This window comes from Aythya marila (assembly GCF_965140915.1).
Source record: "Aythya marila genome assembly, chromosome: 8".
NCBI classification, from domain to species: Eukaryota; Metazoa; Chordata; class Aves; order Anseriformes; family Anatidae; genus Aythya; species Aythya marila.
The window spans coordinates 20,951,102-21,071,592 of NC_139049.1; the positions used below are offsets into that span (position 1 = coordinate 20,951,102).

The 120,491-nt window shown below is 39.6% G+C and overlaps 1 protein-coding gene across 2 annotated transcripts; it reads right to left on the reverse strand.

The window, feature by feature from the left end:
• Positions 1-3,878: 3,878 nt before the first annotated feature.
• ST6GALNAC5 (ST6 N-acetylgalactosaminide alpha-2,6-sialyltransferase 5) lies at positions 3,879-74,584 on the reverse strand. Of its 2 annotated transcripts, none has more exons than XM_082766680.1 (5): positions 74,438-74,584; positions 73,630-73,860; positions 17,675-18,084; positions 12,624-12,731; positions 3,879-5,373 (listed from the first exon to the last, which is right to left on the reverse strand). In XM_082766680.1, exons 1-5 carry the CDS (start codon positions 74,501-74,503, stop codon positions 5,142-5,144), a joined length of 1,047 nt encoding a protein of 348 aa, XP_082622806.1. In that variant the 5' UTR covers positions 74,504-74,584; the 3' UTR covers positions 3,879-5,141. The 2 variants fall into 2 exon arrangements, with proteins under 2 accessions (XP_082622806.1, XP_082622807.1); XM_082766681.1 differs by having other exon boundaries at positions 73,630-73,813; positions 74,438-74,531.
• Positions 74,585-120,491: the final 45,907 nt, after the last annotated feature.

A 120,491-nucleotide genomic window follows, 5' to 3' on the forward strand; every position in this document is an offset into this window, starting at 1 on the left:
AAGTCTTTGAAGAGCGACTTTGCAAAATCAGCTGTGGAGCTCCAAGTGGACTCATCACCTGGATCTTGTCCGCTTTCTTCAGAAAACACTGAAGAGGTGTGAATAGATTTGCAAGGCATGCCTTTTCTTACAAAAACTGCACTGATTTTTAGCCAAGACAAGTCTTTATGACTGCTAATTCTGTTCTGTTGTTACAGCTTTCCATCTATTCATTTGGAATGTGCTAGGATTACTTGTCTGTAGTTTCTTGTCTTTGTGTTCGTGATTTCTGAAGACACTTTCCAAACAAATTATTCTACAGTAAGTAAGGATACTGTATGTTGATCATCTGTTTAGCAGTTTCTCTGTCTTGCTCTGGTGTTCAAATACAAGGTAAGAAAAATTTTAACTTCTGCTGGCACTGCAAGAGTGTGCCTTGTTAGAGCTGTGCTGTCTTGCACACAGTTCTGGGAGGGTGCCACAGAAGGGAAGGAGATGCTGGTTTGTGGCCTCTAACTGCGCACCACAGTTCTTTGTGATACTGTGTTTGCCATGGAGCCTGTTCAACATTCAGCCATGATAAAAGTCACCATCTTTATTTTCACTGTGATACTGAAAGTACATCCTTACTGTGATTAAATGTTGTTTGAGGTTGCAAGTTTTGTTGTCATTTTCATTGTAGAAAATGCTTTAAAAAGTAGTGGTTATAACAGATATTCAGCATGAGCAGTTATTTTAGAGCCATTTTATCAAACATCCTTTGAGGCATTTATATTTTTCAGCTTCTGTCCAGAGAAAGCTTACCATCTTAGGCTCTTGTCCTTTCAGATTTCCCCGTTCTTTTTTTTTTTTTTTTTTTAGGCGACTGTGTTCCAAAAGTAATGATATGTAAGGTATGCTGGCAGTAGCTAGCTGGAAACTCAGAATTGATCAGTATTAAGTAATGTACCAGAAGTGGAAAACTCACAGAAGCTATAAGGTTTCTGCACTTTGTTCTTTTTTGCAGTACATTTTTCTGTTTTACAAATACTTTCACTGTTTAACTGTTTCCATACCCATTATTTTTTATATCCCTAAGGTATGTTTTTAATATAGATAGAAATTGCATCTCCTTGCATCAAATAAAAAACTTTCATTATTCAGAGGTGATTTTCAGAATTTTTCAAAGAGTTTTTGTGGTGCATACAATAGATCTATAGAAAAATGAAAAGAAACTTCTGCAGCACAGTGTTTGCTGTTGAGCCACAACTTTCCACACTGTCAGCTTCAGCCTGACTTTGATCTTCCTGTTTCAGGGGAATATAGTTAGACAGCACAAACCATGCTCCATTGCCCATTTGTTAGATTCCCTTCAGATCATCCCCTCAAACTTACTGGCTGGGTAGTAATCTGCTCCATACAAGTCTTGTATTTGGAATGTTCTTCCATCTGTTTTTCTGTTGTGTCCTTGCCTCCTGAGCACTATCTAGATTAAAAATCATTTTGACTTCCTCAGAAGTTCGCTTGAGAAGTACCGTAGAACAAGACCCAGGTAAACTCATCCTGCAGACTTTTATCAATGTATACTCCTGTTTGTTTGTGTGAATGTATGATACATGAAAATACCATTGTGTGTTCTTTGAAGTCATGGTTCCTGACACAACTGGCTAGAGCCAAGGGTAGTTTGTCAGCAGACCTGAATGTCTTCTAAAAACAGGGTGCTAACGCTGTAGTTCATATGTTCTTATTAAGTTATTTAACGTAGTATGTAGTTACTTGTCATTAAGTTAAGTAACTCCTTTCCTCAGTTTTCTTCTCCAGGAATAGGCAGTATTAACTTGTTGCTCTGAGGTGCTCTAAAACTCTGTATGGAAGGTTTTCTCAGGGGCATTGTGTCTTATTTTGTACAGTGATGCTGTTAGCTGGGCATTTTGCAACTGTGTTGTGCCAAAATAACAGAAACCAATGGTGATATTTTTCCATTCTTAGTTGCAGAGATTTTCTTTATCATTCTCAGCTCTCATTTGCGCATGGCATGGCTTAAGAGCTATGGTTCTTCAAGATGAAAAATAGCTTCTCTGTTGAAGCTTAACATAACAGGACATAAGATGTGCTACAAGTTCAGAGCTGAAGTAACAGATCTTATAACTGCTGATCTCTGTAAACACTGTTTTGCAAAAATTTTAATATATAAAATGATGCACAATGAAGCTCATGAATTGATCAAATTATAGTGAGGAGTGTAAAATGACAGCATAAACTAGAGAATCCTGGTTGTACTACTTATCGCTGGCCTGACAAGATTTTACGTTGTAAATCTGTTTGTTTTATAACTAGGCCATAAAACCTTACTTCAGGCTGAAATGTAGCACGATATGATATAGTTGAAAATTTTGCATTTATAGAAAAATACATCAGTGATTTTTAAATTAAAATTGCAGTGTTTTAGAACTATTTTTTTTTTCACTCATAACTTGCACTTTCCGGACTGGATTTATATTCTCCATAAATCCGTGATCAATCCTATTTAAAACTTGCTGTCTTGGCTTCATCAAATTCTCTTTTCAGTAAGTCTTCTATATGCAGGTGTGACTTACTCTTAGAAAAGACATCTTCATATTTTTTTTGTAATTACGTTGGGGAACATGCTGAATCAGCATAGGAATTTGATAAGAAAAGTGAGTTTTGAATTTGTTTCGTTTTTTAAAAGACTGAAAATGTTTAAAGGTATCAGCAACACATAATTATTAACAAAACTGAAGCAGGAATATTTATGATCATTAGTTTCACTCTGTTGGAAGTTAGGAGATCTAATCTCAGTTTATCCCATGTTTCTTCAGAGTTTTAATATTTCACCCGATCTATTTTGTACTGACCAGTCTTTCAGACGGGAAACATCCATATGGAGCACAACATATTTCTGAAAGCATACATGGTCCTGCTGGATACTGTAAGTAGATCACAGTAATCTATTTTAAAATGATCTATATTTAAAAATAACATGACTAGCTTAAAACATCTAGCATACATATCCTGCAGCCCTTCTCAACTGATGTAAAAACTAACAGCTCCACTTTATAATGACAAGATCCTTTTCTTATGTTATTATATAATAATAAAAGGATGGTGGCATCAGAGTACCTACCGTGATCTGTACTGTCTCTTGCAGTCATATGAGAAATAATCTGTAAATCAATTTGACAGAGTTCCTCAATTTGAGTAATGCATGTTGGCTACATGCCCCAGTACACATGCTGAAAGGGATGTGCAAATTACCATTAGTTCAAAAGACAATTCTGTAGAATTTTTGTGAAATGAAGTGGAAGAAATAAAACACAATCAATGAAATAAGAATAGTTAAACATCAGTTGGCAAGAGATGGGTTACAAGTAATTGTCAGTAGTAGAGCTTCGCATTCACTCTGTGTGCTGAATTATGTTTCTTTTGATGAACTTCACACCACAAGAGGAGCTTAAAGGCAAAATAGGTTGTAGTTTCTTACTCTGATAGAGGGGAGCACAGCAACAAGGAGAACAGCTTGCTGAGACCTGCGCTTCAGGTCCGCACAGTATTACAGAGATAAACAAGGCATTTTACTGCACGTTGTCACTAGAGAACCAAGGCATCTGCTGGGCAGCTGTAACAATTGCTATGAAGTGTTGGAAAGAGGAAGTCATAATGGGTCATAAGTGAGTTTAACTGACACTGAGTTTGGTCCTGGTTCCATGTACTGCTGCTGAGGTTGAGCTTGTCGGGCTTAGATGCTTCAAGGTAACATCTTTGTTTTAGCTTTATTTTTCTAATGAGTGGCACCTTTTGTCACGTAAGTTATATTGTTTCATGCAGTAACTTCTTCAAAATAATAGGAATAATTACATATTCAATATTTGTGAGGCAAAAGGAAAAATAATAGTGTAACTGAAATGTTCTTTATTCATAAGCCGAGTATAACCCAGTAAGACACAGTGTGAGGTTCCATATACAGAGCTAGCATTGCCCATGCCCTTGCATTTGCCAGGCTTTAGTACTTCACAAAGAAAATGCCAAGTGTAACTTGGCTGTTGGCAGGGGAACAATTTCATATGCATGGAAATCCTTCCACATCCCACCTCACTGTGATCCAGGATCTCTGAGATCAGTGATGGTCTTGGAACAGTGGAAGGCATAGACCATACAGGTGTAACGTTACCATCTTTTTGGCTAGTATGGCTGATACTGTACTACCTGTTGGTTTAGCTTCATGATTTCAGAAGTTTGGTCATGTTGTTGCAAGCCGTTTGTTGCAAACTGTTGTTGCCTGGTTTTGTAGCTTGTTACCTCAGGAAGGCTGCTCCTTCAGCCTCTTACAGGACGACAACAGGCAAAACAAAACGCAACCCCTCCAGCCTTAGTTGGTCTTCACTGAGAACACGCTGGTATAAACAGTCATTTTTTGATGAACTTTGCCCTTCTCCCCCCACCTCTAATTAAAAACCAGCAGCTTGATAGCACAGCAGAAAATTCATATTGATATCAAACAGAATTTTCACTACCATTTTCGTATTAACATGAGATGCCAGAATGTAAAGTTAGCTAGATCTGCACATGGGACCATTCTTGCTGTTAAAGGCTTTAGGCTGGAACAGAGCCCAAAATTTTTAAAAGAAATGCAACATTTCCAGATCAAATATTAATTACATGCTATATAGAATCATATTTTTCAAACAAATCCTATAAATAAAAAGCTAGGCCTTTCAAACCATCAGCAATATTAATTCTGGATTTGAAAGATTATGAAAAATCAACAACCACAGAACTGTGAATTAGAAAAATACTGGCCTAGGTTGCGTAAAAACCGCCATTAAATAAATACTGTAAGTTTTCACTATGAAAATTCAGTGGTGTTGTACTTTAAAAAATCATAATGAATTAACCATCCCATTAATGATACTCAAATTGCTTTTCACAAATCACATACACACACAGGAAGTCAGACGGCCAAAAAAGGCTATATACTGGATTAATACACAGTTCAATGGAAAACACTCGATATACTCCTTCATAACTTCCTGACTGTTGTTGCAGTTATCAGCTGCAAATCCTGTTACCCTTCTCCTCTAGGTTGCCTTGCTGTCCCAGAAGGTCCAACACCCTGACGGCTGATGCAGGAGGTGATTGTGATTGCGGTCTTTTGCGCTCATCCCTCAGACCACTGGTTTAATCTCAGGGTGATTTACAGTAAGTGGTTCTGGTTTCCAGTCTGGTTGGAAAAAGTGAATATTGAATGTCCGTGCCCAGTTCTCAAACACTCGTTTCTCTGTGATGAAACGATGATGACTGCCCTTTCGTCCCCGCTCATGTGAAATGTACATTGTGCATTCATCGGGTCCCAAAGGTTCATAATAATGATAAGGTACTGAAAGATGATTAGGATCCCTGTGGGAGAAAGAAAATAGATGGAAGCCTCAGATGTTCGTCTTTACTGATTGAAAAGATATTATCTTTAATAAGCTGATGGGCTCAAATCCACTTTTACTCCCAGCTAAACCGTATTTCTAGGTATCTGCATTTTTCTTGAATATTTAATATATCAGAATGTGGCAAAGGCTTTTCCTTTGCTCCTTCTTTTAATCTCTTCCTCCCAGTTAAACAAAAGACTGCAGTAGCTCAGAAACAAGGGAGAGTGCTGCAGGGCTGTGTTACTACTCTGAAATTTGAAGCAAACTGCTTAAGAGATTTATATCTCGATAGTGATTTGTAAAAAGCTTTGCAGAGGTATTTGCTGAAATGGGGGAAGAAAGGGAAGGGAAAGATAGAGGGGAGGTGGTTATCTGTGTCACTGCAGTTCAGTTGAACACTCGCAGCATGGTGCACCAGGATGTGAGTGCACACCTTCAATGAGCACATCTGCATGCCAGGTCACTGATACAGCCCACTGCTGTTGGCTTTACAATCAAACATCTAACACACAGGTGAGTTATTTTGGATTTTATAATAGAAGCTTTCACGTATCTAAGCTAAAAACAGAAGTCATTCACCCTTCTTCTTCACCCGGAAGTCAAGTACCCTTCTGCCCTTGTGAGCCCATCAGTGTTAACCAGCAGGAGATCCTGTACTCATGTAGTGACATGTAGGATATGCTGAAGACCGATTAGAAAGGTAGGATAAAAATCATTTCAACAGTTTTAACATCAGTGTTTTGGTGTTGCACTCTGTAAAAGACACATGTATTATGTTTATAATGTAATAAGCCACAATGGTTCATTCTTTTTGTCTTACTCTCTACATTAAACGATACCCATTATGTTTTGTTTTGTTTTTTCACTATGAGCACAGGCTGACAAGACCTCATCCAATTGTCTGTCATTTACTCAAAGAGAGATAATTGTCCCTGACAGAATAACCCAGTTGTACCTATCTCCACTGTTACTACCAAGAAACTATTTTGTAGTGGCAGAAAAAAAGTTGATCAAAACACTGCCATTTAGTAAAGCCTTGGAACTGCTCTATATTAAAACCTGAGCTCAGTAAGAACCACTGTACAGAGCAAAAATTCAGAGCTGTCATGCAGATTCGGGGCTGTCAGCTCTAATATTGAGTTGATTATTTTCATTTTGAAGAGCTAATATTTAAGCTCAATTTCAATTGAATGCATCCACAATCTGTCAGCATTATGTCTTGGTCATTATTTTTACTGTGTAATTCTGTCACCTACGCAGTTCTCTAATTCTTCTTATTTTACCATTATCCATATTGTATATGCAGTGGTAATGTATGATATTACTGCTGTTTTCCATTTGTACTGTAGATTAATGTTTTAATTCAATCAATCTAGCTTCCTACTAACACAACAGGGTGATCAATCTTACAACAACAGAATAACAATAAAATTACATTTTTAGAATAAGATGGATTTTAAATTTGCCGTGTATATTCTCACTGGAATACATAAGAGAGTGAAAAATCTTTTAATACCTCACCTACAGAATGTGTATCTTTAATGTAAAAAAAATACACTTTAATATATATCTAATACATTCTTTTTAGCTTTCACTATTAGATCTCAATCTTCAATTACATTTTCTTATAGTTTTTTTATATATTGGAGCTTTTATTATAATTTCTTAAATTAATCATTTGCTTACTGTAAAGCTAACAAGATGCATTTGGATGTGATTTATGCTTTCTTAAGAACTACTGAACAAACCAACATCTGCCTCACATTTAGACTGTTCTTTTCCACACTGTAGCTGGATTTCTCCAGCTACAGTTGTTCTCAAGGGTAAACCTGTATTGCTTGGTGGAAATTTACAGCTTTAAAGTTAGGATTAGTAAAGTTGAAATCTCATTTCCAACTGACTTTGAATAAATGCAGTCACAGTGGAAAAAACTTAACTGCTAAGGCCCCAGTACTGCACAGAGAGCCTGTTAAGGCTGTTGGCCTGATGCCTCTTCACAGATTTGGTTAGCGTTCACCCCTTGTGTTTTTTTTTTTTTTCCCAGGCCTCAGCTGGGTTTGCAGAACTTTGTGAGAACTTTGGAATCAGATTTGCCTCAGAGGATCTAGAGGAATGCTGCTCATGATTTTTCTTCCACAGGTACAGGGGGTGGGTCTGTCAGAAGGAAGGAGGAAAGAGAGGAGGCCTGATAGTGGTCCTCTCTCTTCTCCCTGACTCTGATGATATAGTATTTACCTAAGGTTACACTTTTCCTATTGCCTCTTTGAAGCAACAATTTGAAGCCTGTACCTTACAGTAAGTGCTTTCTTATCAATATTCTACCAGTGGATTTCGTTAGCAAAGGATTTCTCTTTTGAAGACAGGGATTCCATGTTACATTAAGACTCCGAAGTTAAAACCAGAGTATCCCAAGTGGATACTCAAGTATCCACTCAAATATCTCTTAGCTTTGGGCTGTAGTGGGTCACTCTATTTTGTGCAGTGTGCACTGAGACGCACCTGCTGCGTGGTTCAGGCACCCTGTGGGGTTCAGCTACTGCCTGATGGGTGCTGCCAGGAGGTGTGTGCAGGCTCGCAGGCTGACCTTGAGTCAAATTCTAATACAGAGCCCAAAATGCCGATGTTTTTAGGCAGCTTCAGGATTACTCTGCAGCAGAATGAGGTTTTTGAGGCTAAAAGTCCAAATCTGTTTGGCTTTAGGAACACTGAAAGGCAGTTAGGTACTTAGCACTTTTTGTCTGAAGTTTTTTCCCCGTTGTGGGAGTTCTGTATTCCCCCAGATTTCATGCTAGTAAGGTTTGGATTTGAATGCTGGCTTGGGTAACTACACCATAGCCGAAATTAACTGTACTGTGTTATCTTCTAACTCTGCAATTAGCTTGTGTCACCAGCGAATGAAATGCATGAGTAATTTCTATACGGAAATTGCTTGCCACCTCATTTATTAACGTTAAAACAGATGCTGTTTTATCACTGACTGATACTGGACATTAATCAGTATTTTGTCAGACTTCACATGCATATTAATATCACAGCTGGGAGGAATCTAGGGAAGATCCTTTGTAAAATATACTCTACTTCCTGCCTAATAGCCTGCCAGCACAGCAACAGCGTAAGTGCTTGTACCCAATGTCAGTCATCTACTGTTTGCCACTTCAGTGCACATTTTCCCACAGATGGTATCCACCCACAGTGAAAGCTGAAAATACAGCAAACAGTGTTTGCCTCAGAAGAAACAAGACAGAAAAGCATGGCCATCCCATTCCATGTTCTGGTCAGCCTCTCCCTTTACAAACAGGGTGATCAACCCACTAAAGTTATATGAACTTAACTTGCAGTGTCAAGAAATTAATAGTTTCAAGGTGAGTAAAATGTAGTTAACATGTTGAGTGATGGGCAGCATGCTGTGCCAATACTATGAAGGTTTCTGGATAATGTTTTGCCTTTTATTCCTAGGATCCCATTTCCTTGACATGTATTCTAGCCCAGTTTTCCAAACCATGTATGTATTTTGTTATTAAGTTATTAAGGTAATAAGGTGAAATGTGTGTATAACAACTAAAAGGCATGGCTACCTCCCATACAGTTTATACAATCCTATGAGCATCAAGCCCTCCATAAGCCCCAGCAAATCTGACTAGCAGCAACTGCTTCTTTGCACTTGATTTAAAGCAGTTGAAAATGGAGAGAGGGAGGTAAGAAAACACTAGATTTAAAAGCTGTACCCAAAGGAATAAATTAAAGGACTTCAAATGCCAATTTTCAGGCAAATTATCGCAGATGGGAAATGGCCTGGCAGTCAAATGAGGATTCTTCATAGGAAAATGATCTGGTTCCATAATTGGAAGAAAAAATACTCCTATCAGTTAAAATAAGGCTCAGAATTAAGCTTTAAGTTTCTTTGAGTTCCAGAAGGCCCATGAAGGCAGGGAGGTAAGAGAGGGGAGGTTAAAGAGGGTTCTTCGACACCTTGAATTTTCCTTGTGTGTGAAAACCCAGAGATACCTGCAAGGACCCAACCTGCTGCAACTAACTCAACAGACAAGGGCTGGCATTATTACAAACTCATTAAGATTTGTCTGTGTCCTTCCCACAGATGCTGCTGAGCAGCCACAAAGAAAAGCAGCAGCACTGCAGCTCCTTCAGGAATTGCGGTGCTATCTGAGCTCCACAATCTGGCTGCTGATGGAGGGAGAGTGCCAAGAGGAAACCTCGATGTCCCAGTCAGGGGTGAGTCCTTCCATGTGCGTACAGCAGATTGCTGTAGGCTGCTCAGGGAGGGAAACATTTTCTACCTAGGGTACTGTTTTTACTCCAGTGAAGGCCAGGAGTGGGTTCCTGGGCACTGGAAGAAATACAGCAAGATGACTGGTTTGGTGACAGAAGAGTGAGAGGTGCACACTCTCCAAAACGTTTGTAATGCACATGCAAACACGGGCTTTCATCTTATTCTAGACTGTGCAAGACAGACGTATGGAACAGCATGAGAGCAGTATCAAAGCCGTTAACCCTTAGAGCAGTGTAAATCTGTAGCCAAGTAAAGGGATTCAATATTGCATAGAGCTTTGCTGCGTGGTACTAAAAATTTATAAAAATCAGGTCACCAATTCCAGTTCAACTATAAAATCAATGTCCAGTGAAAGTAAATAGAAATGAATCTAAAACACGTTGTTGCAATTAATAGTGACAAATCTTTTTAGTCTCTAGTGCAGGCTGCTTCGCTAGACTATTTTTCCTGCATGGGTGGAAAGCAATTTGGTTAATGATCTTAAGCTAATAATTTGTAGCAGAATCAACAGTATGATATTCATGATACCTTTGAGGTGTCCTTCACGTTACGGATGTGATACTAATTTAATTCAACAATAGTGATCACCCACACTCATTACTTACTCCAGAGATTAAAACTTAAAAAATAATGGATATCTGCTGGAGTTGTAAATCTGGTGATATTAAATTTGAGTAGAAACTAGAATACTGATAAATATATTTTAAATCTTAATGGTTCTTCAGCTGCACAGCAAGTAAGATATATTTCGACCTATACCATTTCATACATATATGAGAGAGGGAGGGTGATTTTTGTTACTTTTTTTTTTCTTTTTGACATGGTAGATTTGTGTTTTGTCTGAATGCAAAGCAGGGAAATCTGGCTTAAAGTACAGCTGTTTGCAGACTATTTCTTTCTTTATGCTATTTTGGTTTGTTGTCTTATTTCTTTGAAAGGAAGCGCTGTTTAATCAGCAGCTGAAGAGCAAACTAAGTTTAACTTCATTTATAGCAACAGGTTCGTTTCACAAATCTTCATGGATAGCATCTTCTAGGCATGCGAACTACAAATTTCCTCTTCATTGTCTGGGGAATAAACCACTTAAGTAAGCACATTTTATATTATTTTGATTAAGAAATGACCTTTTAGTATTTTTATGACCAAGTGAGCCTTTAGATTATGATTTGTTATCCAGGCTATAAGCATTATTACATTTATTGACAATAGAATTGATTGCAGCACTTACTGTGTTATAATTTAGTATTACATCCATTTGATTTCGGTGTGTCAATTCCGTGAAAGCCTTTCATATAGTCTCAGTTACAATTTTAGCCTCTCTCAAAGAGATGATTTTGTTTGTTTATTTTTAAAAACAAGCATATGCACCTAAACTAATCTGATTTTGACAACTAAGGAAGCTGGCCTGAAAAGTTAGCAATTCAATGTAAAGCAATGCTCACTCCTAACTTTCGCAATTTTAGATCGTTTATTTAACAATTACTTCCATGTGCCACTGGAATGCAGCCACTTCTGCAGTAAGACAGACCAGCCACTTACAGTGATGCCAGGGACATAGCCATTTCAGAACAGAAACTGAAGAAGTGTGTCTTGGCGAAATGAAATGACAGGGGAACTGAAATGCTGCGCTATGGAAGGTATTTATGTTGCCTAGAATATCTGATCTAGTTTGTTACTTTCCTTGGAGAATTCATGATGAAACCTGGCAGTACATCACAACATTTATCATCTGTATTTTGTTATAATTTGTAGAAATTCTCACAAAGGGGAATTTAGTGTTGACATTTTATACTATAATTTCTTCAGGGATTTCGACTATTTTGTGCCCAGGATAAATGCAGATATTTGAATGATCCTTTTTAGTGCTCAAAAGAAAGTCAAAGCAGTCCTATTCTTTGTGATAGACTAGCTAACCTGTCACTGCAGCAGTTCTCTCTCCTTGCCCCTGAAAGGCATCTTGAATTAGTCAGTGAAACAAACTTCAGTGAGATCATTACATTTGCAACAAAATTCAGGCAAGTACCTCTCAGTGAGAGGGGCTTTGTGAGCAGCGAATGAAACATTGCACTGCTGCCATGTTCCAGACTGTGGCTACCAGCTCCATGCATTGCTGGATCAATCACCTGGCAGCGCAGGTGGCCTCAGGCCTATGGGTGGGCACACAACCACATTTTTCAGAAGACCAGAGTGCTAGGCCCAGGTATGGACAGATGATACTTAATTCAGTGTAAAGACTGTTGATGTAAAACATCTGTATGAGTTCATACCAGGTTAGTACTTTGCATCATGTAACTGGGGAGGGGAGGTCTGCTTCCATACCTCTGTGACCCCTAGTAGGAAACCCTAACTGGCACCTCAGGGCTGGGGCCTGAATAGGGCTGGGGCATGATGTAGCTGGAAAATCTGCACAAGCTGTTTTTGTTTGTTTGTTTTGATTTTTGGTTGGTCAGTTGTTTTTGGTGGGGATTATTTGGGAAAGCAGTTAGCTGGAAGACTGGGATTTACATGACATAGATACAATGCGCTTAACTTTAGTTGTATAGAAAGTTAATTTAGAAACTAGTCACTGTAATAACTCCATTTCTCTATTAATTCCAGCGGGAACCTTTAAAAACAAGTTAAAAGTAATATTTTCCAGTACTCCTTTTTTCAGATTAATTTCATGCCAATTATTGCATTACTTTTAGCTGATAAATATTCAGAGACTAAAAGAAACCAACAAGATGGATTTATTCTCCCACACTACAAACAAATTTTTTAAATATTTTATATAACATAATTAAATGCTGTTTGTTGCTTTCAGAATCAGATCTTGGGACATGTTAATTAATTGCTTTAAGAGGACGGAAAACATGTTTCAGAGAAAAAATTAAAGACTCAGATACTTATCTGTAACGTTCAACCTTGTTGACTAATAATGGTTCCAAAATAAATCCTACCTGCAGAAATCCGGTGGCACCATGCCATAAACATTTATCCTGTCACAGAGCTCTAATGCGATAGTCATTGTGAACCAGCCCGTGCTAAGCCAAGTGTTGGATATCTTCCTGAAAGCAAAAACATAATTAAGTTTCTAGGCTGCCAAATAATTCTTGAGATATCTGAAACAATTTCTGGGCATTTCTTTCATTCTTGTGAAAGGTTATGAAAATTGGGCAACCAAGACTTGCTTGCTCATTCATCTTTTAATGATTTTTACTAGTGTTTTCTGTCAGTGGACTAATTATGCAGAAACTGCCCTTGCTGTAATTAATTTTAGGCACAGGAATGTTAATATTTAGGTGACCTTTTGGTAAGTTTACCTTAAGTTACTGAACTTCATGTCCTATATTTATATTCTTCTGCTAGTAATGTACTGGGAAAACACCACCCATCTGGAATCACTTAATGGAATTTGTAGATCAAGTAGTCAGGAAGACATCACAGGAGATGAAGAGGGCTGCTTAAAATGCTACGTGCCACAGCATACAGTGCCTGTCTGCCGCAGTAAGTGATGGCCTCAAGTGCTTGGTCTCATTACCTTTCCTCACACCTTGGTCCATAGTTTGGTTTCTAGAAGCTCCCAGCCCCTCACTATAGCCGCTGGCAGGAAACTTTATTGGCTGCAGCTATGCCTGTCCCATAGCCAACCTGGGAAACCTTCACTTAGGCCCTACCCCCACCGCCTGCCCGAAGTCTCATTCCCTCCTGGTGGGCCCTTTGAATTTGACTGCCAAGTGCTGCAAGGGAGCCCTCAAAGGCAGTTCCTTTCCTGGCCTTGTCTGCAGGCTGGGAGAAATCTTTTAAAAGAAGCATAACTGATCCCAGCATTATTTATGCAAAATCAGCTCATATCTTCATGTAATCTCTCACAGTTCTAAGAAATTAACTATTTGTGCTTAAATTGTGCTGTATCACAGGTTCTTGCTGGCAAAATGGCATCAGTAATGCTTCTTCTTTCTAGCACTTGCTCATCGCTGCTGTTCATTGTGTAAGAGCTGGCTGCTGTAATGGTTACGGGTTGTCTGGCACATGCAGTGAAAGCCCCAATCCTGTGTTAAGTTCCTGCACTGTCCCTATGCCTGGGGAGAGCTGGCTGTCTTGGAATGGGAGGACCAAGGACATGCTGGTGAGGAGCACATCCTAAAGATGCAATTGCATATTTAGGGACAGCCCTGCAGGACCAAGTCAGGCACCTCTGTTAGAAATGGGGTCACAGTCCTCAGCTCTCTTCTGGAGGTGGGTATTTGTCCCTGAGAAAACAAATGCATTCAGAGGTCTCCTTTGAAATACTATTAGAAAAGGAAAGAGCAGGTCTCTCTGATGGCTACTTACTCATCTAGAAAAGTCATGCAGAAGAGGTTCAAACTCGCCAGCCTTCCGAAAAGATGGGCTTAGATTCCTGGCTTCAGACTGTTACAGTGACTGGTGAGTCTCCTTCCATCTCTTACTCAAGCTGAGGCATTGCAAGAGCTAAGTGTGCAGGCTTGTGTCAGGTAAAATGTTGTGAGCCTTTAAGATTTGAGGAGTGCCTTGTACTGAGGTCTCCTGTTTCCTCAGTGAATTAAGACTACTGCAAACTAATAAAAGAAGTGGTGGTATCCATGTCTGCTGTTAAAAAGGCACTTCTAAACATAAGGGTATTCCGTAACCAGAAATGCCTAAAGGATGCTGGGGAGCCTGTGTGCTTTGCCGTGCCCTTTGCTGGTTACCTGGTTATGTGTAAGCTCCCAGAATGTACAACTTCACTGCTCCTGATGGCTTTCAGGCTAAGCTAGCATTTGGAGAATAACTGATTTAAGCATCTCATTAGTTCCAATTATGGGGCTTTATCCTTATCTGCATTTGCACTTAAGCTTTTTTTTTTTTTTTTGGGGGGGGTTGGGAGGGGGAGGAGACGGGAGAGGAAGACAATTTATCACAATGTAGTAGCTGGGTCGTAAGCTCAGCAGAGGCCTTCAGGCATGGCAACAATACAAACCAGTAAATAATTTCTGGCTCAAAATTATTAGGGAAGGGACGGGTAGGGAAAAGCCTAAAAAATTGCTTTTCTGCCACTTAAGAGTTTCTGAGCCTATGAATCACCAGGTAATTTAGGATCATAGGCTGTATTTTGGAGCTTGTACAAGGCGTTGTTCTAGGTGCCTAAGACCTTGCATCCAGAACTGAGGGAGCAGTTGCACTTAGACCACGACCTAGGCTCTGCACACATCAGGAAAGCTAGCTAGACTGTCTGCTGGGTTAGTTTTCTTTTTGCTTACGCACTTATTTTGCCGTTTAGTGTTTTCAGTAAATCGGAGAATAACTGAATTTAAGTAAGCTTAAAAGTCAAACAATAGAATAACGATCTAAAAGTATACTCAAGTACTACTTTGGCCTCCTTAAATACCACATCTGTAGGACAGCAATATAGAAACAGGGTTACAATGTCTTGCCTTTTCATAAACGCTGTGAACAAGATTCCAACAAAAGAATACTGTTTTTATACCTAATCAGCTGTAATGAAAGAATATGAAGAACTGTCATGTGCTTATTAGGGGAAATTATCAGATATTCTTTTATATGATGAACTAACACACTGTGCTGATAATTCTGTAGTGCACACTAAATTACAATTAAAGGCCTTTCTGCTCCACCAAAATCTCATTTATAATCTCTATGGAAATACTCTTCCTGCAGTTATTTCATTTATGCTTCCTTTATCTAATTACTATAATATTGGTTCTGAATCATATTTTCTTAATGTACCCTTATTCAATTATAAAGTTATTTTCAAGTACAGTTACTTTATAATACCAAGTATATTGCTCTGCAGCCTTCGTCATTCACTGTACTATTTAATTGGCAATGTTTTCTGAAGGTTTTCCTTCTTTTCAAAATCAGCTTTTTATTGTAAAGCACAATACATCCAATTACCTTTTTTCTCATCATTTTCAAGACAGAAAGGAATGGTTTGATTATTACACCCTTGCAATCAGATTTCTCTCTCTTTTTTTGCAGGCACTAATGTCGAGAGCTCAGCAGAAACCTCCCAGGGAACAGCATCATCCTGGGCTGTACAATGTCCTGCTCCTGCCCCCAGAGCTACATAAGTGTTCTTCCCTTAGAAAGTCTTTCCTACCCATGTTTCTTTTCATCTTTCCTTCATTTTCCTGCCTATTCATTTATTTTTGTCTCCCATTTTAACCATCTTAGTCCTTCAAGTATGCTGTATTCCCTCTAAAGCAGTGGTTCCTCTACAGCAGAGCCTGAAATTTCTTAAATGCAACAGGAGCTGTTCATGAATGAGGCTGAGTTTTGCTAGATTCAAGCAGCATTGATTCATGCTGGGAGTTCAGGGCGCCCACGACTGAGCCCACTATAAACTTGTTATAACGTCATTAATGTCTCAGACTTCTTGAGAACGTTTCAGGAGCCAAGACTGGGCCTGGTGCCTGTGCAGAAAAAGAAATGCTTTCATTCCGTGCTTAGCTATAGGCCTCCTGCTCCAGATGGGTAATACAGAATGAGAAAGCAGCAGCCTGCCTGAAATTGCACAGCAAGAGTCAGGAAACGAACGGGACCCCAGCTCCTCATGGCAGAACCGGCCAGCTCTTCCTCAAAACGGGACTGGGAGCAGTCCCACAGTGAGAGAGTCAGCTGGGGCACAAGGAGGCACTGTGCCTCTGACCCCTAGGGCTGGTGGTAGCCAGTTACAGCTTTACCACAGCTTTGTGAATTGTAATGCCTTTGTAAATACTGGCCATACAGATAATCCTTTGTGTTTTTTCTTGCTTAATTCCCACAGATTATAACCTTCTCACTTCGCTCGGCTCTGAGTGAACAACTCTGGTAGAAAATCACAACCACTGTTTTGGGGATGAAGAGGAAAGGACCTTTAACAGTAAGAAGCTGAACAAGTTACTGTGTGCTTTAAGTGTTAATGCAAGTCGGACAAGTATTTGGATACTTAGTTTGATCCACAGTAACTGAGCTGGGCTCTGCAAGAAAAGCACATGGGATATGATAAAAGACAGCAAATGCTAACCAAAGATGCAGTCACCATCAACTAATAGGATACAGGAATTTCCTGTGCCACAGGCTCTGCCTCCATTGTACAGCCCCAAAGACAAGTCTGTGCCCTCGAGCCCTCTGTCTACAGAGGACTGAGCCCAGCTTCAGGCTGTGCTGTATATTTTTGTGAAGTTAGAGAATTTTACCATGAGTTACTGCACAATAAACCCACCTCTTCATTTGTACTGAAGTGGGGACCCTGTTCCATTTTTTACAGCTGCATATTTAATATGTAAAAAAATAGGAGTTCGTTAACGATAAACGTGATTCTCTCTAGGAAGTCTTTGGCTTAAATGCCCATTTTCAAACATTATATGTGAAAATACTCAAGTCCTGCAGTGGGTCACTTATTAAAAATTTGATTTGAAGATCAGCCTACAAGTCATAAACAGTCTCGTAAAGATGTAACTATTGTAATAACTTTCCTTTTCCCAGTTGGAAATACATGATGAACTCCTCTGAAGCACCTAATGTATGACTAATGTTTATTTGTATTACAAGAAGCTTTACAGCTGCAATGTTCCAAGAAAGCTTAAATTCAATAAACAGCTATTATAATTCATAGAACAGTGGCATTTCCTCTGTAAGAAAATATAAGCTATCCATTCTGATTTTTCAGAATCCAAAAAAAAAAAAAAAAAAAAAGGAAACTTTTAGGTATATTACCCCAAAGTGAGATTTAAACAGCTTCTACCTCCTTGTCTATATAGGCAGCACAGCCAGACTCTGGTATTCTAAGTTGATGTGGCAATACTCCACAAAAATTATTTTGATGCATAATTTTTCCTTATGTTACAAGTGATGTTATTTGGTCTGTTATACCATATTACAACTCATGCAGCAGAGGATTTAATGGGTGTGATAGTCCCTCTGAGCAGATCTGAAATTGGTACATATAAGCTACATTATTTTTCTGCTGTATGACTTCCCCCAAATGTATCCACATAAATTTTCTCACCTGTCTTTCCCAGTTTCTCGTTTAAAAAGGTCATCAAATTGAAGCATCTTGTGGCGAGAAATCATATATGCTTTTAATTGAGGGAGTATCTGATTCATCAGCTGCAGGTTGTTATATACCAAGCCTTTACCATCTCTCCTCATGTAGCTGCTAGGACCCCAGAAGATAAACACAGCACCATGGCTCATATTTAAGAGTTCGTTGCGGTTTCGCAAAATCCTCTGAATACTGGAGTGTGCAATGACTCGAAGGCTCGTTTTGTTTCCAACATCTCTTCCATAACCTCGAGTAGGTGCATCATTCATTCGTATTACGCACTCTGTCTCGTCGATTCTGTCACCTTGTTTACTTCCCAGAAGGTGTCCAGAACTGGTTACCAATGCACAGCTCTTGCAATGCATTTTTAAAGGCTGCAAAGACAGACATACTCAAAATTAGCTGTGAACACCTTCCCATTCACTACATGATAATTGTAACTAGTATTTTACATAGACATGGAATATTTTACAATGAAAATCTCAGTGGACTTTTTATAAATCTCTCTCAGCATTCTTCCCAAATAACTGGGAACATACTACCTGTACCTTTTATAGAGAGGGAAATTGTGTGTAACCCTTACAGTTCTTGGTGGAATTGAATCCAAATCCTCCTTTCCACTGCTGCTTAACCTTCATATATAGTAATGACAATGGCTTCTAAACTCTTCACAGCTGCATAGCATTGTACTTCTTCTATTTGCTATAAATGAGCTCTAACTGGAGTATTTCAGATTCCTCCTCTTCCAATTTTTGCATGAAATAATCATTTGTAAGTCCTCATAAGCACAAGTGTGAATAGCTTTTCAACTCTATGGTCAGGACATCTTGCTAAAGGAAAAGAATTATATCTTGGTCTAATCCTTCCACACTATTTCCAAATCAGCAACATAACCACTGCACTGCTCTCATACTTCTGTTGTGGTTCTGCCATCAGAGCTGGTCATTAATGTCTGCATAGCTTTTACATGACAGTGAGGCAGCTCACTGAATGTTTCCTAGCTTGTCAGGTCACGTTTAAAAGTTACACAATAAAATGGAACAGGAGGGGCCTGTTCAGTGAGTGTCTGACCTAACAGAATCGCAAGACTACACCAAGTTTTCATGAAAATGCATTATTAATCATGCTACTGAATTAAATAAATACATAAATAAATATATATAAAAATGAGGAGTATGTAAGCTTATCTGCTGCCCAGCATGAGAACTGAAAAGGAGCAAAGGGTTAACAGAATCCCAAAAGTGTTGATTTCCAACAAGAATACAGCAAACTGAGACTTGAAGACTGTCTGAAGGTGTGCCTCCGTGATCCTCTACGAAACCATATCTTGCAGCATCTAAGGCCAGTAAGACCAAATTACAGACCATACAGACTGTGCATCCCCATGCAGGGAAAAGGCAGTAGCCTGACTTGCTGTCCTGACTTGGCGTGCTGGCGCTTCTTATGAGAAGAGACAAACCAACCAACCGAACACAAACTGAACAACTGAACTATAGATAATGACAAAAATAAAGACAACAACCTCAGTCAATAAAAATGACTGTGAACCAAAAAGACTGGGGTTCTAACACCTTCCTGGTGAGTACTAGACTTGTTTAATTCCAGAGGCTCCAAGTCAGACACACAATGGACTGGGAGCAGTCATCCCCTGCACTAGATGCTGGCCTGATCCAGCACTATTCGTTGGCTCCGAGTTCTACCAACCTAAACCCACCCCTGACAGCACGGGCCTCAGCACCTCTCCCGATCAGATCCCATGGCTCTCCATGGCAGCTTGTTGTTTGTGCCACTACAAACAAAGCTAGCGTGTCCCCAAGTGTACACTTGATGGATTTATAGATGAGGAGCAGTTAGTACAGCAGCATATAACTATACTTGGTATCGACCACATAGATATAGGCAATAAATAATTAAATCAGTGTGTTATGATGCGCAACTCAAAAAACTCTACAGGTCAAAACAAGACATACATGTAGCCTAGGTCTGAGATCATCTTAACGCCCTGTTTGCAAATACTTCAGCATCCAGTATTTGAAGGAGTTGCTTTATTTAAGTAATGTTTTTAATTCTGAAGAAAATAAGGGGTTGCAGTCTGAGCTTTTTTTTTTTTTTAATTAAAGAAAAAATAACTAAATTATACCATTTCTTTAGCTATACAACCAGTAAGCTTTGGGTCTCCATTTCCCAAACAATGTCTTTTTTCTTTCACATATATGGACCGTAATCCAGAGCTAATGATATGAGTAGAAATGTTCATGCTTTTGTGAGCCAAGGCTTCTAATGCAGTATTTACATGCGTTTTCCTTTAAGCTTTCATCTGACACTTTGATAAATTACCTAGCAAAAGGCTCTAAGGTGAACTAGCTTCTCCACCATCATGCATGGGAAAGCAAGCTGAAGTGCTAATGAGGTTAAAGGAAATGTAGTCGGCACCAGTGTTAATCACATGGGTTTGAATATCCACATTGCGAGACATTTTCACCTAAAACAATCTCTGCTGGTTTCTGGCCTACACGTTACTTGTTTCTTTTAAAAGTCTGCCAGAGAATGTCACTTGTGAGGAAATGATGGTAACCACAGTGAAGCTGTTGAAACATTTTTTGTGGGGTGAGGAGGGAAATGTCAACATTTGCTAGATGATGCACATTAACACTCCCAAAACATCTGTCCCACATCTTGTTTGAAAATGGCTCCTTTTGGGAAAAGGTCTTGGGACTGAAGCATTCAGGTATTATCCAACTAATACATCAATGATGCATGGGGGCTGATAACTTGTGCCTGTTCTGGGCAAGTCATTTACACTCACCTCACTGAGTCTTTCAGTCTGAATGTACAAAACTCACACCTAAAATTGCCAGAGGAATTCACAGCCAACAGCCACAACATTCTCATACCAGCTGTCTCTGAGGCCCTGACAATATTGAAAGCAAGGAGAAAAACCTATTGGCTGTAATATCATTGGGAAGGCAGTGGTTGCACCAGAAATGTCATCTACTTAAGCAATAATAATGGAGGCACAAGGCATTGCTTTGGGATTGATGACCAGCTGGGAAAAGTTGATGGCCTGAGAATAACCAGGGGCCATTAAGCCAGAAGAACATTAAGTCCACAGAAAGCTCTCTGCTAAGGTAATTATTACAGTGATATGTGGAAAAAAAGCAAGCCAAAAAAAGCAAACCCATGACATACGAGTTATATTTTAGGTAGGCAATGCAACCCTTACTTCATTAATCTTGCTTCCAAATGCCCAGAAAAGTGAGAGGTAGGTGAGTTTTATGGCACCTCTATTAGCTACCTTGAAACATAACACAGAACACATGTAAAAGCTGCTACCATTTAATGGCACCCGTTGTCACCAGCAATAAGCTGCTATGTTTTCATGTGTACCTGAAGTACACCAACAGCACCTTGCACACAGAGCACGTGGCCACTTCTACAGCACAAGTCAGTCGCGTCAACACGCTGGGCACTTAGTGACAAACTGCCTGAATTTTTTCTCTTACTTTCAGTCAACCAAAAATTCACAGGGAGAGAGGGGAAAAAGAGATTACAAGAAAGCAAGCTGACTGTGCTAGTACCCTAGGAGCTGGCAAAATGAGCTGATGCTTTTCCCTGATAGAAGGGCTGTCCCCAGTGAATGAAGGGCGCAGGGGAACCTTGCCAGGTTCTGGTAAACCCCGAAACAGCCCCGTGGTGGCCGTGACGACTGAGCACAGCCTGGCACAACTGTAACTATCATGGGCCAAAATGACTCCTGGAAGCTGTCACATGTTACAGCCCAGTCAGTACTGCTGCTATACCACATACTTCCGGTTTGTTTAAAAGCAACCAACAAGCAAACAGCAACAACAAAAAAAAACCAACAATGTCAGAGTTGTTCCTGTATTTTCCAATTTGAGACAATCTCTGCTGTGGTATTGACTTCAAAATCTATGTTGTCCAATGATAGAAAAATGTTATTTTCAGACACTTTATTGCTCAAAAAAATCAATGGAAGAATGTTATTCCTGATTCAAATTATGTTACTCTTAGATACAATTATTTTCTCTGTGATGAAATCAAGTGATCAATTTTTATTTATTTATTTTGCTTAAAAAAGGCCTTTGATTTTAAAGCCAAGATTTTAGAAAACAGGACAATTCCCTCCAGTAAAATAAGCAGCACTGGAAAGCACACTTCTTCCTACTGAGTCCTTAATGACCTACTTTCAAGACCCCTGGGTTCAGATCATTCCACTATCAGGAGTATAAAAAAGTTTCCTTTCTATAAATAAAAAAATCACATATTTTATCTTGGCAATAATGACCCGGCCAAAAAAAAAAAATATCTTCTGGAGTGGAGAAAAGCTCATTACTGAGTTCAGCAGAATAAGACCACCTATCAGTTCCTTAACACCAACATTCCTAATAGATATGGCTGGAAATATTGCAGATGATTTCCAAGTGTATTGGAGTGAGCAAGAGACCGAGAAAGATTTAAAAATATCCAAATTCCTTTTGGATGAATGACCTTTAGCTAAACATTTGAGACTGAAAGCGCAGACTGTCAATGAGGCTGCTCAAGTAACTGAAATAGGGCTGCCACCGGTAGCGTTCTCTGCTGCTGGAGTACCTGAGAGCTGTGGGCTCCTATTGCCCTGCAACATCTCCACAGAGCTTTTCGTTCCTCAGTACCAACACACTTGTCTCCTATCCTACCCAGAATAAAGAACCGTAGGGCTTCTTCACCTTACGCTAACCAAACCACACCAACAACCAGCTTCACAGCAGCTCTCAGACTGATGCTAGCATAAAAGCAGTGGTAGAAATTGGAACTGTGATCTAAAGGAAAGCAGAATTGTTTCTGTTTACAATTGAATTAATTCAGATAGGGCAATATTAATGGCTAGAAAAGGTACACATGGACCCTGAAAGAAACCATCTTACTGATTCAGAGGATGGCCATCTTCTTCCAGAGCAGGCTTTTTTGTTGTTGTTGTTAGAAATAAGTGAATTTCTTTGGTAGGAGTTACATGTCTACCCTACCTAGTTCCCTTTGTGCCTGGCCTACACACAACAGTTACCTTGTGACACTCACTGCGTGTTACCTCAGTAATTACTTTTCCTGTTCCTTGCCTTGTGCCCAGAACTTGATTGCTATTTCATACCTGATATTAACAAACACTGTATTTACCCTAGGTTCAATGTAACTTGTTACTTACGACTCATTCTTGATTGCTGGGTCATGAGCTACCAGCAATGACACTGTGCAATTAACACATTGCTGTTAACGTCGTACTTTGTCCTGGCACCTTCAGTTCAGTTTGTACTTTCTTGGAGCCTTGAGCAGCTTTGGGGTATCTCACCAGCTGCTGGCTTGAGACGGCTGCTCTAGCAGAGGCTGGCTGCTCCTCCCCAGTTCTCCTCTCCCAGTGGCTCCTAGGGCAGTCTCCCTGTCACGACAGCACCTTGGCCTTTGCAGGAGCTGCAGGTACCACAAACGCACAGACGGCTGATCCAGCTCTGGCGGGCCCCTGCCACCCAGCACAGCTCCAGGTACACGGCCTCTCTTGCCATTACACCTGCCATTCAGAACCAAGCTATAGCATGTTGCTTCCCAAGGTGCATCTCCTTCCTTAGTATTTTTCCTAGGAGACAAGTGATTGTAAGGTCTAATCTATTCTTCTTTGAGAAATTCCAATCACCTTAAAGTAGAATAGAAACCCTGAAGCTGCACATTTGCAAAGTAATGTCTGCTCTCCGAGTCAACACAGCAAGCCGTGGGGCTCAACCTGTCTCATTAGTGAACGACAGCTGTGCACTCCAGAACTGCTTTCCAAATTGTAAATTACTTTGGGAGACATGATCTTGTGAAAATAATGCAAGTTCCCCAATACTTTTTACTTTGTAATATATTGATGGTGGAACAAGGGCATGTGAAAAGAACTAAACATGAAAAAAGAGATGCACAAGTATTTGCTTTAGTATTTCCCATCCCCACGCACCTGACACACTATGAAATGATGCTCTCAAACTAGTCTGAATAGCAAATATAATTCAGATGCATATCGGGATATTTAGGTCATATTTCTATGTATTAAAAGCTGGAAGGAAAAACAGACTGAAACACCCAAAGCACGTATAGGATTTTGAACCTCAACCAACCTCAACTTTCTGTGGAACATGCCTCTTAAGTCCCCGGGAGTTTTGGTTTTGTGGTGCCAAGTTCTGATCTAAGACATGATTTTGCTTTGACCATTAAATTCTCAAACATATGTTCAGATAAAGAGTGTAGCTTCATTTTTACACTACGCATGCCAGCTCAGACTTTCCCCTCAAGTTTCATAGCTTTTTGTTCTTTAACCCTTATGCTAGCAGGTACAGAGAAGGCCTTAAAGAGGAAGAAAGATCCCCTGAGCAAATACATTTATAATTTTTGTTGAACTAGACTTTCAGAGCATTAGACATTCTGCCATGAAAACAAAGTGCATTATCCACTGAAATAAAAGCACTGATTGCTTTGAAAACTGTATCCCAGTGACTGATACCACACAAGTAAATAGAAAGGGTTAGGAGATACCACTTCCCAACATTGTTAATCCGTATGCAAATCCAAATAACAAGCATTTGCAGTAAAACTTTGCAATTCAAAAAAGGTCTGGCAAGTCTGTTTAGAAAGATAAATGCATGTCTGTTTAAAAAGATAAAAGATAAAACAAATGAATTTCTTATTACTTCTCTTTGTTTCTTGAGATGTAGAGCTTGAATATGCAAATGTTGTGGAAACATTAGCATCTTCATTTCCCATTGATTCTTCAGAGTTAATTATATAACTGGACTCTGCCTTCAGATATTTGATAAATCGAAACAGTGAAATAGCCAAACTTCAGCAAATGCATTCATCACACCAGTGATCACAGTGCCCTAGGTTTTATTTCTCCAAGGAATGGAATATTTGTGTCTGCCACGATATTATACTGATGGGCATCTGCAAAACTTGTAGTAAAAATATAATAATTCTATTTTCAAATGGTCCTTAGGCGAATCTAATTCAATTTCTAAACATGAGGCTGTATTACGAAAAGAAAAATAAAAAAACAAATGCACTCCATAAAGCTTTCACTGGGATAATTTTCTTAGAAAAAGTACCGTTCAGCACATTAGTCAATGAAGAGTCTTCTGCTTGTGTGAAGTGTTTTCCGGCACATTAACTCTTTTTCAGGGAACTGCCTGCTAGTCAAAGCTTCCATTAGATTAATTAAAATATGGCTCCTCTCACTGGAAAGGAATGGCATGAGTTTGGTTACAGGACATTGACCACCTACAGAAACCAAGCCCTTGCTAGTCACATAAAATACAAGCGGAAGCAGCACAGGAGCCCGAACAACAAGATAACTTGTAGGACGGGGAGCACATTTCTTTTCTTATTTGGAAGCATGATTACAAGGTGCTGATGTTTTCCCCTAAGCCACCTGAAGTGAATATAAGGTGCAACCTTGCAAATTGTCAGCACATATAAAGCTAAGATTTAGAGAGTAGTTTCCATCCTGCATCCTATAAATGTGTCCCATGAGGAAGATTAGTATCAATCATAGGCTTATTGGAGAGGGAGATAGGATACAATGATAACCTGGAGCTATCAACTAGAGTAATGGTCTAAGAAGAAAAAGCAATCAGAGAAAGAAAAGAATATCTTCAATGAAAGACAGCACTGGAAAATCAGGCAGGAATGCATCATGTTGATGAACCTGAGCTGTTATGAGAGAGAGAATCATACGAACAATATACAGGCTCAAAAGAAATGGTTATTGCCTAATGTTTATCTTAAAAGGAGTGCAAATAGACATTCATATTACATCAAACTGCTTTACTTTTGTTCTGCAGCTGAAGTACTTGCACTAAAATGCAATAAAGCAACAAGCATGGTGTCTTAACTATGCAAACTGTTACCAACATTTCAGAAAAACAGGAACTATTACAACAGTCCATAGAAAAGGCACTGGATGCTTTGGTTTTTTGCTTCCGAAAGTTTGCACATCAGCTTCTCTCATCTGCTTTGGTATGTTTTGGCAATTCCTCATGGAAATATGCCCTCGGCTGCTCTCTCTGCACCTGTCGTGGCTGTGCAAGATTTTTTTGAGCTTCAATTTTCACAGGGTCACTCTTTTACCTAACCCAGCTTTAAAGGTGAGCATCATTGATCCTTAAAGACTGTGCCTAAGTTTTCAGCTTAAAGCTCACGTCTTTCTGCGACACTCTTTGGCTCATCCAAATACATCTAAACTCTCACTACGGCCATATCCTAGAAGGCAATAGCGTGACAGCAATTGCAAGGACACAGGCACGCCTTTCCAGGGGCATCCAGTTTTCAGGTGACAACATCAACACAGCATGCTGAGTCTCTAGGACAGAGCAGAAGAAATTTAAGATCAAATATCTTCTTAGAAAGAGTCACTGACCCCACAGAGAATTTTCTCTAAAACGTATTTTGTCTTTTATTTCTCTACCTTGTTGAAGTTGACTGCAATAAAAAGCAGGGCTCCTTATTGCTTTCCAAGGTCTTTGTTTCAAAAACCGTCAAAAATGTCCAACCTCACTGTGTCCTCCAAGACCTTTTGATTTTTATGTGGCTAGCTTTGTATAATCTTCATCTGTTTATTTTATAGTAACCCAGACTAGTCTTTACTTCTTGACAATAAAGGAAGGTGCCAGAATCTGGTACTGGTACAACTGGTCAAAACACCCATCTCATTCCATAGCTACAGGATTTAGAAAGTCACTGGGACTTCTCCCATATGCATATGTAGAGAAGAAAAAGAGGGTGGGTTTGGGGCTAAAATATTTCTATCTTTAGTTTTGGACTAAAACAAAATGACAAGAAAATATCTTGCAGACATGTTAAATAGGTGCAGATGCAGATTTTTAATTTCTTATAATTTTAAACTTATTTTGGACGACAACTAAATTTGAAAAATATTCCTTTGAATTCAGGGGTCAACACTCCTGATCAGGAAACAAAAATAAACATATTTATCCCACTGGGCTATTTGTATCTATCCTGTTTCCCAGTACACAGGTTATTATGAAGTTAAATACTCCCAGGAAATGTTTAGCACTGAACTGCACCTGCCACCAAGGGTTAATTAGACAGTCGAGGGGCACTCTGTCTGCCAGTGTGGCAGGTGATTCCCCAAGGAGATGAGATGCTCTTAATTTATATCAGGAACGTCAAAGCTATCTTCTGAATGAGTGAGGGGTAAATAAGTCTGGTGAAAGTTTGAGGTTAGCTGGTATCTCTAGAGGAAACAGAGAAAAAGGCTGGCTGAGGGGAAAGGAAGGGCTCTTTCCAATGAAGGCACCCTGAGCTGCAGGGCAAATGAGAAGAGGGAATCTTTGAAAAAACGAGCCAGGGAAGAGCTGATAGCAAGGCAGCTAATTACAGGGAGAGAGCGGGTTTGACCTTGCTAGAAGTAGAGTTAAGTAGATTTCCATATCTGTGCATTTCACAGACATTTATAACTGTGCCATCTCTTGGGGCCGTGGCACGTAAGTGCTTTTATTTATGTTTTACTGTCAGCTGATTTGAGTGAAGAATAATTCCCAGGCACTTGGCTAACACTCTTCAGCAATATTCCTTGCTTAAAGACAGAGCTTATCTATAAACTGGGGAATGGTATAACTTAAATCCAGTGACCCTACACATTAAGCCAAGGTATATGAAGTGTAGAAGGGCATGCCACCGAGAGGCAGGTTTAAGAACAGATACCACTGAAATTGGGAAGAAAGGAATCTTCTAGCAAGCAGCAGCAGACGGGGAGCCACCCTGGGAAGAGGTGAAGTGCAGAGCCCCAGAGTCCCAAGGGATTCGTGGGTGCTTTACACTTTATCTGCTTTTTATTTTACATTAGTAGTCCTAAATTGTGATCCCTGAATGTGATGTGTGTGTCATTTGAAGTGCATTTTACTTGGTAGTGACATTAAACAGTTCCTGCTCGCTTCCCCTTTTTTGCGGGGAGGTGGAGGGGAGTTTATTTCACCAGATCAGTCTTTGGAGCAGTTTCACAATGCAAACAGGAGGCAAAGAGAAGTAAAAATAATAATAATAATAATAATAAATATATATATATATATATATAGGTGGGTGGAATTACTTTCTTTAGTGACACTGAACATCCAGAAAATTCAGCCCCAAATGCTACAAGATGGGTGGTGGTCGAGGAACGAAAAAGAAAACCTGAGAGCATGACCAAGAAGCACGAGGCTGCAGAGGTCTTTCAAAATCTCTCTCAGTCTCTTTCATTGCTACAAATCACTGTTACTGAGCGCCTTGAGATGTGATACCTGGCAGCAGGAAGCCCTGGATTCTGAGAGGAAGGCTGCTTTCAGGTCACTGCACCTGCCTGCCTGCAGCCCCCAGTTCTTCTTTCACATCCTTGCGCCTCTGTTAAGCATTTTCTTCAGAGCAATAGGCATATTCTGAAGTTTTTCAGCACTGGACATGTAGGTCATCTTTCTAGCTTTACTGCCCCACATAGTGCCTGCCCACCTAAACAGCATTTTTGATAAATCTAAACCTCTCTAGAGCCACAGTTTCAAATCTCAGGAGAGATGGCAGGGCCTCTTCTTCATTACAGGGGCAACAGTGACATGTCACAGCTTTTTGTATGGAAACCTTTCAGCAAAGACTCAGAAAGGCCAGATTCTCCTCAGGCACAACCACTTCACTCCACCGACCCAAGAGGTCTGCAGATGGTTCCTCCTGTCCTTAACGCAGGGCCCTGGGGCAGCCCTTGGGGCTGAGCAGAATGGGCTGAGGAGCACCCACAGCTGCCAAATCCCACTGCCTGGCTGGCAGGGAGGGCTGGCACCCTTCTCCTGCCACCCGCCTGACATTTTCAGCTCCTGGCTTCCCTCAGAGCCCAGCACTCCCATCCACCTTGGCGACTGCAGGCACATAGCAGGGCTGTGACGCCCGAGCCCACAGCCTCAGCAACCCCAGCCGGGCTCTGCGTACCTCCGGTACCAGCACCATCCTCTGTGATCCCCACCACACCCCAGCAAGGCCACCCGCAGCCCCCTGCCTGTCTCACAGGGCTGGCAGGCAGGACAAGGTTGAGGACACAGGATGGGGCACAGAAGGGACGTGGTACAGAGGCAAACATGGTGACAGCCTTTGCCAGGAGATGGCATGAGAGCATAATCCTGACTCGGTGCGCCCAGCCACAGGCACTGCGAGATGGCTGTCTGTGCTGCTCACAAGGAAGAGCCCTTGAGGACACTGGTCACCCTGATGCCCTAAAAGCCACTGAATTTCACCTCAGGTGTGGTACTGCCTGTGCTGTGCCAGGCCTGCCTATCTGCACACCCGGGGGAAGAACAAGTCATCCTCCTAGGAGGACCTGCTGCCTCCGCTAGCGTGGCACGGCCAGGGGCAGCCTCTGTCCTAGAAATCCACATCTGAAGAAAACGGCAGCCAAACTTTACAGACATGTCAGCATTTAATTACAGCTGCGGTGTGGTTAAAACCCTTCCCTTTCTGTCATGTGTACTGCTTCCCAAAACAGAAAATTGCAACCGTGCAGAATTTCTACCCTAAAAAAATAATAATCACACCACAGCACTACTATAATTAAACAAAAATTAATTACATCCTATAGAACAGGACAGGTTCTGAAGGCTTAACTGGTTTCCTTTTTAATTATTGTATAACATTGTGAACACAGCACAAATCTTCTTTTTAACATGCTAAACACATTGGAGGTTTTGTTTGCTTTAAAAGACTGCAATGCCACATTTGCATTTAATTTAAAAATAAGTTATTAAAATAGTTTATTTTGGTTCAATGTGTATTTGTTCACCATGGGACTATTTCACATCAGAAATCAGATTTTTTTTTCCAATTGGTATTGAGCAATGGACATCTGGGAAAGCAAATAAAAAGAACAGATCGATACATTTTCAAAGGAAAGCTTGTTAATACAAAAGCACTTGGTCCTGTCACAACTGGATTATTTTTTAATATTCACTGTTGCCAAAGCAATCAATCCACATCCCAAAACCTACACAGAAAGTCACATTTTTGGTGGGAACAAAGCACCACGACACTAGGAAGCAGAACGCAAGGACAGGCATCACGCTCTGAGCAGGACCAGCCCCTGGACATGGGCAATGGCAGCGGGTGGGTGCCACTGCCCCGTCCAGCTGTGTTTGGTGGGGCAAGGCTGCCCCAGTGCCTCACCGAGCTCGGCCGCAGGACAGAAATTCCCATTGCCATATCCTGACCAGCCTTACACAGGGAGCAGGCCAAGATTTTGGCCAAAAACACACCGTAGGCACCCTGATCATCTGAAAGTCCAATGACGAAGCAGGCAGTTGACTTGCACACTGCTGAGGTTAGGCAGCGGCCAAGCCAAGATTTCTTTAAACTGCTGTTTTACGTTGGGGTTTAGGAGCTTTAGTTGCGCTAAGTCCTGCTTTAGAAATCAAAGCTCTTCACAGGATGTAAGTCAGTGGCCCTCTATTGAATAAAAGTCCTAGGGAGCCACTTCTTCGCAGTCACACACCTGATTCATCACTCTCTGAAAGCTCCAATAAATCTGTCGGGGAAGCCTACTAATTGCTAGTAAATCACCAGAGCTGGAAGTGTCACAAGCATATGCAAAAAGAGTAAAAGTGAAGAGCATAACATTCAAAGAGCTCTGGGGTGAAATCCTGTCTTGAACTTGTAATCTATGTGAAAATAAATGATGTATAACGATTACTAAATTTGAAATCAAATCTTCACATGGGGACAATTCAATAAGGTTAGGTGATTATAGGACTATGCAGCAGCATTAATTATGGAACCAGAAATAGCCTCACGTCCCTCAGAGGCTACAAAAGCTCTGCATTGCTTTAGTCACCAACATCAGAGGACACTCTGACAGTCTGGGGGTTCTCATTTGGAAAAAAAGAAAGAACGAACTGAAGGCATAAGCCCAGAAATGACTGGCAATGATCCTAACTTGTCATCTGAGCTACCATTTTGCACTGCCAGTTGATGGGAAATGAAGTGTGATCAATTCCAGTCCATCGTACATTGTTCTCATTGACTGACCTGCCAAATCTTTGATTGAATAATTAGTTAAGATGTGAATATCAGACATTTTGCACAGTGCTCACAAGTCAAAGCCCTAATGTTGTCATAAAATGGAAAATTACCATGTTATCTGTGACTTTATATCTTTCACGTAAGCCTTGATGTTGCCAGAATACGGAATAAAAACATAACGGTACATAAGAAGTAGTAAAATCCAGAAGCATGAAATCCAGAGGTCAGTGCAGCTCCTGGAGTAATATAACATATGCTTTTAATCTTACGTATGGATAATAAGGCATATCAGATGGGATTAAATACGTGCTCCTCACTTACAATAGCTCACTTTAAGTAGCGGCCTGTCTATTTGCCAGCCTCGATGCCAGGGGAAGGGATCGGCACTAACCCAGGTACTCTGCGATGACTGACATCAGCGCTGACATTTTAATAGCGGCTGCTGTTTAAGAGCACCACCACCATCCTGTGACTCTTAACAGCGATTTAATCTAGATTTGATGTTGCAAAGCTCTTTACACCAGACAATCTGCTGTTAAGGCAGATGAGGAGGTAGGAGCTTCTTTACTGCTGTCACCCAGCCCTACCGCGGGTGCGTAAGAGGCTGGGAGGCGAGGTGAGGCACTGCTCCACATCACAACCCCAGGGCTGCACTGCGAGAGAACAGGGACACCGCGGGTACTTTTCTCTCAGACACAAATGGTGATAGCCGTGAATGCAAACCAGTTATTAGTGTAAAACGTGACACCTGACTTGCAAATTGGGCCCTCTATGAGCACCGTGGCATTTCTGCGTTCCGCTCACACGCAGATGCGGTCACAGAGCACCATGGCGGTGTCGGAAGTCACCACCTCCCTCCCCACATGCCATTCTGCTGCAGCCCTGGCTGCACTCAACACCTTTCCCCTTAATTCACTTGCCTATTCCCTTCTTATCTGCCAACAGACAGGAAAACCAGAAAGAAAAATGTACAAATTGGAAATGCAAATGCATTATCTAAAATGCAGGAACATGCCACTGGCTTAGAAAGCAGCAATGGAGAAGCCATGTGAAAGAGAAAATATCCTACTCCACATCATGGATGACTAATTCCTTCCCACACTGTGTTGTAATAAATCCTAGCCTTTGCTAACACAAGAATAGGAGAGCTCTTTCCCAGAGCTAATAAAGACATGCCCTGCTTAGCACTTACTTTAGTGTGCATAAACGGAAGGCATTTCTGGTTTGCCAGGCAGTGGCACCTCAGACAACCCAAGGAGAACAGGCTCATCTTCCCTCCTGGGCTGACAGCAAGTTATGGACGCAACGCCATGGCATTGTATCTGTGAAGGCTTCCTTTGGACATCACACTGACCCTATCCCATGTCCTTATTTTTAAATTGGCAGCAAATACTGTACCAGCAATCCTAGCGCTTGCTGGCTGATTGTTTTTCCGATCCTTGCGCATGGCAGGTGTGTGACATAGCTGGGGCGCGCTGCAGTGTGTTTCCACGCCTGCCGCTGTAGTGCAGTAGTTTGCATAACGCTTTGAAGTGAATGTTTCTTAAGAGGAAATCTGCATTAAAGAGGCAACACATGTATCACACACAAGCTATATATTCAGCTTCAATGCCTATCTTTTTTTATGCCAAACCAGCTTTCACGTGCAACTCTGTACCAACGGGATCTGCAGAATAGGGCAGTGACACTGGTTGGACCGATCACCGCTTCCAATTGCTTCATCAATATTTGCTTAGGATGTCTACAGGCAAGCTTTGTGCAGTGCACAAACTCTTATTAGGGAAATGTGAAATGCAGATATGTTTGCCACGTGCAGCTGAGCATGGTCGGACAGAACCCGGCTCTGTGCGTTTTGCAGGTTGAGATGGCTTCCTCTCGTCTGCTCTGAGTGATGCCTTTTTGCCCTATCTGACGACCAGCTACCCAACGCTTCCTAGGAATATTTTACGTTTGGCTCCTGCTAAGTGAAAGAGTGGAATGACCACCACAAGCCCACAGACAGACAAAATGCTGTCTGTCAATGACAAAATGCCATTTTCACCAGAAATAACAGCTCACTTCCTGTAGCTATCCATGGCGATTCGGGTCTTAGAAGTTACTCAGCCTCCCTCTTCAAGAACAAAAAAAAAAACAAACTTTCTCTGTTGTTTTCTACAGGGCTTAGCTCTGGTGAGTATTAATTAAGCACTGCGAGTATCACTGCAGAAAAACGCCTCCTTTCTCCCTGCTAGCAAGAGTAGTAGCAGGGGGTATATAAAATATAAAATAAAATATTCCACCCTTTCCAGATTAGCCCAAAGCACAAACAAGTACTGGCATTCTCTTTGTTCTTCTTACCCAGAGCAAATGCTACATCAAGTTCGAGAAAGACAGTTGCATCTTGAGCAAATTGGCTCCAGGAATCAATCAACTTATCGCAGCCAAGAAGCTAGGATGTCTAGACTTTACACTTGTGGAAATGGTTACTAGGCATTCAGTAATAACGACAACATGATGGGCTGACAAGACTTTGTTTTCCTCTGAGATTGGAAAATTCTGATTCTGCTTGGCAATAAATGTAAATTATTTACAGTGCAAAGATTTGGCAGATACCACGCAGTGTAGTGCACACGGGTGTAGGTAATTCTTATGTACAGTAATTGTGCACTATATATGCACCGATAAAATTAATAGAACCGCAGGCAGAATATTTCTATCTTGAATAATTTTCCACATATTAACCATTCATCTTAACACCATGCCTTTTTTTATCTGATTATTTTATTAACAATTGGTAGTTTCTTCCTTCAGCTAAAGCTTATTGCACAAAGAAAAACTTGCAATTGCTTAGCAGGTCAGGTAACAAGTGGCTGAAGAAGCCTCAGTGCTGCATAAGATGCCAACACCCCCCTAAATAACATTCACTAAATGCATTTTCACAAGCAGCAATCTCTTTTTACTGAAGTGGTAAATGCAGTCTTGCAATATCTGAAAGAATTAAACTTCCTCTGTGAAAATTAGCCATACAGCATCACAGGAGGCTCTCCTTATCCAGCATCAGTTAAATTTTGCTGTCTCTAAGAAGCAGATTAAATTTCCTCTTTACAACTCAGTTTCCAACTGTCTAACACACTTCAGCAAGCTTTCAGAGGCAGGCTGACATCACTGAATTCTCTCTCAAACCCAGGCTGCTTCCTTTGAACCAAGCCTCTCCACTCACTATTTTTTCAGTGTTTTTCCTTTTCTTTCAGTATATCCTTATTTTTTAGGATAAATCTCTCTGCCACGTATATGCCACTGCAATGATACAACATAAATGAAGCACATCTGGTAAATTAAGAGCTCATTTGAAACATCCCTGAAATTCATGTTGAAGGATGAAGGGAGCACATCAAAAATGTAAGATGTTACAGAATGTCAATTTCAGAATGTTACAGGAATCAGTGGGGCATGCTATAGATTTCAGACTTTTTCCTGTTTCTTTTGTATTTGCTGTCTGCATAAGGTTACCAAAGACTTTGTATGGATAAACTGCAGCCTACGGATTGTTAACAAAATGTGCTTTCTGTATGCATTCATCATTTGTTTAAAACCTACACAGCTGTTACTTTAATAAAGCATGTTTTGGTAATGTCAATATATTTACAAGTTTGGGGTCTACATTCCAGGTTTTTTATTCTCTCAGGAACATAGCAGAGGTTGCTTATGTCTAAAACATGGAAATTAAAACCTTTTCTGGACTTTCCTTCTGGTGACCAAATAAAGCTTTTCTTGACTCAAGCATCCCCAACAGAATAGGATGGATTACTGCATATTGTAGTCTTAGATTAATGATGTTTACTCTTGTCACCATATTGCCAATTGTGAAAAATATTATGAAATTTTAACAATATTGCATGTTTTTTCTTAAATCTCCAGCTCTGAGAGTGGTGAGATTAAAAGAGAATGTGATTCTTAGAGTGGCTGACAAACTGAAAAGTGTAATGTTCAGTACACCATGAAACTTCAAAAGCAGAGGAAACAAACTTCAAATATACTAGTAGTGTTTATAGTTTATGGTATTTAAACTAATGCATTAATTAGACACAATTTCTGATTGTTTGACTTGGATTGGCCATAGCCATGATATAGAAGGGTTGAAAGTAGGATTGAAGAAATTAAAGGCCTGTCAGTCTGACGGACTGATGGACGCCATGATCTTGAAGACGTTTTCCAACCTAGTCAATTTTATGATTCTGATTCAGGGAATGCACAAATGGTCATGGATGCTAACTCTAGACTTCTGTAGTTATCACAACTGAGATATTGTTGCTTAAGCTGTATCTACTCTCTACCCAGGGGTTTTGAGTAATCCTAACTGGGAAGTGTTGCATTGTATTCTCATCTTTAACCATGTTAGTCTTGGGATTCCCACCAAGGGCTGGAGAAGAGTTTCATGTGCTAACTCACTAAGCCTACCGTACTCCTCTGTTTCCCAAAATCAGTCCTGCAACAAAACCTGAGAACTTCCTGTATACACAACGTTTCTGCAGGGTAACAGGCCTTCAACATCACAGCAAGTCCTCTCTACTCAGCCACCCTGCTGCTGACTCCCAGTACTCCCAGACAAGCCACATATGTTCCAGGAAACCTATTCCAACTCCCTCCCTCTCACACAGAAGCACTGGAGTCTATATTTGCTTTACTCTTCACACTTCAGCAGAAGACTCCCTTGTGCTGCTTCCCCTCCACTTCTTCTTCTGAAGAACGAGCCACTAAGGACTCACCTGCCATATGTCCTGGTAAAACAGTAAGGCCATTTGGGCCACTTGTTTTTTTTTCTCTGCCCTCTTGCCTTCCTCCTGAGAAGAAGCCAGCAACTCTTAAACTCCATCTTAAAGGCAAAATTTTGTTCACCCTGGGAGAGCAAATTTATTGAGTTTCAGCCTCTGTCCAGTTCTTGGCACTCCTATGCAGCTCTCAGAGCAACAATGTGAATGAGAAGGGTTTTTGTTTGTTTGTTTGTTTTTCGTTTCTTTACTTCAAGTGAGATTGTAACCATCTCCTTGAAACACTCAGCAAAATCCTTCATGCCAAGTGTGAGAGATGTTACATGCTGCCTTAAAAATTGGTCCCAAATGAATGAGTCACCTTCTTAGTAAGTAATATTTGGCAGGACTGATTTCCATCACAAAGCCACCACTGCCTTCTAGCATCCTGATGGCTTTGTCAGTGAAAAAGCCAAGGACTGGATGGGTACAGATTAGGATTACTCATAGGGCAAGCTTTAGCTGCTGAGCTAGCCTGAACCTTAAGTACTGCTCCCTAACATTTCCCAGCCCACATAGGAAAGTTTCTGATATATTTCAAAGGACACTTCCAGCTTGTGTTAACACAGCAAGGAAAGTGCAAGCCTGAGCCCTGACTTGGCTCTGTCCAGGCTGACAAGCTACCTAGCTGCATGTAACACACGAGCACACCGATCCCACAGGCTGCTAGTTCCCAAGCCTTACTGCACTGTTCGACTAGGATGAGATGCTGTTGTTCTCTGGCACAAGTGCTAAATTTGCTACAGCAAACTATGACCACAGATAGTTTTTGAAGCAAAGATGTGCCATGAGAGGACACTGTGGCTTTTCTCTATGTAACTTTATTTTGGCAGAAAAGAATCTTCTGAAAAGATCTTCCTTGGTTAGCAGTGAATATGTAATATATCACCAGCAATCCCATTATTACACTGCAACTAACTTTATTTAAAGGACTTCCACCCTCTCAATGGTTTCAGGCAATTCCCTGTGAGTTTCCATCTCTAGTACGTCAATAAAGCCAGTTTCTCAAGCAGCAAGAATAATCCACCATGGGAATAATAACTGCATTTGCCAAACGTGCACAAATAAATTAGACTAACAAAAGTATCAGTTCAAAAGCAAAAACCAAACCTATTTGTATTTATATGTATTAAATGCGTTTTTGTCCCATCTCTTTCATTTCATAGAAGGCAAACTGCAAGAGTGTGATTCTTGCACAGAATAATCCTGCTGAGCCTCACTTTTTATCCCAGCCTCTTCTCAAAATTCGTTCCAACTGCTGAGTGTGACAGGTATGCAGCAATATACACTTGGTGATAAACATTTGTGACAACATTTAAGTTGACCCAGTTTTCAAGGTAGTTCATATATCTTAGTAGAAAAAAAAATCCCCATCAATGAATAGGATAGGAATGCTATTAGAACATTATTGTCTCTACTGACCCCTCCCAAAGAGAATAAGAAATGCTTTTCATCTGTATTCAGCCTTTCTCATTCTTAGGTTATTTTTATTCAAGAGGAACATTATTGTTAGAGCAAAACAAGTATATTACACCAAAAAGCAGCCCTACCAAGGGTATGGCTATAGGGTAAAGAAGTGCTTTGCACTAGACAAGTTGCATCATCCTCTCGCAGTCAAGCCAAATTTTACCAGATTTATGGGTACAAACACTTCTACATCACAGCCTCTTCAAGAACAACTGTGCCAGTCCGTGATTACACCTACTCTGCTCTCTCACCACCTACAGGTCTCTTTAGCATATATCTGCTTTCTGATTTCCTCCCTTTGCTACCAAAAGTAGCACTGACAAATATATTCCTGTTAAGATGCCAACAGCCCCCACTGCCATTTCGTTTAGGCATTCCCCTCCTAAGCTCTAGAAATTCTGATTTCATTAGTCTTTCTTTCTGACAAAGAAAAAAAATACATCTGGTCCTTCCATTGACCAACTACAAAATCAGACTGACCAGTAATGCTTCAAAAGTCCCCTGTTCACTTCTCTGTTTAGATGTCACATTGACACAACCTTGCCTGCTTACGATTAAATGCAATTTCCATCCCACTATTTGCAGTCCTGGTTCTTAAGTGCTTTTTACAAGCAGGAATAATGGTACTTTATTGCTTTCAGCAATAAAGAATTCACTGGTCAAAACCAGAAAAGCCAATATAAAATCCCTCCTTCTTCTCTTTCACATAAAATTTGTTTAATAAAAAGGCTGCTTTGTTTTTCTGCTGCATAACTCTTAGCACCAAATGTCAAGCCAGGTTCTTTCTCATACCACAAAAAGTAATTAGGATTCTGCACTCTCTGCCAGTTGGCAACTTGGTTGATAAGGACTAAGGCAGAAAAAGAATTCAAAGTTCAAGACTCCTTTCTATCACTTAAAGCAGTCAAAGAAAAAGAATATCTAATATGAATGACCAGAAGAAATGGTAAACAGAGATTGTAGAGCATGCTTGCCTGAAGCTATGTGATGCTTCAAGGATGTTCACGAATTGCACCATAAATGGTCAATGGACAACATGCAGAAAGATGAGCAGGGGTTGAAACCGTGCCCTCCCCAACATTCAGCTCACAGTGCCGCTGGCTCAGTTGCATGACCAGCTCACCGATCAGAGCTGGCAGTTCTTTAAGGGCACTTGTAGTTGAAGAGCTCTCCACCCCACGTGTAATAAATGCCCTTCTGCGATGGAGTGACTGCATCAGTCAACAAGGAAAGGACTACTGATGTCATCTGCTTAGACTTCTCTAAGGCCTTTGACACTGTCCTACATGATATCCGTATCTCTAAATTGTAGAGAGATGAATTTGAGGGGTGGGATACTCAGTGAATAAAGAATCCTGGGCTGCATCAAGAGGAGTAGTCAGCAGCTGGAGGGAGGCAAAGCAGAGGACCTCCTTGTTTGGCGCTTTTATTTTTTTGGTAAAGGGGACCTTGATCTCATAATTTTGAGAAAAGGCCTCAGGACTTTATTTCAGGATCAACATTTAGGTCAGCATTAAGGAAGGTGTTTCCTCAGATGCATGAATGTGTTTGAAGACAGTATATTTAAGACGTACTCTCTCCCTCATTGTTTCCTATTATCTCGTTTCTTCTTTCTCTATTGTTGAGGCAATTGTATATTACCTAAAACATATGTCAATGGGTATATATTTACTAAATACTGCATAAAGTATGGAGATTAGATATTTTATGTGCAAACACAGAAATACCTCTAAGGCTTAAACAGTAGCTATTGAAATATTTAGGATCTTCAAATATATTACTGTTTTACAGTTGATTCACAGACATTTCTGAATGTAAGACAAACTTTGCTTTTCAGTAAAGAGCAGATGCTATTTTCTGAAATATAAGCCCAGTAAAAAAAAAAAAAAAAAAAAAAAAAAAAAACATTGCTGTGGTTATGTAACATGTTTTTGTATTTCTTCCTTACGTCTTTATCTCCATCACTAATTTTGTAATTTCAAATAAATTCCAGTGTATATCTCCTGTGAGAATATGAAACACTATTCCCTTCACATCTACAGGAAGCACAGATACTGCACTGTTTATCTTGAGCATAGATTTGAATGTGTTCTTGACGGGAAAGTGCCCACCTTATTGATTCAAACAATATCTGAAAGGCATCAAAACTGTAGCAGTAGTTTAGCTGCTAACCCGAATCACAAACTCTTTTTCAGCACATTTGAACTGGGATCTTACTGCCCTGCTACATAAATACAGTTATCTGACATAATGTAATTTCAGAGCACAATCACATCAGTGCATTGACTTAATACCAAATTCTATATGAGAGTCTCATATTGGTTGCTGATTACTTAGAAAGTACAGCCTAAACAGCCCTGCACAAGGAAAAAAATAACTAACCTATAGAAAATAAGATGAATAACTTTATTGGACAGATGCACTCTGAGATTTTAATTCTGCTACAATTCCTGTTTAGCAGAAGTTCATTAAACTCCTACATCATGAGTCTGACCTAGAAAAGTAAATAAGTACTCCGTTATTCCCTTTAGAGCCCCGAGTTACTAATAAGGAATTATAAATCTCCAGTCACTTTGTCAAGCAGCCAAATACATCCCAAGTGAAACACAACTGCAAAGTTCATAAAAATAAGACCGATAGAAATGCTAGTCTAAAAATGTGATTTTGTTTTATAGACCATGAACTAATACCACGTTGTTTCCGCCTTTCTGAACTACAAATATGGACACCTAGGAACAAAGAGAATACAGCTACAGTCACTGCCCTAGTCAACTCTTTTACTGGTCCTTATTTGTCTCCTCCTTAAAAACATCAAGTTATTGCACTTCTATAGCACTATTCATCATAGATGTTTAAGCTTTTTATGAAGACAGATTGGTAGCTTAGATGTGGAGAGACACCGGAGCAAATAATCGTAAACATTCACATGTGACTTAGCCAAAGTCACCGAGCAAGCCAGTGATGGATTTGGTAATAGGACCACAGTGCCCTGTCTCACCTCCTCCAGCTCTAAAAATCACAGCACATCATGGGCACTGATCCTGCAAAATGCTAAGCATCTATATTATTAGAAATTTATGAATAATCCAATTTAAGATGTTTTCTGAAACAAAGCCACAGTTCTACATGTAGAGTGCAATCCTGGCTCTGCTAAAAACTTGACTTACTGATAGAACTCCTCTTGGCTTCAGTGGGTCTAAGACTTGCCTTTCTAAACGTTTCTTGAAAATCTGCTCTGGATTTGTTGATTCATTCATTGGATGACCTCAGTTATACTATCCAGGCTATGTTAAATATAGTAGCTTGAATTGTCATTACCTACAGCAATTAAGCCTATAATTAGATCCCCTTCAATGTCTTCTTGACTTGCAAATGCATCCCTTTAACCTTCCCTGATGCAGTTTTACCATTTGACCCTTGAATAACTCCAACTGCTTTCCTGATGCAGTAGCTCTGATGTCCTCTTCAAAATAATCTAACCAAAAAGCTGAGCACTACTTTTAAAAATCTATTGAGCATTATTTATAATTGTTTCCTCTGCCTAACTACAAAAGGGCTAAGGTTCACGTAGAAACAATCCTGCTACACTTTATCCCACTGCTCTTGCAGCTGGCAGTCAGACCACAGCTTTGCTTTCAGAGCATCCTGCCCGCTGAAACTTCAAAATACACAACTGTCCACGTAAACATTGGGTTTGGTTGCAATTTGGCTATATTAATAGCCAAACAGGTAAGCTTAACCCATCACCTTATGGGGCTTAACCCATTTGTAAGGAAACCCTTGTACCAAGCCATAAAAGCCCCAAAGTCCTGCCTGCTTCCCAGGAATGAAGACAGCACACCTTTTCCACAAGATTTGTGTTCTGTTCATGGCCAGACCTTCCTGAGTCAGGTGCTGTCCACTTGGCAGCTGCTTTCTCAGGACAGCATGGCCTGTGCTTTGTACATTCTGCATATGCTCTGTAAGCAGTTTGGGACTCTGCGGTATGAAAATAATTAACATGGCTTCACAATTTGAATTATACCTGATGTATTTGTCATGCTGATTTTTAATTCTCTATCCACCTCTAAAGCTGATATGGCACCATTAATTACATAGCTGAAATACCATACCTGTATAAAAATGTGAACAAAATCACTAAATTAAGATTGCTTCCAAGAAACTGTTGCTTTCTCTCATTAGCAATACAAAAGTGCAGTAATTGAAATGCATACACAAAGCTGTTTATTCAACTGGCCAAGAAACCTGACAGTTACTGAAGGCAATCTTAATCTAAACAAAGAGAGGGTTAATTAAAGATATGCAAATAATTTGTTTTCCTGTATTTCAAGCCAGGAAGTTTCTAGTGTTCCATTTAAATAGGTGATCACAAGACAATGGATCCTTTGGAAGACCACAGTGACACATGGAATACATTGTAGGGTAGGCGCTAAAAAAACATTGTGCTAAAATACAATGTACTACAAAAATGGAAATTAAAATCTTGTGTACTTGGTCCAATTCCCATGCATTTTAGCACCCCACTGGGGAAATAAACATGCTTTGTAACTACTGACACCTTCACATCAAATTCAGAGACCTAGTCACTGAGGGGGTTTTCTGGCCACACACACGATGTTTCAAAGATAGCATGTCACAGTCCTTCCAGCTTTGACAGAAAAAGACAGACATGGCTTTGGGCTGTAGGAGAGATGATGTTTTACTGTTATATGGTTGAACCAACTAAAAATCCACCAGCGATTCTGTAAACTGAAGAGTAATGCTAGCAAGTGGACGTTCTGTGTCTCCACTTCAGGCAATTTAATATCTCCTATGTTTTATTTTCTTTCTCTCTCTATTCCATAAAACACCAATAAATCCTCCTTTTCTTTAATCTAAGCTTAATTGGGTTTTTGGCTGTTATCTGGGGAAATTACTTTTTCACATTCCTGAGGGAACCAGAACAGTGTCCCCAGGAGAGCTGAACACAGCCGTCAGCGCACTGGTCAAGGGCACAGGAAAAACTGTTATCTTCTTTCAAGGAATTGCCTCAGAGGGGTCAGTGGTATCATTATGAACACGGAAAAGGCTAAATGACTTGGGGATACAATGTACCATCAGGGACTTAGATACATGTAATAGACTACTGTTAGTGAGAGGCAGGATTATACACAAACATGTTTGGAATAAGATGGATATCTTCAAAAATATTTCAAAAGCAATGTGTTCACTGAAATACAGCCCACATGTAGAAGTCACGTCACTTTCATTATAAAAGTAAATTAAAATGGTAACTTGTCTTAGCGTGAATGCAGACTTAGAGGTAGGAAGGTGTTTATTCCATGATAAACTAGTCTTGGAAAACAAGAATAAATAGTATTTCTGGGATAAGGTGTCTTGTCTATACATCTATGCCAATGGCAGAAGGTGACTGTTTCCATTAGGGATGTGAACATAATATAAACTGCACGTAGACCAGTCCAAACAAAAGAGGGCATGTTTTAACAGAAATGTGGAAAATAGGGTTCTTGATAAAAAAAGCTTTAACAAAATTATCTTTTGTTTGCATATCAAAGGCACTCCATTATCAACACAAAGGAAACTTCTATTCTCAATGAGGCCCTCCTCAGGGATTTCACATGCAGACCTTCCAATAATAGTCCTCGGCATCATGTAATTATAGAAGATGGAAATAGACCCACAGTTATGAGGTGCTTTCAACAGAGTTATCACTTTGCAAGTCTGAGCCCAGCATTTTTATTATTTTTGCTGCTTTGTATCACTGTGCTGTTTGGAATATTTATTCAGAGCATTTGTGTTCCAAATATTTCCATTTTCAGAATACAATTTAATGTATAGACAGAGCAGCTGACTGTCTGCTTCCTGACTGTGCCGATAAAAACGCGAGTGTTCACAAGGTAAAACTCTCTGAGAAGGAAAGCAACACCTCTGCAGGACAGGCAATCAGACCAGAATATCTAATAGTAAAACTGAAACATCCCAATCCCTGGAAGCGCTCAAGGCCAGGCTGGAGCAGGCTTTAAGCAATCTGGTCTAGTGGGAGGTGTCCCTGCCCACGGCAGGGGGCTTGGAACCAGATGGCCTTATAAGGTCCCTTCCAAGCCAAACCATTCTAGGATTCTATGACAGAACCATCCTACAAGCTATCCAGAAAGAAACATTTCTCTGAAATGCCAGAAGATGTAGTAAAAATATTACATCTTCCCCTATTATGGTCAGATATACCCCATACAGCAACATACTTGAAATATTTTGCTGTGGCACCAACATCCACGCATGTTTTTTCCTCCTACCTGAAGCAAGATGTTTCTGAACAGCCTGTGATATGCTAGGACAAGTATACGTTTTTCTACTTGGATTTCTTCAACAGCTCTATGGAATGCGGAAAGTCACTGCAACCTTTGTGTTGTGCCTAGTGCTGAGTCCTGTTATGTCCACCTGCACTCTTAGGCCATGCCTCCTGCAATCCAAACTTGCGCCCACAACCCACTAACTCACTGCCCGGTACCACGTTGCCCTAACCCAAGCAATTTGCCAAAAGATCACAATATCCGTTAATTTACTTGGCTACTTTGAGAGAGGGCTTGGGAGGAAATAAATAGCCCTGAAACAAACTCTGCTCAGTGAATTATTCTGATGCAAATCCATACTGTAAAATATTTTGTGTGTGTGCTAGAAGAAAGGAAATTAAATAACTAAGAATATATTTTTATTTGGATTTACCATTATGAAAAATCAATTAATTACAAAAAAAAACAAAAAACAACACAACAACTTCCAAACAAATACTAACTTAAAGAGTTACTTATAGCCGTGATGAACAGCTAACCAATACCTAACACAGAGTCACAGTCAGAATACTAACTTCCATTATTCCAATTTAATGTTGTGGATTTTAAAGTATTTTGGCCTAGAACATTAAAACACACAGACACTTAAATCTATTTGAAATGAATGAGAATTTTCATCTAAGTACTTTTGAAGAACCAGCCTCTGGATTTTTTAGGGTATTATCATCACAGTTAATATATTCATGTAGGAGAGAAATTGGCTTAGTCACACAATCCATCAGTGGAGGTTTGCAGAACCCTCCCCACTGAAGGAAGTAATTTAATATCAAACTTTTGAACATCTTAAAACTGCCTCAAAGAGTTCTGCGCAGCACAATCCCCTCCTATCGATGATGGCTAACGTGCTGATATCACCACAAAATCAGGATTCTAAACTGATGAAATACTCAATTATACTGGAAATGCTAGCTGCCAATTCCACCAGGATACCGTGGTGCCTGTGCCACAGGGGGCCAGGAGAGCCAGCATCTCCCTGGCGCCCAGGGTGGTGGGGCTCCCCTCAGGGCCAGCAGGGCAAGGCCTGGCAGCCGAGGCCCGTCCCACGGCCCAGCCAGGGGCACCTCCGTGGGGACAGGGACAGCCCGAGGTCTGTGGGTTGGGCCCAGCTCGGCATGGCAGGGCTGGTACCATGGCAGAGCTGGAGACCTGCACTCCTATGGTGATGGTGTTGGGGTCACTGGGCAGGGACTGACAGCCTGTAACAGTGCTGCTGGGCCCACAGCAGTGGTGGGAGCTCTTCATATACCTCTCCAAAGCAAAAACAGAGCTGCTAAGTGAGCTGAGCAAAAATTATCTGCTGTTTTTAAGGAAAACACAGATGAAGAAGATTGCTGTACTGGGAAAGGGTCCTGTCATAAAGGAAACATTGGGCAGGAAGTTCCCAGCACCTGCTTGTGCTGCAGTAGTGTCCACAGCAACACCAGTCAGGTATATGTCCTGGTCTGCTAGGGAGATCTAACAAAATTAGGCATCAGATGAGGGATAGGCAAGTCGAATAGTAATTATAGCATTTATAACAGGGATAGAAGTCAAAGGACACAAACAGCGTTACTCATCACTCAGTTACAGTGATTCCATGATGGCATGACCAGGCCAAGTTACACTAAGTGACGTCTTTTACAATTTTACCAGTCTACGTCAGGGTAAGACACCAGGATATGATCTATTTTCTGTGTGTATCGCTCTGATGAATTTTACAAAATGCCAAATTATAAACCTGGTATTACTATTCCACAGTAAGGGTTGAGATCTTTCATTTAAGGGCCCTAAATACCAAATTCAACCCCAGAAGTAGTCAGCTGCTACCAATTTAGGGCAGCTTATGTCCATCCAACCAACATACAAACAGTTAACTGCAAACAACCTTTCTTTATCTTCTAAAAGCAACTTGTAACCAGTCTTTCGTAACAGTCGCTATGAAATTCACTTTGGAGAATCTTTTTTCATCTTTTCCTAATGCAGCTTTAAATTAACATGTTCAATAAAGCAAGTAACACTCCAGCTCTAATAGCCAGAATCAGGCTTGACCCTCATTTCATCTTAGCTGGAGATAATTACTTGTTACTAATGTTGAGTGCCAAAGACATTCCTGAATTTCACTGAATTATTATTAGACAGATTTTGGTTCAAATCACTCGGTATAGCACTACATAGCTATATACATCAGTTTATTTTGTAGTATTCTTCTGTGCTTGCAGACGAAGGTCACAAACCTTGACTTACATTCAAGTAAATCCACAGCCTTCAGGACCAATCCCATAATCTGATACATGCCAGTAATCACATCAATTGGTTTGTACAAATCCTTTTCAAATAGAAAGGTGCACACTTGTTTTGCTGAACCATTTTATGTGCATTTATTACAGGTAAAAGGCGTGGAATATTATATTCAGAATAGGATATTGTACGTGTCTTACATCAGCTATGTAGCAACTAGTCGCTGCTTTTGAGGGGGTGTGTTACACGAACTGTCAATAGAGTTTGTCAAGCAGTACCTTGAAATTCAGTTATATCTCACTGGATGACTGGCTAATTTTATGGAGTCTAGACGGGAAGTCTGAAAATTAACAGGCATAAATTTGAATCAATCATTCCTGTGCATTTAGCAGTCCCTGAACTACTGATATCTATGGAAAAAATGACCAGAGCTGTCTGGAATATCAATAAGATACACGCTAGGTGGTTACATGTCAACAAGTCCTGAAGTATCTACATAATCACAATTCCACTGCGTTTGAAGGGATATACAATCCCTCTGAACGAGGTGCCCGTGCCCTCAGTAGCTATCAGCATTAAGTAGTGGTCAGTCACAATGGAAAATCTCCTTGATTCAGCCTTAGGATATACAGCACAGTGCTCTGTGTCACATGAGCAAAGTCTGGCTAGGTTTTCACTAATCAGTTCTGAGAGTGCCAAAGGCTCACTGATTGTTTCATCAACTCAGGTTTATTCCAAGGATAGCTCATCAGATTACAGCAGTCTGACAGACATTGAAGTACCTCACACTGTCACACAGCTGATGAGCACGGTGTCACAAGAGTAAACTGAAAAAAGGCAGAATCTTTCTCTCAAAACATATTCTACTAAATAGTAAGCTTTCTCCTTCAAAGTATGCTTCGAAAAACATTAACTGTGTCATGCCAAAATGCCTTAATATTCAGATGCCACCACTTAACTGCATACTCCAGAACACCCTGCTTTCACTGTGTTTGCAATGACGCTTCTATGCACATTGAAGTAATATGACAAATGGTGTCTTTTGTATTCTTAATGGATCAGAACCAATACAAGGACATGAGATGGTTGATCTGAGAAAGCAACAGGCACACGGGCATTAATTGAACAAGGTACCTGATATATGAGGCAATCCCCATAGTGGATGTTTCACATGCATCAGATATGCTGCTTTGATATTAATGCTCTGAAGAAATATTTCAACCTTTCTCTGCAGCCTAGTAAGTAGTTAATATTCTTAATCTTCTCTAGTATATCTTTAAACACTGTAAAACATTTTGTTCTGTTGTATCTACCATACACACTCAGCCTAACCAAGAGTAATACACACAGTCAGATATCCCTGGACTGGTATTAAGAAACAAATTTTTATTAACAGACAGATCATTTTGGATTATAGGAGTTTAGAGCCTCTGAAACATTTTGCAGAATTGCAGGAATCTTCCACTGCACTAACTCCTATAAGGAGTCCAGAAATTTGTAGGTAATTCAGTGACTTTATCCTGTGGTGCTTCAGCATTCCTATTGACTTTTTTTTTTCTGGTGTTTGGTATAGTTAACTAAATCAATCTGTAATTATAGCAATATGAGATAAATAGTACCTATAACACTTACTTTTAGCACTTACAAAAACTCCTTATAGTTCAGATGTAAGTGTACTAAAACAGTAACCTTTTTTTTTTTTTTTTGACAAAACCTTTTGTTTTACCTTGCATCTTCCTGCTTAACCTATTGTCTTTCATCTTAGTCCTGAGCAACTTGAGGTCTGGGAATTGATCTATTTATTATATGCTTGTACAGTTCCAGGCATGTTTATGCTTGATCCCCTTCCCCTGCTTTAACATAGTAACAGAAAAGGTTCTCTATTGCAGTTCACTAAAGAAAACATCCACCACTGACACCCCAACGCTCATTTCTTCCAGGTTCTCAAACCAAGGCAATGCAAATTCATACATTCCACTCACAGCAAAGTGCTGCACCTGCACTTTGTAGGATTCATAGATTGTATGCTGCTTTACACAGAATGATAACTGAACTCTCAAGCAGAGCCAACAAATATTGTCCTTTATTCTGACCTTTTTCAAACATACTCTATCAATGCACAAAAATCCATATATTTTCATATCACTAAGGTACAACATTGCAAGAAAAGTGGGGGAGAAGAAGCCCTTTTTATGCCAAGGGCTTCAGTTTTGGATACAGAAGCACTCACACCACTTTTCCAGATTACATCCTGTCAACAGTAACTAATCACAAACTGCCTGCATGCAGAATCAAGTAGCCACATATCCCCAAAGAGCGCTGCATCACTTCATGAGAGGCCATCACTTCCTGAACCCACTGAAGATGTTTACATGCACCAGGGGAAGCTGAGGCCAGTCTGGAATCAGCCTAGGATTACCTGGAGTCCAGCGCTAATTACCACAGCCTCAACTCAGGAAGACAGTTAAGAATGTGCTTAAATGCTTAATTATTCTCACTGAAGTAACAGAACTCACATGCTTAAGTAACTCACTGAATTATAGCTGCAGTTATGCTCTATTCTTCCTGCCAGTACCTTTCAATATCACCAAAGACGGATTTTTCTAAGTACATAGACATTTCTGGACTTAGATCAGCTGTTGAGAGGAATGGGGCCTCAAGAGCAGTCACTTGGTAGTTTCTCAGCATAACGTCTGCGAGTACTGATGGGCTGGTCTATTCTGAACACTAGGTATCCCTAAGTTTCTAGAGAGTCAATGCAGGGATGCTTCTAAAATGTAGCGCTGTGCAATATCTGACTAAACTCCATTCCTCCCCAAGGGCTTGTGAAGCAATATAAAGCCAAAGTGGGTTAAGCATTAAATAGCATTAAAACTGAGTCTGAAGTTCCCTTTCCTAAATTCTCCTATACTGAATTAAAAAAAAAAAAAAAAAAAAAAAGAATAAAATCTTCATCCTAGTAAATAATTCATGATAAACATAATCCTTGGAATTTGAACACCTCATTAAATGCTGCAGTCATTAAACATTTATAAAGTTTTAATTTATAAAGTTTTAAAAGTATGGTACACTTGAAAATACTGAATACGTTAGTTACAGAGAAATATGACTTGTCCTGATTATTCACTGAGTCCCTGACATACCATAACACACAGCACTAATCTTGGAACTTGGCACTTGAATTACTGCACTGTTTGTTCATAACAGATCTTTACAGAATATAAAGGAAGTTTTTGGTTGGTTTATTTTTTTTCTGATTTTGTTTTCTTTTAAGAAGCTGAAATTGTACAGTGAAGGCACGGGGGGGGAAGGAGAAATGGAGCATGGGAGATGGATGAGTACTGGCCTGAAGACCTCATGGATGTGGGTAAATACTTCAGTTATATTTTTAATGGTCAAACTTACAACCATGTAACAGCCCTGCGAAAGGCAGAGGAGAACGATTTGGCAGGATAAATACAAGTTCTAAATGGCACATCTTCACCTCAAACTACTATCTCATCATAATCATTACTAGCTGGTTCCTTTAGAATAAAAGCAAAATACTGTTGAAGGTCACAATTTGAACACAGATTGTCTTCAAAGAAAGTTTTGCAAACACTTGTTTTGAAAACTGTTAAACCAAAAACAACCTAAGCTTCCTGAAAAGGGTGCTTTTCTCTCAGCTTCAAGTTTACTTGGTTCTACTGAAATGCAATGTCATTTACAATTGCAACATAATTTTCAAACATTATAATTTTCCAGATATCAAAATACAGATGTTCATATTTTATATTAATGTATTTGAAATATCTAAAACAAATTTTTTAAAATTTTAGAAATACTTCAGTTTTCTGATAGGTTCTCCCAGAAAGAAGACAGATATGCTAATGTCTCAACATATGCTTTAAGGCTGGTCCCTTTTTACACACCATAGAAAATGGTAAAGTAAACTTACCCTCTCATTGCTATTATAACTCACTGGCAAACACAAAGCATTCCAACTATACGCAATTCCAGAACCATTCTGTTCACTTAAAAACAACTGAAGAAATATTCTTGCCATGCAAATTATTTGATATTAAATCATTAATTAAAGCAAATTTAATTTCACTTGGGATTCCTTTTTATCTTAGAGCAAAGTAAGTAAATAGATCCTATTTGTTTTCATGTTTATGCTTTCTTTGATCTTCAAACTACAAGGAAATATACTGCTTTTTAAAATTATTCTGTATACTCAAAATCATTAATTCCTACTAACAAAGTCTCCAAACCACAGCCTTATTTTAGAACAGCATATAGCAATGCTCAGAAGGAAGATTTACCTATATCCCATAGGTTATTAATGAATGCCCATTAAAAAGTGCAAAGATGTAGGCTATTCATTTATCCAATAAATAGCTAAAGTAATAGTTGTTATATCCTGCAACATTCATGACACTCAATATCACTATGTTGTTAGAAGGCAAATTTTGTTCTCTGTGCAACCACCTACATAAGAAATACGAATGTTCACAGGCATCAGAACCTACCTACACCTGGTACATAATAACAAAGAATATTTACACTTCCACGTAACTGACCTTATGGGATAGCTTTTATTTAGTAACCAATATAAGGATTTGGGTGCCTAACGTCAAATTTAACTTCATTTTTATTACAGTGTAGTTTGGGGAGGTAATTAACCATAAATTCTTTCAACACTTAAACTCTAACCATCTTTTTTTTAGGATTAAGGCTTTCTAGGACAAAAGAAACACACCTGCAGGAGCACATTTTAAAGACAGACCTGCCTAATTAAACATGACTGGGAAATTTTGCACAGCTCCAGGCTGGAGGCCTAACTCGATTTTCTCCAAAGTGCCACGACTTTTTTGACTTCTAAGTACAAGGAAATTTGTAAAGCATTTGACAGCGGTTGTGTAGGAAGTATGGTCTTCCAAATCCCGAGCTGCTTCTGAACAGGGAAGCTGTCTGCAGTACTTTGACTATGGGCATGATGTGTATTAGCTGAAGTTATGGTACTCAAAATTAACTGCTGTTTTGAAGGCAGGGAAGTCTGAGGTGGAACCAAGCTGAGGTATTGATCCTTATCATATGTAATCAGCAAAACAGGCATCGTAAGCCCTGAATAGCAGCATAAACCTGCAAGACATATTTAGAGTAAAGATATATCTGAAGTTTAGGAGAATTAAAAGGCAGAAGTAAAACAAAACACAAAAAAAGTTAACTAAACAAGCAGGAATTAAGACAGGTAGAAAGCAAAGAAGAAGAAAGGGTTAAAGGCAAGAAAATGTGAAATTTCATAGAGCATTACACTATATTAAAGAAGAAAACTACACCTAGAACTGGCAAATCTCTACCAGAAGTCTCAAGCAGAGTACTAGGAAATATAATGGATAATGACATGGGATAATTTTGAAAGAGAGTCCTCAATAAAAAGGAACACAACGTATGGTCCTTCAAACACATCTCACAATTGTAATTGGTATTCAGAGAAGATCAGAAAAAATAACACTCATCAACTTTCTTCCTGACATCAAAACCTGGTTAAGAAAGAAATGTGATCAAAAGCCCACTCCCCCATCAACGGGCCTGGTAATACAGCAAGAGGTGCTTGTTGGAGAGCAAAGCACCCGAGGAGGGGAGGCTGGATGTCCCCAGGACGATTCCACCACGAGGTACAAGCACAGCGCTCCCCAGCATGATGATGAGCACAGAGGTCTTCCCAAGGGCTGACCTGCTGCACTGACTTTCAACCTACAGCTATAATGAGGAACATTTCAATCCGTATTGTCTACAACAGAAAAACATCAGTGGGTAAATGAGCTATTAGAGATAATGAAACTACACCTGCTGATTAAAAAGTGCATGGATTAGATTCTGTTCCTCAAATCTGTACATAAAGACAGACCCTGTTCCACATTTCTGTACAGAGTGTTAAAATACCTGTTAGGTTATCCTTCATGTACCTTCAATGTACCTTCAGGTTAAAATACCTGAAGAGCTAAGTTAGTATAAGGTCACACCACCTCCTCGGAGACATACTTGCATAACAACAAAATCTTGTAGAGGACACATAAGATCATTGAAAAGGACTTTTCTTACCCTCAAGGAGAAAGACCTAACCTGCTGAGGAATGAATGGGAGCTATGTTAGTTCTAGTCACATGCAGACAGCAAGAATCATTTGACCAATATTGTGTAAGTGTTCAGAACACTGAATAATACTGAACTGACTTCAGCTGAGGACTTAAAACTGAAATCTTGGGAAAGAAAAAAAAAATACAGAGAGAGAGAGTTTTATTCCAGAAAGAAAGAAAACTGCAAAACCTCAAACACTTTCTGGTTTCAAAAAGCCAGAGGTTATACTAATGAATACACAGGATGGGAGACTGGCAATGTACTCTGTGTTTAATCAATTCACTTAAAAGTTGCAAGTAGATGTAGTATGAACAAGTCAAGTTTCTAATTCAAGAACCCCCGTGTTACAGCATTAAGATTCATGGCACAAGTTCCTTCATATTTCAGGTTTTCTCATAATCCAGGAACCAAAATAGTTTTCAACGTGCAAAAGTGCAGTAATATGCAATAATGCATACAGTATGTATAGCCCCATAGAGATGTCTGGCGAGAATCCATTCTACCATAGATACCAGTCTGTTACAGCTCTAACTCAAGCAACTCAGTCCTTCAGTTCCTACTGCAGCATCCTTTGGTTTTAAATCTGTGGGTCTCCAGTACAAGTTATGATGTCTGTCACGTACATACTAAATAAAGTACTGATACAACTGTAAGAAAAGCTCAACATCTGAACTTAGGCATGTGTTGGCAGGACTGTGGCTTTCGATTCTACATATCTGGAAGTTGCTGGGAAGTGAAGCAAAAGGAAAAATGTCTCATGGTTTCCTGGAGACAAGAGATGAGACTGTCTGACTCAAAGTAAAGAATGATTTATTTATTTATTTAAGTAAAAAAGAAAATAGACAACCACCACAGAAAGACATTTCAGTATTTATTACTATCCCCTAAGATGATCCATAGAAGTCATTGATGGACTCGGTATTGACTCCAGGGCTTCAGAATCCCATGTAAGCCATGTTCACTTAATAAATTCTAACCAAGTACAAGATGAAAGTGCTGTCTACATTTCTGGAATACCTAATGTTATGCTCACCACATCAGACTACCTGATATTCACGCAGAAAACCAAGATAACCCTAAGGAAGAACTAGTCATTAACATTCCAGAGGACACCACAGCTGCTGAAGGAGTGGATAGTTTGGAAAAGCACTGAATTTTAGAGAATCACCTTACAGGAGATGCAGCAAGGAATATGCATCCACATGCACTCCTATCTACAGGTGAATAACTCAGCTACCTACAGGCCAGCAGCTTTTCAAGCTTTGCAAATGGGCAAAGAGAAAGAGCAGACTTAAGACTAACTACAAGTAATGATGTAGTTCTCTATAACCCAACAGATGTGTTAAATAGGCATCTGTCCTTCTGGAGAGAAGTGTACAGTCAGAAACTATTTAAGTTCAAGTAACTATTTAAATTCAGTAATGCTATATAGCCCTAGCATTACTGATTGTCCTTCCTGTTTGTTCCTGTGTCATAACTTCTACCATAAATCACTTAGATGACATGTAAAATCCTCACACTGGCTGCCACAGACCTGAAGAGCATTGCTTCACTGCCTACAGCAGAAGCAAGTAATTCTCCAGAGCAAGCCTCGAAGTGAGTAGAACAAACCTATGGCAATACTTATGGGCAACGCCATCATCATCATCACCCCACTCCAAACGTCTACTAATGTTATACCAATGTGGACAGGACAAAATGGGGGACAGAAAGGGGAAGAAAGACATGACCTAACTATCCAAAATGCAACCACAATGAATCTTTCCATTTTGAGTGCTAATTTACCTGGTAAGTTTTAAGGGTAACTGCAGTGCACACAAAAATCCATTCTTGGAAATAAATCCTTAGCAGCTCTAAATAAGCAAAACATTACAACAAATGAGCGTTGTGAATAGTCACATATCCATTTCTCATTGATTTCAATGGGATTCAATGTACCATATCTGCTAAATTATACTGCACAGCTGATACAACACATACAGTACTGCATGAATATGGATATTTCCCTTTTTTTAAACTCATAATTCTATAAATAGTACTTTGTATTTTATATTGCTTTTAGGACACATATAATGCATTATGTCCCGTTAGAATCAATGAGGGATAAAAATACAATTACTGAAAATAATTTGGATTAAGATAAATATGATTGCCCTTTTAGCCTTTTTTCATGTTTTCAACAAAAGAGGCTGAGAAACAAATTTAAGGGTAGCACAAAGGGATAAGAGAACTTGTGACATCCAGAAACAAGGGATGGACCTGCAAACCAGATAGTAAAATTGCTCAGGTGAATAACAAATACATGAAGAGCTGGTCTGACATTTATTTCTTACTTGCCTGTCCCCTATCAAACTTAATTTTCTATCTAAATCAAACACTGAAATCATCAGCACTTTTCTTCTGAAAACTGGAATTTAGATTCTATAGCACATGCTTAATCTTCTGGAAAACAGCATTAACACAAGCACAGGCAATTATACCAGAATATCAAATAAATGAATTTAACCGACTTTTGCAAAAACTATATTGATGAATGCATCAATCAAATTTAAAGGCTTGAATAAAATAATGCTACTTACTAAACACATCTATGAAGAGCCCATAGATTCTGTAGACTGTAGCCAAGAGTAGCAACACCCACCTGAGAATAATCATAAATGATGTGGCTAAATACTAAACAGATGTTACTACTTCACTCACAGAGGGTGGGAAGACAAACAGCATAAAGAATATTGACGGAAAGGGAAACTACAAGTAGCAGAAATTATCAGCATGCTATTTTGTAGTTGTATTGCAAACATACTAATGCAAAACACTAAGTTTTTGCATGCAGGACACAAGCAAATTAATTTCAGAAGCAAAGATCTTCCATTGTCTTCCAGAACATGAATACTGATCTTGTGTAAGTGTATCGTTACCTCAAAAGAAATATTTTCCTTCCTATTTCTACAAACTTAATCATGTCTCTTCTGCTTCTTGCTTTTTTAAAGCACCCTAGTGCTGTGTGGTGGTTCTTTTGAACTAATGAGATTAGAGACTTTCATTATCACTGTCTACTAGTAAAAGGGAAAATGTGTCTCACCAGACTTTATGGCAGAGGTTTTCAGCGTTATATATCTTAATGGTACATTTCATTTCAATGCACAGCAACAGACCGCACTGAGATGCAATGAGATGAGGAAATAACACACAGGAAAAAGATTTTTTAAAAAAAAAAAAAGTCATACTGAGACGATATATAACATACAATTGGCATTTTTGAGACTGCTGTTATTCCAATGCAGGATTTAACCTTTACTGAAAGAAGACCGAGCATCTAGTTTCTCTGACTTCAAAACAAACATTTCACTGTGTTTCACTTTACCCATGGCATCAAATAATTTGAGGTAAACACTGCTACAATATAGCTAAAAGGTGATTTATATTTTCAGCACTGGGCTTCAAGACACAAACCTTCTCTTTCTGTAAACCAGATTCACCTGGTACTACAAACTCACTGCAGGAGAATTATCTATCTCCTCTGTACCCCATCTCATACCCTGTCACTATATATTCCCTCCATACTCTCACTCTGATTGCAAATAATAAGATGAACCATTCTGAAAAGCAAACGTGAACCAGCAAAACTGAGTCATTTCAAAACCTGGAAGAATCCTTCCAAAAGCTTTATCACTGAGAAAATACTGAATCTTGTGTCTCCTCCCTAATATCTTCAAAATTGCTGACTTCACAACTGGATTAAATGGCAAAGGAGGTAAAGAATGTCTGCTGCTTTTGCAGTTAGGTATGCTATGTAGAGTAAAATCATCGAATTGTTCCACAAAAAAGAACAAGGCAATCACATGCGAAATATAGACAACTCGGATGAGATGCTCTCTGTACAGTTTTCCAGGGATGAGAATGCTTCGCCTGGATTTAGCGCCTACACTCAGTTATGCAACTTTGTAGAACAAATGCTTAACAGAAAAATGAAAACATCTCATTTCTTTCTCTATCCCATTTCATGGCTGTAAGTCAGTCTCCTTAACCAAGTCAGAATTTACTGCCTTTCATTTAACAACTGCAGCAGACAGGCAGCAGGTCCAGCAAGTGTGGGTGCAGATGTGAGTGGAATAAGCCCCATTCTAGCTAGCTGGGCTGTACCTTTCAATCAGGCACCAGCTTCCTCCAGGACAGCCACAGAACAAGAAATAGAGAACCCCCAAGCAAACAATGCAGACTGCTTTGGGCCTAAGCAGCAGCCCCGTGGATCATTACAAACCCACAGGCTGCCTAGTTTGTAGTGAAATTATCACTATGAATTTCATTTTTCAGCTTTAAACTGAGAGTCATAACATTGATCCATTCTTTACCCAAAGAGCTCAAAGCACTTCAGGAAGAGTTATGCAAGTGCTCAGTACATCATATTAAAGGAACAATCAATTGCAAGGGACTGTCTGCCTTGTCCTGTGTTTGCAAGTACGTGGCACTCCAGCACCTGCTCTGTAAGAAGGTTTAAGGAAATGATGGTACCAGGAGTAAACACCACATTCTGCACCTGTGTCCTGCTTGTGTTGCCCTCATAGCCAATTGGTTCACTGCCAGGAACAACCACAAGGTCTGGTCATAGCAGTCACTTCTTGCATGGCCTTGAGGTAACAAGTTCTCACATAGTGTCACACTATTTTCATTTCTTTATTAAGAAAGCAAATGAACTGCCAAACATTACTCATTAAAGCCAAATTATGACTTGCCTCCTTTAAATGCTGCTTCCAATACAAAGGATGCCTAAGGAGAGAGAGTTAGAGACAGCGCAGAGCTGCTTAAATGCTCACCAGGGTCCAGGAGAAACAAGGTAGAGCTCCAGAAATGTTCACCTCTTTGAGTTTCTCTCTCAGTCTCAACTACTGGACTAAACCAGAAGTCAGCTTCAGTGTGGTAGCATTTACAAACAGAATTTGCAGTTCAAGTACCAAATCTCTGAAAAACGCATATAGAATTATAACAAGGCACTATATTTTAGCATTCACAGTGGGCTCCTCTACCTGTATCTCTGGTTTCAAGTTGACTGACACGTTCTTCAACCTCATCAGACAAATGTTTTTTTGTTTGTTTGTATTCCCAGCCTTTTTAATACATAGAAGCGCTCTTCTCCATTTCCTCAGATTTAGAATAACATATTTAAAAGGCATTCAGGACTCACATTAACATCTAACCAGCAGCAAAAACTGTCACTTCTATTTTAGCCCTCTTAGCTCCCCAATTACCAAGTTCTATTAACTCAAAGACAGCACCAGTTCACAAAGATAATCATGATGAAAGGTCAGTGGTTTATGAAAGGAAGTTCTGGCCTTTCAGGGCACCGCTGGGACTTGAGCTTAGCGTTAGTTTCAAGAAAAGGCAGAGATTCAATGTCCCTCATTAATATAATGCTGGCACCACTCATAAAACCATACAGATTTTCTCTGATCTGAGGAAAAGCACTGAAACATTAACCCTCCAGTGGGAATTCCATATAAATGGTCATTGCATGGACACCACCAGAATAATAGGCAACTATCAGCATTGCCAATGTCTGTACTTTATTAAAACCTAGAACTGTTCATATAAAGCCAGGTGTCCCTTTCTATAGCTGTCGCCCTTTAACACAGAGAAACCTAAAACATATTTTAGAATAACATCATTACTTCCCCCACCCCAATTCTGTATTAGCAGTATGGCTTCAATTTCTGCAGCAGTTTTCTGAGTTCTCTTTCTCCTTGAACAATGAGATCTATATGCAAGGATTTGTAGAAACATTCAGGAAGTATTTGGGACCTATTATTAGCCCTAGACTGCAGCTTCCCACTGTCTTCCCTAACGTGTATCAATCTGACAGAGAGAACCTGACCTGGCATGATTATTTGCCCTTCTGTCTTCAAATTTTATCGATCTACAGATTTCAACGCTACAGAGCAGAACGAGGAAATAATCTCTGCCCTAACATAAGAGAGGCCCTCTATTAGGTGATCAGCAGCTGGTGCTGGACACAGGTCTGAGCCCACAGTACCTTTGCTAACAACAACTACTGGGCTGCAAGCTTGGGTACCCATCCTGCTTCTGCTGATTTCCAGGGGAGAACTCCATGGAGTTTTAGCAGAAACAAGACTGGGCTCTCGTATCATTCGTAGCATTTTCTGACCTCCTGTGCCTCTTCCTAGCTCTGCAAAGCAGCATGTGGGAATGACCTTAATCAGCCAATGCTATGTTTTGTTCACTTAAGAAATACAAAGAGTGAGAAAATAAGAAGAATATCTGTCAATATGAGAACATTAGGAGATGTACAACAAGAAATGATGGATTATAATAAAGACAATAAAAGTTGTCTGAGGCTGCCTTTCCTGAAACTCTTCTCACCACCACTTGATGGATTATTTGTCAGAGTTCACCACCTGCGAGTGAGGCAGCTAGCCTAAGTTACAGCAGGAATACGTGTAATTCAGTACCTGATCAAAATGGCCTGGTTTGTATACCTTAACTCTAAAAGCTGGCCAGTGTAGCTTTTATTGCAGTTTTATTATTCATGATAACAGAATTCACTGCTTGCAGTTCTCCAACCTTCCCATTTTAAATGAGAAGACCAGAATTGTCTTATCTTCATTTTCACCCACGGAAAGGGAAGAGAAAAATATTTACTCCTAATCCACAGAAAGCAAGAAAACTGAGGTCATTCAGGCTTCAGCTGCATAATGTTAAGCCTGAAAAAAGAGCTGTACTTTTTCTGAAGAAGATTCTCCATAAATCCTGTATTTCTGTACCGAGTTGTTCGTATGTCACTACTGCTATGCAGAAAACGAACTTTTGTATCTGTATTTGTAATTTGCACTTATTCTTTAGGTTCTGCAAATTTTAGGCACAGGAAACTGAGGGTTACCTAAACACTAAGCCTTCAGTGGATGTCCTGGCAGTCTATAAATCTTCAGGAGATGTACCATTTTCACTTACAAGATCAAATATAGCCCCACCACAAGTGATTTTTATGCAATTCCATGCCATGGGAAACTCTGGATCAGCACTCACACAGAGGTTAAGAAGCTGGTAGTCTAAAGAGTGCTTCTACCTTTGCTCTTAAAAAATATGTTTCCAGGTATACAGCAAGAATTTTCCTGCTCTTCCCAAACTGTTCCTGTTTCACAGGATTGTGATAGACTCCAAAATCCAATATTGTCAGTCAAGTACTTAATGTAATCACAACATTTACATTCAAATATGTTTTAAATCACCCTATTTGTTGGTCGTCTTCTGTAGTTATGTAAGGATTTTATTTTTCTTTACATTAAATTCGATGAGATTACGTGAATATACAAAAAGAAAAAGTTTAACAATCTGAGATGTTATCATAATTCTTCTCTCCATCACTGAAACTCACTTGATTGTTAAACGTATTTTGATATTTTGTCATATAATAGATATCAAATGCACAATAAAATATAAAAGATACAACAAATATTTTTAAGGCGTAAGAAATTAATGAACTTTGTATAAGTAGTTGGTGCCAGTTTGATGAATATGCTGCTTCCCTAAGGACCTAAGTCAAAGACCTGAGGGTACCTATTTAACGCTGTTCAGTGCCTGTATTTGCATGCCCCATTACGGTTTATTACCACCCAAAATACTGTGCAGCCCTGCTGTGCAAATCAAATACCACGCTCAAAGAGTTAACCTGCCCTAAGTCACCAGAGCTGCTGCGAAATGCATGTGGTTCAGCATGCTCTAAAAATCCGGTCATGTATTTACATGTCCGCATACTAATTTAGAGCGAGATCTCAGCATCACAGACACAGGTTAACATTTCCACAGAACCCGAAAGCCTAAACCAAAAGCGTGGTCTTCAAAAGTCTTTTGTTCAGCTATTATCTAAATCTGTGCTCAAGTGCTGCTCTTCCTGCATACCTGACCATGATCTGGCAGGGGATAAACCTGGCGGACACCCAGGACACCCGATACAGCATTGCCACGCATGAGGAAGGGGCTGGAGGTGGCTGGGTGAGTTAATTCAGTAGAACAGATTGGAAAAGCTCTTTGGAAAGTTACAAGGTAATGCTGTAACCTTCCATTTGTGTGGCAAAACTGTTTAAAGCATGTGTTTTAACAGTTTCTGGAGCAGAAACTCAGGCCCTTATGCCTCATTTCCATGTACAATCCCCAACTCAAGACCACACATTGTATTCCCTTTTGCTACCTTTTCTCTGCACTAAACCATCCTTCACCATGACCTTGTTCAAGCAAAAGGTCCCGACTGAAAGTATACTCCAGTACTTTTCTGCTGGGCAGCTCTATACAGCAGAACAGGTATCTTGAATCCATTTTCAGGTGCATAACTCCCCCAGTACACAGGACGTAACTCCAAGTTAATCTCCAGTGAGTACTTGTGGGCCTATCCTGAGGTTGAGTCCCCATGGCTTTCAACACTTCAGCACTCTTCAAATTCCTGTCTGAAATTCCTAAGTGTGCACTCAAGGTCAAAACTATGGTTTGAACTTTTCTATGTTTCACTATCCCCCTATGTAATAAGGAATTAATACTCCTGTACTTTAAGGCAGGAGTCTCCATTTAACGGTTCTATGGCATTTGGAGATCCTCAGAAGCAAGGTGATATATAAGTACAAAGTATTATTATTTCATGAGTTGAGGGAAAGGACCTCTTGTTGCAGAAAATGGGAAGGTTGTATGTGTATAAAATACAAAAACAGGCACTTGAAACTATACTTGAGGAACAAGATAGAAAATTTATACTTGTTGAGGGTTTCTTTCCCCATTATTTCAAAAAATATGTCCTGATCATAAAAGTACTACTTAGGCATCTTCTATGCCAAAAAGCTTATTTGTAGAAATTTTTGCAACTGCTGCAATGTTCAACCTGTATCATTTCAATGGATGATTATGCTACCACTTTCATGATCACATATATTGCACAAATTGCACTACTTGGCTATTATTGGATAATTATTTTAAAATCCTCTTCATAAATTTAAGCTAAGACAATATTGAAGTTATTAAACAGCAGAGGCATCCACAGTGAAATCTAAACATCTAGTATCTATAGCACAACACTGTGGCTCCTTATTACCAGTTTTATACCTTGTTAGGGCTAAAATATTAGGTTTAATCCCTCACAATGAATTTAACTTTGCCTCCGAGCTTCACTGCTCTTTTCATACAGTTTTGTTTCAAGTCTTGCCTTCTCTAGATATGCTGCAACTACAGCACATTTCCTCTTTTGTGACTTAATGCTGTAATTTGAAAGGAAAGTGTAAGAGTAATTACTGATGTAATAAAACATGAACATAACGTAGACAACTCTATAGAATTTTAATTAGAAAAAGTAGGCTCACACAATTTCCCCTGTCCTCCTTTCAATGGGCTGTCACCCGTTGCATGTCTTATTTTCATAAATTTAGTATTTTGAACACCTTCTGTCAACTTTGTCTTCGTATTTCACAAGCATAAACATAAAGCAAATTATGATGCTGCTAAATAAGGGCCTTGAAATGCAATCTTCTTATAGGAATATCTATGTCTAGCGCTGCTTCTCTTTTTATTGATTGCTCTGTGCAAAAATATGAAGGCGTAAATACTAGGAGAGTTGATTCTTTTTAATTTTTTTGCACTTAGACATGGCCTCAGTCTAAAGAAGGATCTCACCAGAGTCTGACAGTTAAAGATTAACAGTCCTGCCATACCAACAGGCTTGACAAAGGAGCTTAACTTAATCCTTAAGGCAGTATAAGATGTCTTATGTGTATTACTGGGTAGGAGCACAGCTTTAATAAACACAGTGTAATGTAATTTTCAGTACTTTTACTGATGTAAAATATGGGATACGAAACAAAAAAAATTGACACATCTATTTGTTTTCAAAGGGAAACAAAAAGGAATTAGTTTTTTTTTTTTTTTTTAAGATTACTTTTATTTTGAATTTCAAAGTCTCAGTGCTTTGCACAGACTGGTACACAAAAAGCAATTCCAATAAAAAAAAGAGTAGGTGCAACCTCATCATCCACACTCAAGAGGGAAGGGGACAGCAATTTTAGCTAAACTGGCTTACACTCTGCTGTTCTTATAACTGTCCTTAGTTTTTACTTCTGATCTCAGTCACAAGGTTTTCATGCACTTTCTCTGAGCATGCACTCAAATTCACAAAGCCTTGAAGATTTGAATAACCACTGGTTCTTGGACATAGCAGGACACAGCTGAGATCACCTTTTGCACTTTCAAGTGGAATTAATCTTCTTTTGTAATTTGCTATTGACTGTGAAAATTAACCATCATACCTGAAAGTTCAAATGTTAGGACACTAATCATCATGTTAAAACATTTTTTTTCACATTATGCACTACAAATAGGAGATGTCATATTCATAACATACTGAAAAATATCCCTAGGAAGCAGCACAGTTATAAAAAATCAGTTCTGAGAAACTTTAATAAAGCTGGTGCACGATATCATCAATCAATTTATTCTAGATATGTCTGAGAGCACTGATATAAGCATTACGGCTTTGTCAGTGTTTTTAGCATAAGCTCCATTTCTAAGGTGCTCCTAACACAGCAGTTTCACTGTATACCATAGTAATATGAAAGACAGGTTTTCAGGTCCCGTGAATCGTCTCCAACCTAGATTTGATCTGAAGATACGTGTCATAGGTAATATGCATATGTATGTATATGATATGTTGTTGTTGCTTCTTGAGAGCTCTGACAGAAAGGCTGAGCCAGCTGCACCTTCCACTGAAGCCCAAGGTGCTGTACATTCATCGTCTTTCATGAGAGCAGAAACATGATCCTTATACTTACAGCTGGGTAACAAGCTGTGCGAAGTTTCAAATCAGCACAGCTGGGAGTGAAAGGTGATTCTAGTCTCATTCCACTTTCCAGGCCAAAATGTCGACAGGCATAATTAAAGATACCCAGAAAGCTGCTCTGTATTGCACAAATTGCTGCAGATCAAAAGGGATCACTGTGCTGGCAGAAATCAGACACATTAATACCAGAGATACCCTCCTGGCCCTGCTATCCCTCCTGCACATCTACCAGCTGCACAAAGTACCTCATTTATGCCCTTAAACCATCAGGGATACACCAACACTGCTACTGAGAACGAATATTCAGCATATCTGTAACTAGCTTCAGTGCTTCTTTGTGCTGCTACCGAGACACAACGCAGATAGAAGGGAAAGGAAGACTTTAGCTCTAGTTTTGATTCTACTTTTTTAAAAACATAGCTTTTGGCAATTCATAAAAATTAAAAGAGAAGTCTAAATTAAATCTATGAATATGAAAATTAGCCACGGGAAGAGTACCATTAAGGCTCAGTCTTATGTTAGATAGTGAAGATATTGCTAAATATCCTATCATCTTCAAAAATTCTTCACTGACTGAAATTAAGGTGCAGTTGTCAATATTTCCAATGAAATGTACATGGTAAGAACCCAAGAAAACATTACAAATGAAATAACCTGTAGGTGTATAAAAACAGCTATATAACAAACAAAAAAAAACCCTTAGCCTGATTTTCAAACATGACTTTCTAAACCAACACAATTAAAATCCTTTCTTTGATAAGTATGTGCCCAGTGAAATCAGCAGAATTTGTCCTAAATTAGATGATTAAATTGTGCTCTGTGAACTTAGCTTAGGGTTTCATTTCCAAAAACTGAAAATATTAGTCTGTTGCACAAAAGAGAAATGCTGAAAAACAATCTTTTTATGTATGTATCTTTGGCAGTCTGTTCTAGGGACCACAGTTAAAGTAACAAGTACCGTGAGGTATGTCACACTTCTGACTGAACACTGAGGAGTGTGCAGTTTCCTGTGCTCTTCGACGAGGATGAGGAAACCACCAGGATGTGGAGTACAGGTTTTGGCAGGGAGGTGCAAGCAAACGCTGCCCATGCTCCGTACAACCATGAGCAAGCTCTGCCTGTGAGTCAAGGCCATAGGACACACAGAAGCTCTATGGTACGAGCCACAGAACCACGCTAAATATCCTGCTGAGCACAAGATAATAAACCCTGCCTCCCCGTCAAGCTTATTAGTTCTGGCTTAGCAACATGCTCACTGCAGCTCCTCAGCTGCCAGAGCAGAGCTGATGCATCTCCAAGCAGCTCAAAGGGAGGGCAGAGCACGCGCCCGTCTGCTGGCAGACTCCCACCCCGCCATATGCTGCGACACCGCATCAGCTGGCACCCGGCACGAGGGGAAGCCCTCGCTCAAGTGCTGCTTCTTCCACATGGACCCGTTTGTGTCCGAGTGGTTCTGGTGGACAATGTGAGTAATGCTATAACCAACTGACCCGGCCTTCCTAAGACTCACGAATTAGTATTAAAAACAGAAAGAAAGCCAGAGTGGTATTACAAAGAGAATACACGAGTAGCTGAATGCGTGGCAACGGCAGTGACTTTGCCGCAGGTTTTTAATCTGTAAAATGTATTTTGGATAGTCATCAATGATAATGGTAGTTTCTTTCTTAACACATATTCTTTAAAATAATCTAAATAAAATATAAAGGGCTTTGGTTTGCTTTGTTTTAGAAAAAATGAGTTTACCTACAAATACCCAGGCACAGGACAATTTGCTGAGAAGGACAGGCGGCATTAATTCTGCATTGCTCTGGCAGCTGCAGTCAAACCACTGGCTGTATTTTGAGCTTTTATGTTCCTATTTTAGAGACAACCAATATGCTGAGATATGTATAACTAACCCTTTTACAGTAGCATTAGGAATAAAATGGACAGCAACAAAATTTAAGAGCACATTTGTCATTATTCTAATCTCCAAGGATGGAATTTAGCCAAGCACCTCGAGGATGGGCCCAAGGAAGGCATGTTGTAAGCTACAGCGGAGCAGGGAAGGGATGGCACAGGATGTACAACAGCACACACTGTCTGTGAGCCTCTGTGCTCTGCATAAAGGTTGGGAGGGCAGTGCTTCCATGTATATGGCCAAAAGATTTCTCATAAGGACTATGGACAGGCCTTGGAAATCATGTTTTCTAAGCAGATTTTTAGCCAAATGTTCAATCTCTGCAAAATACAAGGTGGTTACAGTTTAGAAGGCTAAAGCTAAAGAACTGCTAATATTGCAAATGTGGTTTCAGTCCTTGGCACCACACCTGAGAATTGTCCAGAAATGTTTTGGATGTACTAATACCACCATTCCCAAGACACTCCATGTAGCTGAGCCTATCCTGACCCTGAGCGCTGCAGACAGCATGGTGCAGAGCCCACCCAGCTCTGGAAGAAATACTGCTGCCAGAGGCCAGGATTTATTTGCTCAGGTTCAGTGTGATAATTCTGATTGCAAATTCAAGCTAACAAGCCTGTCTCAAAGTACACTGCATAGACTTAGTGACCAAGCCCCAATAGGTTTGGGATCTCTGCATCACACTTTATTACCCCACAGTGATGTGCCACCTTCCTGTCAGTTGCCTCCATCGTGTGCTCCCTCTGATGGTTATGATTTGTACAAGTGACACGGGTGAATTTTATTGACAGAAGAAAAACGTCTACTCACAGAGAATGCAATGCAGGCAAGAAAGTTTAGAAGGAAATGAGTCTGGATGTAGTTCATGTCACTATCTGCAAAAATTGGCTTGGTATCTCAAACTGGAACAAAAGGTTTTAATCCCATGCAGGCAAACTGGTGAAGAGCACGCCTTGGTGATGAGCGCAACCTCCAGAAGCCTGTTTCTCAGTGAGCCATTTCTGAACCATAGCAGCCTTTAACTTTCCTGTGCACAGAGCTTGATACAGATGTACATTTGCACAAACTTTCACTGTAGAGTTTTTCTTTTCCTTAGAGATATATCTTACACTGATGCTCTGCTGAGTGTTACTACATCTACTCTTATGACCTGCTATAGCTGAGGGCAAGACATACTCTAATTTAATGCCGTCTGACAGTATAAACTACAGAATATTTTGCTTTTGCAATATTAACTTCACAACAGTATCTGCGGAGGCTAATAACACACTAAAATAAAAATATATTTGCTAAACAAAAATGCATAATATAAATGCACTGCCTGTTTACTGAGAAACATACTTCTGCTCTTTTCTGGGTTATTTCTTACCAACTCACCCATTCTGTGATGGGAAATTTTCTACAAATGCAATGAAGTCTTAATGTGTTCTATTAGAGGACAAAGCACACATTTATATATTCTTGTTCTGTGTTACTTACAAGAGTCTAAATTATTAAATCCAAACTAAAAAACAAACAAACAAAAAAAACAAAACTATGCTGCCTGTATACCATGTAAGCCTACTGCTGTTCCCTTATCTTAGACAAAGAACATTTTGCACTGCTCATCATCATTGTGAAAAAATACTCTAGTAATCTATTACTTCTACCAGTTTACCCCCTCCATATATTAAATTAACCTCATCTTTTTCCAAAGTTTTCTTACAATGATCCAGTCAGAATTCAGTATTACCACAGCTAATACACACGTGGGAGCACACACCTCTCTGCATACAGTCCAGGCACTAACACTGTTACCAGATTTGCCTACCCTCAGTTCAAATGTTGTATATTTCCTACAGGAATGTGTCTGCGTGTGTTTCTCAGGCCCAAGCTCTATCTTTTGTATACCATCAGGGGGCACCTCAGAGCTCCACTTCACCATCTGCATTTTGCAAACAGACTGTGAAGGCTGAAGGTTACAGCTTTCATCTGTCCCCTCCCATCCTATGAGACTCATTCTTAACCGTATTTGGATATTTTCAGAATGACAAAGGAGAACAATTAATAGCAGTGTCTGAACTGAAAATATTTGCTTTTCCAGCTGAGAGCAAACTTCAGTAATTAACCTGGTCTTAACACTTTTAGCTTTAACTGCTGGAGCAAAAGAGTGATGAGACTGCTTAAGGAGGAGGTGAAATGGGATGAGGTGAAACATCATGATGCTTCATCTCACCTTCAAAGTAGCTTTTGTGCTGTCACATCTGCTTATATCAGCACCAAACGACTGCTGATTTGATCATAATTGCCCTAATTAGAAGTTAAATTAATACACTGAGTTCCTCAGTATCAATGCCACCTCAGCATCAAGGATGTGCATACAGAGCATTACTGAGCAATACAGGTTAAACTAATAAAGAAGGTCACCGAGGAAAGGAAACTACCTGCAGTCTATTGTTCTGAAGATCACAGTTAGGACGGCACTCAATATCCACTTACGCCCCAGGACAAGCAGAAAGGGAAAACTTAAGGAACTCTATTGAGAGATATCCATCAGTTGTGAACAAAAATTACATTTCCTGTCATTGAAAATCTCATTTAGTTCAGACTTGCTTCCACTAAGGATTAAAGCCCTTCAAAAGAGCACTTTGTCTTCACAGGAACGTGGAAATAGCCTAAAATGCTCACAGTGAAAGACAGTGTGCAAAAAGTGTGTAACATGGTAAATTTAAATTGTTATGAAGTGTAATATACTTAGGCACGTACTGGAAATATAAATGTGGCCATTGAAACTAATGATGAAAACGAAAAGAAAAAAATTAACAGGTTTTGCATGAGAGACATGCAAATCTCCCTAGCAGACCAAGTGTCACTAATTCCCCGTCTGGAAGTATTTTGCATATCCACCAAATGAGGAATTCTTCGCATTCTTAAAAGAAGACAAAGAATGAGATAAGGGAAAGAGGCCGTTCACACTTATTAAAATATGACACAAAGGGCATTCATTAAACTGGAAAGAGCATATTTACTCATTCTTCACTTTCCATGAATCAGAAGAAAGGCTGTAATCCAGAAACAATCAAAAACGAGAAGCACAAAATAAATACAAACATCTTCATGTTTCTGCAATTCTTCTTCTAGGAAGAAAAAAAGTAAGAACTTTCTCTGAGTCAGTTGTAAAAAGAAGGTAATTATTATAACCAATTTCATGGTGTCAGATATTGCTGTGAGATGTGACTCCTACAAAATGTAAGAAAATTAAAATACAATTCTGCATTAACTGTCTTGACCTGACCATCTACCTACTATTTATGCTTGTACTGAAATCAATCATCAAGAATTTGTGATACAGTCTCTGAAATAATCTTTTTGCTTCAGTTTATACGAAAGACTTAAGGTATACCACAATTTTAGATCATGTCACAAATTACATGGGGCAAGATCTTCATCTGGTATAAACTCCAGTGCTTTCTCTGTTTTCAGTACAATGACAATGATTTATTCTGCTTAATCTCCTCAACAACTAGGAAATGATCAGAACATGACTAGTTTGTGGTTGGGTAGGATTTTATGTATCACATTACATGAATTAATGTAAAACCAGCAAATATTAGATGCATACCAAACATCTTTCAATTTCAGGGACATCTGAATGGTACCTGTACTCTTTTCAGACATTTCTTTCAAGCAACAGGTCCTCATCTCAGCCTGAAGCCACTACTTCTGCTAGATTCCATCTTCAATGGCACTAATTTCAGAAAGAATTAGGCAATAGTTATAACTGTAAAATATTACTTGGCTTTATGACTTTGAAATCTAACAATCGTATTCTCTCTCAAACAGACACTGGAGTAAGAATTCTAAAAATAAACACTGTCCAACTACAGAACATGCCTCTTTCAAAAAGTTGAATAGAACAGATGCATAACCTGCACAGCTAACTCATGCCTCTATGTAACTAATATTTGAAAATATTTCAAGATCTTGTAAGTAGGAACAGTGCCAAGCTAGGACTGCTGGTTCTTCACAGAGGTGCCAAGCTACTCGGAACACAGAAAAATGTACCATCATTTGCCAGCATTGTTGTGTGCTCCATAATGCACACTAGGTACACACGGAGCTGCTAAAAATTTTAGACAAGGATCAGAATAATGATTTGTTAGGTTGAAAAAGCAGGCTACTGCAGTAGCTCAAAAGCAAGAAAATGTAAAGCACAAGATAGTTGTTACTCAGACACTGGGTAAATCTGGTAAAATATAATTGTCTCAGACTGTATGTCCGTATATTTATTTACATTCTCCTGTTGTCATAGTCTTGTTTTGTTTACTCTGTCAGTAATGAACTTACAGCTTATCAGAAGAAAAGGTAACTACAATACACACACACAAATATATATATATACATATATATATATCCAAGAAACCAACAAAACACTGACCAAGGAGGTTTTTGGACTCTCACCTCACTTAAATTTTTGACAGGGGTGAGTGTCCCCCAAGAACGTTATTCCAGAATAAAGTCTCCCCCTTGTGGATCTCTCTTACAATAAAAACTCCATCAAATATTTAATTGCATAGTAAAGTCTGTGCTCCTTCCCTTACAGGTAAGAATTTCTAAAGCAAAAAAGAACATTTAATGGAATCATGGAATATGGCTTAGTTTAACTCAGTGCATTTGATCCCACCTCAGGCAAGACAAGCTATTTTGTCCCAAGATACCTTCAATTTTGTGAGAAATTAATTTTAAAGAAACTATAACCCTCATTCCTTCCCATCTCCACATAGGTTAGTTGTGAAGGTTGGTTTAATGCCCCCCTAAATATTCAGCCCCAAAATATCAATGCTTTAATTACTTAGGTAAAATTCAAATTCCAAACTGTGTCTCTCTAATACTCCTTAAAAAGGACATAAAACATGGTGAGATTGCCCCCCCCCCCCCACCTCTAAATGAAAAAAAGTTTACTAAGCTAGAAAAAAACAGCTTAATCTGAGAACAAGTTAGTGTGTCTCAGATATTATGGAGCTATGGCACTATTTGCAGAATGACTCTTCCTCAAACACTTCATTAACTACACCACTCTCTGATCTGCATTAATTTACAGGGATCACAAAGATTTCTTTGCATATGATGATTTACATTATCATAAATTAAGAAAACATTGTGATCTCTTATATTATCATGTTGGTCTCCATGCTCTCTTAAGGTACTTCACCAGAGTTCTAATAACTCATACATTTTGGCTGCAAGACTGATTTTGATTTTTTGCATTATTTTCTAAGAAACAAAATGGCTTGAAATATTATTCAATTACACATGTGACAAACTCGTATTTTATTCGTAGTACCAACTGTTGAGTCAATACTGGGTAAAAAGCTTTTTAACTATCCAGAGACGTGTTCTCACATTCATTTCAGAACAGTAATATAATGGTTAAATATTTATTTCTTGCAAGTTTTGCAATAGTGCTAGGTTTCCTACTTTCATTAACAGTCTCTTATTTGTATGCAGTAATTGCTTTAAAAATATTAGCATTGTAATTTCTTGCCAGCACTGTGATAAATCAGCAGAAAGTCTTATCCTCATGCCTCCCTACAGAAGAGCATAATTCTGCTTCCCTCGACACCAATGACAAAACCTCTTTAATTTCAGGATTACACTCAAAGAATTCATGAAAGATGTTAGTTTGACAGTCTGGGACTCTCGTCCTTCCTAATTGCAGATGCAAAAGCTAAGCAGTGCTCCTCTGCCAATGTGCCTCTGCAGACAGTAACAGCTCCTCGAAGTAGGGCAGTTGCTACCTCTCTGCTGTGCTTCAGTCCTTGACCCCCCAAGAGCAGCCATCAGCAAACCATGTTTTCTGTTCCGAATGTGAGAGTTTTTAGGATATAAACATCTGACTATTAGGAACAAAAAGGGTATTAATTCATTTCAAACATCCATCAACAGTGACTGTCAACTGCTGTTGGTCTGGGACATGCTGAGGTGAAATGCCAAGAACCCACCTCTGAATCTGTTACCGTTCTACATTTCTTTAGAGCTCAGTTCAACAAAAATGAAGTTTGCAGTGCTAAACTACAAAAGGCTGCTAAAGCTAAGAAAATAAATTCTGATCTCTGCTTCTCCATTTGGGGAAAAAGGCTTGCAAAAAGCATAAAGACAAAACACTAAGAACAAAACATCACAAATCTGACCAAGTGACAAGAGACTCCTGCAAAAAGACTCTCCAACCCAGGAAAAACACAATTATGTATTTTAGCTGTATTCTCAGAGACTACTTGCTTATCTTGACAGGATGGATGAGGAACTACGGTTCTTACTGAATGTAAAATAAAAGTAAGCAAATAATTGGTAATTACAGAATTGCAAGCTATATTTTAAAATCATTGGTACTTTACTAAGCACCTTGATTTTCTGGGAAACTGTCTCCATACATAATCACCCAGCACTACCAAACGAGCTGTACTGCTAGAAATGATAGGCATTTGTAATATGTGATATATCATAAGGTGGACAATTATTAAATTTACTCCTGAAGAGAAATGTCCTTACAACCATATAGTACAGCTTCTGTATGTGACAATATCCACGTTGCAATTTTGGATTAATAACTTTATCACTTATCAGCTTCTACATATACATGCATACTTACTCTCACTGAAGGCACCAGAAGGGGTACAACACCATAAACATGAAATTGGTTTTCCGATTAAAGCAAACCATGGGCTCCAGAAGACAAACAAACAAAAAAGTCTTTCTAAATGTATCAATGTGTTTTAGCTCCTAGACCTGAGTTCAACATTTAGTCTACTCCTGTCAGCAGTGCATGAACTGTATGCAAAGGATGAATTTTGTAAAATTCTGTAAAATGGTCATTCAGCTACTTGACAGATAATGTACAGATTCTATGTGGGAAGTTAAGGCAGCTGTTTTATGAAAAATCCATCCGTTGTCATTTCAGTCATCTCAGCACCATCAAAATAAAACATACCACTGCTGAAGTCATTCTCCTCCCTTTACCTTTCCAAGCCTGTTGTCCTCATACAGCAAGTACTTTTATCTCCTTCCAGACCTGTCTCTTGAAATACCGTGTCCTCCTCACAGCTACAGAAGTTTATCTTGCTCTCTTCTTGCAGTTCTCCTAACATTCCTTAAATCTCCCTGATTCCTTTATTTTCTTTCACTTTGGACTGGACTTTTACGCTTATTGCTATTCAAACTGTCACCTCTGCAGTCTTCACTGTCTACTGAAGAACCACGTTCCCTGAAAATTTGTCACCCTTTTTCAGTTCTTGCAAACTCTCTCCTTCCCCTTCTCTCATCATCACTAATCCTGCACCCTTCTTTTTCCAAGCCATTAGTGCCTGTGATTTTCAAGCTCGCCATTTTTTATTCAGCCAGAAACCTATGTATTCTGGGATTGAAAATCCATGTTAAATATCTGGGTCTCTTAAATTACTAAAACAAATGCACTATTAAGAGCCAAATCTGAGCCCTTCTTTCCGCCATCATCTCCCAGTCCTCACGGCTCTGTGTACCATGGTGGCACAGCTCTCTGCACGATCTCGTGAGTTAAAATAACACAAAGCAAGCTGGGATCACAGCAGGGACTGTGCTATCTTCTTTTTGACCCACAGAAGTTATGTGGAAAAGTTATTAAAGCTTCAGCAGATTACTACTGCAAGGCACGAGCTGTGTGAAATAAAATTCAGAAATGGAGTGTCTGTGGGTTTGGGGGCATACTACAATATATTAAAAAGCTAGAGCAGCAGCTTTTTCAAAAACACAGGGAAACGTTAAAATTACCTTGGAAAATAATAAACACAGAATAATGATTCTACATATATTCTAATAATATTTTGTGGTCAGGAGAAACCGTCATAAGAGGTTACCAGTGTCTGATGGCTATGCACATATATGGCCTAAAAAACTCCACAGATGCCTTTTCAGTGATTACAGCTTACAAAAATCATGCGCATATATATCTACACCTCATCACTACAGCCATGTCCAGGAAGGACAAAAGAAATACAAACGAACACACAGTAGGTGTACACACATTAGGAAGCCCCATGGCCAAGCTTGCTTCTTCTATAGCCATTAGACACCGCATCTGAGAATTTCCAAGGAACCATGTAAGAAAGCAAATAAAGCCTACAAGGGACCATCACAAGCTATTTTTCTGTGTTAAGAGCACTACAGATAACTCTTGCATAGAAAGCGAAGCCAGAAGGAACAATAAAAATCCCTGTATATCAAAGTCACTCGTCTTCACACAGTACCTCTAAACTGAGCCCAGTAACTTGTTTGACAACACATCTTTCAGAAAGATGTCAGTCTGAATGTGAAAACATGAGAAAGTTGAGAATCCTCACTTCCCTGGCTTGTTTTTCTCATTCTTGCTGTAAAGTACGCGTACCAAACATTAGCTGGGGGGTTGGCAGAGGGGGGTCCTTGGAGCCTCCACGTAAATGCAACAAACTGAACACTGCCTAAGCAGCAGAGGAATCTGCCTTCTGAGAAAATTATTGAATCTCAAGTACCTCTTCAGCATGGATGTGCCACCTTGCTCACTTTATTTCATTACATCTGTCCTGTGAGATATCAAAGCTCAGTCTGCCTATCTCTCATACACGGGCACTACAGCCTGATGATTCCTGTGTCAAGGGGAGGGACATCATTTTGATCACCATTAAAGAGGTGCCCTCGATTTCTGGAATGGAAACTATGGTTGACAACTTCTGCTTCCCAGGAGGAGGATGAAAAGGTCATTTGTGCAGGAGCTACAGTTCTCTTCGGTTTCCCAAGACTAAATGAGCTAAGAATAAACACCTGCCTATTGACTTTCCCTTCCAGTAACTAAACTTACTTCCTTAACCCTTTCTTGGCGCTAGAGGTAGTGTACCTCCAGCATTCAGCACTGGACCCTAAACACTTCACCCCGCATCTTCTGCTGGGCAAGAGAGGAGAAAAAAACAGCACCACGAAGGCTCGCCTGCCAGCTGGCCACCATCTCCTGACCCCGCTAACCCACACACCCAGGGCCAGGCGCATCAGCACCCGAAAGCTGCTGGAGCCAGAGCCAGCAGCAAGGCCGGGGGGGCATCCCGAGCCCCCCACCACCTCCCGGTGGGCAGCAAGGCGAGCTCGGCTGTCCCCTCAGAGGACGGGGCAGCGCAGGACCCCTGGGTGCCCGGTAAGAGGGCTCACCTTGTGCTCCAGGACGCTGATGTAGCCCTCCAGGAGCCCGGCTCCGACGGGGAGTGCCGGGCGCTGCTGGCCGCGTCCCGGCGGGCGGCTGGGCACCGCCGCCACCTGCTGCTGCTGCTGCTGCTGCTGCTGCCGCGGCTCCGGGTGGCCCCCGCCGCCGATGCCGCCGTACATGAGCAACAAGCTGGTGCACATGGTGGTGAGCGCCAAGCAGACGGCCAGCCCGTGGCGCTGCGGGGGGCAGAGAGAGGCGGCTGAGCGCCGCGGGGCCGGCCGGCAGCCCCGCTCCGTGCCCCGCTCCCCCCCGCAAGTTTCACGCTGCGAGAGCCCCGGCAAAGTGTGCCCGGGGATCGGGACCCCCCCCCCCCCCTCCGGTGCCGACCCGCTCCTCTGCCCCGCTGGCAGCCCCCGGCTCTGCCTATTGCCTCCCGCCCGGCTCCCCCGCGCCTCTCCTCGCCATGCACCGTCCCCCTCCGGGCATCTCATGCGTGCGTTTGAGCGAGTGCTGGGGATTGTCGCACCCCCCCGCTCCCTCCGGCCACCTCCAGCCTCGTCCTTTAAGCAGCTCGGCTTTCCACACGCTCCTTCAAACGCACACACACACACGCACAGCCGGATCCCCCGAACGGCGAGCAACACGAATAAAAGAAAGCAGGCGGAAAGTTCTTCGTCGCCGCCGCCTGGGTTTCGCTCGGCTCCCAGCGAGCCCGGGGAGCCGCGGGGTGCGCGGGGACGGATGCGGGGGACCCGGGGCAGCCCCGTTCCCCCCCGCCGGGGCCGGGCTGAGCGGCGGCGGCAAGGCACTCACCAGCAGGCTCTTCATTTTGGCCGCCTCCCGGCCGCCGGGCCTCCCGCTGCCCGCTAGGCTCGGCATGGCGGGGATGCCGCGGCCATGGCTCGGCCGGGGAAGCGGCGCCGTGGCGGGGATGCGGGGGGAGCCGCGGCCGGCCGGACCCCCGGGGCTGCCAGAGCCGGGTCCTCGGCTGCCCCGCCTGCCTCCGCCTCCGCCTCCGCCTCCTCCCGCCGGCGCAGCGGCGGCTGCAGGGCAGGTGGAAGTTAACTTCTGCCTCCCCCCGGCCAAGGGGCTCCGCCGGAGGGCAGCGACTCCGGTTCCGTCCCCGTCCCCGTCCCCGTCCCGCGCAGCCGCCCCCGCTGGCTCCCCGGCAGCGGGCAGGCAGCACTTGGAAGCCGCGCTCCCGAGCCGCACCGACGCCCCCAACTCCTGGTGCGGCGCTGCCACCGCCCTCCCCCTTGCAAGCTTTCCCCGAGCCCATTCCAAAGCCTTTCGATCGCAGCTTCCCTCGGTATTTTATCCCGCAGAACTCCAGTTTCTGCCAGGCTTGCTCCCCGTGCCGGCTCTTCGGTTGCTGAAGATGGGCATTTCCCCCCCCATTCCTTTACAAGCAGCCTTCTGAAGTTTTTTATTGTTCCCTTCTTTGTGCTAATGGTGTGCGGTTCAGTTGTAAAAACTTTAGTCAGGGACCTGGACTTACACAGGCTTCTTGCTCTGGGAATTCCCGCACAGAAATGTGCCCCTTCACAACAAGCCGCTGCAAGGCTGGTTTCTTCCGAAGTTATTAAAATGACAGCATTGCATTAAAAAATAAAATAAAATAAATCTTATCTCCTAATCATGAAGATATTCCTCTCGAAATTACTCATGGAAATAATAGTTCTAATATATGGCTCCACATCTAACCTATAGCTATATCACATTAAGGATCACATTAAGGGGAAAACGATCAGCAGGCTAACTCAACCATGGTCACAATAGCAGCTTTCTCAAGGCTGGAGTCAGTGCAATCCATTTTTTATCTTTACTAATTCATTGGAGGACTAACAGTGAAACAAATGCCATCTCTAGCACTGGCACAGCCTGCAGCATTTGCTGCCTCTCAAGAAAGGAAAAAGAACCAAGAATGTAGGGTTCATCAGCGGACAGCTCCGCAAACCTCTTTTCGCACTTCAGAGAGTGGCCATGCTGCACGCACACTTGCTATTCATTCAGTTTGCGGGTTGAGTTTCAACAGCACCGGTTGTTCAGACAAACGAAGCAATATAAGAAGAAACTTATCAGGTCTTGGTAATTCTTTATGATGTGGTTGCACTTGACACTCAAATTAGTGAAACAAAGGGCCAACTTGATGAATCATTGAAAGCAAATTATCTGTGGCTCTCCAAGGCTTCCCGCAATAGACTACAAAAGGCAGCTCATGCATTTTACAGTGCTGATTCTCAACTATCAGCTAGCAGGTTGCTGGTGACTGACCTTTCCAAGCCTTCCTAATATATTTTGCCATGCCAAACTGGAGCCTCACTTTTATGATTTAGGCTCACAGCCCTATGTTAGACATCTGTTACCCAGTATGTCTGACCAAATTCATTAAACTTATGGGTTTTGGTAGAATAGACCAATTCAAAAATCTTCTGATAAGGGAGACAGACTAAATTTTCTAATTTAATGCTGAGCTTGACTTGAATAATGTCCAGCTTTCTGCTTCTCAAATATTTAATTAGATTGCCATGGTGGTCATAGACAGTATTCTTGGCAGCCAAATGCACACTGAAACAAATACAGTAGTGTAATGTAAATCCTACGGAGGTAGTTATGTGTAAGCATGGGAACTTTAGAAAACATCTGGAAAACAGCCCAGCCATTTAATTTAATTTTAATTCCTATGAATTAATACTTTTAGCTATCTAGAGGCTTGCATTTTAACAGTATGTGAATCCACATACGTGTGTGGGTATGCATCTGAATACCCAGTAGCTGGACCTGAAAAGAGCAGAAGAGCATAGGCTGAACTCATCTTTTAATCAACTTGGAAACAAGTCAATGAAGAAAGTATCTTAAAATGCATCCGACTTTCTGCTTCAACCTATTTATTTTCATTATGTGACAGATACTGAACTGGATTTCTGGCTGTTCAGAATTTCACTGTAGTCCTGTACACCAAAGGCATTGCAGGTGCTTTGTCTCACCCATGCACAGTTTGTCACTTTTGGCTGACACATTTCTCCAAGGTTCAACACTCAGTTGGAGGCAAAGCACAAGCAAAGGCTGATACTGCTCTTCACAGCCCTACTTATGCCACTGTCCATTTATTTCTCTTCCTACTTAAGAACTGGGGGTAAAGACATTAAAATATGAACAGCTGCTTTCCATGACCCAGGAGTAAAAGTGGCAGAATCACTTTTTAAGGCTTTCAACAAAGCCTGACTGAGGAGCACTTCCCATCTGCTTGGAAGGGGCTGGGTTGTCCCCTCTCCTGATTCACCCTTCTCACTTTCACCTTTCTGGTAGCCACAGGCTGTCAGAAGAGTCACATGAAATAAAAATCTGCTTGTAGCAGTTTCAGGAGGACCTAAGACACTAATGACAACATAAAAACCCATGTAGCATGAGAAATCCATGTCAGAAATAGTGAAGCAGATGGAGACAAACTTCTCCAAACTGACAAGACTTGAAGCAACAGGGCTCTTAGATGAATTCCCAAATAAAACTGCTCAAACAGCAACTTTCCCTCAGCTGTCTGGATGAATGAAATAGCTACCATTTCATAATGCATTTTTTGGCTTGTCTTTCAGAGATTCCCTTGTATATATAGTATAGATCTAGATATGGGACTATATCTGTATAGATATCGTATATATAGTTCCTTGTATAGGCTTCCTTGCGTAGATATAAAACACCCTTTCAAACAAATTATGGCTGATTTCTCATGAAGTTCATAAAAAAGCAATGTAGTGTAATCTACACCTTAATATCATGACGAATTCCGAAGATGTTCTCCACATTATGGTTGGCCTGGAATGAAGTGGAAGAGCCTCTTACCCTTCATCCATGCCAGAGCGTCTCAGCAGCTGGCAGCCAAAATGTCATAAGGATGAGGTCAATGGCTGGTGTTTCTGCTGGTGACCCAGATGCTGCCTGTCAGGACATTGTCCCTGAGCACCTTGGCTACCACCTGTGTCACCCCAGCAGCCCCTTGCTCCAGGCCCTACAGTACCTCTCTCCTTTTTACTGCACCTGGAGGCTGTGTCTTTGTGCCTGCAGGTATACAGAATGCCTCCCAACTGGGAGCCTCAGCTACTCTTCAGCCCTGTCACCTCCTCAGAATGAAAGCCCAGACACTCTTAAATGTTTAATTATTTTGTGACTCATTGATGGCAGTGTGGCTTCTTTGCTGAAAGAAAAAAAAAAAAAAAAAAAAAAAAGAAGACTCTTTGGAGAACTGATTCAGCTCAATGCCCAGTTCTAAAGGGAGTAAGAAAATGGAGTTTTGTTTATCTCCCACCCTTCACTAAAGAGTGAGAAAAAAAAAGGCTTTGGTGTGATATAAGTAGTTAAACTCTAGGTGAGTTCCACATGTTACTCTGCAGGAGTGCTGAAAACACTTTCGTACATTCCCATCATGTAATATGTTTGAAGATGTTTTCCAGAAAAATATTGGTGCCAGAAGTGCTTAAAATAGATTGGAGGGGGCAGGTTAATTGTATCAGGACCACTTTGATATCCTTACGCCTTTGAAATTAAGAATACGAGTTACTAAGATTCAATATGTGCGTAAGCATGAGAAAATATTTGTTAAAAATATAATATTCATCTGAAAGTGACTCTGTTAAAGTTGTATCGTTTTGCCATTTCCATTATATTCTGTCATCTGTGATGCCCCGGATTTGTCTCTTCAAGAGTAAAATCCTGGCCCCACTGAAATTAACTCCTATACATCTTTCATCCCTCTTTGCTTGCTAGGGCAAGGAGCTCGCTAGCAAGTACAAAGCTCCCACTCCTAGCTCTGCAGCCTCATGAGATATGAGCTTAAACCATGATCACTAGCGTAGAACAGAATATTGCTTGTCCTGGGCCTCAAGCCAGTGACATTTGGGAGGATGGCTTCAAGTGCCACATTTCAAGGGGGGAGAAGTAAGCATTTTTTGACTGACTAGCTAGAAAGATGAGACTAAAGGTGCTAAGGAGGTTGCAATATCATGAATGTTTGTGTGGATTAATGAGCAGAGGGGTAGTCAAAGGTATATAGGAAATGAAATACATCACATTGATACTACCTCCATTTTTTAAAATTATTATTTATGTACATATGAAATTTTAACTTGTTTTTCCTGAGAGAAAGGGCTGTATATTTTGCATCACAAACAGAACCAATGGAAAACACTCAGCAGCCAGAAAGTAATGAGCTTACACTATAGATTTTTCAAACTGCCCAGTGATTCATGAAATACTTTTCAAAACTGGAAATACGCATTGAAGATTGGTCAAAAAAGGTAGAAACAATATTATAGTTCAGTCAATACAGTCCCTCCTTTATGAAAGCAGGCTGCCTTTGAACTTCTGACAGAAGCAAACAGTGATAGATGCATAAAAAAATGAAATACTGCATGGAAATAAAAGTGCAAATGAAAACAGAAGGGGAAAAATAGTGAGATAAGATCTGCTGAATCTGCTGGTTTTTACTTTTCTATTTTGTAGTTTTCTCCCCAATCTTGGAAGCATAAATAAAGATATTGAATATTTCAGAAACAATCTATCTAACTCGACTGAGTGGACTCAGCTTTATGGCTACCTGTGAAACACAGTGCATTGTTCTAATCACCTTTTTTTTGGGGGGGGGAGGGAGAGGGGGGGGAAAACAAGGCACAACCCAGAATACACGACATGCCAGGCACTACATCTGCTTACAGTAGTTCAGAATTCCACTTCTGAAGTCCAGAACTTTGGAGGTAAGAAATTAGCACAGGAGGTCACAGGTGGAGGGTTCCCAGTACAGCACATGAAGCCAACAGCCATGAGCAGCAAGTGTTATGCATGGCCTGTTGTGTTACAGCACCGTGCCAGCACAAAAGCAGGAAGACTTTCATAATCTCTATGCAGAGAACAAGTCTAACACATGGACTAAAGCAACTGAGGACATAATTACTACAATTTGGTGAGAGACCAGATATATCTGAATATTCTAGGTGTACTTTTGCTGTAAGATAGGAGATCTCAACAGGATCCTGAATGTCTGTGCATGCCTTTTCCTTTCCATAAAAAAACTATGCTGATGGGAAGTCAAATTGTTAAATGGAGCAGAATTTCGAAACTTTTAAAAAAATTACTGAGCAAATATCAGACATGAAGCATTACAGCAAAAAAGGAAGCAAAGAAGGATAAGTGCTCATTATGGATTGGTTTGCAGTTCTTTATGTATCATTAGAGAGTCGATAGAAAACTCTCCTGCTATTACTAACACAAACACAAACATCACTTATGATGACAGGCTGAACAACAACCAAAGCAACAAGGGGATCCATTACCATCAAACTGAAAAGGCACAGTCACAGAGACAAGTAAAGTCCTTCGGTGGTCAAGCTATATATATCTTAGCTTGGTAGTAGCTGTTTTTCTCATCTACGAATTTACAGAAACCATCCATACTATTCACATATTCACTATATAAGCATATGTGTAAATTCAGAGTAATAAATCAGTAAATGTACAGTGTGAGAAGAGCTGCCAGTGACTCCTATCATAGCTCAGCAATTTCATGCTTGCGTCCCATGTGCTTCTATTTCATTAAAAATAGTATTTTCTACAGAAAAAAAAATAAATTTACAGGCTGTGCTCTGTAGTAATTTAATGTTTCCTATTTCAGCTTTGTAAGACAAAGTAGACAACACATTTAATTCACAGAGTGGTTAAGTTGAAATCATGTAGTCGCCTTCTTTGTTATGTGAGAATTTCTTTCATTTACCCAGAATACTCCAGGTACAGGTCTGAAGCACTGAAGTCTTTGGGCATTGACCATACTCCTGAGGGATCCCAAGCATTCCTGTTTCCCAGGGAAGTCGACAGCAGAGAGGTTCTCTGCATTCAAGTGAGTTGGTGAAAGGTGGTGATAGATTTCTACTAGGAGACAACAGAGAGCATGAGTCCGAGATGCAGTCATTTGAAGGAATGGCCATGGTGACCTTGTTTATGCAGCTTGCTTAATTAATTGCAACAAGAGAGTACAGAATGGCTATACAATGATTTCCAGGCCTCATTCTGCAAACAATCCCAGACAACATTTCTAGCCAAGATGAATAAGCATTACAGGAACTAGAATGAAACAGTGGGAGAGTTTCTTTGCTGACGTAGGTATCTCACTGAATGTTTCAAAGCAGCTGCTAAAACAGATGGATTGTCCTCCTTTGTGATCTGCTGTGTCCTTGTTTAAACATTTCTGCCTTATTATTGATATTTGTCACTCTTAAACAGACACAGAAAACCAGCTTTCTCTGTTTCATGGAGGATAGATATCCTGGTTGTCTACTGGCATCCTCAAATCATGGCTTAGAGCAAATCCATGGCTGCATACACTCATTTTTCTCTCTTACACTTCAGGGCAGACGACCAAGTCCAGCTCAGCTGCAGAGCTGGATCCAACACTTCCTGCAGCAGCTGTACCTTCCTTCCCTTGAACTGCTATCAATACTTGTTGTCACATTCCCCCTAGCCTTTGTCACCGCCACCTGCCTCATGCTTCTCATTCAAGTGACAGAACTTTAAAATCTCCTGTACTTTTCCCAATCACAGTAAATATTTTTTCAAGTTGATGATTACCTATCTAGTCTCTCCAATAAACTATAGTGCCAGGAAGATGCTGACTTGACTTTTGCCACAGTACTTTTACTGCCTTCTGGTGATTTCCTTGGTGCAAATTGCAATTGGTCTTTTGTTTTGCTGAATTTATCCAGAGACCAAAGCGTTCTAATCTAATGTTCCTATTCTCCTATTTATCTAATTGCTTAATTTTTCTTCTTCTTTTTTTTTTTCTTTTTTTTTTTTTTTTCCAGGTTTAATTACAGTTTACAAGTGATTATTATGATTCTTTCTATTTCTCTAAAATAGTTTTTGTTTCTATGGTAAGTATCTAATTTTAGTTTTTACCAAAAGCCCCCAAATTTTGTAAGGCTTGTTCAGTTTTCTTTGTAATCAGTACTGGAAATGTGAAGCTAAGCTCTGCAGGGCATGTGTTGTTTCTGTCCTGAGTTCAAATAAATGAGGCCTTAGGCCATTTATGGTTTAGACCATAAATTCAGATGTCAAAGGAACAGGTGGTAACGTGACACAAGCTGTTCTTGCTCGTTGTATGAGTTTCCTCTGCTCAGTCTCCTACTGCTTTATCTTTGTCACAATCCCGAGTCACTCTCCAACAATGGGTACTCCAGTTTGGCAGGTTCCGTTGCTGCCCATTGATAAATGAGAGCTGCTCTGCTTCTAAGCAGTATCAGTCTGGAAAAGCGTGGAGCTTGGAATCTGAGAGTGTGTCTGTACTGGCACAGTAACTCAGGCACAGCCCCCCGTTACTGTGATTAACCCTTCTGGGATAAAGCGGGCTCGTGTCTGCCTGGCTTGGAGCTGGCACAGAGGAGCTCTGGTCCATCTGTACGCCAGCGCTGGCTGACGAGCAGTCTGCTAGGTTGAAGCACGAAGGGTTGTGGTTCACGATCTTGCAAACAGAGGAATGAGTGCTTACCAGAGAAGTGAAAATAAGGGACACGATACATTAGCATCAAATAAGGTGATAATTTTTCAATGCAGTCACTGATTATGGAGATATTTTACATATACTATTTGACAGCCTGCTAGTGAGTACGTGTGGATGGTGTAGAGCTTCCTAAGTGAGGAGAGGAAGAATTACCTGCTTGAATTATTAGTTTTGTTTGTCTAGCTGGCTCAAACATTTTAATTGAAGACACTACACACTTTGCCAATTTCCTTAGGATCCTCAAAAATTGTATCCTAAGTATTATTAATCTTCAAACATTGTCTTTACATTAACTAGTCCTCACAAAAACCATGTGCATACATCCCTTTTTACAGAAGATAAGACTTCAAGATAAGAAGACCTCAAACAAATACTGTTTTGGAAGAGTATCTGACTCTGATTCCACACATTTCTAGTTACCATAAATTATGAAACCTCAGAGTCTCTCCTGTATACCCATCAGAAGTTACCAAAAGCTGATCAAACACATTGGAGATCAATAAGTCACTGTAAAAAGCGTCTTCTTCATTCTTCCACTAAAGGCAAAGATGAACTATGCACACGGTCATTTGATGAGATACCAGGTTAACCTCTACTAGCCAGACATGTGGTCCAACTTTGCCTTTCAGTTTCCTTTACTCAGCTTCTACAGTGGTCACACAGAAATGGTGGCTCTGGTCAGTGATTTTTGCTCTGCTCTCAGGCAGCAAGGCACAGAGACCTACCAGAAGCCATGCAGAGCTGAACCATAAGTGTCCACGTGCCCGTCATCACTGCAATCATTTCAATTGCTCTGTACCTCCAGTTCTGATTGTCCCAACACATTAGACCTGCAACCAGCACCTGACACACAAACCTTTCTCACATTCCTACCCTCATCTTCAACTAGAACCACCGGCACTCATTTTCTTTGTTCATTTCTTCCTTCTTTCTTTCCTCCCTTCTTTCCTTCCCCGTCCCTTGCTCACTCGTGCAGTTGCTGGGCTGGGTCCTCCCTGTCTCCTGCTCTTTCCTACCTCTTACTCAAAGCACGCAGAGCTCCATGATGTAACTAAGGATGGCTCTGCTGGGCAAGTTGCTTTTCAGCAGAGCACTGGTTGATTACTTATCTGTAGCCATGTTATTACAGAATGTCTTCTTGATTAATTAGAAATGCAGCACTGTAGGTTTAGTTTCACAGTCAAAGTAATATTAACTAAAATGTAGAAGAAAGAGTGCCCTGTTTGCAGCTTCCCATATTTGAAGGTGAGAGAGAAAGGAGAAAGGATTAGAGTGGGGTGGAGAGTATATGCAACAAACATGGATACAGTACAGGATGAGAAACTGTAGAAGGGGGTATTTAAGGGCTCTGTCAGGGATAAACGAGGCCCTGTACATCATCACAGGGAGCTAAGAAGTCAAAAGAGATATTAATACAAGTATTATGTCTGAGGTACATGGTTTCACTCACACAAACAGAAAAGAAAGCTCTAGGGCCTAAAGGCAGCCCTGGGCTGCTGAAATTTCAAGCCAGCTAACCAGAATTGATCAAAAGAGGATGGATCTTTGTCTTGTCTTTCATCCCACCCAAAGTTGCTCAGTCTTCAAGCACCTGTGGGCTAACCTTTCACTTTTCTGGTCCATTGCCAATAAATTGCTCATAAATCTTGGGATCATTAGACAAGGTTAGCCCTCACATTTCAAAAGGGGAACACCGTTTTTGCAAGCTGTGTTGGCTGTTTTCATGTCTTTGTAGCACTTGATTATGCTAACCAGGTGCTGACCAGCAGACACTTTGCAGACTGCAGGGTGCTGATTCTGGCAACACTGAAACAGTCTTAAAACATACAGCAATATGGGCTGCACAGATCCATTTCATTCCTAAATGCAGGTATTAACAAATTGGCAAAGTCATTGGCCAATTGACTTGAAGTATAAGCATTAAAATAATTCATCCTGAACAATGCGTGGTTTTATTTTATGTTTAGTACGGGAGTCTCACCTGCATGAATTTGCTGTGCTTATTTAATATCCTCTTTAAGATGAAAAATGATGCCAGTCCTGTGGTAATAGCATCTTTTGACGCTGAGAAAGCATTTCACTGGATTGAATGGCAGTTTCTCTTTACTATGATAGAAATTTAAAAATTTGCTCTAAATGTATTGCATCAGTTACACTGTTCTGAGCAAGGATGCATACTAATGTCACAATACTATCTCAATTTTGACTTTCGAGGGAGACTAGTCAAGGGTGCCCACTTTCAGTGCTATTTTTGCTAGCAGAAGCAAACCAATCTTTGAAAGACTAAGGAGATTGGGTGGAGACTCTAAGACAGAACACATTAGAGCTGAGAGCTTGTATTTGCAGAACTGCCCTGAAAATAGCGTCCCATTTTGTTATATATTAGTAATCCTTTGGAGAATCTAAAAGAGATTCTACAGGATGCTACAGATCCTAAACAACCCCCCAGATACACTGTAGATCAGGATTCAGCCAAAGACTTAGGAGCTGAAGTGATGATAGCTGTGGAACCTCTATGAGTTCTTCATTGCTCATTAAACTGAAAACTCGCAAGTCTGAGGACATTCATGGTGACCTGCATGGGGTACAGCAAGGCTTTAAATGAAAGAAATGCTTTACTCCAGGCCTGGATTTTCACATGATTTTCTGGTGGAATAATTTGGTGAGGAGCATTACAGACTGTTCTGGATGCTATGATCACTCGAGTGATATAAGGAAGTGTCTCTTCCTCTTGTGGTCAAATATACCACCGAGAAAAAAAAAAAAAAAAAAGAAAAAAAAAAAGTAAAAAAAAAAAAAGTAGATCCTTATGAATTCTCAAGCGTTATACAGTTTCTTACTTTTCCTCAGTGTCATGACAGAGTTGGACAGTATGGCACCAGTATTACAATGAGTAAGTCTTTGCCTCTACAAACAGAAAGGAAGTAAGATCTGGAAATACATTCAGTCAAAGTAGGCATCATGTGAGCAACTGTGGCACAGCCTCTTCCTCCATTTCCTGGCTTTCTGCTCTCCCCAGCTGAAACAAACTAAAATGTCAGAACCCTCTTCTACGATATTTTAGACATTTCTTGTACTGCTTTCCTGCATTACATTCACATTGACAGTGCTGAGAGATCATCCTCCCATACTGATCCTCTCCAGTACACACCAACCCTTATTTAAACCTTTCCCAACCTGAGTTTTTGTTACTGTTCTCCCCAGCACCAGAGGAGCTTGGACCTTCTTTCAAATAACTATTGGCAAAGTTTCTTCCTCCACCAGCTCACTTACAGCTGAAAACTGTGACCTCCATACCTCGCTGCTACAGATTTGGGAAACTGGAATTAGTCCCTATGGCAACAGAGAAATCAGCAAAGTACAGGTGAAATGGTGAGAGGTACCTGATAAACTAAGTAAACAGCTGGTTCCAATTTTTCAGAGGCTTCTGCAATTAAGTGTAATCAGATCATCATTTCCACTAAGACGAAGATTGGAGATAACAGTGCATGGCCAAGGAAATATGTTCCTTGGGTAGAGCATTGTTTGTACACTAGGGCACAGGATTGCCACAAAGGTGATGGGACATTCAATTGCCCCTAGCAGTGTCTAACAGGCACTAACTAGTGTCTGTTAACTAGTTCTTGGCAAGCCTTGCCCTTCAGTAACGTGGTAAACTGAGGTATCTACAAAGGGAAAAGCAATCTAAAATAAACGAAATGCTGATTTTCTATTGTTACATCATAAAAGATGTTGCAACTGAAGGAACTTTTTGCAAATTCATTACTTTAAATTTCCTGTTAAGTTACTTGTATTTATGGACTTGTGACGGGTTTAGATCTATGGTGATGTAAATTAAATACACATTACTGCAAACATTTAGGAATAAAGCCCTCTAGTTACAGAAATTGAGATTTCACTAAGTACTTAGAAGTTAAACACAAAATTAGTAAATAAAGTTTAACAAAGGTAAATTGAAAGGCAAAATGAACTCACTCTGATGAGTTAATGTAATTCCCTTATGTAATGCTAGTTTCCCTACAATAATTAATTTTAAACACTAAACCAGTATGTCAGTTTTTTGATAATTATAAAAATGCATTCATCCATGTCCTTGCAAATTATTAATATTTATCATACGGAATATCCTGTAGACATTAAAAATCAAGGGAGGCAGAGTTTTCAGTAAATTCTTGCACAGCTTTACTGAAACAATAATGGAGTTTTAAATACCTGTGACTCCAAACCAAAGAGAAATACAGGGCTAAATCCTCACGTTCCCTACCCATCATCTTCCTTGCAAATCACTCAGGCAAAATTTGCACTGAACCTTAAAATAAAAGATTTCAGGACTGCAAGTGTGTGATACTGCCAGGTATCCTATGTGCTCACTTCAGTTTTGTTCCACTTCACAGAGCCAAGAGTATCAAGGGTTCTAAAGGGATGAGGCCATAATGATGTTATAAAAAGATTATGAAAGCCACTGTAGTTCTCTTCCATTTCAGGGATAACTTCAGTGATAAGGGAGCTGCATCATGACACTTTTGAGCTACTTCTCTGACATTTCAGCAGCACTGATTATCAGTAGTTCTGTTCATGGATATTGTTAAGCCTCTCAGCACACTGGACATAAAGCTCCACACTTGTAGGAACTCAAACTCATCATCTGTAGCAATAAGGAGCTTCCCTTAAGTCAGCATGAATCAATGGGGGTTTTGCTTGGATAGAATCTGCTGGATCAGATGCATGTGATCTAGTTATGCATTGGCTTACTGATTATGATAAACCTGAAAAGCAGAAACTGGAGCCAAATATGAAGCAAAGCATTCTGCAGTTTCAAAAAGTTAGTTTCCATCTAACTTTCTTTTCTGTAACAACATAATAAAGCCCAAAATTCACATAATTCACTACTTTCTAAGTGGAAATCCAACCAGCATGTACTTTCTTTCAAAATATAACTCAAACCAGAGGCAGGAAGCAGAGCAGTTTCATGGACTAGCTGATTCTACCATACACAGAATCCCAGAATCATAAAATGGTTGAGACTGGAATGACTCTGGAGGTCATCTGGTCCAACCACCTGCTCAAGTGAGGACACCCTGAGCAAGCAGGCTGCCCATGACTGTGTCCAGATTTGAAGATCTCCAAGAATGGAGACTCCACAACCTCTCTGGGAAACCTGTTCAGGTGCTCGGTCACCTGCGCAGTAAAGAACAAGCACTGATATATGTCTCCGTGTGTGAGAGAGAGACAGAGAGAAATAGAGAGAATACACATTCAAATTTGCTTGCTTGATAGGTTAGGTCTTAAATTTTAGGCAATTTTTCTGAGTGAAGAAGCAGAAACTCACCTACACTAGCAGCAAGGTTTACAATAGCAACGGCCAACAACAATCATCATCTCCTTCCAAAATTATAGGCGAACATCAGTTTACATGCTCACAAAATACTGGGCAAACAGTGTCATCTCCACAGATCTGAGAAAGGGAGATGAATCTTGGTGGGAATATCAGGCAATCCTAATATTTTTGTGGCTAGCTCCTGCAACAAACTGAAGGAGTTGGGTTTTAAGAAGATACCCTGAGTTGTTTTTTGTTGTTGTTGTTGTTGCTGTTTTTTTCATTTGACTGAAGTAGAACAGCTCAGCTCTGTTTGTTATGGGGACTGTGAAAACACAGAGGAGCAGATGAGGCAGAACAAGATAAGAAAGGACAGAAGTGTATTCCTTGTCCTATCTCTCTACTCAGTAACTAGAGGAGGCAGGAGCCACAGCAATGTCGGTACAGGCAGATGTACAATTTCCCTGTGCAGAGTGATGATGCAGCAACCTGTGCTCCTACAATGCAAATTAACTTCCTGCTGTTTCATATTCCAATGGAAAGATTTAAACCAGGAAGTTAGCTAACATGCTAAATATAGATATAGACTGAGGAGAAAAACTATTAGATTCATTTTGACTAGTCCAAAAGTATCAGAGGCACACAAGACAGACATGTTGGTGTAAGACAGGTGGAACAGCTAATGATGCTTTAAGGATGAATAGTTCTTGCCTCTGAAAGTGAAGTGCTGTAACTGGTTTATTCTCTCTTGCTTTGATCTGACATTCCCACTTTTGTTCACCTTGGTGACCACTGAAAGAGGGGAGCGAAAACACTGTGTGTGTGAGATTGTAGGGTGCTATTTTTTCTGTCACTGTTCTTCATTATTGAGTTGGCTGTTTATGCTGCTGATGTATAATGTTGTGAAGCAGATGAGCTGATAAAGTATGAAGGGTATTCTATAACCTTTGCTATACTTTCAATTACCTTACAGGAACTTAGAATTCAGAAAGGCCACTCTGAACAAAATAAAAATACAATAAGATAAAATCCATTAGCAACTGAAGTTCTAGGGCTCTTGTTGAAGGAGGGCAAAATGGTCTAATTAATAGTTACTGCATTAAATTCATGCAGCAATTGCAGTAAGGACACTGATGATACTGATGGCATTGAAGATAGGGTTTAATTCACAATGGAAATGAGCAGACTATTCATCTATCAACTGCATATTGCTGTAGACAGTGGAAGGCTTCAGAGCTTCTCTTTTTTTGTTGCTGTTCGCTTGGTTTGCTTTGGTAGTGAAGCTCCAAGTGATTACTATATATTTACTCATGAGCATGTTATTTCACAGGACCCCTATGGCTGACACTTGGCCATACCTGAAGAATAAGCATTTATTGGTTTTTGTTCCTGCTGTTTGGTTTTTCAGTGGCAGCTACATGTAGGTGGATAGTTATCTAAGCAGGTCTCCCGAATTCTTTATAATTTTTCAAAAACGTTTCTCTCACTTCTTTGGTTTGTGAAAGCTGTCGGCAGCAGAGAATGCCAACTCCTGTGTCCCAAGATAAGGTTTAATTCTCATCAGTATTTGGTTTCCATTCTGACTCCTGTTGATATGTTTTCTTTCTTTCAGTTTACTGATGTATCTGTTTGACTTGTGTTATTGTTCAGAAATAAATACGTCATGAAGTCTTCCAGTAACTAAGCTGATTTCTGTAGGTAGATGAAGTCTTCATCAAATGTGGGTTTGGTAAAGTTTACACCCCCTCTGTCTCCCAAACACCATTTAGTAATATGAAATGTCAAATCCCTGAACTGGAACAAAAATCACTGAATAGGACCTGAAGATAACAAGGGAATCTGGAACTTGGAATATACCTAGGGAAATCATCACAGTAACTGATGCCTATAGCAGTAGCACCTTGATCCTGAGTGGGTCATGCCATACAAGTAAGATCAAGACAGCCCTGTGATCAAAACAAGGAGTCAGAGTTACATACTCAGAACAAAATCTCTTTTCCAGTCCCACTGAATTTGATGGTAAAATTACTCCTGACTTCAGCAGAGGAAAAAAAATGCATTTCCTTGCCTCTATCCAGGCTTGACTCACCCGCCATGCAGACTTCAAGGTTGCAACTGCAATCCCAGGTGGGACAAAGGTGCAGCCAAGCATCCTAGCAGGTTACTCAGGTAAGCAACTCTCAAATACACAAGTGGACAGAAGCTTACCAGGCAAACAAAGAGTGTGTCAGGCCTCCAGATACACTGTAAGCACACTTTCAGAGAGGCAGATAACATTTCTACACCTTTCTGGATAGCTCCTTTAGCACAAAACAGCTATAGCACTTGTTTACCTGGCCACATGCAGGTTCTGCTAATTAAAGAACAGTCTCTGGTGAAGGTGTGGCAGAATGGCTCTGAACTCGTGCTTCAGAAGAGTTGCTAAGAAAAATGGGATCCACTCTAAACATCTCCATGTCTTCAGGAATAGCCACTTGTGATTAGAGGCCAGCCTTTGCCTTTGTTCCTTTCTTTCTGCTTCCCCCAGCATCAGTAAAATGATGGGTCACTCAGTGTCCACATTTCCCCAGGTGAATCTTATCTGTTGCCTTAGGAGCAGACTTACTACTTACTTGCTTTATGTTTTAATGTACTTTCCCCAAAGATAGCACTCCAAATCAGAAACTAATGTTCTGTAACCTCTTTATTGATCCATCTTAACACCTGTTCATCCATTTACAAAGAGAAACTCTCTGTGCAGAAGGAAGAATGGAAATAGAAGTAGTATTGTAGAGGCCTGGACATATTCCCAGGCTTCACCTAATTTGTGCGTTTAGTATTATGAAAAATTGAAAGTTTTGGTCATTCTAAGTTTTGAATTCATATAATACCTTTACAAAGTTATACAACTTGTTCTCCTTGATGTGTACATCATAAAACCTTCACCATCCTTTAGTCTAGAGTTGCTGACAACAACGCTAACTGCTCCATTTCACCAGGCATACATGCCACAGGGCTTGAAAATTCGCCTTTCCCAGGACCATCCTCTGCCATTCCCTGGTTTGCATCATGAAAACTTTTTCATTCATTTGCAAGTACCTTGTCCAACTGGAAAGAAGATAGGATTGTTGCTAAGAATATAACAGAGCAGTAGAAGCAAAGACACTGAAAACCTCATTTCCAACTAGGCATGATATCCATGGTCTTCTTGTTTTTCAACCTACTGTCCCAGATTACAGAATACAGGAGAGTCTCTATCCTACAGTCTTAGCAAATGTAAATTAACATAAGGCCACCGGCCCCAGAGCAGCTACGCAAGCTAACCTCAAGAAGATTATGCTCTTTGAGTTCCCCAGGATAGAGAAGGCTTGTTTTTCCTTAGCATTTCTGTCAGTGCAGTGTCTCACAGTCCACAGTCTGAACTGGTATGTCAGTGTCTAGTCATTTGTTCACAATTTGGATTAGGAGTGGCTGGCAGGTGTTCAGCCTGGATTCCTATTTAGAAAAGGTATCACTCTCATTGTCCTACTAGGCTTGTAGGGTTACAGCTGAAATCAGACCTGGATCCAGGAAGTTTTGTTATCTCTGAACAATAACTAATGACCAGGGCTAATACTACACATGTGATATGGGCATATTCTGTCCATATGATATGTGAACAGTATTCAAACAAGGAGTCCCAATGCTATTTTGTTGGGGAATATCATTTACTAAGGGACCACTGAATGAGGACTCAAGAGCTTTCCTTTCAGCTCAACCAAACGCTCCCCATTTGAGTGGGGACAAATCATCTCACCTGCCCTCTATAAATAAGAATGGTATTTTGCTTGGTATGGGATTTTCAGAATAATAACCTCATAATGGCTAAGACAAATGCGATGAAAGCCAAAGAAGTATTTAACAGATAATGTTAGACCTTTAAAGATCCATGCTCATGTTCTCCCTCAAGACCTGTGCAGAAGTGGTGCTGAAATTTGGCCTCATGCCCTGACATGCTGTGACAAACTCTTCAAAGTTTCCTCTTATGTGAGACTCAGGGGAAGGGAAATATTCTTGCCTTATTAACACAAAGCTTCATTATACTAATTTTATTAATTGGTTACTAAATAGTTAGACTAACCCTTCCTTTAAAGTCCACATCTCCTCTCACATACCACCATCACTTAGTATTTTATGCAGTATTACTTTCTGGGTCTTTTTTGTTTTGTTTTTTTAGCAGGTATCCAACCCACCTCAGGCTATTTTGCTGCACACACCCCTGCTTCACTGTTTTTTACCTTTCTGTGAACCACAGAACGTTTGCTTGCAGAATAAGCTTCACGGGCGAGTTGTTGCATTCAACAATATTTTCCCCTCTCGTCTGCTATCACATGCAGGGTGGCCAATCTGCCTGGCCAAAGTAAACAGAGCAAAGCCAAGGCTGCCAGCTAGCAATCTGTGCTCTGTTTGGCATTGCTGGAGCGAGTTGTGATGTGGCAGGCAGAATGCGTGTTACCTACATATTGAGAGTACCCATTGGGGTCAAAAACTGGCCATTAGGGGCCAAGGATGAGTAAGAATGTATGAAAATTATCCTAAAATCAAATGTTTTCTGAACCTGCATCAGCTCTAAGAAGAAACGGCAGCTCCAGGCACCACACACACCTTTTTATACTGTCAGATGTGAATGCACAGAAAGGTATAGTACATGATTAGCAAGTGGAGCCACCAGATCTGCCAAGAAATTTGTGCACCTTGCCAAATAAATGCCAGTCAGGTTAGACAGCACAGACACCGGCTCTGGCCTTGGCACCTCTGAGCAGTAAACACTCGCCCCTCTAATAAATAGTGAAGCACAATGGCACTGGGCTTCTCCAACATACAGTCAGCAACAGCAATATCTCAGCTCTTGCAAAGAGGACTCACTTTACTTTTTACTTCTCGATTCCTCTCCAATATTTTCTTCAGTTTATAGAAAAATAAATTCATGTTCTCCTGCCTATCAAGCTGGTAGTATGCTCCTCTGTTACCAGTCATCAGCGATATGCTGTGCACTGGAGTGCATGACCTGTTTTAATGAGCTTTGGCAGAACATCAGATTCATTCCCCCTCCCCCGGCTAATTGCTGTATGCCATTTGTGCCATTCTGGTTCAGGATCTATCTGCAGATCTATTAGAAACACCTATTCCTAGGGATTTAGAAATAAGCAATAATAACGTGCTTAAAAGTGACAGGAGTGACGTGCAGCTGCAGTATTTTTTGATCCTTTTTATGCTGTTTACCCAGTTGGTTTGAGGTATTTTTGAGGTCTTGCAGTCCTGTGTAAAGAGCAACATTTCCTGCAATTAACATATGCTGTAAATTAATTCATTTTCGTACTTGAAGGTGTTTCATAAACTCTTGTAAAACAATTCAGTGAGAAAACAATTTGTAAAATTTCACCCATAGTTCAAAGTCCTCATCCTGCAAGGACAAATACACATATTTTACTTTCAGTAATTTAGCAGACATGTTTACATCTAAAGGATGACTGATGTGCTTAGAGTCAAGTGTGGTGTAGGTCTTCAGCAGACCTGGATCTGCAGGAACAGGCTGAAGCTGCTTTTGGCCCCTAAATGCCGTGAAATTATTTTAAAACAAAGCATTTGAAAATTAGTTCTAGCTTTATTCATTTGCCAACCCTGGTTTTCAAGACTAAGATCCTGGCAAAAAGATAAATGAGATATAAAATGTTTTGTATATGGATTAGCCAGGGACAGAAATCCGAACTGTACAATGTATGCTATTCTGATGATTAAGGACAGGACTTTGCCATCTTTTCCAGTTCTTCTGAACCAAACAGGAATTTTGCTTAAATATAATCTGCATACAACCTGATCAACATGATGCTCAGGTTGCTTTTGAATTTTCTTAAATTTTACAGATTGAAATACATACTCATGCACATATGTATGTATATATAAATTCTGAGGTTAAAAAAATGGTGTTTGGATTTTTTAAGCTGTCAGTCGTTATCTAGTAACCAGAGACTAAGCCAGGACCAAGTCAAAACATATCCTTCCTGCTTATAGATAGAGATGGCTCCTAAAGTTTTCTAGGATTATAAAACCATCAGCTTCATTTATTTCAGTTCATTTATTTCAGTTCATTTATTTCCCTTCTGTTCCACCAAGGGTATATAATACAGATAGTAGTTTCCGGTTTTATTTTTACAGAAAGAATTATCAAAATAGGGAAGGTGATAATCTGAAGAAAGAGCTGCTGTAGAGGTCACAAATGCACAGCAATTTTTGTTGTTGCAAGTCTACCTCACTCCATACAACTATTTAACACAGCCTTGGCTTTGTTGCTGTATTGCATTTTCCATTCTCAGCTTTGTTCTCTGAACACTGAATGCTATGGCTCATGAGCTGACTTTGTCAGCTTTTGCCCACTATCTCCCCGTTTTTATCTACATAGCTCTCCGGTTGCATTATTGGTAACATGTTTCTGAAGAGCAAGTTTAAAAGTGGATAATGGGGTATGAAAGTCTTTGTTTCCCTTACATAATACACACAGGTATGGCAGTATGTGTCCTGTTTGCCAGCCTTTTTTCACTCTTGTAAACCAAGAACTGGTACAGTTCCATTTTCCCCTTTTATGCCTATTTACATTTCTACAGCTTAGTAACTTCTATAAATCAAAAGGTTCAGGGGGCGTTTTCAAGGTTGACAAGTTGAAAATGTGGTTACTGTCCTACAAGTGAAGGCTGCAATGGCTATAAAATCCCAATTTCCAGAAGCACGATGTGTATTAAATTTGCAGACAATGGTATATGGTAAATACAAATGTGGTGAGCAGTGCATAAAAAGCTATGTTATTAAAATCTTATAAATAAGAAGTAGAAAAGCTCCATTTACTTGCATCTACCCCTGACTGCATCAGTACCTGATGCCATATACCTCTGCATCTTCCTGTTTCACCTTTCTAGCTGCCTGTATTTTCATGGATCCCTAGGGCAGGTAAAAACTTTACTCTCTAAACCACTCAGTCATGAACTTCTTTATTTACAGTCCCAACAGCTCCCAGATTTTATTATCTGGCATTGCTGTGTCCTGTTTTCTGCAGAACTGACTGTCATCGTTTCTTTAAAGGGATTGCAGGTGCTAAAACTGTGGTATTTCAAAACAAAGTTGGGGATGACATTCAGGATCTGTTGGTTTTGTCAACCTTCATTTTTCAGTTTCATTATAATTATCGATAAAAGCCACCTGCTTCTTGTTGTGGGGACAGAGGTAGGATTCACAGTGGGAACATTCAATTAAAAACTTTTGTTGTATTTAAAAGGTATTTAATTGAATTCCATCTTCAGGTATTTCAACTCTTAATAATCTGAAGCAGCATAAGGCATATGCCATCACTTTGTGACCGTCAATTAGGGCTCCCATAACCCTGGGATTTGCCACAAACCTTTTTGACTTTAAGCATGACATTTACCTGACACTCAATTTTCTTATTAGGAAGCAATAGCATTGGCTTCATGGGAATGGTGGGTGGATAGACATTCAATGGCTGTGAGACACTCGAGTGCTGTTGAGAAGTGGCCACAGAAAAAAATCAGGTAAGATCTGTATTATTGAGTGATCCAGCGAGGGTGCCAGTAACCATATACATACATCTTGCAAACTTGCCAAACACTCCTGGATGACTACTGCAAATTAACCACCTGCCTTCATTCTCCATTTAGTTTCTCTGATGTCTCTGATTTTCATTCATTTAAGAAAAAGCATGTGGAAAATACAGGAGGGATTCACAGTTTCCCTGTTAGGTAGCTAGTTGTGGACAATTTCTTTGTACTATTTTAACTCAAATCCTATTACCTATGTCAACAAAACAGTGATAGCCAAAATGAGCTGCAATGTTCTTGGACCTTTTCTCTATACAGGTAATATTTCCTAAGGGTCATGGTTTCCTGAATATACATAGAAGGTTATGACAGACCTGATTATAGCTCCTTTGTATTTGCAAGGTGGCAAAAATAATTAAAAACATGGTCTTGTGAAGTTTAACTCTTGATATAAAAATTAAATTAAACAGAAGACAATTTCATGAGTCATAAAAGCAAAGATTCTGGACAAAGAATGTTCATCATGCGTCTAACTTCCATTACTACAATTTTTCATTCTACAAACTCATTTGAAATAATAGGGATGCTCCCTGGTAGTGCCCATTAGTCCTTTGGTGCATGCTAAGGAATGGATTCACAGAGAGGTAGGTGTTGAACTTCAAGGATGCTTTCTGAGGCAAGAATGCAAGAAGCCCTCGGACTCCCCAAAGGCATCAGAATACAGTGGGATCCTGCTGATAAAGAATAGAAAACGCCAAGTAGCCAGTGCAGCTTCTAAAAAGTCTACTCAAAGATTGACGGGCAGTGAGAAAGTTCTGGAAATTGAGACAATTGCTCATAAATGAGCAGAGCTGCAGAAAGATGAGAGCAACCAAACATGCACCAAGGTAACTTTAATCAAAGAAGAAACAGTGGATAAAAGAATACTTACAAAGACTTCAAGAAGAAAAGATGCACTAATCAGTTACATGGCAAAAAAGCTGTCAACTCTGGATGGCTGGCTTGGGAACCCAAAGCTCATAGCTGCTATTAGCAACAGCCTTCCCTAGGGCAGACTCACCTGGAGGCATGGAGGCAGGCATGCTTTCCCCAGATCTCTGCCACCATTCTGGGGAAAGTTTGCTAAATCCAAAATGTTTTGATGAACTGGTGTTACCAGCAAAATTTGACTTCATTGTGTTTCTACAGCAAGCTCCTCTAACACTTGCAAGAGAGGCCCTGAGCCTGGCTGGGACATAAAATGAGGAGTTTGTATCAAGTCAGAATGCTCTGATATTGTGTGTTGATTTAATTCTGGGTGGTGGAAACAGCACAGTGCATAGAGACACATGGAGATACAGAGCCAGGCAAGGCTTTAGGAGGAGGTCATGTTCTGAGGCAGAATCAGGAAAGGCTGGCATATTTTCCTTTTTTCAAAACCCTGTGGGAAAGGCTCACACGACTTCTAGAGGAGTACAGTGGCCCTGGAGAACCCCAGCAGTTCTAAAAATCATGGTGTAATTAGATTACTCTTGTACTACACTTCAGAATGGCATTTGTTTTTTTTTTTTTTTCATACAGAATCACATTTGTATAGTGACTCCTATTCAGTTTATGGCCAGATAATTATCTGCAGCGATTGATTCTGCATAACTAATCATTTCACAGGGTGTTCGTGTTTCTGTCTAGAGATCTGTCTGGATTGGATGTCACCTTACTGATTCCAGACTGTTTTTCCAATTTATCATAGGCATTTCCAGTTTTAATATTCTCCTCCAGATGCCTTGCAGTCCTTCCCAACCTTTCAGTTTTGTTTACGTTTTTTTTTAAACCCTCTGTTTCACTTTCTCAATCAATAGTGAAACGCTGATAGTACCGGACATGGAAAAGATCCTTGTGGGACTCCACTTGTCTTCAGTTTGATGTACCAACAGACTTACCAAATGCTCCTCACTAAGTCCTATTAAAAATGCATTTAAATTATCTTGGACATGATCACTGTCTTAGCAACAGGATAAAAGCAAAAACCACGATGATCAGGAGGCTAGCATGCTTTATCTAAAGCTGTGACAATTTAAATGAAGTAGAAAAAATATATTCCACATATTTCATATGCCAACATATAATTTCATAATAAATTTGGCCCTTCTGCATTCTAGCAGAAGACAGAGACATCATACAAAGAAATCTTAGACATTAGAAATAAGAGTAGAAATAATATGAAATTCTTTCTCCAAAAATTGAAGTCATGCTTTGTTATGCTTCAAAGCAGTGCTATTCTGTACAAAGGACATAGTGGAAAGTCCAAAGAAACAGCCAAGCATGGCAAATTAAAGCTTATAGTGAAAGGCTGAAGCAGCCAAAACTGGGTTGCAGAAATGCTGTATCACAGCCCAGGGAGGTGATCATCTTTCTCCTTGCAGCTTTCATAAGACTGCACAGAAAATTCTGTACATAGCTTTTGGTACTCTAATACTGGAAAGATGTCAGCGAACGAAACATAATTTGGGGAAAAAATAAGTGGGATGATGTGTAGATTAAAGAGGATGCTTTTGAAGAAGGATTAAAATAACTATGTTAGGGTTTGCTAAGGAATGCCTACAGGGAATATTACAACATCTACCAGCATTTGACAAGGGAGAAGTGAAATATTTCAGTTATATAATGGATCATCATAATGAGTTGCAAAATGAAGGTAAAAAAGCAGGTATAACCAGAATACTAGGAGAAGCTTCGTAACTCCATGGCCAAGATACATTTCTACTGGGAATTAAGTTCACAGCCTTTGTCAGCCCTAGCAAAACTTGCCTGAGAAACTTCATGAAAACCAGGAAATGGATGTCATCTTAATGAACTTTCTGAACATATGACAGAGTGTTATCTAACTTCCATCTAACTTTCTATCTCATTTAACCATATTGGAAACTGTACTCCAGATTGAATTTGGAGTATGGATTTTGAAAAATAGGATCTCTTTAGTAAACCTTTCCAGAAGGCAGTGAAAGATGATCAAGTCAGGCAAAACTGCTATTAAAGATGTCATTCAAAGTTAATGAATAATCATTTCTTGCTACCATTAAGGGAACAAATGGGATGTTTAATTCTATTCTTGTCTGAGCAGCTGACCAGGGGAGGAAGCTACTAAAGGAAAAAAGGACTTTCCTGGTCACACAGATGACAAGATTGGTTTAGATGCAGTTAGATTACTGGGAATCACAGAGAGATCAGGGGCTTTCTCTTAGACGACTCCCACAGCTCCACTCATAGTAATCATTCTGCTTTTTAGACTTCACTAAGAATTTCTCTGAATTCCACCCTTTTTTTCCTATTTTTGTAATACCTTATTTATCTGAATCTATAATTCATACTGTTAACAAGCATCCTGTGCCAGCAGAACTAAAACCTGCTGGAATTTCTGTGCACAGAATCATACATTTAGCTTGTGAAATATTCCACTCACTTGAGCCAGAAGCTGCAAACATTACTTTCACTGGAAGTGAACCAAGGTCATACTTACACCCAGTGAGATCACCTGCTTCGGCTGGAAATAAAGAACATCCTACCAAATAAAGGAGAAAAGGAATTTTAATGCTATGCATGATTCCCCACTCCTTTCTCTAAAGGTACTCTAGCATTACGAATGAGATGTACAACTGCCATGTACATGCCATGGCTTCTGATAGCCATTATGCCTTTAATTATTGCACCCTGAGTGCATCAGGTGCTTTGTAAACACATACGGGGACAAGCCCTGAGGAACTGATGATCTAAATAGGTTACAAGTGTTAGCATCATGCTAAGTGGAGAGTTTGGCCGCAGCTGATAAAATGCAACAGAACCCAGTTCCCACCACAGTGATTTTCAAAAGAGGAAGAATGACCTTCCTATTAGTATAAAAATATTTGGTATCAGTCATTTCAGTCTGGGTAACAGGGTCCTGCTCTCATGGAGATTAAAAGATTTGCAAGTATTCCTTGCCTTCACGTTTTGGGTTTTTGTAAAAGAAGCAATCACTGAAGCAATGGAGGCTCAGAGAATGTATATAAAACAGTCAAAAAAGAGAAAAGTGCTACCCTTTCAATTAATGCACAATTCCTTTTTTTTTTTTTTTTCACGAAAAAAATCACTTTCCAATATTGTTTCTGCTTACCAGTATTGTTTCTACCACAACATTGCATTTCAAAAATACTACCCGAATCCATTTTCAAAACCTAAATCAGAATATAAAAACCTAAATACTTTGCTGAACTGCCATCCATATAGCTATTGATTTAAAAGAAAAAATATCCTGTGATTCTTTTTTTTTTTTTTTTTTAATAACCAGCCCCAATTTCAGTTCTCTTGAAGCTCGCACAACCTATCGGTAAACATTTTCCTAATAACCTGTATACAGGGAAAGAATAGGTACATTGCTGTTTCTAGACTTCAACAACTACTGTTGATACAGAAAATAAGTGGAAACAAAACAGAGACAAAGAATGAAATTTGTGTATTTTCACAGACAGATCAGCACTACCTTATACGTTATTATTAATATTCATATAGTGCCCTGGGAGAGTCACACAATGCATCAAGAAAAAAATAAAAGGCATAACTTATCAGAGCCTTTTAATCTTTTTAAGAGATTTTACTGAGTTATATTAAATTGCCAATGTCAAAGTCTAGCAACTGCTACCTATCTCTGACAAAGTTATCAAAATCTGATGAAAGAAAGCTGTGCTACAGTTGTTAGGCAGGCAGCCTGGCCAGGTTTTCTGCCATACTTGCTGATGAAACAAAAGCTATAGCTTGTAGAGAACAATTGAATATTTCCATGTGTTATGCCAGTAATAGCTTTCCCTGTAGAGAAATGTCTCTTGCTTCCAGCTAACAGCCATGCTAGCTACCTAAAATCTGACAAATGGACTGTGTTCAAAGTTGGCTAATTGGAATCTCAGTAGTGTGGACGTGACTTTTGTCGCTTAAAGCTATGACAGTTCCTCTGTTGTCAATGGTAACTTAAATAGAAAGCAGAGACTATTCATTCGTCATCCTTTGCTATATATTCACAAGTGCTTACTGTCACAATTACCAATATATTCAGAACAGAATTATTGTGAAAATAGTTTTAATGCACTCTGGAACAAATTGAGCTGATTCAAGAAAGCCTATCAAACATGAAGATAAAATAGTGCTGTAATGGAGATTCTACAATATTGAAAAAAATAAAATTAAGCCAAATTCTGGAATGTATAGGATTTGGGGTTATAAGTCATTTCAATTTGTTTTTGACTCTTAAATAAAAAATAGGTATGAATTGTAAGATATGGAAGACCCACACTTCATTGCTCCATTTAATGGTATCCTTTCTCCTAAAATATGTGATAAATGTTGTCAATATCTGATTGTGTACATTGATTTTAGACTAGGCAAAATGTTCACTCCCCTGACTGCTTTCAGATGGGATTGTTTAAAGTGCAAATTTGCAGACAACACTGGTATATGTCAGTTGCACATAACAAGGAATCCTCATTAACATTTGGTAAAACCATATTCCAATTTTTAAAAGCCCAATTAAAAACAAACAAACAAACAAACAACAAAAAAAAACAAACAAACAGTAAACTGGATTCTGTTCTCACCATTGCTTCAGTTATGCAGTATACTTAGGTAGCATGCAGTTAAAACATGCAAGTAAATAATGGCTTTGAATTCAAGGCTCCATTTGAATGCCTGCACTTTGGTACTTACACAGACCTTAAAGCAAGAAGATGTAGGAACGAGGTGTAGGAATCATACAGACAACATTGAGACCTCAGATAGCCTGATCAGTAATGAACTAATGATATGACATCATGGCTATGTACATTTTCAGGATAAGTATATCTTCATTGATTAACTCCATTAAGTCAATAGAGTGAAGGTAACCAAACTGAAAATCTTACATTGGTTTCTGTAGCAAATCTGTGATGCCAGTCTGTTAAAATTCAGTGTTCAGAAAATGGATAAACAAACAAAAACCAAACAGCCTTTTGTTTTAGCTGATTTTGACTATCATTTTAAGTGTTCCTTAAATTAGTTATAGCAGACTTTACAAAACTTTGAAAGAAAAGCTGGGATAAACATGGCAAGAGACTCTCTACTCCCTATTCAAACTGAGCTCCCAATTGCAAGTTTTCAAATCTTTTCCATAAGCATCATCCAATGCTGTGGCAAATCATTGCTGAATATATTAGAAATTCTAGTAACTGCTTACATATGCAACTTCCTTTTTCACATGACTCATCACTATCAAAATATCTCAAAAATGAAACAGAGAATAAAAAGACTGAGTTGATTTGTAATTCATAAGTCAGAAATAACTTTTAAAAAATCAGATAGTGAAACGTTTGAATTTGCCATAGTCTCATACAAAAAAAAAAAAAAAAAGCCTTCACCTTCTAAAAAGCACAAGTAAAACAAAAATAAGTATTTCATATTTTAAAGGAGTATCATGTCAAGCAGTGACTGAATAAAATATCCCTATTTTACTAAGTCTTCACTATTTCAAGGCAGTAATTTCTACTACATTCAGCAATCTCTGACTGCAGGACTAGTCAAAAACAAATCAATCCAGAAATTCGACAAAAAGGGTGTAGCAGTATTTCCTCCAGTTTCTCTGAGATGGCTTGAACTAGTCTGCACTACTGTTAGCTCTGAACACGACCTAATGCATGACAGGGCAGATCTCTTTTCTTTGTATCTCCTTACTCTCCTTGCAGTGAGATGAAACTAAGACTGAAGACATGATTTACCTCCAAAGTAGTCCAATACCAACCAAGCCCACTCTTATAATACGCATACGTGTTTACATGTGCACTTGCAGGTTAAGAAATGTTCTGGGGCTGATTCTGATTTGCACTAAGGTAACTGTAGCTGTTACGGGGCTGTGACTGGGTAAATCTCAGCTAAGAAGATCTTTCTGAAGACTCTTTTTCATTGCTCTACAGGTGTCCAAGATTCCATGTAAAGAGTCAGACCCCATCAAAACCCAGGATAGTAAATATTCTGATGAATAATTACCACATTTTCAGTGCATGTCAGCATGTCAGATAAATTCATAATGTAATTAAAACAGTTCAAAAATTAGGAAAATGAAACACCATATTTGCAGTTTGATTCACACAGCCAGAATAAATTTTTATCTCATATGATAAAAAATCTTATTTATATTTTCTGAAGAAGTGTCTGCATAAGCATCTTTTTTTGTTTAGTTCATGAAAATAACAGAGGAGTAAGGACATTTATTAGCTGGAACCTGACAGTATGTACACATGTAGTCTTATTTGCAAAATAATTCAATTTGACTTCCATGGAACTACAAGACATAAGCAAGAGGTAGTCATATAAAGTCTTTGTGATCAACCTGTCTGTTTTCCTTATACAGTAGTCTTAAAATTGGCCCACCATAATTACATGTGAGTAATGGGCTTCATTAAAGGGCTGATTCTCCTTTACATTCGGGTTTATGCTGTAAAATAATCTTTCCTAACTTATAAAAACTTAAGAAATAACAATGCTCAGTTGTTATTAACAAGGATCAGTACACACAGTTGAATGTCACTGTACCGATTTGGTGAGGTAATAGAAAAAGCAGTGCTTCTATTTATTGACGTTACTTTTCTGCAAGGTAAGAAAATGGGTAAGAAAAAATTCATCTTCTATTCTTTTATAGTGTCTCAAAGAAGATCAGATATACTCCTTCAATGGAGATATATACAAAATACAGGACTTCCATTTGGCTTTTTTTATTTTACTATTACAGAAACTTTTTACCTTTGGATAAAGAATTACATCTCAATGACTTTACAGAATGTCAAGAACTGTTAGGTTAATATAACAAATTTTTAGACGTTTACTCTTATTCTCCTGTGTATAGCTTTCACTACCCCTATTTTCCTTCATTTGATCATAACACTAGTAATAAAACTTCACTTCACCTTAATAAAATGGAGTCAGAGCATCTCATTTCATATATTTCTATTTTATTTTAAATAGATGCTGATTACTGATCTGAAAACATACTATCCTATGCTGTTGTACCTTTCTGCCTCACTTTTCCACCTTTCAGTTTATATCCATTGTTGACTGTGATAGAATTATACTACCAAAACAATATGATCCCAGCCTTGAGAACACGTCTCTCTGCTAGGTCAAACCATTTGCCATAATGAAAATTGCAAAAAGAAAATAAGTGCATTCACCAAACAGTCAAGAACACTGGCCTTTCTTCTCCATGCCTCGTGATAACAGATTGGCCTTGCCAACTTCGATCACAAAAACATTTTCATCTGTAGAAGATCTTATAATTCCTGTTTTGAGTGATTACTTTTAAATGATACACCACAGTAAATATGAACTTTATTTTATTTAGTGACCAGTGCTTCTTAAAGAGTGCAAGCCAACTAGAGCAGCAGAATATTGAATACATAAAACTGCTATTAAAGAAGGTTAAGGCTGTGTCATAAACCATCTAAAATGTTATTATTTCAAGCTCAGGCTGATCTGTTGGCACACTGTAGGGAGAAGAGAAAAGGATACAATAGCAGGAGTGAAAGCACAGTCACAGTCAGAAAAGTTGCTGTAATGACTTTGGGATGACTTCAGTACAAGCGAGCAAAATCACTGTGGGGTTACCCATCCTACGCCAATGCTATAATATCCAACTCATTCAACTCCCAAGTTACAGCAGATTTTTTGTCAAATAACAGTTTAGAAGACACAAGGATTGGCCTAATTTGCAATGAACACAATGTGAGCAAGAGTTGTCATTTGAAAACTGAAAATCTCTCTACTTTTCTCCTGTTTTTATGCCACCTTTACTAATGACTTTACAGCGGGAATGTAGTGGATGGTGTTCATACAGAGCAGAAACCAGAAAAGTCCTATTAAGTCCACAGTACTCAACTTCAGCATTCAACAAACTTACGGCCTATGTACATATGCACCACTCCAAAGTCCAAGCTGAGCGAAGGCATTGATCTCGGAGGTCCCAGAGATACTCTGCTGAGGTAGCTACTCTTTCTAGAAACCTCTCCAGGCAGCCAGAGTACACAGCTGACCCCCTTGGCTACAGGAATTGGTATTCACCCTTCAGGAGCATTTGCAATTTTCTCAGCCTTTTCCAGAAAAATCCACTGGAAAATGTCCAATTCACAGAAAATTTACATGGTGAATATAACTCACAAAGATTTCTAAAAACACTTCAGAAACCACTGTCTCTTAAACAGCATGAGAAATGTTCAGATGTGTGCTCAAAAATAATGCTGCATGCACTTCACTCTCTTTGTCTTCTCACCACTGGCTAGGACAAAGCCCGGGGGGGTGAGTAACCCATGGTCTTTCTGTGACCAAGGAGTTTCTTCAGCCCAATTTGCCTACAAGCTGTGGCTGGTCCTGAACCTGAATCAGCTCTTGCTGTGGCACCTCTGTCATTCATGGTGCCAGCCACCCTTCTCTGGGTCTTCTTTTTAGTTGAGTCTCCAAATTAGTAATTATTCTGAACTTTCTGTTGGACAAATGCTTCCTTGCAATCTATCTCTATCAAACAACTTTGTCAGCTACCTTGTTCCTAACATCTTTCTACCTCAATAATCTTCTCATTAAGGGTTAACTAACATCTACTTCTTACGTTTAGGGCAGCAAGGTGTGGTACCCATTCATGTAATGAAATATAGCAATGTTATACCTTCACAATATCTCTGAAACTACATAATTCTCCAACCACTCCTAGAAATTTCTCAGTTAATGTTGATGGGCATTGGCTCAAACATTGAAAGATCATTGAAGGAATCAATCACACCACTGAACCAATGATTGCTGCACAGTAGTGCTGGTGTAGTCATGATGGTTTGCGGATGTAGGAAAGATGTAGATGATACTTGTACCTAGTGAAATGAAAAATGTAAATTCATAATATTTCTAGCCACCGTGTAATACAAACTATATTTATTAACTGAGTTATATGGCTTGCAGAATGACTGATGATTTATACGTGATTTGTACATCTGGTTGAAATATCTAAAATCCAGATTCTGATGATCTGCTGACTGAGGCACATTCTGTGTTTTTGCTTGACTGTGAATAAAGAATATTTTTCATTTTTCTTCTGCACAATGCCCCAAAGAGCTGAAAGCAGGGTAAAATTCATTAAATAATTTCTGCTAGATATTTGCTTATGCTAACACTAACCACACTGTAAAATACGTATTATTTCCTCCATTTTCCTAGCTGCTGGATTTTTTTTCTCTGCTTTTATATTTTCTTGAGTTTTGCAATCCAGGGACCCTGGAAAGTGAAGTCTGTTCTGCAGCTGTAAAACAGACATTATGTTTGCTCACAGAGAGCTCCCCCACAAGAGAACGGAACATCTGAATAACATCTTCAATGCCTTGGCATAGCCAGTATAACTATAATCAGGTGCCAGACACTGGAAGGATTAATTACCCAACACCTCAGTACTGAAAACATGATTATCACAAGGAGATAAATGTCATGTACACAGACATGACACGGTAACAACTGTCTACTTTGATGATGATGTAGATTTGAACTGCAGTGCAGAAGCAGAGATCATGAGGGCTTTTCTTTGCCTTCCTCTGTGGAAAGTCTACACCCAAACAGAAAAAAAAAAAAAAAAAAAAAGAAGAAAAAAAGAAAAAAAGAAAAAAAAAAAAGCTAATTTTTTTTTTTTTTTGCATGTGATATCTTTTCTTTCTGTTTCTATCTTTAGTATATGTTCTATGACATGGGAAGGAATTTGGATGAGAAAAATGTTTCTCTTTTAAAGTAATTAAATAAAAATTCTTATTTTATGTATATCAAATATATTTATGACTACATCATATTATTTTTGTTAAAATGTGTGAGCTGGAAGATACAAAATACTGCATATACTGGTAGGAAATGTTGCAATTTTAGGTTAATCACTGAGAAAAATTGTAGCTTGATAATGAGGTTAAGAATAAAAATGTGGTATACAGAAAACCTTATGTGATATACATTTCAAATGCAGTTTTTAATCAACCCCTTACGGAGGAGTGTGAAATCTAAGTAATAGAAGTGACATACTGCCTGTGAGAGTTTTAAAGTGACATGACATTATACACCAAAAAGATCAATGGCTGGATAACCTCTCAAATAGGGTTATTGAACATGGGTTATCAGCAGAGTTAGTATAGGTGTCTCAAAACTATTTTTCAATGTCATTATAAGACTAATCGAGACCAGATAGGACACACAAACTATATAGATTATGGATGTCTTACGAAATAAAGGGGATTTATAATGATTATAGGCAAAGTGGTAATTGAAAAGGCTTGTAATCATTTTTAATAAAGCTTACATATCAGGTCCACATGTAACATTTTAAATCAACAAGCCCCTATACCACAAGAATAAGTAAACCCTGGCATACTTATTAACTTATCGGGAAATGTCAAGTAATGAGGCAAAGGGCATTAAGTAGATCATTTTATTACCAGACTGTAGCTAACACTGGGAGCTAGGCTTCTTTTACAACAAAGAAAAAGCCCAACAAATCTAACATGACAAAAGATATATCAGTGCTCTTGAAAAGCTATTAAGACATAAGTGTTAATTTCCCTTAGTTAAATCTTTGCTCCATCACCTTGTTATATGTGAATCATTTCATAAAAGTGAAAAAATGGTGCTTTAGAAATATTAAAGTAACAGCTTTATGTCTTCCTGAATAGGTCAGGTTCTAAAACTTTCAGTAAAGGGTACCTAAATGCAGCTATCTTTGAAAGACCTAAAAAAAAAGATGACACACAGCGCAGTGGAGAGAATCTGTGAAAAATCAAGAATACAGACGTATCTCAAATAGATCTCATTGACTTTTAGAAACACTTTGAACAACAGCTGTAGCCACTGGGGTGCTGTAATGACATACCCCATTATAAAATGTAACACTAAGTAAATGTAGGAGTGGAAATTTAACAATTGGACGTTTAATGGCTGCAATTATGGCAAAAGAATAATGAACCTATTAGACAGAAGAACTGGCAATTACTCTAAGGCTTATTGCAATACAGCTGTGAAAAAAGTAATACAGAAGCATGCTTAAAAATGGTTATTAAAGGGGGATAATGCATTCTGTTTACCTTGACAGAAGCAATTTTTCTTCTGAAATGAAATGGAGCTTTTTGGCTATCAGACATGGGAGCTCAGATGTGATGGATCCTGCTATTTAAAGGTAATGTATTTTCAGGTATGCTTTTCTAGGCATAAATGATGTCTACACTAAGCCTGTAACAGCTAGATTTATCAGCCAACAAACAGACAGAGGAAGATGTTTAAGAGCAGACATAAATGAAAAATAAATAACATACAAAAATTTAAGGTACCCTCTAAACAGTCTAAGTAGCTACTTTTTATGAATGGAAATGGTAAATGTTAGTTGTCTCCCTTCAAGACAGATTAGGTGCCAGACTCATTAGGCAGTTTACAAGATTCCCATGTTGGGATTCAAATATAATTTATTTGGCTTACTTAATTTTCAGCTGTACGCATCCCAGTGAGGGCAAAAGTGAATGGAAAGAAGCAAAATGTGATACAGATGCAACAAAGACGACGTGAGAAGAAAGCCTCAGTGGTATTGTATGGAAGCATAATATCTGATTAAAATAGTATATAATTTTGAAAATTTGAGTTTCCTTTTGATAGCCAGAGTCAATAACTAACGGTAGAAAGCCCATAAAAGTGCTAGTAAGTGATACAGGATGTTTTGTTTGTCCACTCAAAGTCCACATAATTAGCAATCTGAGAGAAGTTCAGAGGACAGTCATGTCCACCTTGTCCAGTTCAGTGCTCTAACTAGTTACTCTGACCTAAATACTGGAAAGTTAAACGTTCCCCTCCAAGTCATGGCAGTGTTCCTAAAACATATGTCTCAAGCCTGACTAATACCATTCATCAGTTTTCCACTTCCTTCAGTGTTTCAGAAGGAATTTATTAAATGCATTGCAGTTCTCAGCCGTCCATCGCCAAGAAGGAGCTCAAAACATAAACATGGCTCTGAATTTGGTGGCAGTGAGTGCAACTGAAGAAAGGGCCCACATCTTACCATTTGGTGCAGACGGTTTAAAAGAAATAAGGCCTTGCCCTTAAAAAGCAATGAAAATAGCATCAAATAATTGAGAGTCTTAGAAGACACAAAACACAATGCATTATGAATGGCTTCATAAGGCCAGGAACCAAAGTAATCACAAAGCTACCCACTAGGAAAATTCTCATCAAGGGCTTTATGCTAAGCTTGCTTACCTCACAGAAATGAGTATGTCCAAGACCAGGTTTATGCTTGGCATTGAAAAGCATGATCTGTGTGTATTTGGTTCAGGTTCTGGGACTGGCTTTGGTTGTTTCATGCAGCTGTAGCTGCTCAAAGCAGCTGGAAAACTGCTATAAGGGGCCATAAAATGCTCCAGTTTGCTCTAAATTATTCAATAGGCCGTTTAGTCCCAAGGCTGGTACATGAACATGGCTATGGAGAAGTGGCTTTGAGCTATGGCTCTCAGCTATTCTCTGCTTCCCAGTATGGGAATTCATTTTGAGAATAAAAATGAAGATGCTGAAATTTGACCTATTGACTTTAAAAGGTTTCTGGGCAATATGAAATGAAAATCAAGCCCTTTATAATGTGCACCTTGCACTGTGGTACACTTTTGTTACATACTTGTTTACTCTGTGGAACTACCTCAATAGTACACACGTTCTCTGCGTGCTCTTCTCCGAAAGTATCAGTTCTTGAAAATCAGTCCCCAGATCACTGTGAGCAGGAGGGCTATCAGTCTAGAAGGAACAGGCTCTTGAAGCTTAGGACTGGGAATTGTACAGGCTACGGACAAGCACATTGCTGAGGCAGAAGCAGAAAATACCACTAGGGAATTCTGAGGTAAACGTAACCTTGTATTACCTGTCCACGGTCATAACTTCACTGCTGCCAAAATGCAGGTTGTTCATTTATTCTTAAAATATACAAATAGACATGTATTTACAGATGACTTGTGGGTGCTATAGTGTGAAAATACAGTATAATAATTCCCCTGAAAAAGACAGACATTCGTTTTACTTTAAAGTATACCCTGAAGTTAGTGACACTTATACCATCACTCCTTGAGCATGCCTGCCAGACAAAATGTCATGATACTATAAATGATGTCTCTTTTCCCACATGTACTTCTTCCTTGTTTCCCTCATCTTTGCCCAAGACACTGCTGTAGGGGTTTTAGACCTTACTTACACTAGCAGTGTATTGCATCAGCATGCAAATTACACATCTTTCAATATGCAAGGGGCTGTTTTACCAGTGTCTAAATCATTACACTTCTCTTTAGACTGCAATGAATTATTGGTGTCTCTGGCTGGAGAGGCAGCGTTTTCACACATCCAACTCGAGCATGGCTGAGAATGTTACTTTAAAAGCATAACCTGTTTGATTAGTGTCAATGCATGCATCAGAAGCCACTAACAAACAGAAAATCCAAGAAGGTGAATATGAAGGAAAGTAGAAAAAAATGTGCCGTGAAAAATTCCCGTTAAGGCAGAATGTTATCCTCAGTTGTCATCTGCTGAGAATATATTTGTTTACCAAGTAATAAATAAACATATCCTCAGGTTCTCTGCTTTGAAAGGATGTTACAGAAAAGCACATTTCTACTATAATCAAGTTCAGGTTGTCATTGGGTTACGACAACTAGATGGTATTAGTTAACTATCACTTAAAGAAATGATTCATTGCACAAGGAGGAGCAGCGTGTTCAAAAGGCCTCTTCAAACTTCCCAGATCCCCAGAGATGAAGCATATTACACGAGATTGGGGAAGAATAGTCTGTCTATGCATAAGTATTAACACGCAGTGCCATCTTTTAAATGTTTTAATTGCTGGTATTCAGCACTTGTATGAGTAAGACAGTCTGTTTATATCAAATTTCTCTTCCTTGTTAACTTCCTTGTTCTCCAGAAATTGCTGAGAGGAGTTTGTGCTTTTTCCCTACAGGCTGTGCATATTTGTCTGGGTGCCCCTGTGCTCAGTCTCTTTTGTGCAGAAAGCCCTTACTCTTATGCTTTCTTAAAGCTCTTAGAATATAGGTGGGTTTTGCAATATAGTTAACTTTCAAATATCACTGAAAGTCACTATTAAAAAAACATAGGTTCATGTGGATGGATGAGGATGGACTGGGTAATTTTGAATCTTCTTGAATGTGGTGATATAGCTGATTTCCTGAATTCTTCAAATTGCCATTCAGATAGACAATACACTAGGGACACACATTAAGGACAGTGATTATCCTAGAAAGGTTCCCTTTTATTTATTTTTTCTTTGTTTTATTCTTGTGCAACATCAGACCTTTTAAAATGAGCTGTAGGTTGTCCTGGTTCATTTATCTCCATCTGTCTGCTTCAAATATGGTTTTATTATGTGGTAGACTGCCTATAAGTGTCTTCTTTCTACAGTAACCTTTTAAATTAAAAATGTTAGCGGACTATGAGAGCTTGCTAAACAAAGATTTGACCTGTTTTCCCTAGAGTTTCCTCTCAAAGAAAAATTCTCTTTTCACGATAAATAAATAAAAATAATAAAAAAGAACCCACAGATATTCAGCATAGCATCTTGGGGCATGTGAACTCTGTGGAGTGAAATACAAGACAGGAGGCCCAATTAGTTGCAAACTGAGGCTGGTAGCAGCACCTTAGAGATATGGTAGCTTGGACCTGGAAGCAGAGTTTTGCTGATCTGGGCCTGTGACCAAGCTAAGAGTCCACGCTGTGATACTGAGGTGACCAGATTTTTCAGGTCTGAGCTGCTTGCATAGTGAAGAAATGCTTTAAACAGGCTACACGGAATATCCAGAGCATTCCTGGCATTAGCTACCCAGTAAAAGGGTGGGAAACATCACCTCAAACATGCTGTGTGATGGAGACTTTCAGATTTGGCCCATAAGAAGTCAAACATTCCCTGACACCAGACTCTGGCATCAAAAGCCCAATTGCAATAGCTTACAAAACTCTGAATTCTGACTATATGGGGGAAATACATGTAGATAATTACCTTTCATATTTTAATTATTGTTTTTTCGCAGGCAGTAGAAGGTACTTCTTTATTTACTACTGCATTTTTTGAGGGGGCAACTAGGCTGTATTATTTATAAGACAAGGACATTACTTGCTTAGTTCTTGGAAATCTCTTCTTTAGAACCAGACTTGCACAGTTAGCACAGAGATGTTGTTTAAAAGAAAAAAGATGTCTCTCAAAGACTCATAAACTTGAACTACATCTGCAAACATCAGAAAATGTTTAGAAAGTTTGGGTAAACTCAAATTTCATGAGAATTGTTCATCCCTAATTTGCATGCATGAGTCATGTAATTGTCAGTGAGTGATGAAATAGGGAAGCAGGTGGTAGTGTCTGCACATTGGGTTATGAGCGGAGTGTTCCAAGGCAGGATGTGCTTCTGTCTATAAGAGAGTTAGTGGGAAATGTGACAGACCCAGTTCTTTTGGTTACTGGACAGACAGAATAGATCGGAAAGAGCAGTTTAACAGGCCAGGAAGATAAATGCTCTGGTTGCGTTAGAAAGTCTGTTATAAGAAAGATGATTTCTGGGATGACAGATGTGAAAATATTGCAGGCTCAAAAATACAAAGCACTCTGAGGGCTTCTATTATAACTAGCTCAATGAAAGATAAGAGAATAAAGAAGATCAGAGAGATACATTTGCATTGAGGGGGGAAAAAAGCATCACACCCTTTTTATTCTGCCCAATGGCCTCATTAAAACAAACAAACAGACAAACCACCTCATTATAAAATTGAGATCTGCTGTGTTCTTCAACCCTAGCGCAGGCTGTCTTATTTCCTGACATTTCCATATTCCCATCGAATTTATACTGCTTGCACATCTTTCTAAACAGTATTATGCCACAAAAAGTAATGTACTGGGTATCCAGTACTGCAACATCCTTTGGACTAAAAAAAAAAAAAAAATCAGGAAAAAAAACCAAACAGGTACATATTCTTCCAAAATATTGTTTTGGGAACTGCTGGACTGCATAACCATGTTGTAGTTCTGGGAGGTTTCTTATCACTTTTTTTTCATAAGCTGCTATTTTGGCTGCTAAAAACAACAACAACAACAAAAAAAAAACCACACACCAAGAAAAAAAAGTCAGCTTCCCCAGTTCAGCACTGACTCCATCCAGAAATTAACAGCAGCAGAACATGGATGTAGCTGCAAAGCCTGGAAAGCTGCACAATATTTACTGTGTAACATTCTCCACCTGTCCATAACTAAGCAATCCTGAAGGCATGTTGACAGCCAAGGCCACATTCCTGATTACAGTGGACAGAATCAAAGTTTTCTTAATTGCTGGGTCATTAATACAGACTAATGAAATCTAAATCATTACTAACAATTACTACCTGCAAAAAAACATTCAGGAATACTCTGACATTGAGATCAGCATTTCTGACTTGTCCATTTTGAAAGATGATAGCTCTGTACTGAAAGCTAAAGGCAAATGTTTTGTCATTGGCTTGTTGCATTACAAGCTCCATTTAGGACTAAACCATCCGTACTGTGCCAGGAGATAGAAACCATGTAAACCGCCGTGAACTTGAGAGTCATTGTGGGATCTCAACTGCATATGTCTCTTCCTCACTGAAATATAATACAATTTCCTAGTAGGAAAGCCTTTGAATGGACTCTGCATAGGAACCTGCATGGGAAAAGTGAAATTCTCTAATGGTTTGCTCTGAAAGCTGCAGTTTGTCTACCCGAACACTTAGCTTGTCTGAGGAATGAGCCATTTTCTTGCAACTAGTAAACTGAACATGGTGGAAGAAGAAGAGGCAGGAGGCATCCATTTGGACCAAGGGTGCTAAGCAGGATGAGAGTCAAAGGTAAACCAAGATCCATCAAAGAGAACTTTATCATTTTCAGATTGCCAGTGCTGTAATCTTTTTGAGAGAAAACACCCCTTGGATTAAGAAATGCTTTGCTAAATGTGTTTTTGCCATTACTGCCTCAGTACCCATGAATGTATTGAAGGTGCTAGGGTCTCTGGTTCTGCCATGTCTTCCACTACATTAACAGATCAGTGCAAAGCAAATTAATAAGTCCTATTCTTTGCTTTATGTATTCTTCTTATGTCTCTTAGTGACCAGATTAATAAGGCAAACTCGTATCCAACAAAGAACAGCCTAACAAATATTAGCACTTCTGAAATGTCAAGAAAATGTGTATGCTTACAGAAGCCAGAGCATATTCCTATGCACTGGAACTCCTCCAGGCTTGTAAAATAGGTAGGATCACAACAGTTGTGGGCTTTACACACTCCCATGGTGCTTATAAATTGCCAGTGCCATAACCGCCAACCTATGCAGCATTCTTCTGCCACCATTTGCTCACTTCCTGCATACGCTCATCTAGCCTGACCTACAGTATGGCCATGGATGTTATATCAATTCATACAAACCACCAAATTGCTACCCATCAGTGTTTGATCGCATGCTCTGATCCTTTATTTCTTATTCTTCATAGATAGACTTCATAGAAGACCAGCATGCATAAGTAAAAGCTATCGCCACGGCATGCCTGCAGGTAGAGCAGCACTGGGCAGACAGAACATTCCTAGAGATGAGGTGCTTGCAAAATTTCAGACATCTGTAGTTTTCTACTTGGAAATAGTTCTCTTTGCCTAGATTAATTTCTTAATGACAATCAATTACTACACTTGTTGTTGGTTTAGATTACACTTTGCAGATTTCCAGTTTTATGCCAATGAAAGTAAACTTCCTGACCTTCAGTACATTAAGCTAATGTACTGCCACATTAATGTAATCAGATGATCACAGCACTTCCCACCATCTGCAATTTACTTTTACAGTGATCAGCGCAGAAGCCATCATGTTTCAGTTGTGTTGTCTGCTACGGTAACAATCTCCTTGCTATTTAATTTTCAGTCTGTTATTATGGTGCAGTCACCCTTTCCACAATGGATGGTGGCTATGAGAAAATGTAACTTGCTGAATGGAAATGAAAATTTAACTTTGAAGAAAAATGTAAATTTACAACATTAGGGAAAGGTAATAGTTTTTATTATATAAGCAAATAAAGTAAGGACAGGCTAGCTTTGGGTACACAAGGCCTTCTTCAGGTGAGGGTATTTCCCCCCCACCAAAAAAAAAAAAAATTTTTTTGTAGTAAAAGATATGAGTTTTTCTTACAAACTTTGCCTCATCTGCATTCTTAGACATCACAACATTTTTTCTCTATACTGTACTCAAAATTGAAAACCTAGGAATCTCAAAACTATTTGTATTGTTTCTGTTTGTTATGTGCCTTTGAAATATAAACAGTTCCTGAATGGAGACATGGGTGTGCAACACTGGAATTGCAACACAAACATTTCATACAGGAAATTAAAAGTTTCCCTGTTAGAACTAGCAGAAGGAATTAGGTTGGAATGCAATGATTACATAAATTGAAGATTTCACGTTCTTCCTAAACTATTCATGAAGTTAGTCATTTGGGAGAGGAAATCCTAAAAGAGGCTCACTGCACACCAGCAGTTTGTTCGGTGATGTCAGATGGAAACAAGCACTAGCTCTGGCGCTCTTTAAGCATCCAGGCTTGGTTTGGAGGAGTGTGCTCCCTCCAGTAATGTAGAGCAATGCAAACAAGGAATGCGTCATAAATCTGCATACTTTGTAAAACTCATAAGCTTATCTTACAAGCTGGCTACATGATATATTCTCTTTGAAAATGTTATAGATAAACTTGTGCCAACCACAGTCCATCAATTTTATGAAATGATATTTAATGAATGCAGCAGATTCCCATAGCATAGGAATAACTAGAGAACCATCATGAATAATGAACATAATGAAAGAAATATACCTTCAAGCACAGAATAAACTACTGACTGCACCATCAGATTAAAAACAAAGAGGGTGACTTAAATAGTTATTTGCAAATATCATTCTGTAAACAAATTTGAATATAAAAGCTGCACAGAATTTGTTGTTCTTCAAATTTGTATAAAGGATTTGTCATCTCTGAAATGACAATCCCTTCGAAGTACAAAGGCAAATGTGCTGAAGGTGGCAGTTTGATGTACCAGAAATACCTGGAAATAGGGCAGAATACACGAAGTATAAATTGCTACCTGAAGTAATCCTTAAGCAACTGATCACCAGAGAGTAAAATTCTCATGCCTCCATTTTACAGAGGTCTCAAACTCTCACAGTGCACTTATCACTAATCAGTATCATTACCACAAGACCATACTTGGAGAGGTTTATTTTGTCCTTTATTTTACTGTTCCCAAGTGTCCAGACTTGGATCTAAAGTGATCCTCACCTTTTCCCATGCAGAATAAAAATACATACACACAAACCAACAAATCATTTGTCCCCACATTCAGAGAACAGTCTGAAGATAAAAAAATGGAATTTCCCTTTGTTTCCCAGTGTACTGCATACCTTTTTTAGGCCACTATCACATACTGAAAGATTAGAGCACTGATAGTGTGATCACCTGACAGGGTTAGCTCGAAGACAACTCTAAACCCTCTGTTTGCTAACCAGCTTAATTTGGCCCCCTTCAGCAGTGTTCAATCCAAGCCTAAGGAGGGGAGGGTCTGCGACTGCACCTGCCAGTGGTCTGCCTTCATGGCAAAACGCAGCTTGCTCTAGCACCTTGCTGCATGTAGCATCACTGCCTGCCTGTACGGATCCTCATTAAAGGGGAAAGTGAACTCTCTACATGGGTGAGGAAGAAACAAACAGCCCAAATGGGATGAAAGCTTTTAAAATAGTTTACAGATAAGGGAGAGATAGTACCTACAGCAGAGGCTGGGTGAAAGTAAGCCTTAAACTCCAACTCAAAAGGTAGCTGTAGCCCTTAGTGTCCACGTAAACAACCACCAAGAGAGGGCAGGTGAAAAGAGGCTGGATTGTCTCCTCCAGCTTCCAAACTAATGGTTTACTTTAATAAGACACTTGGTGTTTTGGTTAGCACGTTGTTACCTCTGCTACAGAGGGATATGTTTCCAGTTGGTTACAGACACAGCAATGATGTTATCTGGAAGGTACTGTCTCCTGTGCACAAGCACTATCAAGAATATACAAATTTATGAGTCGTGCCAAGATGAATGGAAAATTGTCAGAATAGTTGAAGGAATATGCAGAGGGAAAGTAGGAGGCAAGGTACTACTAAGCGAGTAGTGCAGGTGTTAATTCGACTGTAGACACATTGTCTACATTTCTAGGGTGACTCAGGATGTGTTTTAGGGGATCTTAGAGTTAATCAGAGGCTTACTTATGCAAAGCAGTGGCACACATGGGACATAGCATTGATAACTCTGCCTCTCACTGGCTTTTTTAATGTTTCAGGAAGCCAATTAAAAAAAAACAACAACACACACATACACACAATCATAAGCAATCTGGTTATGTCATTGCATTTCCTGAATGGTGAATCTGTAAAACGATGCTTGGACTTCATATAATTGGGCCCACAGATGTCTCTCAGAGGAGCTGAAATGTACGTAAAAAAGATATATGAGTTTTTGTTTGGGTTCATTTGGAGAGAAAAGGCACAGCCCTACTGCAAAGCATATTTGTGAAGCTGGGAAAAAAATAAATGTGGTTGTTGCCATCTGGCTCTTTCAAAATGATCCCTGCAGAGATTTGTCTCTGTCTATTTATACCGTATCCATTGTCATCATATCTGACTGGCCTGTGTGATGGGATTCTGGGCAGGAAACATATAGGATGATACTTTGAAGATTATGGAGATGATTCTCAGTGAAAAATCAGCATAGCAAGACTAATGAATGAATTACATCATTTATGCCAAATGAGAATCTGCCCTTATGAATGAACTGCCCATAGTTAAAGGATTTTAGAAATACACTATGTGGTTATTCTTAGTGTGCTCATCCTGCCTCAGAGATGGGGGATAAGTAAAAATGTCTTTTTGCTTTCTTCTGCTGCTGAGCATTTCCATGTATGCACAAATGTAGGCTCATTTACACCCCTATTCATGGACCCTCTGTAAGCATACTCACGCACAAATACATATAATGTCAGAAAAGCTTAGATATCTATCTACAGTGTTCTCTGTAAGAAACAGGGCTAAAAGGAGGTTGGAGGGTCACTGGAGAGGGAACAATTAAAGATAAATATCTGTAAATTAAATATAACTGCTATAGAGCTAACAATGAGGGTAGATAGGCAGAATGTTAGCTATTTCATATCTAATATTCAGGGATACATATGAACAGAACATTGTGCTCTTCTGAAGACTCTTCTCTTTGTAGCTTTTGTCTACGTATCTCCAGCTGTCCTTCCCCTTTCTGCAGTTGTCTCTCCCTTTTGAAGGCAATAAAATCCCTAACGGACCCGAGCAAGGCTCACTCTCTGATTAAAAGCACCGTGGGCATCCACTCAAGTAACAGGAACAATACTATATGTTTTATCCATCCATTCACAGCATTCAAATGTTAATTATTCACAGTAGAAGGTCAGTGAGGAAGCCACAGGAAAATGTGTTATAAATATATTAACAACTGTGCTAACAAAAGATATTTACCAAATTTGAGGGAGGGAGCTGCCTCCAACAATTAAAAGGGACACATTCCATCAGTTTCCCCTTTCCCAATTTAATATTCCATCCAAATGGGAAAAGTGCTCAAAATATTTAACCAGACAGTGGGAGGGGGGGGAGCATATTAACTCCATTGAGTTTCTTGGTACAGCAGAAGAAATGCTGTAAACACTGGGTTTTTACAAGAAGCATTCTATCAGTGTTTGTAAAATATACCATTAAGACTCTCAAAACAACTGAAGACTTCAAAAACAACCCTCCCTGCCCCACCAGACAAATACGCAAATGCCCTGACATAATCTGTAAGACCCTAGGCAGGGGCACAGTTACATTATTCACATACAGCTCACTTCTCTTGAACCGTCCAGTCTCCAAATCCCCCAAAAGGGTCTCTCAGCTTTTAAGTGTTTAATGATTTCTGAAAGCTTTCAAAATGTTCATTTCCCCTTCTGTCTAATATCACATATCTGCTGTTACTGCCCCTTAGTCATGTAAAGACAGCCTAAAAATGGCTAGACATTTAAATATGAAGGAGCCTCTACAAGAATACAACTGAGTGGCTTAATTCTGCTCCGATTGAACTGAGCTGAGAGTAACGAGGCAGTTTGGTGCTGGACTGAGTTTCTGCCTGCCCTGGCCCTTGCTCACTACTGCAGCTAGTTCTTTTGGCAAAACCCTGCTATGCAAATCCCTGCAAAGACACCAGAACTTGCACCTGGAAGGACGGCTGAGCCTGCTAGAACCTCAATGCAGTACTCTCACCAAATGCTTCTTGGGCTCTCCCTAACAGCAAAGGGCCTGATTCCAATGCACCCCTTAGTGTAAAAGGGTACGACATCCAAATCAAACTTAGTTACAAGGTTGTATCCTTGTGTCAAATCCACTTAATCACAGTTAAGGTAGGAAGTATTCCTGATGCATGCACCAGGATTCTCAACCAAACCACAGCTGCTAATTAAAAAAAAGAAAAAAAAAAAAAAGTTCTGGGAGTATGAAATGAGATAAGATCCAGTGATAGCTGATACAGGTGAATGCAAGGTTAGCGTTAAAATTGTCACAGAACCTCCTCTTGGACAGGCTGTAAGATGTGAATATTTATCTGAGCCTGAATACCTACTACACAGCAAGTCCCTAGTATGTTCATTTTTCTTCAGCATTTTGCTAAAAATAACTCTGCTAGAGAAGCCTAGCAGCTGATTCTTTCCCTACCTTTCAGTCACCTCTTAGGAGAAGATCTGCTTTCAGCTCTTTGGGGATCACTTTTATATCTTTTCTTCTAATCATATCTAGCTCCTTTGCTGGAAGTTGAATTTTCTTTCGCATTTTTTTCTTTAAAAGAAATACAACTTTTCCAGCTACAGCCCTTTGTTCCTTTCTCTTCAAGTCACACAACCATCATTCTGCAGCTTCCTCTAAAAAAACATATTTTATATAATTACTCATAGAGCAAAAGAGCAGAGAACATCCTTCATACTGCAGTTTTTGAGAGTTTCTGATAACTATATAATGGGAAAGAACTCTGCACTATAGTTTTTGTGGCCTAATCTGATATTACTCATATTTAGATCTTGATATAGCAAATACTTAAAATTAATTTTCATGAGTGTTTGCTGCAAAAAGGAGCTGCATTTGAAATGATAATATTTAGATTCTATTAAGGTGCAATTGACCAGCTTGCAGACAGCAACAAAGGCTCGGGAAGAAATTACCTAAGATCCCTTTAGGGCTCAACATTCAGGACCAGATCTTCTGCTTGGCTTCAATGGAGCAATGCTGCTGTACTCCCACACACAATCTGGCCTTGTTCTCTGCAGTGCTATTGCACCCAGTACAAGTACAAAAAAAGGCAGGTTTGCCTTTGTCTAATTGAAAAAAAATAATTATGAATATTCAAATAACTCTCCTTTATTAAAAAAAAAATAACAAGCAACATCTCTGGTTGCATTTTAAAGCTTTGAAACACAATGAACTCTGTGTCAGACTCCTGCCTCAACAATTTTTATTCAGTCTTCATGGGCAAACTCAAAGACCTTCAAAACCCATTTCCTTTCTGCTGCATCTCCCACAGATGCAGAGTATTCCTTGGAAACTTTTCCAAATATTAATGTGCTGAATATTCACAGTGTAGGGATAAAATATTGTATTATGTAATATTGAATTTAAGTCTCATATGAGATATTTTCATCTGGAAATATTACAGCACCCAAAATGTAATCTTCCAGCCTCAGTATTTAACTGCCAAATACGTGCTGTCAGCTGAATCCCTCGAGTGGTATCTGGAGTTCTTCAGATAATTCTCAGATTTTTTTCCCTGTGAATTTCTTGGGGAAGCGTCTCAAGCTAGATCATTCCCATGTAAAAGCAGCAGTCCAAAAGTAAGACTGTGCTTGCATCCCATATGCCAAGATACAACATCGTCACTGGTTTATTGTCCCACGTTCTGCAGTTACAGGTATGAATGGTAGGCAAAACTCAGAATTTAATAAGCTGCTCTCATTCATGTGTCTACAGGGAGTCTTCATTAACATTAAAGTTGAACCTCTAAAGAGATGGCTAGACATTTTGCATGGTGCTCCTCCTGCCCCATTACTTATAGTATTTTATTAGTATCGGCACCGAGATATTACTTACGTAATAAGGGTTTATGACAGCACAAGTGCTTGTATGAGAGAACTGCACTTCATTAGAACATATTTTCTGACATCGTGTATTCTTCATTAACTTTTAAACATTTTACTAATTAGATTTCACTTTGTGAAATGGACACTAAGTAGGATGGCTTTTATCCTGGCTCCTACTCAGTGAAAAATTATGGGATT

Bases quoted from the DNA above. Each gene is read 5' to 3' on its own strand.
- ST6GALNAC5 (XM_082766680.1), bottom strand. From the start codon at position 74,503: ATGCCGAGCCTAGCGGGCAGCGGGAGGCCCGGCGGCCGGGAGGCGGCC. The intron at 12,732-17,674 runs GTGAGAAAATTT...TTTTGCTTTCAG, and splicing joins CGAGAAACTGGGAAAGACAG to GAAGATATCCAACACTTGGC. The intron at 5,374-12,623 runs GTAGGATTTATT...TTTCTCCCACAG, and splicing joins GTGCCACCGGATTTCTGCAG to GGATCCTAATCATCTTTCAG.